The 124796-nt window shown below is 37.5% G+C and overlaps 1 long non-coding RNA gene across 1 annotated transcript; it reads left to right on the plus strand.

Moving 5' to 3' along the window:
* Positions 1–18374: 18374 nt before the first annotated feature.
* On the plus strand, positions 18375–117176 carry LOC123386652. The gene is made up of 3 exons (XR_006600886.1): positions 18375–21385; positions 21887–22039; positions 109696–117176. It is a non-coding gene; the product is annotated as an uncharacterized LOC123386652 (long non-coding RNA).
* The last annotated feature ends 7620 nt before the right edge of the window (positions 117177–124796 follow it).

A 124796-nucleotide genomic window follows, 5' to 3' on the forward strand; every position in this document is an offset into this window, starting at 1 on the left:
GTTGCTTCCACAGTTTACCTCATTTAAATAATGCTGCTGTGAGACTCTGATTTCACTTCTTTTGAGTGTGTACCCAAAAGTAGAACTGGTGGATCATATGGTGGTTCTATTTTATAGTGGTGGTTCTATTTTTAATTTTTGAGGAACCACCATACTGTATTCCACAGTGGCTGCACAATTTTACATTCCTACCTATGATACACAAGGCTTCCAGTTTCTCTACATCCTCATCAACACGTATTATTTTCTGTTGTTGTTGTTGTTGTTGTTGTTGTTGTTTTGATAGCCATCCTGATGAGTGGGAGGGGGTATCTCGTAGTTTTGATTTGCATTTCCCTAATGATTAGTGATATTGAGCATTTTTTTTATGTGTTCATGGGCTGTTTGTACGTCTTCTTTGGAGATGTCTGTCCAAATATAAAGGCATTCATTTTTGTCAATATATTCAGTGCTGTGTCCTTAATGACTGAAACTGGGCTGCCATGTCCTAGGCACTTGAGGACTGTATGCTGACCAATGAAGCAGCGGAGTGATATTGGTCTGCCAAGCCACAAGTAAAGCATAGAGTAAGAACTTTAGGGTACTTGATGACATAGTTCCAAAATTGATTATTATAGTCAGGGTAAATGAAATATCATATTTTATCCATATGCAGGTATGAGCAAACCACTGTTAGACATAATGGCAATGTCAAGTTACATCATAGATTTTAAACTTGAGCTGAAATTTGTCATCCTGGGGTTTTGTTTGCTCTGCACAATATTGAAAGTCTTTTTTTCCTTGAGAATTTAAAATTTTTATTTATTTTTACTTAGGGGCTGACTTAAAAAATCAGAATATTTTTACATTGAAAGATTACATCAATATTTCACTTTTAAAATTTCTAGTTATTTAAGTTACATGCTTTATTTCTGCTTTTTTAGTGATTGCTATTTAATTTGTATCATATCAGCATACCAGCAATAATAATTGTAATAATGAAAGTAAATGCTTTGTGGGGTTAACAAAGGACACAGAACCTAATTCTGGACAATAAATCTATGTAAGTTAAGAAGGAGGGGATCAGAGTTAAGTTTCTAAATTCCTGTGTTATTTGGAGGAGGTGAAAGTATTGACCGTAGACTTGATTAGTTATTATGCATACAAACTATTACTTAAAAGTTAACCATTAAAGAGTAGATATGGAGTCTGTAATCTTCAATCAGTAGAAGGAAACAATCAAATAAGAAAGCAAACTGCAATTCCATTCCTATACATATACCCAAAATAATTGAAAGCAGGGACTCCAACAGTTATTTGTACACCTGTGTTCATTGCAGCATTATTCAGAATAGCCAGATGGTGGCAACGACCCAAATGTCCATAAACCAATGAATGGATTAATAAAATATAGTATATACGTCCATTGGAATATTATGAAACCACACAAAAGAATGTAGTTCTGATCATGCTACAACGTAGATGAACCTGGAGACTTTATGCTAAGTGAAATGAGCCAGACACAAAAGGATAAAGATTGTATGATTCCACTTATGTAACATATCAAAAATAGGCAAATTCATAAACACAAAAAAATAGATTAAGGTCATCAGGGGCTATAAAGGAATAAAGGAATTATTGCTTAACAGTTAACAGAGTCTCTGTTTCAAGTGATGAAGAAGTTTTGGAAATAGATAGTGGTGATGGTTGCACAACATTGGGAATGTAATTAATGCCACTGAATTGTACACGTTAAAATGATTTAAGAGGCAAATTTATGATATATATTTTTTTGCCCTAAATTTTTAAAAAATTGAACCAAACCAATAATTTTCCTGAAGAAAGAATAAACACACAAAAATACAACAAAGGAAAAAGCACAAGAAGGATGATAGAAACTAGTCCAGGTAACAATATCTATAAGGCAGCTGGACTCATCAGCTAAAAGACAGAGACTGATAGACTGTTATAAACATGGATTTTGCATGTTTATAAGAGACACATCTAAAACATAAGGACTAAGAAAGGTTGAACATGAAAAAATAAAAATAATTTTTGAAAAGTATACCAGGAAAATACTAGCCAAAAGATGTTGGAGTTTCTATAATAATAATAATGAAAATAGAATACAAGACAAAAAAGTATTGTCAAAGATAAGGAGACTCACAACGTAATGATAAAAAGCTCGTTTCAACAGGAAATTCTAATTCTAACCTTACAGAACTCAATAAAAGATATAAAATACAGTATAAAAATGATAAAGTCTCAAAATTTAGAGAACAAAACTGATGTAATAATACAAAAAGTGGACAAATACAATATGTGAATTGTAGACCAAAAGTTTTCATGAATATATGGAAAACCTGAATCATATACTGAGCAGCTTGATTAATGGATACATATAGAACCATTGGTATATAGAACCAATGATTAAAGAATGTACATTCTTCTTGAGAACATAAGGAACAGATGAACCAACCTAATCATGTGGTAGGGCCATAAAGCCAGCCTCCAGCCTCAACAATTTTCTTTCTTTCTTTCTTTTTTTAATGTTTATTTTATTTTTGAGACAGAGTGAGACAGAGCATGAACGGGGGAGGGGCAGAGAGAGAGGGAGACACAGACTCTGAAGCAGGCTCCAGGCTCTGAGCTGTCAGCACAGAGCCCGACGTGGGGCTCGAACTCACGGACCATGAGATCATGACCTGAGCCGAAGTCGGACGCTCAACCGACTGAGCCACCTAGGCGCCCCAACAATTTTCAAAGGGTATGTATCATACAGCTCATATTTTCTGTCAACAATGCAATCTAGTGTAAAATCAATAACAAAAGTGTAAAAAAAAGCAAACATAATACATTTGAGCATTTGCAAATATGTATTTCTAAGTAACTACGTCAAAAAGAAATAACGATGATTAAAATATACTTAGAACTCAATGGTAAAGAAAATACTAAAGATAAAACTTCAGAGATGGGCAAAAGATATTTAAAAATAAATTTATAGTAATAAATTCTTTAAAAGAGAAAGAATGTAGGTTGAAAATCAAGAAGCAAAGTATGCAGTTAGGGAAAAAATGGAATAAAACCAAAGAAACCAAAGAAAATAAAATATAAAAATATAATAAAAGCAGAGATTAGTGAAAAAGAAAATAGAAGCATTAAGATAAACAAAGCCTCAGGTTTCATGCCTAAGTATATATCCCTACAGAAATTCTTACATAGTTTCTCTAGGTGAAATAGACCTAAATGACAGAAATGCATTGCTAAGATAGAAACAAAAATGGACATATAGTGAAAGTCACAAATACTAAAAAAAATTAACCTAAAATCTGAGTAGCCTTATATCTTTTAAATAATTTGAATTTATAATTAAAAGCCTTCCCATAAAGAAAACTCTAGTCTTGGATGGACTTACTAGTGAGTTCTACCAAAAATTTAAGGAAGAATGATAACAGTCCTGCATAAAAGCTTCTGGAAAACAGAAGAGGAAGGAACCCTTCCCAAGTCGTTTTATGAGGCTAGAATTCTCCTGAAAACAAAGATATTAAAAGATAATGAAATTAAAGACCCAAATCCTTCAGAAACACAGAAAAATTCTTTTTTTAAATACTTATTTATTTTTTTACAATTTTTATTTGAGAGAGACAGATAAACAGCAAACAGGGGGCGGGGGACAGAGAGGGAGACAGAATCCTACGCAGGCTCCACACTACCAGCACAGAGCCCGATATGGGGCTCGAACTCAGAAGTCAAGAATCAGACGCTTAACCAACTGAGCCACCTAGGCACCCCAAAACACAGAACAATGCTTAAAATATTAGCAAACTGGGGTGCCTGGGTGACTCAAACAGTTAAGTATCCAAGTTCAGCTCAGGTCATGATCTCATAGTCTGTGGGTTCGAGCCCTGCATCAGGCTCTGTGCTGACAGCTGGAGTCTGCTTTGGATTCTGTGTCTCCCTCTCTCTTTCTGCCCCTCCCCTGCTGGTGCTCTCTCTTTCTCAAAAATAAATAAAAACATTAAAAAAATATTAGTGAATCAAATCCAGCAATATATAAATATGATAACACCTCATGACCAAAGGAGATTTATCCCAGACGTGCAAGATTGGTTTGACCTTAGCCTTCAACAATCAATTAAGGTAATCCGCCTCATTAAAAGAATAGTAAAGGGGTAAAAATCAGATTAGCCATAGGTACAGTAAAAGTACTTAGAAAATTCAACACACGATAACGATTAATAAAAATCCTGGGGAAACTAAAAATAAAAGAACGCTTCACCCTGATAAAGAGAGTCTGAAGAACCTGCAACTAACATCATGTTTAAAGACTGGATGCTTTCCCTTTGGAGTTATCAAGGGTATATGATTTTACCACCTTTATTAACCATTTTCCTGGAGGTCCTAGCTGTTGTAACAGGCAAGAAAAACAAACAACAGGTATAAATTGGAGAGAAAGAAGCAGAACTTTCTATTTGCAGAATATGGGATAGTAGATGTAGAAAATCCTAATGAATCTGCAAAAAAGCTACTAGAATAAGTAAATTTAGCCAGATGGCATGATACAAGTTCAATATACAAAACTCTGTTGAATTTTTTATACGAGCAATGAACAATTGGAAAATTAAAAGAAATAAATATTATGTACATAGCACAAAAATAAAGTACCTAAAATAAATTTAACAAAATATATTTAATATTTGCACCTAGAATATTACTGAACATTGCTAAGGAAACTTAAAGAAGAGCTAAACAAATGGATGTGTATCAGGTTCATGGCTTGGAGAAATCAGTGGTGTTAAAATTTCAAAATTCCCCAAATTGTTCTATTGATTCAGCATAATCCTAATCAAATTTCCTGTAGCCTTTCTGTTGTAGATATTGGCAAATTTATTATCAAATTTCTAAGGAAGTGCAGAAAATCTAGCATATTGAATGCAATCTTGAAAGATAAGAATCAAGTTAAAAATTTAACACTATCTAATTTCAGGATGCCATAAAGTTACAGAACTTAAGATAGTGAATATTAGCATAAGAATAGATGCATAGGTCCGTGGAACAGAATAGAGAATCTAGAAATATGTACACAAATTGATTATAATCATAATTATATACAGAGCTAAATTATACACATAAATTGAATATGAATTGGTTTTTGATTAAGATTTTGAGGTAATTGAATGGGTAAGTGGTAATATTTTCAATAAGTGGTGTTGAAATAACTGGAAATCCACAGAAATAAAATGAATCACATCATGTACTTCACATTATATACAAAGATTACCTTGAAAAGGATCACAGTCCTAAATGTAAGAGTCAAAACTATAAAACTTCCAGAAGAAAGTATAGGAGAAAATCTACATGACCTTGGAGTGGCAACCATTTCTTTGATAGTACAAACCATACAGTTTTTTTTTTAAAGGACAAATTGTACTTCATCAGAATTAAAACCTTTTATTTTTTTTAAAGAAACCATTAGAGAAATGAAAGTCAAACCACAGACTAGGAGAGGTTATTTTCAATATTTATGAAGAAATTACTTATATACGGAATATATAAAGAACTCCTACAAGTCAAAAGTAGGAAGACAAAGAATCCAATAATAAAATGAGCAAATGATCTGAACAGATAATTGGCAAACAGAGATATACAAATGGCCAAGAAAACACATAAAGAGATGCTCAGCATTATCAGTCATCAGTAAAATGAAAACTAAAACTATAGTGATATACAATTACTCACCCTCTAGAATGCCTAAGAAGGGAAGAAAGAAAGAAAGAAAGAAAGAAAGAAAGAAAGAAAGAAAGAAAGAAAGAAAGAAAGAAAGAAAGAAAGAAAGAAAGAAAGAGAAAGAAAGAAAAAAGAAAGAGAAAGAAAGAAAGAGAAAGAATGAATATCAAGTTTTGGCAAAGATGTGGAGCATCCGTAACTCATACATTGCTGGAAGGAGTGTAAAATATTACACACACCTGGAAAACAGTTCTGCAGTTTAAGCATACCATTGTCATATTATCTAATAATTCCACGCTTAGATATTTACCTAAGATAAAGAGAAATACATGTCCACACAAAGCCTTGCTCATGAAAGTCATAGCAAATTTATCCATAATAGCTCTAAACTGGAAACAACTCAAAGGTCCATCAGCAAGTGAGTAAATAAACTGTGGCATAGCCATATAGTGGAATATTGCTCAGTAAGAAAGAGAAAAGAACACATGGCGTGGAAGAATCTCAGAAACATACGAAGCAAAGAAAACAAAGAAGAACACGTACTGTGTGATTCTATTTACTTAACATTCTAGAAAATACAAAACTACCCCCCTGGGAGAGAGAGAAGATAAGTGGTTTCCAAGGTCCAGGACTGAGGTGAGATTGACTAAAAAGAGCCACTGAACATTTTTTGGTGAGGAAATTTTCTTTTAAGTTTTTATTTATTTATTTTGAGAGACAGAAGAGAGAGAGTGTGTGGGGGAGGGGCAGCACGGAGCCCAAAGTGGGGCTCGAGCCCATTAACCATGAGATCATGACCTGATCTGAAATCAAGAGCCAGGTGCTTAACCGACTGGGCCACCCAGGCACCCCAGGAAATGTTCTATATCTGGAGAGTGATGATGGTTACAAACTGTGGTAGTTACAAATTGTCAAAACTCTTTTAAATGGTATACTTAAAATAAGTATAATTTGTCATATATAAATTATACTTTAATAAGGGTCATTAAAAAGATGGATGTCAAAATCAATGTCAGCTCTCAGCTTAGTCTAACACTGCTGTTCTGCACAACCAGTAGGGTGTCTTCCTGGAAATATGGCTACTAATTTGGGTGCTACAGTAAGGCAGTCTTTGGAATTACCAGTAGAGCTACTCCCATTCAGAAATTTCACTGATTGTTCTTTTTATTAACATCTGTTTTGGTTTCAGTGACTAATATCTCCCGATTTATCCGAAGATACTAACTGGAATTTTATAATGGTTGTCTCCAATCTCTAATTTATCTCTATTTCGTCTGTAGACATAAGGACAGATAAGAGGAGGAAATTTCTAACAGGTCAGTTATTTTGTTATTCCCTTTCTCCATTCTCCTGCAATTTAAGACCTTGCATTGAAATTAATGAGGAAGGATCCCCTAATAAGTAATATACTGACCTAGAATATAGTAATTGTTTCTAGGGTCAAATTATAAACCAGATTTCAAGTTCTAGAAAGAGTAGAGAAGATTAGAAAGCCAAAAAAGCAATTGATTTGTCACTCCATTATTAATTATGTTTTAGAATTAATCATGATTTTTTTACATTTTTATTTGAGCTGTTCCTGGTTCTCATTTTTCTATTATTCTCCACCATTGCTCTTATAATTCATTTATAATTAATTACATTCATAATTCATTTCTTTCTAAAAAGGTCTTGTGAAAATTAATTCTGAGAATATTTTCTTCCAAAGCAAACTTAAGAGTTTGCTTACATTTTCTTAAACAGGTAACATTTTTGGTTTTCATATTTAATTTCAGTTCTGCCAAGAATTACCAAGTGTCTGCTATTTGCTGTGCACTGATCCTGGAACTGGTAGAGTAAATGTGGTAACTGGACCTGTCCTCAGAGTCAGAGAGACATATAAAGAAGTAATTTGATAAAATGCAGTCCCCCATCATAGAAGGACTTTTAAAAGGCTGTCAAAATCAGTCAAAAGAACAATTGATGCTGCCTTTTGAGAGAGAATTAGAGACAGCAAGTGGCTATCAAAGGCTGAATTATCTAGAGGTGAAAGAGAAAGGAAGGGCAGTTTACATAGAGGGGAGTGGAGTAAGCAAAAAATACGGGTATTTTTTTTCTCTCATTGTCTGGGAAAGTTAAATCAAGGAACAAGTCATTGCAACAAACTTTCCATGACATTTTCAAGTTGCATTCTAGATTTTCACAAATATTCACAGAGCCAACACCTCCTAACTGGGCTGCACTAAAAAAGAACATTGCATAAAGAAGACAAGTATATTGAATAGCTAGTGGAGTGGACTTCCAGAGCCCAGGAGATAAGCCCATGTGAGGTTTCACTCATGTAGACGCCAGCAGTCATGTACACCTTAATGGTAAAAATGTAGAACCTTGGATTTAGAACATCTATTAATTCAAAGCATGGTTGAAAATCCTAATTAAGGGGAGTATTTTATAATTTGGGGGAGAAAGTGCATACAAGGTGAATGTTAATAGGCACAATATAGTTAACAACATTGGCACTGGGTTAACTTTTTTGCTTCAATACCCACACCTCTGTGCTCTTCCTTCTGAAAGAAGAAAACAGTTCATATGTCCTCTGTGAAGGATGGTTTAGGCAGGATGCTGCCCATTATTTCACTCACATTAGTATGAGGGCAGCCCAAGGCCAGGCAAGCAGTTCCAGACCAGACTACATACATACCTAATGGGATAGGCCACACCCAGAAGCAGTAGCTAAAGACATTATAATGTTTTTCAGTGTTGGTTTGAATTTGGTCAGGGCTCAACTGTACTTTTCCTCTGCTTCATGTGATTGTATCTAGGGTCACTTTCCATATCATTCAGTGTTTAGCTTGGACTTCCTTACACTACAGTGGCTGGACAATAGTTTGGTTCCTCTTTCATCCAACCTTGGTGTTATCCCTTCACCCATTCCCTAAACCCTAGGGAAATATATTTCACAGACATGCTCATGAAGTTCTCTCTTGCTCCTCTGCTTTCCATCTGCCCATTAAAATCCCTCTCATCTCACCATGCCCATCTCCACCACCACTTTCTTCTTCTTTTTTTAAAAAGTTTATTTATTTTTAGAGAGAGAGAGAGCAAGTGGAGGAAGGACAGAGAGAGGATCACAACCAGGCTCTGTGCTGACAGCACAGAGCCCAATGCAGGGCTTGATCTCATGAACCATGAGATCATGACCTGAGCCAATATGAAGAGTTGGGTGCTTACCCAACTGAGCCACCCATGTGCTCCTCCACTACCACTTTCTTGATGAAAAGAAAGATGATGAAAAGAAAAACTTTTCTTTTCCACCTGCTTTATCCATACCCTCTGATGGCAGCACAGTAGCTTCTCTCAGATCTTAAAGAATGTCATTCTGTCTTGTGTTTTGTTCAGCTGTTTTGTTCTCAGAAGAGCTTGGCCCTATCTATGAATTCTTATTCCATGGACCTATTTTGTGTTTTCTCTTCAGAAATATATCCTATTTAGTTGTCTCAACTTTCATATGAGACTGTCAACTCTCTCCATTTTGACTGACCAATGAAACATATGAAATTGAGCATTGTAAAATAATTTGTGCTCCAAGTTCTTGTCAGAGGTTATAACCTAGAAATTTCTGCTGCGCAGTACCTATCAAAAGCTCAATTGTGAAAAGTAATATATATGGAGAATTGCCTGAAGGATATGCAGTCCATCCATTCTCTAGACACTCAATTTTATTCCTGGATTAAGCCAAACCAGGAGAGAGCTGCAGCCTGAAATACTTTGGTTTTTGTCCCCCAGAGAATTGCTTTTACAGAGTTGCCCTTGGCATTATGCCATTGGCTTTCATTTTGATGGACATTATAGGAAAAGCCTGTTCAACTTTTTGCCAATAAATTAGAAAATCTACATTTTCTAGGGGCGCCTGGGTGGCGCAGTCGGTTAAGCGTCTGACTTCAGCCAGGTCACGATCTCGCGGTCCGTGAGTTCGAGCCCCGCGTCAGGCTCTGGGCTGATGGCTCAGAGCCTGGAGCCTGTTTCCGATACTGTGTCTCCCTCTCTCTCTGCCCCTCCCCCGTTCATGCTCTGTCTCTCTCTGTCCCAAAAATAAATAAACGTTGAAAAAAAGAAAAAAGAAAAAAGAAAATCTACATTTTCTAAACAATATATAAATTATGAAAGCTGACTCAAGTGCAGTTAGGAAAACCTAGGTAGACCAGTCATGGTGGAGGGAATTGAAAAAGGTTGCCAAAGATTTTATTCCCCTCCAGAGTTAAGCCCATATTTTTGGGAGCAGATATCCATGGTGTCTAACATTTATGTCTCTGTCCTCCCTTTTACCACTCCTTCTTTTGGGAATGGATCCTCCTCCACCTCAATTATGTGAGACTATGATAGCGGGAAGTCACAGTATACCAATTGCTGGACACAGAAATTAATCTATCTTGTTGAATCATATTTGCAAATATCTTTGTATTTACTGGTTCAAAGTAGGGTATGTGGTTCGAACAGAGTTCATTGAAGTTCTTTCCTGTAATTTTGTATTTGTGTCTGTGGAAAAGTTCTCTTCTTCTGGGTTGCTGATGGGGATTGTGCGAACCTATAACTGAGAATGGTCACAGCTATCTCTTCCCACGCAAATTAAGCCCATCTGCAATGAAAGATGAGAGAGAGGAAGAGGAGGAAAATGGGATGTGGGCAGGGACACAGTGATGAAGGACAGACAGACATATGGTCAGAAACTCCCTGACTGAGAGATGGAGACTGAGTGAGGCAGACACACACACATACAGCACTCAGACACAGATATGGAAATCAAGGAAAAGAAAAAGAGAAGAGAAAGATCCCAACATCGCTTGAGTCCCTGGTGCTACTGCTGTCTTTCCTACATGTAAAGCAATAAGTTTCTTTCCTCCTTCCTCTCTTTTTCTTTCTTTCTTTCTTTCTTTCTTTCTTTCTTTCTTTCTTTCTTTCTTTCTTTCTTTCTCTCTCTCTCTCTCTCTCTCTCTCTCTTTCTTTCTTTCTTTCTTTCTTTCTTTCCTGCTTTCTTTCTTTCTTTTTACTAAAGCTAGTTTAATTTAGGTATCTTTTACCTGTAAGTGAAATACTTCTGATCAAAATGCTTTTATAGGTTAACTTAAAAGAGTAATTAAGGGACAGGTAATTCCTTTGTTCCTTTCACTATTCCAAATTATAGGGGAAAAAACTCATAAAATTTGCCTACCCATGTTTTAAGGCTAGCATAACTGTAATATAAAAACTGAAAGATCATAGCATAAAAAGAAAACAGTGAATGTACATGAATACATCCTAAATGTAACCCAGAAGATATCTGTCTTGTCCCCACAGGATGACTCCATTTGGTTCTGCCATTGAGTACAGAACTCACTTCCTTCCCTGGTTTACTCAGAAAACCCAATCACATTATATCTGTCAGGATACACAAGTTTTTCTGTGGTAACAAATAATGCCAAATTCGTACTGGTTTAAAACAATGAAAGCTTATTTCTTGCTTACTCTTCCGAGGGTCAGCTGGGAACTTCCTTACATAGGGATGGATACAGGCTTTCAGAGAGTCAGACATTTGGAAAATTATTTAGTGACTGCTAGCAGAGGAAGGAAACATAGGAAATCATATTCTGGCTCTAGAGAAGTCCTTTCTGGTTGCCAATTATTTGGTTTACTCTCCTTTCTACATTTAAAACACAAATTTTTCCTATCCAAGGAAGACTACTCAAAATTTCAATAGTCTAACAAAACCAGTGTTAATGACTAGGATCTCTGGGTAATGTGTGAGTCTCTTCACCAAGAAGGAGGTAATGCCTAATAGTCTCTGTCAAGCCTGGATATAACTTCTGGAGGCTTCTGAACTAAAATGTTACCTGCTTCTCAGACATTTAATATATATAAGAATTGGGTAACAGGAAAAGTGCCCCTTTTCTGGATGTGGGGATTTTTCCTTGAGCTAGCCCTGAGTTGGCTCCCTTGACCATTCATTATTCCTTCATTGTTCCTAGCTTCTATCTCTAAGAGATTCTTCCTTTTCTCTTATTCCCTTTGGTTATAGCTGAAGTGGGCATCAAGAACTATGTCCTTGATTGGAGCAAGAAGGTTTATGGACCCACTTTTCATTCCAGAGAAGATTGGGACCTGTGGTTGTCTTAAGTCTAGAAGAGTAACCACATGTTACTATGGTTATAACAGTATAACCACATGTTAACAGTATAACCATAATTCTTTTCTGGACATAATTCTCATATTTGCTATATGTCTTTGTTTTACTTACCTTGTGTCAAATGATTTCTCACTGCATAAAATGGATTTTCATCTTTTCATGCTCTAACAATGTTTTCTTCACCACCTATCTTCCATTCCTTAATCCAGTGCCAAATATTTTAGTGTTGTTTGTTTGTTTTATACAGTCACACTCCATTCCATACTATCAATTTCAATATTGGTTTGGGTAGACTGGGTTATTTTGCAGTAACAATCTAAAAATTGTAGTTGTCTAAGACAACAGAGATTTATTTCCCATTCAAACCATGTCCCATACGTTGGCTGTGCGCTCTGCTGTATATAGTCCTCATTCAAGGTCATTTGTGTCAGATATTCCATTATCTGGAACATGACCAATAGCCATGGCAGGGAAAAGCTTCTGTCTAGAAATGACTCATGTTACTTCCACTCACATTTATTGGTCAATGCAAGCCACAAGTAATTTTAAGAGGTTGAGGAAATTAAATCCTATCACATGTCTAGAAGGACAGAGAGATAGAATATCTGTGGAGACATCTAATAAATAAAACACATATATACATACATACATATGTACATATACATTAATGATCTTTATGGACTTTACTGAAAATTTGTGGAGACCAAATCAGGAATTATCACATAGTATATAGAATCTTGCAGAAAAATCTCCACCTGAAATTACTCTTCTTCCCAGTTCCTTTTCTATGGTGTCATTAATGTTTTATTTTTCTCTCTTTCTTCCATCATGCAGTATTCAGCCTCTCAGGCTCCACTCTGTCCCTCTCAGTTTTTCTGTTTGGGACTTAAAATTCCATACTCTTTCATTACAGAGAGCAAATTCTATTATGCTTGTTATTTGCACATTCCCTCAAGGTCTGTATACCACCCCAAGAGACTTATGAAGCATTTCTTCTGAACAAATATAGTGCTTTCCCTAGGAATTCTGGTGAATGCATTTTCTCTATGTTATTACATTAATAATATATTAGCAAGTCAAATCTAGCATTACCAAGTAGATTTTGTTCCAGAAATAAAAGATGAGTTCACATTACTATACCTCTTATTTCAATATCTTATGTTAATTAAAAGAGAAGATCTATATGATCATCTGGACTTGCTGTGTCCTCCATGGTAGGCATTAACCACATATAACTATTCTAATTGGAATTTGAATAACTAAATTATGTTATTTTAAATATTTGGTTCCTCATTCCCACTAGCCACATTTTAAGTATTCGGTAGCCACATATGGCTAGTGGCTATGGAATGAGCCCAGAAAGGAACATCTCCATCATTGTGGAAAGTTCTGTTGAACAGTGCTAATCTAAATAAATGCTGGAGTTATTGGATAAAAGTAATAGTCATTTCTAATTTTAAATTTTCCATAATTAGAGTTACAAGGAAACTTCGTTAAATTGAGAAATGGTATACATAAGAAGCCGATGGTAAATACCATACTAAATAGTGAAACACAAGTAGTATTTTCATTATTTTCAGGAAAAAGAGTGTTCATCACTATCACAATTGTATCTGTTAGGATTAGATTTGGTTATATTTCTCTTGTTCAGGAAAAGTGGAGAAAGGCAGTTAAGAGTGGTAAAGTGGATCTACTCCATGGCCTCCTCAGGTACCCAGATTCATTCTATTACCCCTTGGGTGTGGTCTTCATTCTCATATTTTAAGTGACAGCTCATATCTGTATATCAATCATATCTTTACAGATATCAATCATATCTGTATTTAAGGCAGAGGATGGAGTAAATGACAATGAGTAAAGACTAAAGGAGACCAATGTGGTATTTGCTGATTTTAAAGAATGCTCATAGATGTTACCATGTGATAATGCTGCTGATTTGACTAATAATTGGTTACATGGCCACACATTGATGCAAAGAATGCTGGAAACTGTAGCCTTCATTCTGAGTAGTCATGTATTCATGTAAAAATTAGGGTTTCCTATGGATGAAGAAGAGACTGGGGTACTGGGGCACAACTAATACTTTCTGCCTTACCACTTTGTTTAATATTGTTCTGAAGGTTTTAATCAAAGCAATGAAACAGGAAAACAAAAGAAGTATAGATATGGGAAAGAAATGGACATAATTACTTTTCTCTTCATAAGATAATTAAATGCCTCAAATCCAACTGAATTAACTGGAAATCTACTAAAAAAGAATAAGAGAATTCAGTAAGATGTGAGAAATATGCAAGAATCAAGAACTTTCCATTTGATGTTTTAACTTGTAAGAGACAGGAAACATAATGAAAACATGTGGAAAAATATAATGCCAATGGATAAATTTAGCAAGAAATATATGAAACTTATATGAAGAAAACCATAACATTTTATTGCAGGGCATAAAAAGAAGATCTGGGTAAATGAAGGGTCTTCACATGTTCTTGGATAGAATGATTCATTGTTCTAAAGATACCAGTTCTCCTTCAAATTTGTAAATTTCATACAGTTTCATTCAAAATATATTTTTTTAACTTCTCATGCTAATGATGAAATTTATGTTAGCGAAAGATTGACTAAGAACACCAAGAAAACAGATAAAGAACAATGAGGGTCATATTCCCTAGTAGATGTCAAGATGTACTGTAAAGCTACTATAATTAAAAGTGTCATACCAACGGACTGATTAATAATGGGTCAGAACAGGGTTCAGGACAAGGTATATGCTGCATAAGAGACCACCACAGTATGTGACATTGCGCAAATTCTTAAACCTTCTGTTTTTCAAATTTCATACCTTATCAAATGGGAATAAACTAGTCCATACTGCATAGAGTTGCTGTAAGGTAATATGTGTAAAGTATTTATAATACCTGACCTGTCGTAAGCACTATGAAAGTGTAAACTGTTATTAATGCCAGCACCAATTGCTATTAAAACCTGCTATTAAAATCAATGGGGAAAGAATGTATTATTTAATATATAGTGTTAGAGTAATTGGCTTATATTTGGAAAGAAAGAAGAAACAAAAGAAAAGGAAGGCAGGAAGGAAGGAAGGAAGGAAGGAGGCAAGGAAGGAAATTAGAACTCTAATTCACATTATAAAGTAAATGGTATGGATTAAATATTTAATTACAAAAATTCCTATAAAGTGTTAGAAAAATGAGGAAGAATTGTAAAGGTATTCCTAGAGTTTGGATTCTTATTTTTAGCATTCTTATTTTTAGCATGATAGCTATGCAATAAGACATAAAAGAAAAAAAACATGGTCAGATTTTACTGCCAATCTAAAAGGAAGTTGAGATAAGGTGATGGGTGGGGTGATGGTAGTATGAGACAGTGGTTGGTCAGGTGAGAGATGGTGGATTTGAAAAAGCTTATTTAAATACAATAAAGACTTCTATGTCCAATTTCTTTTGTAAACTGTGCTACCTATATGGTTCAGGTTTCTGTTTTAAAGTGCTGTACTTTGGTAGCAGAAAATATCAGTGAACGTAAGAGCTTTCACTTTTTAACTTTCAGGAATATTTACTTGAAGCCAGCTTATTTTAAAGGATTGCTTCTACTTGGAACTGGATATTCAATAGATCCTTATAGTTTTAAAAATTAGATGACAATTATGGGTAAAACATAACTATTGTAAATCAAATGTGTAAGATAGTAATATTAGAGCAGTTGGGCTGGTCCAGATTCTAAATTGGAAGTGGGTTGTTTTGGCGAAAGGAAAACAGCAATATATATTTTTAAATTTTTATCACTGTTTTTATAGTGCACGTTTAATATGATGGAAATAACCATTGCAACAGTCCTTTTTTTAGCCTTATCGATAATTACATACTTAGAAAATTACATAAATATAAAAAATTAAAGCAAAAAGGGCAGAGCTTGATATTGTGTCAAATATACATTATTCATTATGAGGAAGAGAGCTATAAAAATGTATAATTCCAGAGGGTATAGTTTTTATGCAAGAATTGATGCAGCAGATTGAAAATTTAGTTGGCAAATAGTACTGACTTTTTAATTTAGAAACATTAAGATTTAGTGTGTCAATCTGGCTGCTACCCGGACTGTGCTGTATTCAAAGCTCTAAGTTAAAACTCTGTAAGATTTAAGTGTGATAGCATGCAATACAAAATGATCTTAACAGAAAAATCTGATTACTTGGAACTCCCCCCCCCCGACCCCATGCCCAAGCGTTTGAATCCCATGTGAAATCCATTAATGGGCTTTTATATTTCACTTAAATTTTTTCACTGAGAATTATTAGAAATCAAAGTGACTGTAGCTACTAATAGATGTTTTCTTTAGCTGTACACATGAAAGAAACTATTTGTTTCAAAAAATAAAAGTTATAAGCAAGAAAGTCAAGTATATTTAATATCCTTTGATTTATGAAAGGATGCAAACAAATACAGGATTTCTTCCCCCAGGACAACAGGAGAGCTCTTCCAACAATTCATTTTCCATGAGTTCTAAAGGGAAGGGGTTGGGCGACTGAGTCTCTAATTGGAACTGTTAATTTATTAATGCCCTAAAAGCATTATTTTTCCTACCCACCTTCCTCCTCCCCCCCACCCCCGGCCCAGCCCCTGACAAATTAGACACTCACTGGCAATGTAGTCCTCTTATTTACCCTTCTCTCTCCTTTTTCCTCTTCCACATAAATAGAAGTTTCATAGAAAGGGTCACATCATGGTAAACACTGTGACAGCTGCTACCTACTGTTTTGTGTTGGGAGAAGTTTCCATTTTTTCAACATTTCAGATCTGCTTTCCAGACTCAAATCTTTGAATTGACATGTAGGTATTTATTTGGAGGCTGCTGTGTGTTGTGGGCATCTCCACTTTTTCAAAGAAATGGGGAATGGATGGATGTGATTTTTCTTTTAACCCCATCTTTAATCTTTCTCCAAACAATAAACAGAGTGGCAGTCAATCTCCTACCTTCTTGTCCTGACTGAAGTTCATCTTTCCCTCTCTGGATCTCTCCTTCAATGCCTCCCCTACAGAGTCTCTCAGGAGACTGTTTAAAACTGCCTCATATGGAACCACAAAAGGCCCCGAATAGCCAAAGTAATTTTGAAGAAGAAGACCAAAGCAGGAGGCATCACAATCCTAGACTTTAGCCTCTACTACAAAGCTGTCATCATCAACACAGCATGGTATTGGCACAAAAACAGACACATAAACCAATGGAATAGAATAGAAACACCAGAACTAGACCCACAAATGTATGGCCAACTCATCTTTGACAAAGCAAGAAAGAACATCCAATGAAAAAAAGACAGCCTCTTTAACAAATGGTGCTGGGAGAACTGGATAGCAACATGCAGAAGATTGAAACTAGACCACTTTCTCACACCATTCACAAAAATAAACTCAAAATGGATTAAGGACCTGAATGTGAGACAGGAAACCATCAAAACCCTAGAGGAGAAAGCAGGAAAAGACCTCTCTGACCTCAGCGGTAGCAATTTCTTACTTGACACATCCCCAAAGGCAAGGGAATTAAAAGCAAAAATGAACTACTGGGACCTTATGAAGATAAAAAGCTTCTACACACCAAAGGAAACAATCAACAAAACTAAAAGGCAACCAATGGAATGGGAAAAGATATTTGCAAATGACATATCGGACAAAGGGCTAGTATCCAAAATCTATAAAGAGCTCACCAAGCTCCACACCCGAAAAACAAATAATCCAGTGAAGAAATGGGCAGAAACCATGAATAGACACTTCTCTAAAGAAGACATCTGGATGGCCAACAGGCCCATGAAAAGATGCTCAACATCGCTCCTCATCAGGGAAATACAAATCAAAACCACACTCAGATATCACCTCACGCCAGTCAGAGGGCCAAAATGAACAAATCAGGAGACTATAGATGCTGGAGAGGATGTGGAGAAACGGGAACCCTCTTGTACTGTTGGTGGGAATGCAAATTGGTACAGCCGCTCTGGAAAACAGTGTGGAGGTTCCTCAAAAAATTAAAAATAGACCTACCCTATGATCCAGCAATAGCACTGCTAGGAATTTACCCAAGGGATACAGGAGTACTGATGCATAGGGGCACTTGTACCCCAATGTTTATAGCAGCACTCTCAACAATAGCCAAATTATGGAAAGAGCCTAAATGTCCATCAACTGATGAATGGATAAAGAAATTGTGGTTTATATACACAATGGAGTACTACGTGGCAATGAGAAAGAACGAAATATGGCCCTTTGTAGCAACATGGATGGAACTGGAGAGTGTTATGCTAAGTGAAATAAGCCATACAGAGAAAGACAGATACCATATGTTTTCACTCTTATGTGGATCCTGAGAAACTTAACAGAAACCCATGGGGGAGGGGAAGGAAAAAAAAAAGAGGTTAGAGTGGGAGAGAGCCAAAGCATAAGAGACTCTTAAAAACTGAGAAGAAACTGAGGGTTGATGGGGGGTGGGAGGGAGGGGAGGGTGGGTGATGGGTATTGAGGAGGGCACCTTTTGGGATGAGCACTGGGTGTTGTATGGAAACCAATTTGACAATAAACTTCATATATTGAAAAAAAATAAAAATAAAAAAATAAAACTGCCTCGTATTGTCCAGACTCCATGGGATCCAGGGCAGCACTAGACTATTCCCAGTATCGCCTTTAGCCCTGGCAAATCATCTCTCTTTTAGCTTCAAGCAAAACCCCCTTCCGTTTTGGACACTGCGTTCTGTCCATACTACCATCTAACCTTATTCTGGCTGTCATCCAAACTCCAAATGTGTTGAGGGTTTGGCATCTGGATCACAGTCTTCCAAGTCATGCCATGATCCTGGGTGACTATAGTATCTACATAGATGAAAAATTCAACATTTTAGTCTTAAATCTTCTTGAACTTCCCTTAAATCTTCTTCAGCTACCTGAATGGCTGCCTGCTGGGCTCTGAAATCTTTAACATTGTCTTTACCCCTAACCTTCAGTCACCCAAACCTGACACACTGCTTCATATTTCTCTTCCCTGTACTTTCCTATTCTCTTAATTCAGTTCTTCCCTGCAGTCTAAACATGACAAAATCCTTTCTATATAAAAAACAGCTTCATCCCTGATCACAAGTCAACCTCTAGCTGTCTTTTAATGTCTCTTATTCCCTTCTGAGTCGAATGCCTCATAAGAATTATCTTAAAGATTTTTTTTTTGTTGTTGTTAATTTGAGTATGGTTCACAGGCATGTTACATCAGTTTCAGGTGTACGACATAGTGATTTAACATCTCTACAGGTTGCTGTGTTCACCACAAGTGTAGCTACCATCTGTTAGTATACAATGTCATTACAATTTCATCAACTATATTCCCTGTAGCCGTGCCTTTTATTTCTGTGACTTGTTCATTCTATAACTGGAGGATTATCCTTATTTTCTGCTTTGACTCATTCTTTGGGAGTCAGGCAACTGATTCCACCAAGTCAATGAAATTGCCATTTCTGGCCATCATCTAATTATCCAATCCAATGGACTGCTTTCAGACTTCATTATAGTTAATCTCTCTGCAGCATTTGACTCTCTGTGGTCAGTTTTTCTTCCTTGGATTTTCTGGCACAGTTCTCTCAGGGTCATTTCATGATTTCTTTCCAGTCTCCTTTGCCAATTCCTCCTATTTCCACCCTAAAATGTGAATGATTCATTTTCCTCTTCTTTTTGTGTGCTCTTTGCATGTCTCATTCTCTTCTCTGACTCCCATCTATAGGCTGAGGATTCATGAATTCTAAAGGGAAGTGAATGAATAAATAATTACTTTCTAAACAATACATATTGTCTCAGGAATGATTTAAAACTGCTAATAAGGATACAGGAAAATCCAACTGAGAAGCAAAAAATAAGTAGGAGACAAAAGGAACAAATTGAAATAAGGGAGAAAACAAAATGTCACCCAGGAGGAATGAGGCTAAATATGCTATAAGTCCCAAATTTAGTCTTAAGCTTTTCAGAAACCAGTGAGAAGAGGGTGAAATCTCATTATGGTTATGCAATCCAAAATGCCTGTAAGATAGCAGTTGTTTAGAAATCCAACCATTGGTGCCACTGGGTGGAAAGCTCTCAGGGGTGGATGAGGAGGCCTCCAAAGGACATGAATCAAATCTTCAATGTCATTATTCCAAAAGATAAACTCATAAGTTCCCGGGGGCTGTTTTATAAACACGTTCCATTTAGACAGTGGCATCAGGGTAAGATTCAATTTAGTTAAAGCAGTTCTGTGACAGACCAGTATAATATGGTTTATGTTCCTAAGGAAATGTTTTAGAGAATCTTGAAGATGATTTTGTCTTGCAAGCAATTGTCTCATAAAACAGCTTTTGACACCTATTGAGGATGAGATTCTACTCTGTGACAAGTATTTAATCTAGCAAACTTGTATTTCTAGTTCTAATCTAAACACTTGGTAGTTATCTGCACCTTGATATCCCACAGGTATCTTGGTTTCCAAAACTGCACCCATTATTCCCTCCAAACTGATTTTTCCTATGCTCTGACTGGGAATAACATTATGCACCCAGTCTCATCAAGAAATCTTGAAGGCATCCTAGACTTTTGTTTCTTTCCCCCCTTGTTCCTCACACTCACAAAATAACCACATCCTTCTGATAGACTCTCCTTATATCTTGTGTCTCTATCCTGCCTCCTAGCTTCACTGCCACTGTTTGGGTTCCTTCGGGACCTTATTACTTGTCTGAACTACTACACTATTGTATTATTGTCGTCCTTGGTCATAGTCTGGCCCTCTGTCCCCTGATCCAGTTTCCATCTGATTCACCTTTGTGCTTCTGGCATTACCACAGCGATTAGCACACGGCAGGCAAGTAAGGTATTTTTGTTGGATGAATTCATATATGGATGAATGAATGTACACACACGTGGGTCTTATGAGAGTCATTATTATAATGCTCCTTTCTGGGGCACCTGGATGGCTCAGTTGGTTAAGCGTCAGACTCTTGATTTCAGCTTGGGTCATGATCTCACAGTTGTGGGATCAAGCCTCATGTCGGGCTCTGTGCTAGGCATGGAGCCTGCTTGGGATTTTCTCTCTTTCCCTCTCTCTCTCTGTCCCTCCTCCTCTCTCTCTCTCTCTCAAAAAAAAAAAATATGCTCCTTTCTAATAATAGGAGAATCATATCTACTCATTCATGCACCATCAGGATTAAGGCAAGTATTTGTGTACAGTGGTAAGAAATTAAATGTTGTTTCACAGATTCTGAGTTTTTTTTTTTCTTTAATCTTTCCTATGGGCAAACACTTGAGGAGGAGACCGAAGAACTCAATTCTCACGTTATTGTTAGAAGAAACTCCAAGAGAAGCCTAAAGAGGAGAGGAGGAGAAGGAGGTGGAGATGAGCAGCTGTGTATCCACCAACAGCCTGGAGGTGGGAGGTGAAGGATTGACTCAGAAAAGCAGTCAAGATTTAATTAAAGACCCAGGCGTGGAGACGCTCATGTGAGGGGAAGAAAGAAGACTCACCTGTAACTGCCTGGTATTTGTTGGGAGAGGATGAAGGGAAGAGATTTATATGAATGTTAAGAATATGTAGCAATGTGGGAGGGAGCCCATAGGGGAAATTGTAAGATAAGTACATGAAATATGATTGGTTGAGAGTATAAAGCAACATTGGGAGAGGCTCTTGATAGGAATAATTACATGAACGCAGCTGATAGCTACAGCCCTTTGTCTCCTAGAAGTAGGATGGCTATTGTGGCTAGGTAGAACAGTGTTATGAGTTAGCTAATCAAAGAGTGTTAAAAATCCATGCAAACTGCATCTTGGGCTCACCCCTACTCTATGAGGGTGAGAGACAGGAATGAGAAATAAGTATTGCTTTATGACGCTGGCCCCGGAACTCTCAGGATGTAGTATAAATCCTTCAGTAGCAGTCCTGCCGAAGGACTAAACCAGACAGGACGATAGGTTTCATACTGGGTACTAACTCTTGTTAAATACCCAGATTATGACATTCAGAACAGGGTCTGTCCTACAGGAACCGTGTACTAATCAACAGAGAAGATCTCCTGGAGGAAGACCATTTACTTAAGTCTCTTAAGTCATGGAGCCATCCACCCCTTTCTCCTTAAGGGAATATCTCTTACTTCCTTTTGGCCAAGGGAGAAGAGGAAAGAAAAAGAAAAAGAAGGTAAGGCTTATTAAATCTCTAATGACAGTAATAATTGTATTGAGAGCTAACATTATTAAACACTCACTATGTTTAGGGCACTGGTCTCAGAGCTCTAGTTGTATTGTTATTTTTTATTTATTTGATTATTGCAACAACTTTGGAATAGGTATAATTTTGTTAGCAGGGCACGCCTTCTTATAGTGGAAGATCATAGCTATGGGAAGAAGGGTTTCCAGCTGATTACACTGCTTCTGTGGCCTGTCAGGTGCTCTAGGGAAGACTTTGTTGCCTAAAGCCTCTGTGTGCACAACCTGTAATTTGCAGATATAATAGCTATCATAAAGAGTTATATTGATGATTAGAGATAATATTATATAAAGGGTCTAACATGGTCGTTAGCATGGAGGAAGTAGACAGTAAAAGGGAATTAATGTCAGGTCCTCTTTGATTAAACTCTTTTTGTTCTTCTATTTTACAGTTAAAGTTAGGATAAAATTAGTTACCGCTATTTTCTCTTCCAAGCCCTGCTTTTTTTTTTTTTTTATTTCTTAAATTCTCAAAGGGAGTCCTAAAGCAGGAGATCAACAGACCAGTTCATAATGAGAATGAAGAGATGTTCTTGATTCTGCTAATGAATTTTAGCCAGTTCCGTTCAATAGTAGACAAACTTAGTTAACAAAGAGTTAAATGTTATAACCAGGTATTCCCAGTTTTTCCCAAGTTTCATGACTGAATATCTAGGAGAGGCCAAATCAGAAAGAAAAGTTCCAGGAATGCAGGACTGAGCCAGGCCAGATTATTTTAATTTATTATTTGGCCCTCCAAGAGGCAGGGCAAAGCACCAGGAACAGTGAGATCAAGCTACAGGCAGTTCTGATCATTTCTTTCCTCTAACTAGGCTCAGTCAATCTTAGTAAAATGAAGTGGCGTAGATTGGCTTTTGATAACTTCAGATGGCAAGCAATATTTGAGTGTTTTCAGTAAAACAAAAGATAGAAGTGATAAATAGTGGGAATAGTGACATACTGTGAGAATGGTTCATGAGAAAAATTAATAATGCTACCAATTTCTATCATTACATCCTGGGGAAGCTACAGAATTATTCAGGGGCTTGGTCTTAATTATCTTCTAATGAAGATTTGATTTCATTTGCTCTTGTAATCTCTCATTCTTATGTCTCTTTCCATATACTTCCCTTGCTTTTAATTTCCTAGAGTTAAAATGTTCCATGCTTAAGATTCTCAGTAGAGCAGCTGAGCTCCATAGAGGAAATACTATGTCAATCTCACAAATAATATAATGAGTTGTGCAAGGGCCTTGCTTTACTACTGCTGGTCATATTTTTATGTGATGCATGTACTCAGTAGGAGGAATGAGGAAGGACTCAGGGAGAAGCAATGTGATAGCCACTCCTATAAATCTTCTCAACTACTGCTCTCCCGGTTTGCTTTAGCTTTGTTAAAAAATATCTTAGGCTTTTCCGCATTTTTAATAATAAAATTTCCCTTGTATCAAAGGACTATATTCAGATTGTGTAGAGAGTCAAATAGTTCTGTAAGGTCATTATGAAAAGCACCAACAACTTTAATGGATTACTACTTCCTAATTTTTCACTTTTAGACATTATCTACCTCTTTCCCATGAAAGGTGAAGATTTAGCTCTCTTTCCCTCCCCTCCTTGCCCATCCCAATCACCCACACATTTCCCATCCGTCCATTCTCCCATCCCCTCCGTAGAGTTTTATTCTCTTGAAAAATTTCATTGGGTCTATAGTCTGCACGTAAATAATTAAAACTATTCAAATGATGCCTATACTTGAGTAATGTAATATACTATAACTGTTTTTCCTGCACAATATTTGATTTTTCCAAATTATCTTCTTTGTTGATGATTATTCTTTTAATGTGTTTATCACAAATTGAAACCCAAATTCTCACCCAATTGTGTAAACCTCTTATTAACACATCACATATTCTACCAGCTTCATCTTTTGGAAATAACTTTCCCAGGAACTTCTAATTGATTTAAATTTAGGTAGTGGCTTTCAAGACCTGCTGCCAAGCTGTCCTAGGATCTTATCTTGGGATTTCCTTTTCATCTCTCTCTTGTGTGGCAGCCTCTGTTTTCTTCAGTTCTCAGTGTTTTTCTTCCTCTGTTCCCCCATTTTATTGGATAACATCCTTCCGTAGCTTCCTGAGAAAGAAAGGATGGGCAGCAAAGTTTTCGAGACTTGTATATTCAAAAATGTATTTATTCCACCTTCAGGCTTAATTATAGTGTGGATGGATAGTTTGTTGGATACAAAATTCTAGGAAGCAAATCATTTTCCTGTGCAATTTTAAAAGCATTGCTCTGTTGTTTCATAGCTTCTTCTGTTAATTAGAAGCCGAAATTCTGTCATTATTTTTGATGGTCTGTAAAACCTGTTGTGTCTGGAAGACTTTTTATATTTGCTCTTCTTCCTAATGGCCTGAAATTTTATGTGTCTATTTTGATGCATTATGTTGGGCATTCAGTCCAGAAACTCAAGTCCTTTAGTTTGTTAACATTTTTTGAAATTGATTTTTATTTGCTCTCTCTGCATTTTCTTCTGGAACACACCTATTATAATGAAGTTAGATCTCCTGAATTAATCCCCTGATTTTCCTATTATTTCTCAACTATAGACCACTTCTGTTTTCCTTCTACTTTCTGGACGATTTCCTTAATATTTATTTCAGGATTTCTGTTGTGTGTTTAATTTCTACAATCATATTTTTAATTGTTAAACATCAACTTTATGCTGATATAACTTATATACAAAAAAAACCCCACACCATTTAAGTGTATAGTCAGTTTTGGCAATGTATATTTAATCAATATATGAACCATTTCAATTATACCAAAACTTTTTTTTGTGCACTTTGGTAGGATTTCATTATGTATCTTTTCATTCTTTTAACCTATTTTTACATTTAAAGTGGCTTCTTGTACATGGAATATCGCTGCATCTTTTTTCCCCAATACAGATTAATAATCTTTGCCTTTTAATTGGAGTGTTTAGACCATTTTCATTTAGTGTACTTATCTATCTGGTTAGGTTTAATTGATATTATACTGTTGGCTTTCTATTTGTCTCATTTAATCATTGGTTATTTTTCATATTTTTCTGCCTTCTTTTGGATTAATTGAATGTTTTTCAGTATTTCATTTTATTTCCACTATTGGCTTAATCATTATAATTCTATGATCATCTTAAAATTTTTTTTTCAAGAACTCTTTTTTATTTCCAAATATCCTTTTTAAGATTCCAACCTATTGTTCCATGGATGTATTTTTTTCTCCTTATCTCTGTGAATATATTAACACACTTGAGGTTTTCTTCTCCCTGCATAGTTGCTCCAATTTGCTTTCCTCCAACAGTTTGTTTTGTTTCTTTCACATCAGAGGATTTCCTCTAATGTTTTACAATATACTCTAGGGGATCCCATTTTGGATAATGACCCACCAACCAAATTGGATCCTTGCTTTTTGGGAATTTTTAAGATGAGACACAGCAAGAGTAGTAGCAGTGGTAGAGGAGAACAAAATGGAACAGGTGCTGAGACAAAGGGAAGCTGAGTCATAAGAATGAGTAACAGCTGATGACTGCATTTCAAGGGATGCTTGGTGTCTGAGTGGGGATGAATGACTTAACCAGGTTCATGAGGGCAAATAGCTACTGAAATAGTTTTCTGGGTTCTCCAGTTTCTTGTGCACCAACTGAACTCCCACTACCATGTGGTGGGATACCAGGATACCACTGGTATCTTGTAGCCCAAAGGACCTTAGTATATACACATAATAGAAGGTGTAATTAGCAGAAACAATTAATGTAAAGTGTAAAATCTGCAGGTTATACATGTTAGGCTAAAAGCTTTACAAATCCCCAATCTATAGGCCAGTAAGGCATATAATGAGTAGGAATGTATGCTCTGTAGTCAGAGCACCTGAATTTGAATCCTGGCTGTGCAACCTTGGGCCTATCACTGAACTCCTCACCCTTAATTCCTCATAGGTGGGGATAATAATCAGAGGTAGTTTCAGAATTTCTATTTAGAAGTGGATTTGCTGGCAATCTGATTGGAAAAAGAACTTGCACTGAGTTTGTGTAGCACATTCCAAAAAAGTCAGCTTTTCAAATCAAACAATAGAGAGTGGCTGAGAGAGAGAGAGAGTTAAAGATACTCGTTGGCACCATCATTCCTAATAACACTGGTTGGTTTGTTATGAGAACTAAATAAAATTATTTATTTTAGGGATTTAACATAAGGCCTAGTAATACGTATTCTATGCCTTATCAATGATGGAATTAAATTATTATAATATTTTTATTATCAGGTATTTGAATGAAGGACATATGACAGAGAGGAACAAGGGTCTCTTGAAGTGACAGGCAGGTCATGGTGTCTCTACAATAGGCTTAATAAACCTCCACTCTAAACCTGGAATTAAATGAGCACTGTATCCAATTCTATCTCTTTCGCACTCTAGAGAACTCCTCTCCTGTGGTTACTGCCTGTGGTTGAAGCTGTCTGCTTACTCTGTCTTTGCTTTATCACTGTGTCATGCCCTCTAACAACTGCATTCCCAGGGAACTCTATGTTGTATGCAGTGACTTGCCCCCACTCCCCCAAAGATGCTGCTTCTGATTTTTAAATTTGTGTCTTGTCAGCCAAGTTCAGTTTCAACTCCCAGTGGCCAGGCATCCTTTTTTTCTCCCCCTAGACTGTTCCCTGAATCAAGTCTTTATTTACTTTGCAAATCCCATCACGCCTAGACAATGGGCTGAGACGACATATGTGGAAACACAACCCTACATAAGATATACCAGTAAACATTTTGTGATTTTCACAGACGGTTGGGGCTGAGGGTACAGTGAAGTCATACTGTTAATCAAATCTTACAAAATGTACTTCTCTCTTATTCATGCTTATTCAAAGGCTTCCCACAATGAATTCTTATGTAAGTTGATACGTAGTTTTAAAAAGCCATTGTTGCTGAGGCTTAAAGAAGTAAATGCTCTTTGAGTAGACTCGAGCCATCTTCTTGCCTGCCCCAGCTGCTGAAGGTAGCTCCTCATTCCCACGCTCCACACTTCTAAGGACTTGAATTTGCTTTGAGTAACTCTCCTTCCTCACCACCTTTACCTTCACTTCCACTTATTTGCTTTTCACCTTTTTTTTTTTTTTTTCTAGATGTGATGTTCTTGCTCTGGTTGGCTTTTCTGAATAGGTTTTAGCCTAGTTTGACCCTTTATCTCGATGAAACCTTTAAATGACACTCTTGTATAAAGGTGTCCACAGGTCTGACTTGTGGCCCTTAGAAAGGACCCTGCTCTTGGAGCCTTTGGTGATCCATCCATTCTTCCCTGGTTCTGGATTAGAAGTGGATAAATTGGACATTCTCCAAGTATTAAAGACTTTGGATATAATGGAGATCACCACTTCTCAACCTTTACTTTCATCAACACTTATGAAGGATAATTTCACATCAATAACACATTCGCGTAAGTGGAGCTGGATAATGTGAAATTCCTACTATACTAGTAATATCATTATTCTTTTTTCTATCTCTCAGAAATGCAGCTGGAAGTGTTAGAGTGACATTATTAATGGGATACTTTTAAATCCACTCTAATTTATGGAAAATGTATAAACTACATTAGTTTATGATGCATAACAAATTACTTAAGTTACACTTCATTATTGATTGAGACACATTAGTGAATTTTAAATCTTTTTTTTTTTTTAAGTTCTTAACAGTGGAATTCTTCTTAGTAGGGACCTGTTTCTGAAAAGTCCAACATGTAAAACAAATTGAAAGGGAATCTCACTGATGGATTAGAATTCAATCCCTTCTGTGTTCTTTGAAGACCATGCAGCCCCTCCATAAAGTCCTTGGGGCTTTGCAGAGCACAATGTGAAAACCCAATGCCTTTAATTATATCTTAAGCTACAAGCAGTGATTCCATGAAGTTGCACCACAGTGAGAGTTCATCCAGGATAAGGCATCTAGGAAAGTATTTTTATGAGGAAGCTATTGAACTGTGACAACATTGTACTATTTGGATATTGGAACCAGACTCTTACTGCATTGTTTTATTCCTTCATTACCATGTCCCTCCAGGTCCCTTCTCCTTGTGATTCATGGCTATCACCCAGAAGCCAAGGACACCTGGCCTGCCGTCCTCTCCCAAACCCTCATTGCCATTTCATCCCTATCCATGCTGACCTTATCCCATCTGGCTCTTGTCTTACTGATTGTCCATCTGTCCAATGTGGCCTCTGGAACGCCTCCTCTCTTGTCAACACATTCCATTATATGCTCCATACCACGTTTTTCTCTTTCCCATGGACTCCTTTGTCTTGGTTAATGACTCCATGGTCCTCCTCTTGCTTTCTGAGTCATCATCTCTGATGACTCACATACCCTCCACTTCATATTTAGTCACCAATTCCTATTCATTCTAGGTTTAAAAATGTCTCTCAGGTGTGAGGGAAATCTGGCTGCAATGTCTGTCATTCCATTGATCACCAGGGTTGAGTTGGTCAATCTAGCTTGCTAGGTGGGTGTCTCTTTACTCCCTCACTACTCTGTGAGTGTTCTTCCCGAAACTGCACACTTGGTCAAAGAAGATGACCTTCCCTGAAAGAGCAGGACTTTCTGAAAGAGTAGAGGGTATAGTTCTGCTAGAACCTCCAAACAAGCTCTCCAAGTCCATTTGTAGGGGAACATATGGTAGTGAAGCTTCTAAGACTCCAGACGTATACAGATGAGGTGCTGCATGTGGCAGTCTGCCTTTATTAAAAAAAAAAAGTCTCTCAAATCTGACACCATCATAATCTCTAGGCTCTTAAAATAACTTTTGCACAGAGCTTTGAATATAGTCTATACTCAAAAAAGTTTGCTGAGTGCAGTATTCGTTTTAATATTTTCCAAATGTGCGTGCCCTCTTTCCTGCCTTCTCCCCTGCTTATTTATTTTCTCTCTGACTTCAGTCTCATATTTGGGTGAAGATATTTAAGATTTTCTTCTATTCAATATTTATGATTGACATTCTTTTGAAAAACTAATAGTTGTAACCTTAAGGTAGGATTTTAATAGGGAATATAGCAAACTTTAGCAATTTTATTCAATTTTACTATATAGAGCAGCAGTTTCCAACCTTGATGTTGTTTTGATCAGGCATTTCAGAAGGACCTGGAGTCTCTCTCTATCTTTTTAAGTTTATTTATTTTGAGAGAGAAAGAAGACACGAGCAGGGGAGAGGCAGAGAGTGAATCCCAAGCAGGCTCTGCACTGACAGCATGGAGCTGATACAGGGCTCGAACCCACGAACCATGAGATCATGACATGAGCCGAAACCAAGAGTCAGATGCTTAACCAGCTGAGCCACCCTGGCACCCAGGAAGAACCTGCAATCTAATGGGGGAAATGTGAATAAGAGAGACCAGCAGTGTGATAGAGACTCTGAAAGGAATATGTGCCAGGTAATGTGGTGCAGTGATCAATTCTACCTGAGGTTAGGGAGGTGGAGAGGTCTTAGAGGGCTTCAAAGAGGGAGTAGCTCCCACTTTTGGAATTTAAATGGTTTGTAGTTGCTCAGATAAGGAAGATAGGATGAGAGAGTTTAAGGTAGGTTAGGCTAAAGAAGGTGAGAAATGTTCATTGTATTTTACAGAAAGATAGGATTTTAATAGCTATGAATGGAAAGTGTGTATAGCAGGTGGAAAGAACAGTAATAATTAAGGTGTGTGGTTTAGGGCATGTTTGAGACTTATCAATAACTCTTTGACCTCATGACAAGATGTATTGAGAGAAAAGAGTGGATAGGCAGGTGGGTTTCCATTATGGAAGGCCATGAGAACCATAGTAAGTAGTTCCACTTTAGGAAATGTTGAGCTCAAGAATATTCTTTAGCATGGAAAGAGAGCACCAAAGCTAAACTGTAAGCTAAGAATTCTGGTGACATGTATGAGGATTGGACTGTAGTGGGGGAGAGATTGGTGGGCTGCATTGACCAGACTTGTGACTGACAAGTCTCGTATGGTTATTGAAAATGTTGGTGGGCAGTCCTCAGATTCCATAACCTTATCTTCCAGTTTAGAATGAAAGTATGATGTCAAAAGAGGAAAACTAGGCAGAGAAATGTTGTGCAGGGCCTTCAACAGTTTGATTTTTTGAGGAGACGGCTGTTGCTAATGAACTTTGCTTGTAGTGAGCTGTAATGTAGTGAGGAGGTAGAACAGTAGGAGAGGAAGAAATTAGTGTGGGGAATATTGTTACCTGTTGCAGCAACTATCTGATCACCTAAAAGATTTACACATTTCTTCCCCTCACCAGCTCCCCTTCTGGCAACCATTCTCGGTAACAAAAGGGGAGGTATTATGGAAGACAATTTAAGAAAAATATTAGGTAGGCATTTGTTCACACCAGCAGGACTTGACATTTTACAGGTTCTAACTCATTGAATCCTCATAACAATGCTATATAGTAGATTTTTTAAATCCTATTTTACAGTTGAGGTAACCAAGTCTCTGAAAGGACAAGTGACCCATGTGAGGTCACGTAATGAGTAGGTGGCAGAACCAAGGTCTGAACCCAGAAACATCTAGGTTCAAAGCCCCTTATTTTTTTTTTTAATTTTTTTTTCAACGTTTTTATTTATTTTTGGGACAGAGAGAGACAGAGCATGAACGGGGGAGGGGCAGAGAGAGAGGGAGACACAGAATCGGAAGCAGGCTCCAGGCTCCGAGCCATCAGCCCAGAGCCTGACGCGGGGCTCGAACTCACGGACCGCGAGATCGTGACCTGGCTGAAGTTGGACGCTTAACCGACTGCGCCACCCAGGCGCCCCCAAAGCCCCTTCTTTTTCCAACAAATGCTGTTTTGTATTTTTGTATTATCTTAGGAAATGTTTTTCTTCTCTTATGAAGTATTATTGTTAATATATGTCTCCCAAGTTGACATCAAATATTCCAAATCTGGGAAGTAAGTTAAGGAGGAAATTAAAGAAAACTACATCAACAGACACATTCTTTTCCACTTTCATTCATACAGTTTAATTTTTACACACTGAAAAGACTATTATCATGAAATTATCCAGCCATGAATGTCACATTATTTTTCCTTTTCTTTTCTGATTGCCAAGAGGATCTCACCTAAAATTAGAAAATATTTTGGTACATCGCCTCTCACAGGGATGTAAAAATTAAATTAATAAATTTATGCACTGCTATGAATTCTTTATGACTGAGTTGTCAATTGCTTCCTTCAGGCAATGAGCCAATGTTTATTAAGTAGCTACAATGGGCATAGTGTTTTGGGAGGCTTTGCAGAAAGTGTCAAAGGAAATAACTGTAGATGTGATTTCCATCACAAGAGGGTTATGATCTAATGAAGAAAATGAACAAAATATATAATAATAGAGGAGAACAAAAGTATATATATATATATATGTATATATATATATACACACACACACGTATATATATATACACACACACATACACACACTCTCTAGTGATAGTTATATATTTATGTATATCTATATAGATATATCTTTAAAACTACAGATATTTACACACATATATATGGATATGACTATCGCTAGAGATCACATATGCATCACTGGAAAACAATTATTATAACAATGATAGATACATGTCTAGAGACTGTAAAAATAGCCGGAATTAAGTGGAAGTGTTCTCAATAGACAATATGGTAAAGTAGTCAATTCTGAGAACAGTTTTAAAGAAATGTTATAAAATTGTAAATCAAAGAAGTCTGTTGAATTCAAATGCTCATTAGACATTTTTATGACTTCTTACAAGCATTATGACTTTTTATTTTTCCAAGTTGTATAGTCCGTGATTAATAGGTGATTATAAAATTGAAAAATTTCAATTCAAACCAATTTTAGCACACAATCTTTGACATCTTTTGAAAGCATATAAAATTCATTCTTTTTCAAAGTTGTCCAAATTTAAACAAAAAGATAACTAGAAGGCTACTAAGTACAAATGAAACAGTACACAGAATTATCAGAAAAATATTTATGATATTATAAAAGTTGCTCATATTAACTCCTCATTAGAACTTTCATTATTTTGAACTTAACAGTAAAAAAGGCATCATATTGATGTTACACATTAGTGAAAAATACATTGAAATGAAACTATTCTCTGGGTACTTTTCAATTTGAAAATAACTGAACAATTACGAATTAAGAATTAATAGTTACATTGAAATAACTGAATCAGTAGTAGAGATGGTATCTGGTTCACATTAGTCATAGAATGTAGCAGCTTTGGAATTAGGGTTTTGAATTCTGAATGTCTTTAGTTTTTACACTTATACTTCACAATAAAACAATACTTTATACACAATTAAGGAAAGTATGATACAGTGGCTCAAGTGCTAGGTGAAAGCTGAAGGAATTATGGTTCTATTTATGGCTTAGGAGTTTATTAACTCCTACCCTGAACAAATATTGTGTGAGCCTTGATTTCTTCATTTGTACTTTCATTCATTCAAAAATCTTTATGAAGACCTACTACAGTGTGATAGGCATGGTTATAAAGTGATCAAATCAGAAACAGTCTTTGCCTTATTAGAATTTATATAATAGGAGACAAACCAGTAAACAAATAAAAATATGATTTCATATTGTGAAAGGTATTTAAAGGAAAATAATGGGATGCTGTGATGGAGAACCAAGGGGATGATGGTGAAACATTTTTAAGTTTGCTGGTTACAAAAGACTCTGAGAAAGTGACATTTGAGCAGAGAGTTGGAGGCTGAATAGAGATGGCCAGTTTTGAGAAAAGAAAGGGGAAAGTCCGTGTCAGGACAAGCAAACAACACCTGTAAGACCCTAGTGAGAAAGAATGTGGCATGTTTGAGGAAGCTAGAGGAAGCTGATGTGGTTGTAGCGTAAGAAACAAGAGGAGAGTGGTCATAGGTCGGGCTGAGTTTGAGAAGCTTAGATTAGTGTAGAGACTCTTAAACCACAGTGATGTTCAGGGGATTGGATTTTATTGTAAGTGACATGGGAAGCCATTGAGGAGTTTTAGATGAGTGACATGAGCTTTCAGGTCTCTGTGTGGTGAAAGGATTTAAGACAATAGGAGGGAAGAAGACCAATAAGAGACTTGATACATTGTCCACCTGACAATGATGGTGGTGGACTTTCCTTTGGGGCTGGTGATGCAAATGGACAGAAGGGGAAAGAACCAGCATGTATTATGGATGCAGAATGGACAAAAGTCATTAATAAATTGACTGTGGGGATGAAGAGAAAAAAAAGGTGTCCAGAATGACTCCCGGGTTTCTGGTTTGAGTAACTGGTAGACTGAGGGGCCATTATTGAGATGGGGAAGGCCGGGAATAATGATAACACTTACACCTCTGTACTCCTTTGAGGCTGCCTCTGGAAAGGTCTATATATTTCCTGGGGTTGGTTAATATATAAACAAGAGCTATTTATTAAAATTATATTCTAGTTCAACATAATATATTTCAAGGGCAACCTTTAAAAAATTCAGATAATGGATTTTTTTCACTAGGAAGTAATATCTTGGAAAAATATAAATATTAAGCAAGACATGCTACTGCATTGTGAGGGAACCAGCAAATTTAAGGGAAAAAAAAACCTTAAATGATATGTAGCAAACACTGAAAGAATAAGATACATAAATTGTAATTTTAGACCTAGGAAATCAGATCCAGATTTGATATGTAAACAGATTGGCCTATAAATCTCCCTGAGGGACCATCTTCTTTCCTTGAAGAAAACCGTTATTGTTTTCCTGTTTTCAGCAGTTCAGTGGTTGGGGTGGACAAAGAGGATTTAGTGGTTGAGTCAGATTTGGTGTTTTTATAGAATGAGTGTAGGGAAGGAAGTAGGAAGCTCTTTGTAGATGTGGGTAGGAGAATGATCAGGTTTTTCTTGTGGCTGAGGACAAAAGAAAAGTAAAATACAATTTAGGGATTGTTGCAACAAAAAGTTAGTTACCCCTTTCTTGTGATAAAAAATATAGGGGTACCTGGGTGGCTCAGTCGATTATACGTCTGACTCTGGGTTTCGGCTCAGGTCATGATTTCATTCATGGTTTGTGGGATCCAGCCCCACATCCAGCTCTGCGTTGACAGGGTGGGGGCCTTCTTGGGATTCTCTCTCCCACTCTCTCTATCCCTTTCCTGTTTGTCCTCTCTCTCTCTCTCTCTCTCTCTCTCTCTCTCTCTCTCTCTCTCTCTCAAAATAAATATTTTTTTAAAAACTATACACAAAATGTACCATGTAAGGGGCGCCTGGATGGCTTGGTCGGTTAAGCGTCCGACTTCGGCTCAGGTCATGATCTCACGGTCCGTGAGTTCGAGCCCCACGCTGGTCTCTGGGCTGACAGCTCAGAGCCTGGAGCCTGTTTCCGATTCTGTGTCTCCCTCTCTCTCTGCCCCTCCCTGTTCATGCTCTGTCTCTCTCTGTCTCAGAAATAAATAAATGTTAAAAAAAAATTAAAAAAAAAAGTACCATGTAAGCTTCTAAATTCATCCTAGATAGCTGTTGTTTTGTACTGTTTAGGACATTTCTGTATGACAGAGGCTGATCTGATATAGTGCTAGGAAAAGTACTGGGGCTGGGGGCAAGTTCCAGACCTGCTATCTACTGAATGTGTCTTCATTTGTGGTAGGTACTGTAGTTCCTATTTTACAAGAGTATCCTTGAAGGTCAATTAATATTTTCTTTTCTGAAATGCCTGCTCTTGTGCCTAGAGCTCAGCAGACTGTCAATAAATATTTACTGAGTCAGAATCATGTAATTGCTCCTTTAAAAATAACAGATGTTGTAAACTTCTGGTAATGAAATCACTACTTTTAGATTTATACTTTTCATTTTTAAATTTATACTTTCTACAATATCTTATGAAAGTTCTTAAGTGAATCTTGTTTTGTAAACCTTTAATTCTGAAATAATTGTAGATTCACATGTAATTATAAGAAGATATAGAGATCCTGTATGCCTTTGACCCTGTTGTTCCTAATGGTAACATCTTACGTAACTAATGTAGTATCACACCTGGGAGATTGCTGTCGATAAAAATCCACCAATCTTTTCCATATTTTGCCACCAGCTTTACATGCAATCCTGTGTGTGTGTGTGTGTGTGTGTGTGTGTGTGTGTGTGTGTCTGTTTCGTTCTATGCAATTTTATTGTATGTGTAGATTCATGGGAAACCAGCACAGCCAAGACACATACCAGTCTCATCTCAGAGATTCCTTGTGCCACCCTTTTGTAGCTACATCCACTTCAACTCCTTCCTTCAACCTCTGGTAACTACTAATCTATTCTCCATCTCTACAATTTTCTCATTTCAAGAAATTTATATAAATGGAATCATGTCCTATTTAATCATTTCAGATGGTCTGTTTTTCACTCAGCACAGTTCTCTTGAGAGGCATCCAAGTTGTTGTGTGTATCAGTAGTTCCTTACTTTTTATTGTGCGTAGTGTTTAATGATTTAGAGGTACCATAGTTTGTTTACATTTTTACTCATTGAAAGAGAATTTGGTAGCTTCCAGTTTTTCGCTATCAGAAATAAAGCCTCTATGAATATTTGTGTACATATTTGTGTGTGTGTGTGTGTGTTTGAGAATCTAAATTTTCATTTACACCTTTTTTTGTTTTGATGATTCATTATGTTAATCCATTAACTCAGTATTTTTAGCTAATGGATAAAGAAAATCTACAAATCAGCAGTGAAAAGAGATTCTGGCCCTTTTGGAGGTAATCCTATTGGTCAAAACAGGAATAATTCTGACATTTATGTCAATGAACTATAACTAAGTGATATAGCCTGACACCTAGGAGCTCACATGTTGGCTACATGTGTATCTAATGTATTAGCATCATATAACTATGCCAGCTGCTGGTGAAAATTCACGGCTGTATTAACATAGTAAAGATGTCTATATGGCAGTAAAACACATTTGCTTGTAAAACGTCTCCCAAGAAAAACACTCTTCTAATTGTAACGTACTAGAATTTAATGCCTTATTACATATAAATACAAATATTTAGACAATGTCCTCTAATTCATCTCCTTTTGTGCAGAATGCATGGAAGTGTTGAAATAAGTAAAATCCTTGACACATGCCCAGACCACATCAATTCTTACTCATCGAGTGTCACTAAATGAGAAGCCCTTTGCCTGGGTGATGACTGGCAAAGTGACAATAGCTAAACAATTGTTAAATAATATTAACAAATCCATATATAGTGCATGCTGTATACCAATTACTGTTCTTTGCCAGTGCTTCTTATTAATGTGAACTAATCTCCACTAAAATTCTATGGGGTATGAACTATCAATATTCTCCTTGCACAGCTAGGAACACTGAGGCACAGACAGTGGTTAAGTACCTTTTCCAAAGTCCTACAGCCAGTAATTGGCAAAATGGAGAACTCAGACAGTCTTGTTCCAAAGCCCATCCCTTAACTCTGTGCTCTTTGCAAGATTATAATCAGTTAATACAAATAAGCCACCACACCCAGATAAGATGTTTTAATTAAAATTGGGGTTCTGGGTTTTTCACTTGTCAAAATGAAATGAGAACTCACACCTTTCCTTCAACTAAACTAAATTCTTAAAGAAATGCGGTATAGCAGGCATTTCCAGCTAAAGCCTAGGTGCTAGTTACCTTTTAGAATTAAACACATCAGGGTCACCTGGGTGGTTCACTCGGTTAAATGTCTGACTCTTGATTTCGGCTCAGGTCCTGATCTCACGGTTTGTGAGACTGAACCCTGCATCAGGCTCAGGGCTGACAGTGCGTAGCCTGCTTGGGATTCTCTTTATCCCTCTTTCTCTGCCTCTCCCTCTCCCTCTCTCTCTCTCTCAAAATACATAAATAAATGTTAAAAATATATTAAAAAAAGAACTAAACATATCAGGGAAGGTTTACTCAACGTCTGTTTGAAAGAAGTTCTAAAAAAACCTCTTTGAGAATGAGCTTATTCTACGAGGAGAGAGAATTAACAAGCAAGCTTGGTAATAAGAAATGAGAACCAATTTTGAGTACAACATGCTTTTTGCTATTGAAATCTGCTTTCCAGTGTGATGCTTATCAATTCATCTCTAGGAAACTGAGGGCTGAATATAAAAATGGAAAAATCCACTTTCACAAAAAACTTAGTAGTTTATATACCCAGAGAGTAATCAGCATTGCACTGTGTCCATTAAAAATGGAGCATGGTACAAAGGAGCATGGCACAAAAAATGGAATTATGAATAAGGTGGGTGCAAGGAATATGAAACTTTGATACATTTAGGGCACTGACATATTAGGAGCACTTGAAATGTCAGCCAAACACTGTCCTTAGCACCATGGGAATACTCAAAACCTTTCATGGCAGTGCCTGGCAAAATCCAAGTCTGAGTCTCTGGCTTTGATGTCTGGGGTCAATGGATTCAACAGTAGCATGAAGCTGTGCTTTTTGTCATTAGACAGTGCCCCTGGCACAAAAATCAGCACCATGGACAGCAGGTGATGGCTGTGTGCTAGGGCACCACCATCAAAGGGTGCTGATGTGTGGGGAAATCTGGTGGGCACCAAGTGGAAGTAGAAAAAAAAAGTTTATGAGCATAAACAAGGTTTGACTGAAACCTTAAATAGGCATTCTCAGAAAAATTGGATCAGGAAGGGGAGGTTTTAGAGAATAGAAGTTCTGTAAAAAAGGTAGAGCTACAGCTAAAGAAATGTTATTAATCACTATTAATGTTATATCATCATTATTATTATTTATGTGACTGGCACATTGATATTAACAAAGGAAATTCCAGGTTACAAATCTAATTGATTTCTCTAAGAATAGTTTAAGAAGCTCTTGTGTATTTTTTTCTTGTGTATTTTTTTTTCAACGTTTATTTATTTTTGGGACAGAGAGAGACAGAGCATGAACGGGGGAGGGGCAGAGAGAGAAGGAGACACAGAATCGGAAACAGGCTCCAGGCTCTGAGCCATCAGCCCAGAGCCCGACGCGGGGCTCGAACTCACGGACTGTGAGATCGTGACCTGGCTGAAGTCGGACGCTTAACCGACTGCGCCACCCAGGCGCCCCTTTCTTGTGTATTTTTAATATACTCTTGACTAAAGATAGGTGTCTTTTAAATTTCAATCTCAATGATATAATGACCAATAATGTATTCAGATTCAAGGACAGTAGTCTACTCTCCCTTTATTTTGCCTCAAGTATGAGAGAGCTGCAAGGTACATACAGTCAGCATTTTCTTGTGATTTAGGGAATTCTTTATAAGTTGGTTAAATAACAGGATGAATTCTTGTTGTCTATCACTGCATAAAAAAATAATTAAACCTTAGTAGTATAAAGAAGCAATCATTTTATTAAGCTAAGTTTCCCATGGGTAAAGAATTCAGACAGGGCATAGCCAGATGGCTTATGTATCACTATTCCACCAGAGAAACAGAACCTGGAGGATACATGTATATTAAGAAAGTTATTGCAAAGAATTGACTTATGTGATTGTGGGGGCTAGTTACGTTAGTCTGAAATCTGCACGGTGGGCTGTCAGGAAGGGAAAGCCCCAGGAAGGGGCTGCCAGTGCAGTCCACAGGTGGAATTTCTTCTTCCTTAGAGAATCCAGTTCTGTTCTTACAGACTTTCAGGTGCTTGGATCAGGCTAACCCAGATTACCCAGCATAATGTCTTTTATCTAAAGCCAACTGACTTAGATGTTAATCATGATGACAAAATTACCTTCATAGCAACACCTAATTTGTGTTTGATTGAATAACTGGATACCGTAGTCTAGCAAGTCTGACATATAAAACTGACCATCACAGTTTGTCTCTGCTCCATAGTATCAGGGAATTCAGCTGGGAAAACCCCCATGCCTGGGGTGATCCAAACTGCTGGGGAAGTGTGAGGAGACTTCTTCACTTGTGGGTCTGGTACCGGACTTAAAGACTGGGCTCAGCTGACCCTGTCATCTGGAACTCCTACTCATGGCCTCTCCATCTGGCTCTGGCTTCTCACAACATGGTAGCTTGGAAGGAGCAAGCTGAAAGGAAGTGCCCTGAAGGAAAAATGCCAAGAGAACAGGCAGAAGCTGCATGGCCTTTACTGCCTAGCCCCAGCAATCATGAAGCCTCACTTCTACACATTTTATTGATTACAAACATGTCACATAGTCTGGCCCAAGAGGAGGGAACTAGACTGTGCCTCTGATGGAAGAGTGGCAAGATCACATTGCATGAGAGCACATAGCATGGAGGATACTGTTATACCCATCTTTGGGAAATATAGTCTGCCATGTAGGGTGTGAAAACCTACAATGTCTCTCCCAATTGGAATAAAAGAAATGTTTAGAAGTTCACTAACTATTCACTAGCTCACCTCAGATACTCAAAATGGCAGAATTTAATGACATTAAAATTGATCTCTAAATATATTGCTCTTTTTCACATTCAAAAACCTATCAAGTTGGGGCTTATTATTAAAAATATGATAATTTGGGGCTGCTCTGGGACTAACCCACTTTTTTAAAATATAATTTATTGTCAAGTTAACTAGCATGCAGTATATACAGTGTGCTCTTGGCTTCGGGAGTAAGATCCCCATGATTCATCATTTACATACAACATCCAGTGCTCATCCCAAGTGCCTTCCTCAATGCTCATCACCTATTTTCCCCTCTCCTCCCGCCCATCAACTCTCAGTTTGTTCTCTGTATTTAAGAGTCTCTTATGGGTTTGCCTCCCTCTCTGTTTGAAACTATTTTTCCCCTTCTTCTCCCCCATGGTCTTCTGTTACATTTCTCAAATTCCACATATGAGTAAAAACATATGATATCTGTCTTTCTCTGCCTGACTTACTTCACTTAGCATAATACCCTCCAGTTCCATCCACGTTGTTGCAAATGGCAAGATTTCATTCTTTCTCTTTGCCAAGTAGTATTCTATTGTGTATATAAACCATATTTTCTTTATCCATTCATCAGTTCATGGACATTTGGGCTCTTTTCATATTTTGGCTATTGTTGATAGTGCTGATATAAACATTGGGGGTACATGTGCTCCTATGAATCAGCACTCCTGTGTCCTTTGGATAAATTCCTAGTAATGCTGTTGTTGGGTCATAGGATAATTCTGTTTTTAATTTTTTGAGGAAGCGTCACACTGTTTTCCAGAGCGGCTGCACCAGTTTGCATTCCCACCAACAGTGCAAGAGGGGTCCCGTTTCTCCACATCCTTGCCAACATCTGTTGTTTCCTGAGTTGTTAATTTTAGCCACTCTGACAGGTGTGAGGTCGTATCTCAGTGTGGTTTTGATTTGTATTTCCCTGATGATGAGCAATGTTGAGCCATCTGGATGTCTTCTTTGGAAAAGTGTGGGACTAACCCACTTAATTTCAGTAACATTTTGGGAGTGAAGCAGATATTAGAAACTGTATTATTGATCTATTGCTGTGTAACAAATTACCACAAACTTAGTGGCTTAAAACAACACACATTTACTGTCTCACAGTTTCTGTGACTCAGGAGTCTAGGCACGGCGTAGCTGGCTCTTTTGTTTCAGGCTCCCTCAAAGCTGAAATCAAGATTGTTGGCCAGGAGTGGGGTCTCATCTGAAGCTGGACTGAAGAAGGATCCTCTTCCAAGTTCACATGATTGTTGGTTGCCAGGATTGAGTATCTCTTGGACTAAGAGTTTCAATTTCTAGTTGACTATTTGCTGGAAGCCACCCTAGGTCCTTGCTATGTGGACCTCTCTATAAGGAAGCTTGCTTGATCAAATTTAATAAAGGAGAGTCAATGGAGAGAGACTGGCTAGCAAGATGGAAGTTACAATCTTAGCTAATGAAATCATAGACATTACAGAGCATCCCCATTGTTAAATACTGCTGGTTACAAGCAAGTCAACATTTCCACTCACACTGAAGAGAGGGAATTACACCAAGGTATGACCAGGAGACAGGGCTAATCTGGGGACATCTTAGTATCTGTCCATCACAGAAACATTAGATGCAATTGCCAGAGCTCGGGATAAGGCCTCTCTTCCTGATCATAGTCTCTGTGACAGGAAGCATTTGATATAAAGGTGGGAGTAGGAGTCTAATCCAAGATGACAAGCAATTCTCAACTGATGGGTGAAATGCTATAGTGGAAAATGCACAACTCATTTGGAATTCTAGGTATCCAGGAAGCAGTTGATTTCAGGGAAATGTTTCAGTAAAATCTGATGGGAGGTAAGATGTAGATGCTGGTTCTGGGAGTTCCTAGAGGGACACTGACAAGAGTAAGCCAGAGTAACCACATTTTTATAGGAACTGTGGATCTGAATTTACTGAAGTAGAAACTCATATGTAGGGGAACAAAGCAAAGGCCCATTTACCAGAATTATAGAGTAAGGGACTTTAAAAATATTTAAGTTCTCACCTAGAATTAAAATTCTGTGAGGTCAGGGAGAATGTATCTATGGACTTATCAATGAATATGCCAGATTTTGATTGTAGGAGGTGAGAGGGTGGGGAGCTTCCCTCTTTCTGGGAAGTAAAGTACCTATGGGCTCTCTGTTTATTGCCCCTGGCTGAGGCCACCCTGCCTTGGCTGTCCAAGGAACCCATGTAGTACCTGGGTGTGAGGAAGCATGGTAGTCAAAAAATGGGAGCAACTGACGCTACACTGTGTAACCCCAGATGGAGGTAACAGGTAGCCAGAAAGTGGATGTTTAATTCTGCATTTTCTTAACTCATATCTCTCTGCTATGCCTGCTGGACCACAAGCTGAAAGTGGCTCATTTTGCTCACCATTTTTACCATTTAAATGCACTGATCTAACATTGATAATTAATCTTGCTCCTATTTTTAAAAATAAAGATCTTTCAATACACACTTTCTCAACCTCCAAAACTAGAAAAAACAAAACAAAACAAAACCTTGGAAGCTATTTAAATATTTTCTGGCACTTGGAAAAGCATAGAACTGTCGATGCAGTCCCCCTCTGTATCAGAACATGAAGGTGAAAAACCTGGGATGTTTTCTAAGGACTCATACACAGTGAAGCATTTTGTAAAGGGACAGATGACCTATCACAAAGGCTAGGAAGAGCCTTCCAGAAACCTCAATCCAAACCATTCACCAGATGCTAAAACAAATGAAATTTAATAGCATCTCCCAGGTGATGTCAGCTGGAAAAAAATTGATAACCATTTTCAATTTTGGCTTTCTTTGAAAAGTAAAGCATATTTTGTGGAAAGAGAAGCTTTCTTATTGTGTCTAAATAAAATTTCTACATAAATTCTTTGTGGTAGTAAATAATATGTATATCTCAGACACTTAACCTGTGGTTGGTAGTTCTCCAGTAATTTAACGGTAATAGCTTTGAAGGCGTGCATATTGAGACACACTGTTTCTCTAAAACATAGCTTTATATTTCTATTAGTCCTTCTTCAACTGTACATAATACTATTTTGTATTTAGATACAGATGTACTGTTTTCCTGTTTTGAAAGTTGTTTTATTTTATTGAGGTATAACATATATACCAAACTTTTCATGAATTATAGATGTACAGCTGGACAAATGGTCATACAGTGAATACCTCCAGGTAAGCACTGTTCAGATCAAGTATTAGAAGATTACCAGGATCCAATCCTTTCTGTACAAAGAAAACCACTATTTGGACTTTTGACATCATGCATTTGTTTTATCTATTTGTATTTCATATAAATGAAGTCTTATAGTATATACTCTTGTATCTGGCTTTTTCATACAAAGTTTGCTTAGAAAATGCATTTATGTTGCTGGGTATAGCTGTAGTTCATTAATTTTCAGTGCTGTGTAGCATTCCATTGTACAAGGATAATTTAATTATTTATTCTAATATTTGATGGAAATATCAGTTGTTTCTAGTTTGGAGCTATCATGAATAATGTGGTTATGTACACTCTTCGACTTGGCTTTTGCTACACATTTCTGTGGGGCAGGTACCTAAGAATGGAATGCTTGGTTTTAGGGTGTGAATAGTTCCGTTTTAGCAGATACTCCCCAAATGGTTTTCTAAAGTGGCTGTGCTAACTTACATTCCTGCCAGGAAATGCTTTGAGAGGAAAATTGGGCTTGCTTTTCCACATTTTCCTTCTTTCTTGGATATTTGTCCCTTAAACCCTCACTGCTTTGGAATCTCTCATATGCCTTAAATCAAATCTTTAAAAATATTTTGTCTACCTTTCTTAGTTCTCCTCTGCCCCAGCACGAAGTTGCTCTGCAGAAGTCTAACCCACTGTTATTCAGAACAGAAGTCCAGTCTGGATGTCCTTTGAGCCTTAGAAACAGTAAAAGCTAACTTTCATTTTATTATCCTTAAAAAATAAATTAATGAGTAAGAATTAGACAGGCAAGTGAGTATAAATGGAAAAACAAGAGGGAATAGCATTGTAAATACCAGGGCACAATGTATGCAGGGAATCATAAGTAGGTTAGCATTGTTGGATCATAAATTATGAGATGGTGGTAGAAAAATTATAGAAGCCATGTTATAAAAGACCTTAATGCCATTCTAAAGAGCTTGGATTTTTATTTGAAAGCTGAGGGAGATCATTGGTCACTTAATGTAGGAAATAATAGGATCAGATTTTAATTTTCTAAAATTTATGTTGAAAGCAGTATGGAATGTATCTGAGGGGCCAAGGCTGGGCTCTAGAAAATTAGTATCATGAAAAGGTACAAAAGAAAAGATAGGGCCTAAATTAGAGAAAAGGGAACAGACTCAAAATATGTTTGGATGGTTAAGTCCATAAGGAAATTGAAGAAGAAAAAGTGAAAAATGACTGCCTAGTTTCTTGCTTGGGTGAGCAGGAGGACAAGGGTGTCAATGGCTCACACACAGATGACAGCAGGAGGCGGTCTCTTGGATTGGGAAAAGTGGGGAGGCAAAGATGAATTCAATCTGGACAATGTCAATTTTAAGGTGCCTTTGGGAAATACAAGTCCATGTGTGAGTATGGAACCTGAAGACATTGGGAGGGGCTGGAGATGAATGAGATTTGGGAGTTATCAGTCTGCAATAGGTAGTTGTAAAAACCTTGAGATAGTTAGATAACTCAGATGAGACAACTCATGTAGAGAGAGAAGGAAAATGGACCAAAGACAAAGCACCACCATAAGAATGACAAGCAGAGGTGGGGCGCCTGGGTGGCGCAGTCGGTTAAGCGTCCGTCTTCAGCCAGGTCACGATCTCGCGGTCCGTGAGTTCGAGCCCCGCGTCGGGCTCTGGGCTGATGGCTCAGAGCCTGGAGCCTGTTTCCGATTCTGTGTCTCCCTCTCTCTCTGCCCCTCCCCCGTTCATGCTCTGTCTCTCTCTGTCCCAAAAATAAATAAACGTTGAAAAAAAAAATTAAAGAATGACAAGCAGAGGAAGATGGAATAATAAAGCAGATTAAGAAAGCATTACCAGAGAAGCAGAAAGAGAACAAGGACAAAGAAATGTAATCAAACCAGTGAGACACCTATTTTAAAGAGGGAGACATCAGCAGTGTTAAAGTTGGAGAGAGGATTTCTGAAATAACAAATGTGTTTATTATATTTTGACATTAGAATCTCATGGCTTTAGTTGAGTTGAAGGGAAAGAAACCAGATCACAGTGATCTGAGAAATGATAAAACTTACTCTTGAGATGTTCAGAAGAGAAAGGAATGAGAGTCAATTGTCGTACTGAAAGAGACTGAAGGGTCAAAGGACATTTTTAAAATTATGAGGAATGTGTGCACAAGGGCTGGAGAGGTAGGACTGTAATGTGGAAGGAAGAACTGGGCTGATCTCGAGAGAGGGAAGTAGAGGGTTAACAGATTGAGAAAATTTGAAGCTATAGTTAGAGACTTTAGAAATGTTGCAATTCTGAGTAATTGCAGGATTCTTTGCTTTCTGTGTAATGCTTTTCTGAAATATTTGAATTTTTATGATAGCAGGAATTATTGTTTTAATCAGAAAAAGCAATAAAGATTAAAATAAAGATGCAATGGGGTGCCTGCATGGCTCAGTTGGTTGAACGTCCGACTTCGGCTCAGGTCGCGATCTCGCAGTTCATGGGTTCGACCCTTGCATTGGGCTCTGTGCTGACAGCTCAGAGCCTGGAGCCTGCTTCGGATTCTGTGTCTCCCTCTCTCTCTGCCCCTCCCCTGCTCATGCTCTGTCTCTCTCTCTCTCTCTGTCGAAAATAAATAAACATTAAAAAATTAAAAAAAAAATAAAGATGTAATGAAGCATTGGATTTCTGCAAAGATTTAAGAAAATCAGAGTGAGAAAAGTCCTCAAAATATGAAATTAGGTTATTGAATATTATTCTCCCTGTACCTTTGTTATTTAAAACACTTTTTGAAAACTGAGAATTTGTACTATTTGTGGGGGCATCAGTTGGATTTTTTTCTCAATCAATAAAGGAGCATTCCTCTGAAGGGAAAATAGTTTCCTAAATATATACATCATATAATTCATTAGAAAACATTATCCTAGGAAGACTGCATGGAGGCACTTAATCATCTATTATTTTCTTTCTCTGAATAGTACTTCTGATATTATTTGTCACATAATTTGCTTGATTGAGTACTATGTTTCACAATTCCAAAAATAACCTATTGATTCCAGCAAAAATTTGACAAGGGAAAGGATTTGGCAGACAGAAATGTTATACTTCAAGAATTGGTGCCTTGTACCACTCAATCATTTCTCCCTCTTTGCTAGATTGTCCCTTTTGGTCTAACTCAGAAGCTAGCAAATGAAGAAAAAAACAACGACTATCTATTATAACTGAGTGATGGGAAAAGTAAGATGCTTAAGTAGAAGTCACAGAATATTATAAGTTCATATAAAATTCTAAGGACTCCTCTTTCCTTTTTCCTGCACTGGATGGCAGTGGGGCAGAATATCTATTGTATTGCTGAACATCATATTAAGAAAGCTGTATTAGGTCAGTAGTGACTGGGTCCAATGCAGTCTGATCCAGTCTGCTCTTCTGGGATGGACCACATGATTCTTCCATGTTTCCTGTATCCACGATGACAAACTGGCTTCATTTTGACTGCAACTCTGAGCAGATGCTCCCGGCTGCTTGGGGCACTGTAATGAATGGGCTGGAGGCAGAGCGTGTTGTGAATGCAGAGATGTTCATCATGGTAGGTGGAGTAATGGTGACCTGGAAACTACAAAAGTAAAAGCGATAGAGCCTCTGCCTTTGAGGATGACACACAGTGGAGATCCCACTCATGGGTGTGGCGCAAGCACATCATGAGCGCTGCCTGGGAGGGTTGGGGGTCAAGGGTTCATGTAGGGAAGGTATAAGAGGAGTTTAGTGGGTGAGAGAACATGTGGTAGCAAATTCCCTGAATCTGGGTTCAAGCCTTGGTGTGGTGTGACCTTGGGTAATTCATTTATTCTTTCGTCAGCAGTAAAGAGTGAGAGTAATAACAATTTTCCTGTTTTTTATAACAAGTGGTTAAAAGGATTATTCTATACATATGCAATAGATGAGATATGACTGTAACCTCTCAAGCACCATTACAATTTTTAAAAATTGATGAGTAATGACATAGTTATGACATGTTCACAAATAGCATTTATTGCATTTTTGCATTAAATCATAGTGGTATGATTTAAAGTGCTGAGAGAACAGACAAGAGAGAGATCATTTCCTGGTGGAGACACTGAGGAAGGCTTCATGAGGAAAGCAGTATTTCAGCGGAGCCTCAAAGGTTAAATAGGAATTTGGTAGTTGGAGACAAAAAGAGTCTTCCAGGGGGAGAAAACTGGGTGAGCCAAGGCCTAAAATGAAGACAGCAAAAGATATGAAAATAATAAATAAATCCTCAAGTTTTCATGGTACGTTATGATTTACGATGTTTTTTCACTGATTGGGAGTAACCATGCAATTTGGCTGTAGCATGGGGCGTGCAGGGGCTGGAGAGAGAGAAGGTTGGGGATCCAGGTTGAGATAATATTTTGGAGGAATTTGAGTTCTTTCCTAAGGAATATGCATAGAAATGAACAATCCACATATATAGAAAATGTCGTGAGCAGGGATTCTAATTCTCTGTTGTCACAGTGGAACATACAGAGTGTTTTTTGGTACATTAATAGATTGTGTTTTATAGATTTTATTCATTTCTCTTTCTTGATACTTTTCTTACAACTCTACATTTTGCATGGCTATAATGTTGCCTTTGGTACTAACCCTTCTCTGACCCTTAATACCTTAACCTGGGCAATGTTATACTCCTTGCCTGGGCACGTGGCTTTCAGTCTCTTCAATCCAGTCCATGCAGCGAAGGGCCTCCAAATCCATCTTACTGCTCTTATGGTACCACTCCCCTATTCAGAATCCCACGGTGGTCCTCCATTGCTTTCTGTGGATGGCTTCGCCTGGCATTCAACTTACCTGGCTGCAAATCACCTTTCTAGTTCTATCTCCCATTATACTCTGACGTGTGCCCTATATTTCAGCCATTTTCTCTCTTCTCTCTCTTTCTTCTCTAAACACAGTTTGAGCATTCATGCCACTTTGACCTCCCCCTGTACTCCCTCCCCATGCATTCAGGTTGTACTTGTCATTCAACAGTGAACTCAAATGCCAGTTCCTATACAAAGTTTTCCTGGCCCTTGCATCTGGAAGTGATCATTCATGCTTTTAACTCCTAATAGGTAACACTTTTATATAGCTTACTATGTGCTAGGCACTCTCTTCAACCTTTTACATAAATTAACTCATTTCATCCTTGTAACACCACCTGTAAGGCAGGTATAATTATTGTTCCTATTTTACAGGTGAGAAAAATGGAGGCATATCCTTATCTTGCCCAACATTACATAGCAAATAACTGACATAGTTGCAATTTGAGTGGAGGAATTCTGGCATCAGTATTTGTGTTAATGGTTATGTTATATGGCCTCTTGCACCATCTTATGATAGTTGGTATCTGCCCATGGTGCTTGGTATATTTAATTTGATTGCTTTTATTTGGTTTGCTCATCCATGTTGCCTGACCCTGGGCCTTTAACCCTCGTGAACCTACCTATTGTAATTGGAAATGCATGCATGAAGAGAGAATTATCGGTATCCTGTTTCTGACAATGACCAAAGCCAAAGTCCTTTTCATTTTTTTTCATTAAAAAATGTTTTTTAATGTTTGTTTATATTTGAGAGAGAGACAGAGAGAGAAGATAGGGGAGGGAGTGGGGGATACACAGAATCCAAAGCAGGCTCCAGGCTCCAGGCTCCGAGCTGTTAGCACAGAGCCTGCCTGACTGCTGGCTTCCACACACCACCTGGTGTTCATTACAACGAGTATACTCTTTAATCTCCATCATCTATTTTGCCCAACTCCCCGCTCCGCTCCCCTCTGGTAACCATCAGTTTGTTCTCTATGGCTAAGAGTCTGTTTCTTGGTTTACCTCTCTTTTTTTCTTCCTTTGCTCATTTGTTTTGTTTCTTAAGTTCCACCTATGAATGAAATCATATGGTATTTGTCTTTCTCAGAGTTATTTCACTTAGTACAATATTCTCTAGCTTTATCCATGTCATTGCAAATGGCAAGATTTCATTCTGTTTTATGGCTGAGATACACACACACCCCATTTTTATCCATTCATCAGTTGATGGACACTTGGGCTATTTGCATAATTTGGTAGATAATGCTGCTATAAACATCAGGGTGCATGTATCCCTTTGAATTAGTATTTTTGTATTCTTTGGGTAAATACCTAGTAGTGCAATTGCTGGATCATAGAATAGTTCTATTTTTAACTTTTTCAGGAACCTCCATACTGTTTTCCACAGTGGCTGCACCAGTTTGCATTCCCACCAACAGTGCAAGAGGGTTCCCTGTTCTCTACATCCTTGCCAACACCTGTTGTTTCTTTTGTTGTTTACTTTGACCATTCTGACAGGTGTGAGGTGATAGCCCCTTGTAGTTTTGATTTGCCTTTCCCTGATGATCAGTGATGTTGAGCATCTTTTTATGTCTGTTGGCCACCTGTATGTCTTCTCTGGGAAAATGTCTATTCATGTCTTCTGCCCATTTTTTTTATCCAATTAGGACTATTCACCTTTGGGGTCTTATAAATTCTTTATATATTTTGGATGCTAGCCCTTTTCAGATGTGTCATTGTAAATATCTTCTCCCAATATTTATGTTGCCTTTTAGTTTTGTTGATCGTTTCTTTTGCTGTGCAGAAGCTTTTTATTTTGATAAAGTTCCAATACTTTATTTTTGCTTTTGTTTCCCTTGCCTTGGGAGACATATCCAGAAAGAAGTTGCTATGGCTGATGTCAAAGAGATTACTGCCTGTGTTCTCTTCTAGGGTTTTTATGGTTTCCTGTATCACATTTAGGTCTTTAATCCCTTTTGAATTTATTTTTGAGTTTGGGGTAAGAAAATGGCCCAGTTTCATTCTTTTGCATGTAGTGGTCCAGTTTTCCCAACACTATTTGTGGAAGAGGCTGTCTTTTTCCCTTTGGATATTCATTCCTGCTTTGTCAAAGATCAATTTTCCATACAACTGTGGGTTCATTTCTGGATTTCTAGTCTGTACTATGATATATGTGTCCATTTTTGTGCCAGTACCATACTGGTAATATAAGTTGAAGTCTGGAATTGTGGTAAAAAAATAATATAAGTTGAATTAATATTAGTTGAAGTCTGGGATTGTGGTAAAAAAATAACAAAATTTACTATCTGAACCATTTTTAAGTGTATGGTCAATAATGTTAAGTATATTCACATTACTGTTTAACAGATCTCTAGGACTGTTTGTTCTACAAAACAGAAACTCCTGTAATTACTGAACAGCAACTCCCCATTTCCCGTCCTCCTAGCCCCTGATAACCATATTTTACTTTCTGATTCTGTGAATTTGACGACCTTAGATCCCTCATATGAGTGGGGTCATACAGTATTTGTCTTTTTAAGAAGAATGTAGATTTTGAGCTGTGTCTTTAAAGATGAGTGTGACTGCGCAGGCAGTCATAAGGTACATAAGGTACCTGGATTAGTAAAGTATGAAAAGGGTATATTTCCTTAACAGGTACTGGGATAGAAGCTGAGGCACCATGTTTTTTATTTCTTTACCTTGGGGCAGTTCCTCTTAGGTTATGGATATTTTGGCTTCTGTTCACTTTATATATTTATATCTGACTTTACCTGTGGTTTTTCAACTCAAGGAGGATCTTTGGGCATCGGTTATATGGACTCATCAATGTAAATTGCAGTCCAGAAGATAAGAAATCACCTAGGTCCAAAAACATGGATGCTTGGGTTCATTGTTTTTACTTTAACTGTGATGGAATGGAGTATTTGGATTTGGCTTTGAAACAAAGGTTTTTGGTTTGTCTGCTTTTTTAAAGAACCAATCCATGAAGATAGGAAATCTACATACAGGTTTATATAATAATGGACACAGGCACATGTATAACAAATTTCAACATGTGTTTTACTGTTGTGGCGCTCTTTTTTTTTTTTTTAATTTTTTTTTCAACGTTTATTTATTTTTGGGACAGAGAGAGACAGAGCATGAACGGGGGAGGGGCAGAGAGAGAGGGAGACACAGAATCGGTAACAGGCTCCAGGCTCTGAGCCATCAGCCCAGAGCCCGACGCGGGGCTCGAACTCACGGACCGTGAGATCGTGACCTGGCTGAAGTCGGACGCTTAACCGACTGCGCCACCCAGGCGCCCCCGTGGCGCTCTTTTAATCAACAATTCCATGTCATTAGGAACTGGTAAAAAAAAGTTTTTACCTACAGTTTGCAAGAGACAAGGCTCTGAAATAGTTCTGAGCCTTTTAGGTGCAGTGTCTTCTTGAGTTTTGTGCTTAATCTTACTGGACAGGTCACATGACTCTCCACATTTGGACAGGAACAGACCTCACAGAAAGGACCACCACAAGTCCATGTGGTACCTTAGTGTGAATTAGGAAAAGGGACCTTTTCTTTGAGACATATAACTTCTATCTAATGGAATACTGTCTTGGAGATATCTGCTGCCATCTGTTAGAACATTGTAATAATTTGGTCAACCATATGAACGATGACCTGTAGGGTTATGCAGTATACAGCCTGCACATCTCTATGTAAAAGTTTTTCCTGATAGTCAACAGGAAATGGAGCAGTGCACATGGGCCACTTTCTGTAAAGTTGTAGGTGTTAACAGGTGTGGATTTTGCTGTAGATGTGTCAGAGGGCAAAAACAAGATGAAAACCCAAAACTTTGGTCTTAACATTATGAGATAGGCAGAAAATGAAAGTTAAGTATGATAACAATAATACTTAAGCAGGAGAAGCGGGAGGTTGGGGCTGCTAAAAGTCAGGACCTAGGTGGATAAGTGGGAAGCATGTATGAGGATTTTAGATAGGGAACACAGGTGTTTGAAATGGCTTTTTATAGAATTATACTGCCAATTTGCACAAGGATGTGTAGTTAACTTAAAGAAACAAGAATGGGGCATATACCTATTATGTTCTGAGTAGTATTGATAATAGCTGAAATTTATGCAGTGCTTCAGAATTTCTAAGAACATTTTAAATACATGGTATCTTATTTTGATATTTTTAGGTACACTTTAAGGCAAGAGCACTACTATTTATCACAATTTTATAAATAAGGATTAATGTTTACATGGCTTGTTCAAGTTCCTATCTATGATAAAGCTATACATTTAAATCAAATACTTCTGAGTCTATGATATTTTTTAGTATACTGATAAATTCCATGAAAGTATACTGGTTAAAGTGTCCCCTAGACTTCTACTGCAAGTTACCAAATTTACTTCCTTTTATTTCTGGGTACAAAATACAGACTCCATTCCTAGCCACATTACTAAATGAGAGAAGATGATGTTGGCCCCTTCCTGGTCTGGCCCATAATGCAAAGCTCATCTCCCCCTCTCATACTGTTCTTGGTGTCAACACCCATGGCAGCCTTAGAAACCACATGTGAGTATGGGAGGGTCTCCATCAACTTGAGTGTTTGAATAACTACATAGAAAGAAGTGCTTCTTGTTCTAAGAGATCATTTCTATTGAGTTTATTGAGCAAGAAATAAACTTCTATTAAGTTAGGCCTCTGAGCCTAACTTAATTCATTCATCCACACCTGAGTTTTATCTATTTCTTACGGCAGCTAATGTTCCCTTGGTGATCTACTCTCTTTATATTATTTACATGTAGCCTCTACTGTGTAGGCATTTCTCTCTTGGGTGCTTATCTGTTACTGAAGTTATTTAGGGTTGGTGCCCACCTTTTTCTTTAAGGCTGCTTTTATACCATTACTTCTGTTTCCTCTTCAATCCCTCTGGTCTTTGAAGCACGTGGAATTAGACTATACACTTTGCCCTTCTCCTCTTTTTTACAGTAATCTACTTTCCTCTCCCTCATTCTCCCCATGCATTATGGATTTTAGCCATTAGTTTACTAAATTGCTCACCATCGCTATTTCTGTTTATTCTTTGACCACCTCTTCTTCTCTCTCCAATTCACCTCCTCTAGTGTAAACAAGTAGAGAATTACTCTATTCCAGTAATTCTTGGGCACCATTAGGAAGCCCAGTCCATTGACTTTACTGTTATCTCACTGGCCAACATTTGTCTTTAACGTTTCTCAGTCTATTGTTAAATAATTTCCATGTATGCATATTCAACTTCTTTGCCCCACCCCCTAATGTGTTTGCTTGGGAAAATGTCAACCTTCAGTATATTCAACTTCGTTCCTATTCCATCACTGCATCAATACAGCTGAATGTAGCTGGGGAAAAAAACGCAACAGTGCTTACTAGGCTAACTTTAAAATTACGATCACAAACCTCAACTGGACTTGTTGTCTGGCCCACCTCTACTTTCCACATACACTTTTTCCAATGAATCCATCCAGGTCCGTGGTTTTAAATATATCATATGCAATTTACTCCCAAATGTGTATACCCAGCCTCAACTCTTTCTCCATGAATTGCTCCTGGATATCCTACTCTCTCTGTACTACCTACAAGGCATTTCAAACAGCTCAGCAGCCATGGAGACTGGATACAGTGTTCACTGTAGTCCTTGTTCCAGTCTCTAAGCCATTCCTGCAATATTGGTGAAGGAATAAATAACAACAATAGCAGCAGCAACAAATATTCATTCAGTGATTACTTTGTGCTGGGTACTTCACACATAAAAATTATTTAATCCTCACAGAAAATCTATTAGGTAACACCATTATTATCATCTCTCTGCTTTACAGATGAGGAAACTGAGTTTCAGAGCGCAAATGGCAGAGTTGGTACTGAAATCAACTAGGTAGAGGTGAGCAGACTTTTGCTGTAAAGGACCATATAGTAAATATTTTCAGTTTGTTGTCTCTGTTACAATATACCACCTCTGCTCTTGTAGTGTGAAAGAGGTCATAAACAATAAAATACATGAACAGACATAACTGTGTTCCAATAAAACTTTATTTATAAAAATAGGTGGTGGGTCGCATTTGACTTAACAGGTGGTAGACTGCCAACCCCTGCTTTAAACAATTATTGCTGTATTGCCTGGGTTAAATGAATGACTGAACAAACAATGAATGAATGACACCCTCTTTGGCACCAGCCCTCCCCTTCTTTGGTCCCTCCACTTCTCTCATGAGTATTCATAAGACTGCTAGAGAATCACGTCCCTGCAAAGGGGAAAGACACACAATCACCCTTCAGGGCTGAGTGAGGAGCACAAAGGGAAAAAAATCTTACACGTATCGTGTTTTGCTCCTAAGGTGGGTTTTGTGAGCAATGTTCTGGCTCCCTGAGACTCTATTTGGATGTCTAAGAGATCTAAGCCATAGCTTGTTGTTTAGGGAATACTTTCCCTCTAAGATGGAGTCCTAACATTTCTTACCAGGACCTTTATGATCTGTTCTGTTTTTAGCTGTCCAGGGTCATTATTTTCTACTCTTATCCCCTCTGGTGACACAGGAGACCTTGCAGGATTTGAAACCTGCAGATTCCCTCTCACTTTTAGATCTGTGTATATCCTGTCCTTTCTGCCTGGAAAACTCCTAACTGCCTCACTTCAATTGCCAGGCTCACCAAGTATTTATTCTTTAGAACTCTGGAGGATGCTATTTTTCTCCGGGAAGTTGTTCTAAACACTCCAAGACAAGTGGTTGCCCTTGATCTGTGTCTAATAATCTCATGCTTGTTTCGGTAGTAGTTTTTAATCACTGTACCTAGAAATTGCTCTTTTGCTAGCCTGTCTCCCTAATACTGCCAGTGTTTTGAGAGTGGACACTATCTCTTACTCATTATTTTAAGTCCAGCACATAATACAGTGCCTGGCACAGAGTCATTCAGTAAATATTTGTTGAATGAATGAGTGATGCACATCAGATTTTTCATAGGAGTGGCTAAGAGAAGCTTTATTTGTATTGTGTCCCATAAACCTTGTTCCTACTCTCTTGATATCTCAGATGGGTAGAGGGGTACTTTCTGGGCCTTAGCTCAGCAGAGTGGGTAAATGACTGTGTCTACCTCTAGCTAGAAAGCCATATTATAGAATTTATCTCTCAAAAACGTTAAACACTCAGAAAAGCAGGGCTTCTTAGAAAATAAGGTTGGGGGCTGGCTATACTCCTAGAGGTATATAAAATCGGTGGCTATGCATGCAGTAGAAAAAGCTTGACCTTAGTGCCAGGCTAATTTAGGTTCACATATCATTTTTTTCCACTTTTAAACTTCTTTGAAGTTCCGTTTCCTGATCTACAAAATAGGGATAAAAATATATGTCCTTCAAGCTTTCAGCAATATGGGAAAGAGATTAAAGGGAATATGCCCAGTACAGTGTCATCTGGTAGGTTCTAATCACACGTGGTAGTTGCAGCCATTAAGTGCTATCACAAGCCTTTGATAACCGTGTGAGGGAACCGCAGTGTCCAGGACTGCTTACAAAACCAAGAAGGCTGTCTTGAGTTTAATGACAACATCCACTTGCATCGTAATAGCAACTTCAGATGGGGATTGTCTGCACTGTTGGATTTTCCATCCCTAGTGGGATGGAGGTAAATATAGAGGCTGTAAATTTCCTATAAATACACTTTCATGTGTAGGTCTTGGCCACTTGAAAACAAAGCATGTCAACCTGCACATGTACGTGCACACATGTGAACACACACACACACACACACACACACACACACACCCTAGAGAATTTCTCTTTTCGTTCTTAATTAATTTGCCACTGATTAGGGGCACATGAGACATGAGAAGCTGATTACGAAGAGAATATTGTTCTTCAACAAAACAGCACCAGGGTAAGAGTCAGTCTCTGGTCAGTCGCTACTTCCAGCTTCTACTTCACATTGAAACTTAGCCAGAAGGTAATTGGTCAACAGAAGAGCTAACCACTGGAGAGGAGAGTGGTTGAGTAAGGGTATTCCTTTCTGCTGTGGTTAGCTGTGAAGTTGGGGAGGAAAGCCTTACAGGTATTTTCCACAGCTGCCCATTTTCCTAATGTCTTGGGTGTTGCAAACTGATTCTCCTCCGCCAGCACATTTGGTTTACAAGATGATCCTCACATAAAACACAGCAGTTACATTCATGAGAACATATGCAAAATTATACCACTGACCCAGTAGTCAAATAAAATGTCTCATAAATTATTGAGCTTGTCCTTTGCTTTTCTTAAAAGACTGTCTTAATTTTTCCAAATAAACGCTCTTGCAACAAATAGGAGCTTGATGTGTCCAAAAGAGGGTACATGCAACAGAACTGTGGCCTCCCAGTGAGATCAAAGGATTCCTTCTGCTTACGGGACACAGGTTTGTTTCTACTAACACAGGCGTGGCATCTATGGCAGCACCTTGGAACATTACTTGGTAAATCAGAACCCTGGATAAATTGGACACAATGACTTGGACCTCACCCAGGTAGGCCTCAGGTAGAACCTGCTCCATATGGTGACTTATGTTAAACAGATAAAATGCCTTATTGGCATCAACAGGAGCCTCCGTATTTCTTCATGGGCAGCACAAATAAAGAAGACACATGATAGCATACCCTCTGTTATTTTTTTTTTAATTTTTTTTTCAACGTTTATTTATTTTTTTTGGGACAGAGAGACAGAGCATGAACGGGGGAGGGGCAGAGAGAGAGGGAGACACAGAATCAGAAACAGGCTCCAGGCTCCGAGCCATCAGCCCAGAGCCTGACGCGGGGCTCGAACTCACAGACCGCAAGATCGCGACCTGGCCGAAGTTGGACACTTAACCGACTGCACCACCCAGGCGCCCCTACGTACCCTCTGTTATTAATGATACTGTGGGGAAGAGGGAATGGGAATATAAAGCACATAGAATATATTTAATTTTTTTAATGTCTATTTTTAAAAGAGAGAGAGAGAGACAGAGCGTCAGCAGGGGAGGGGCCAGAGAGAAAGGGGGACACAGAATTTGAAACAGGCTCCAGGCTCCAAGCTCTCAGCACAGGGCCCGACTGGGGGCTCAGACCCGTGAACCATGAGATCAGGACCTGAGCTGAAGTTGAATCCTCAACTGACTGAGCCACCCAGGCACCCCAAACGCATAGAATATATTTAATAGGTTGTTCTGTCGATCGACCATACATAACTTCTAACACATGGCATAATCTTGGGATTTTACCATTCTGATCATCTTTGGAGAGCTTCTGTGTTTGTTGTTTATCGTCATCATTATTATCGATCATCTAATGATCTGTGAGGCACTGTGTCGGGAACTGTGCGGGATACCAAGGAGGAACTAGGAGACATAGTCCCTGTGCAGATGACATGCCCACTGAGTAATGGTCATAGCTGACTGGGGATGGCCTTCAGGGAGGCACTGCTGAGAAAGGGGGCTTATTGGCTCCTTGAACTCAGATAATTTAGGAATTATAAACAAATCTCCAAGAATCCTCTTTATACAGGGCATAGAAATCTCTTTGGAGAATTGTCTGGGGAAAACGGAGGGCTTTGGCCCTGGTGAGTCAGGTTCCCAAGCCCTTGTTTATTCCTAAGGCTGGTGAATGAAAGCCAAGGTGAAAAAGTTATCTACAATGTAAGGCGGTATATCAGTGTGTATAGGTGTGTCTGTGTGTGGCAGTCAGCAGGAAGGTACATTCTAGCGTTTGCTTTCAGGCATCTGAAGGTTCATACCTGTTGGTTAAGGATTGACCTATTGCGAACAATGCTTTGATTATGAGTCTTTCTCGCCTTGTCCCTGGGCCTTCTTTTCCTGCATTCAGTTTTCCTTGACATTTCCTACAGCTGTCACAGGAAGACATAGTCATTCAAATGCCTTTTGCAGCAGGGAACTGATGTGTTCAGGTCAAATGGGAGAAGGATTTCCAGCTTTTCTCCCCTAGACATGACTGTAAACTGACAACTTCTTCATTTGTGTTCTCATTCTTCTATCTCAACACTTATAATACTTTTGCCCTTACAAGTCTGAACTTACAGGTACTAGTTTATAAGTTTCTTGAGGACAGGAAACACATCTCTTTTCACTTCTGCATATCAGGTGCCTAGTACAGCACCTGGTGCAGGGCAAATCTCCATTCAATATCTGCGAATTGAGGGAATTGAGGAAGCCTTTCCAGATTATGGAAAAGGATACACCTGAACTGCACCCACCCTGACTTTTCTTGATCAGTGATTATTTCTACATGATCACATGCAATTACATATCAGCATAAACTGAAGGAACAAGGAATGCAGTGCCTCTAAAATCATTATTATATGGACTCAGAGTACATTGCCTATAGCCCTGTCTTACTTTCATTGTAGGCTTGATTAATATTAATTAATGTCTCTCTCCTGAATGCATTTCAATTAACGGAAGGGAAAGCAACTCTCAGGTGTGTTGGATGAGGGACTGACGGACTGTTAACATTTCAGTTGGAGAGTTTACACAAGGTTAAAAATCTATACTACTATGTATGTCTTGATGGAATAAATGTTTACCATTTTCAATATTTATTGACTGCCTACTGTGTGCCAAATACTCTCTTGGCAGGATGTTTCCTGAATGAGCTCATAATTTACTTCAGAGATTTGGCCATGGATGTAATTTAACATGACTGAAGGAAAAAAAAAAACACATGACCCCAGTAATCAAACTGACGGATTTGTACATTAAAATATATGAATCAGGATTTATGCTCCTATGATTCATTTATTATAATAAATACTAAAGTCCAGTGCTTGCTTTGGCAGTACATATACTAAAATTGGAACGATATCTTAAAGACAGGGGCGCCTGGGTGGCTCACTTGGTTGAGCGTCTGACTTTGGCTCAGGGCATGATCTCGCGGTTCGTGAGATCCGCATTGGGCTGTCAGCGCAGAGCCTGCTTTGGATCCTCTGCTCCCTTATCTCTTTGCTCCTCCACTGCTCATGCTCTCTCTCTCTCTCTCTCTCTCTCTCTCTCTCTCTCTCTCTTAAAAATAAATAAAATTTTTTAAAACAGATGAGCATGGCCCTCTTGCAAGAAAGACATGCAAAATTGTGAAACAGTCTACATCTAGACTACATTAAATTAATAATAAAGCAAAGGTCATTTAAAACTTCACTGGCAAATTATTTAGCTAATAGGATTTGTCCTCAGTCTACCCATAATTTGAGAACACATCTAATGTGTAGGCTTTGTTTTCTTTAGAATTTGACTACCGTGTAAAAAGATTATTTATTAGTTGAAACGTGTGGAACTTCCTTTACTCTGAAGTTCATATATGTTTGGGCACATTTCTCCTGAGTTAGTTGAGGGTGATTATCTTCTTTGTTCTTTTTGTATTAATACTGCAGAATATTTTTCAATAAGAGAAACTGGTTGCAATGTCAGCTGTACAATAGGCAAAGAAGGACTTTCAGTAAAAACCAAAATTCTCTTCTATGTAATTGACCAGAAGGAGGCTCCCTTCCACCTCACTGAGTGAAGTTAGACTAAAAGCTTCCAAACTTAATTCTTCCCAGGTGGTTCTGATAGTCCCCAGGCTGTCTCTATCACTGATGGCGGTAGGAGTAGCACTCCGAAATTTTCCTTTTGGGAGCAGAATTTAAACTTGCATCATGAATAAGAAGGTTTCAGTGAGTATAAAGTGCCCTTTCCTTAGACCAGCTCATTCATGTTAGCAATATTTTTCTCCTACTGGAATGACAATAAACAAAGATGTTGGGATAAAATTTTCCTCACTTGGGACATGTCAAGCTTCCTTAGCTTAATTCTTAAGCTTTGTTTTCTTTATGGCTTTGTTTTGTCAAGGTTGTCCAATACAATATTTTTAAATAGTGTTTTATTTTGTTCTGTTTAGTTTATTTTTTAATGTTTATTTATTTTTGAGAGAGAGAGAGAGAGAGAGAAACAGCAAGCGAGCACGAGTTGGGGCGGGGCAGAGAGAGAGAGGGAGACACAGAGTCTGAAGCAGGTTCCAGGATCTGAGCTGTCAGCCTGAACTCACAAGCCCTGAGGTCATCATCTAAACTGAAGTTGGACGCTTCACTGACTGAGCCACCCAGGTACTCCCCTATATATTTTTTTTAATAGGTTCCATGCTTAATGTGGGACTTGAAATTAGAACCTCAAGATCAAGAGTTGCATGCTCTATGGACTGAGCCAGTCAGGTACCCCAAGTCCAATATAATATTTTAAAAATTAATATTTTAACATAAACAGTAAGGCACTTGGATTTTTTAAAAAAGTATAGTTGTCTCTATCTACCTATTTATCTTAGTCTCTATCGCTAAGTAAGAGACACATGTTTAATACATAGGATAATCACAATTTGCCACAAAAGCCCTAATTACATTGCTTTTGGCAGTGAAAAAGCCACTAGTAGATTCAGAACAGACACAAAAAGTGCAAAATCTCTGGGGAGTAAAGAGGGATGTGAAGACGGGTCTAACACTGTGGGTATACAGTCCATTATATGATGTCATGAAATCATTTTGAATCAGTTGGTTTTCAGTTTGTTCTTCATTGTCTAGGAAGGCAGTTTATGTGGTTATTATAAAAACAGCATTGTTGCTCTTTATAGAAGCCTTTCCCTTTAATGATAGAGCAGAGCTGGTTATGAAATACCCAACTGTGACTAATTTTGGAGGAGTAACATCTCAAATAAATTGTCTCCTGGAAATGCTGTTGGAGCCAGTGAACAGCAGAATGATGATGAATTTATCTGTGCTAATTGCTCCTTTGAGGGTTTTTTCGTAGACAGGGCACAGACTAGACTGAGGCTGTACTTCTAACTCTCCTTGTCACAAAGATTTTGGTTTTAGAGAACTATGGTAGGCAGAATAATGCCCCCTCCGCCCCTTGTTGTCTGTGCCCTAATCCCTGGAACCTGTGAATATGTTATGTTGTATGGCAAAAGATTTGCAGAGATAATTAAGGTTATAGATATTAAAATAGAGAGATTGTCATGAGTGGGCCCAATCTAATCACATAATCCTTTAAAAGCAGAAAACTTTCTATATCTGGAGGAAGATGTAGCAGAAGGAAAAGTCAAAGAATTCCAAGTGTGCTGTTGATGGTTCTGAGATCTAAGGGGTCACAAGCAAGGACTGGACAGAAGCCTTCAGAGTGAAGGACAGCCTTTGATTGCCAACCTGCAGGGAAATGGAGACCTCAGTCTTACAACCCCAAGGAACTTAATTCAGCCAGCAACATGAATGATCTTGGAAATAGAGTCTTCTGCAGAGCCGCTGGTGAGGAGTGTAGCCCTGCCAACATTTTGGTTTTAGCTTGCCTACCCATGTCAGGCGATGCCCTGCAAAAAACAGTGAGATAAATTTGCGTTCTTTTAAGTCACTGAGTTTGTGTTAATTTGTTACAGCAGCAACAGAAAACTAAATCACAGGAAATATTTTGAAGGAAATAGTACTCATGTTGAATTGTCACTGTGGTGGTATACTGTTACAATGAATCACGTCTCTGTGAATTTAGTCCAATGATTCTGGGCTTTACCCATTGGGTATTAACAAGTGGATTAAAAGCAGAAGCTTTACAAATGTGTTCATTTCCTATTGCTGTTTTATTTATTTTTTATTTATTTTTTTTAACATCTTTTAATGTTTATTTATTTTTGAGAGAGACAGAGCGTGAGTGGGGGAGGGGGAGAGAGAGAGGGAGGCACAGAATCCCAAGCAGGCTCCAGGCTCCAGGCTCCAAGCTGTCAGCACAGAGCCCAGTGCAGGGCTTGAACTCACAAACTGCAAGATCATAACATGAGCTTAAGTCGGACACTCAACCGACTGAGCCACCCTCTTATTGCTGTTTTAAATCACCCCAACTTCCTGGCTTAAAATAAAACAAACTTATTGCTTCATAGTTCGGTAGGTCAGAAGTTGCACTGGGCTAAAATCAAGGTGTCGGCAGGACCACATTCCTTCTGGAGGCCCTAGAGGAGAATTTATTTTTTTTTGTTGTCCAGCTTCTAGAAGTTTCCTGCATTCCTTGGCTCATGGCCCCTTCCTTCATTTTCAAAGCCATCAGCATAACATTTTTAAGTCTGTCTTACTTCTGCCTCCATCTTAAAAGGACTCTTAGGATTATATTGGTCCCTCCTGGGTAATCCAGACTAATTTTTCCATCTCACCTTAACTTAATCACATTTGTATAGTCTCTTTTGCCATAAAAATAACCTATTCACAGGTTTCAGGGATTACAGCATGGATATCTTTGTGGGGGGCATTATTTTACCTACCACAATAAGTGTTTGCATGCTGGGTTTTTACTCTTAGAGTGCTCACTTTTAGAATATTCCTTCTTGGAACCCAACTCCTATGCTGTGAGGGAGTCCAAGCAACCATGGAGAGAGGGCTTCATAGGGAGGAACCAAGGCCTCTGGCCAACACTCCCAGTGGAGCTCCAAGCTAGCAGCCAACACCAACTCCTTGCCATGGGAGGAAGGCCACTGTAAACCTCCCAGCTAACCCAGTGGCCAAGCCATCGCCACAGAGCAGAACTTCTTGGTCACCCACAGAATCATGAAGGATTATAAATGGTGGTTGTTATTTTAAACTCCTAAAGTTTTGGGCTGGTGTGTTATGCAGCAATGGGTAATTGAAATGGTACTAGTCTCTTTAGAACTACCTGACTACTTGAAATTGAAGGATTCTGACGAGAGGGAAATGGATGGTTCTATCAAATATTCGGCATGAAACACATGATATAGGTCAAAATACGTAAAGTTCTTAGCTCAGCACCTGGCACATAGTGGGTACTGTGAAAGTACCTTTCCTTTTCCCAGTGGTCTTTTTGTCGCAGACATTTCCACCTTCCTCCCTATTAAAAGAGAGGATTTCTCTCTGTTCAACAAATGTATTTAATATGGCATGTGACAAAATATGATGTATTATCTGATAACTTTGCTTGGTGGTACATAATTTAAAGTTATGAATCCCTAACCTGAACAATGTCTATATTCCAATGAGATCTTTTCTCGGAAAATACATCATAACTAAATTTTAGAATATGAAGTGGAGTCTTACAGTTCATATTATTTAATTGCGCTGTCACACAAGAATCTTAGAATTTTTCTTAGTTTGTTCAATTGCTGTAAATGACTTCTGAAAGTAATATAATTACAACTTGTTATGGTTTATGCATTCATAGAATTCATGGAGCAAGCTGAATATGTAGCTGTTCATTTGGAGCCGAGTTGATTACCGCTTGAAGACAGTTAATGGAGTAGCTGATTAGAATACATTGCAAAGAGTCATGATTTAATTTCACATCACCTAGAAAATTTTGATGTCATGCGTGTCAATGGCAGTTTTGAGGGGGCATAAGGATTGACATGTTTTCCTGAGCTAAGCTATATGGCCATGCTGACTCAGTGAAAAAACTCGCATTTCCGAATACATGAAGTAAGTAATACAATGCACCCTTGTGATTAAATTCACCACCTGAGTATTAAAAATGTGAGTGAAGTTTGTAAGTAAGGTCTAAGCTCATTTAAAGCAGTGCAACTGTGAGATTTGGATGGGAAATCCGTCTCATTGGGGGTTTTCCAGTTTTCACAGCAAGCTTCTTGGATGGATTATGTTCTCTTTGTGTTCAATCTGCTTTTTTCCCTCCCCACCTTGGAATCTCCACTAGAGATTTAAACTAGAGAGATTTAAAAAAAAAAGAAAACTCACAAATCTGTCATGTCATTCCCCTGCTTAAAGCTCTTTAGTGCTTCCCTGTTGCCGCCACATAAAGTCTAAATTTCTTAGCTCAGCAGACAGGGTTCTGTGAGATGTGCCTCTGCTGATTCTGCAGTGGTTATCTCTTGACAGTTTCCTCACCTTCAATGGCTCCAGGCGTGGAGAAGAACTTGTTCTTTTTCTTCTCTAGGCTACTTTCAGCCCTGTTGCCTGGCTATTTCCTATACATCTGTAAAATCTCATTTAAATGTCACTTCATCTTGGGAAGATTTTCTCCACGCCTTTCTCAAGTAGCCTAAAATCAACTTCATTTGCACCTGTAGTGCCTCAGTTTTATTCTTTTGATGGCACTGATTAAGCCAAATGACCATTGCTTGTCTAATTGTCAACTTCCCTCAACTGAGCGTAAGCACCCTGCAAGGAGTACTGTGTCCAGGTTCCTATTTGAATCTAATGCTAAGTACAGTGCCTGGCACATAGAGGAACTTGATACAAATTCACTAAATGAACAACAGATGTATTTGTTCGAAGTGAGCAGAATATAAAAGAACTGTTGTCAATGCCTGGCGTTTAGTAGGCACTGGGTATACATTCATTCCTCCCTTGTCATGGATCGGCACCACAGGATTCATCATTAGTTGTATGGCATTTCCCACTGGCTTACCATGTGTTATTCATAAAGAGGTAAGCTGTTGAACTATATGTAATGACATCGTAAAATTTTCTTGGAACGAAATAGGCTAGATTCTATAAAAGCAGAAACTGTAGCCTCTCATTTTTAGGACTTTGCATCTTATTACCTTTAACATGTTCCCTTTTAGGTCTGTGTGGCTCCTTCTAACTTAGGTCTCAGACCAAATGGTTTGCCCTCAGAGAACATGTCTTCACTACTTAGTCCACTGTCCTCCCCATCTCCTGTCTCTGGTTGGGGCTCTCCAGTAACTATCACATCAAGTAGTAGCATTAGTGTCTTCCATTATACCTATCACTCCATAAAACCATCTTGCTTGATGATTATAACAACCTTCCAGAATGGAAGTCTATGAGAGCAGAGCCTTGCCTGTTGCTCCAGTGCTTTGAACACTGCCTGTCATGTGGTGGGTGAATGCATGCCCGAAATAACTTTGTAAGAGAGCTTCCTCCAACATGATGACAGGGGCTAATATCCCTCAGGATTATCTCTGCTGCCATTAACAAAGGTTGTCATTAGACAAATACTCAAAAGCACATGAGGTGATATAACTGCTAAAATTTGCACATCCTATTCCTACTTTCTATCAAGTCAATAGAACAGATGGCTGGTTTTATCAGTGTAACTGTTAGTGACTTTCACTGGGGCAGAGAGAAACTGGCCAAATGATCTTGTGTGATCTATTAATTTTGGAACGTCTTATTGCAAAACAATAGACTTTCTTTCTTTCTTTCTTTCTTTCTTTCTTTCTTTCTTTCTTTCTTTCTTTCTTCTTTCTTTCTTTCTTTTTAAAGAACATGAGTAATATGAAAGCATTATAATACATTTCCACAAAATTAGTTTCTGGGGGAATACTTAGTCATCTCTTCTTTGAATTTCTTGAGAGGGATTGCGCCCTAAACCCTGAAAGAAAGACAGTGTTGAAAGGAAAATGTGCTGATTTTCTCTGTACCCCTCACGGGCTTCTTTCCGTGTGAAGGAGAATGACATGTTGATGAGGGCAGGAAGTCATTCATTGGCTCATGGTATTTAGTGGGTGAAGTAACCGTGCACATCTCTTCTCTGGCATTCTGCAAGGGGTGTTATAACCCATGATGGTCCATGCAAGTATTTGTGTAAGAGGGTTTTGTCGATTTAGTCTTCCCCCAGATAGGCCCCAAGGTCTAAATTTTGGGAAAGGGTGGAACACCATTAGGGATCTTTACTACTGCCCTAATGCAGCCAATACCAGAGAGTTCCAAATATATTCCATAGTTCATTTTGATCCCCATTTAGTCTGCTCTACCTATTTCTCAAACTCATTGAAACCTACAGGAAAAAGGGTAAGAGAGTAGGCTTTCTAAAAATGCTAACACTGGTAATTCTATTTCTTTCATGAAGGAGAATGTTTCTTTGGGTTTTTTTTTTGTTGTTGTTGTTTTTAATTTTTTTTAACATTTATTTATTTTTGAGAGAGAGAGAGAGAGACAGAGTGTGAACTGAGAAGGGGCAGAGAGAGAGGGAGACACAGAATCTGAAGCAGGCTCCAGGCTCTCAGCACAGAGCCTGATGTGGAGCTTGAACCCACGAACTCTGAGATCATGACCTGAGCCAAAGTCTGGCACTTAACAGACTGAGCCACCCAGGCACCCCTGTTTCTTTGGTTTTTTTAAACAAAGAAAAATGTGGAGAATATGAGAATTGCATGTTACTACCATCAACGAACAACAGCATAATAATAATTTTTCTAAGTAAATGAAATGTGTGGAATTTAGAAATGCCTCTAATTCAGAACCTGAAGTTGTGATATATAAATAATATCTGTAGTTTGATGGTATTCCTGCCACATGAAATCTAGAGCCAGGCTCAGGAAAAGACTGTCTTTGTCTAGAGTCAGCAAAAGGTTAACAAGGAAACATTCCTGGCCGTCAACTATTAAGCAATATACAGTTTCTTTTTATTTTTACTAATTCTATACACTTCTGCAATGTAATGTTGGAAAGTGCTTGTGTACCTTGGTAGGTTTCTATATTTGTTTTAGAAATTGACACTTCAGAAACATCAAAGTGCTGTTGCACAGGTGCTATGTTTCCATATGTCTAGAAACTTAATCATCACTATCATCACTTGATGTTCTTTATAGGGAGATGAGAAATAAAACAGGATTAGCTCTTTATTTTCACTTTAATTTGATCCTACTCTAAACTCCTAAGACTCTTATAATCTCATGTGACTATAACCCAAATTTACTCAATGAACCAATACACTTTGAGACCTAAGAATATAACATAAGATCCTATTTTAAGTTGGCATTAAACTCTTCTTGTGTATGAAGATGTTCAAGAAAAAGTACCACTTAACCAATGAAGGGACACTCCCAGCAAGAGATGACAAAAGAACCCAAAGTGGCAAATGCTACCTTGTTTTAGCAGAAAGCTACTGATCTTTTACGTCTCAAGAATGGCATATGCAGAAAGTTGTCTCAGATTTTGAAAAGTGAGAGATTTTAACACAAATTGTAGTCTTGATTATTTTAGTTCAGCCTGTGACATTTCTTCTATAACCTTTAATTCTTATCATCTTCTAAGTGTGATATGCAAGAGGACTGATAAATAAGGGTGCAGATCTTTGTTTTTCATTTTCCTAGTAGGATCATAAGTTAAACCTGCCCATTTTGTGATCTAATCAATTTTCTTTGGTTTAACACCAAGACTAATGCATCCCTTTCTTAGGCTCTTCCAGCTTATCTGAACTTAGAGTTTTAGTCACTCATGTAAAGCCTTTCATGTCAGTTTTATATTTGAAAATGGGTCCCAGCTGCTCTGGCTTTCTTAATCCCTCCCAGAAAGGCATATGTGACAGCGTCTCCCCCAGGGAGATTGCAGCCCCAAAGCTTTTTCTCCTAGGTAGAAGTACTGGGCCGGACATTATTCATGCTTACTTCCCCAGCTGACTAATTAGATCAATATATGTTTTATGTTTTTAATGAGTAGACATAGGAATATAAGGAGTATCAGAATAGTGTTTTATAGATATATAGTTTAAATATAATTATATATACATAATAATTATGGAAAATGTCATTCACTTAGTACTTTTGAAACCTCTGTAAGGTGCTAGTATGTAGTAAGGGGTTCAATAAATATTAAATGAATGAATGAATGTGTGAAGAAATAAAAGTATTAAGTATCCAACACAAGGAATTCTCTAAGTTTCGATGTTTTACCCCATTTTATCTTTTAAATAAGTTTGAAAACTGTTAAGTATTTGACTTATATCATATTATCTAAAGAATTAAACACTTACAGGCTTGTTCGCCGTCTTATAATTATATAACCTTACTTTTGAATCTACTCCCTAAGTTTTAAATGATCTCTTATCTACATTTGATATTATTAAATCACGCAATTTCACATTTAGAAATTTCTTACCCAAAGAATTCACAGGACAAGTTTTTAATTTCAACACATGTATCTATACATGCCATATGGTAATTTGTTCCAGAATAAAGTTATAATAATAGACTCCATTCCTAGATTCTAGATTACATCATTGATTTATAATAATATATGCTTTATTTATACTCAGGGTAGATACTTATATTCTTCTAGTAAGTGGAAAAGATTAAAATAATCAATTTGGGATAATGGAATTCAAATTCTGTTTTTGAAGCTTAAAGACAACACTGGAACTTTGGCCAAAAGTAGTAAAAAATATGACCGTGAATAGAATTTATCAAAATGTAGATAAAGTAAGCATCCTGAAGCTATCTACTTCTGAAACAATGGCAGGCAGACTTTAGGCCAGTGCTAATTTGTCTTATTATATTGATTCAAGCTTTATGAGAATTCTGTTGTCTCTTCAAGAGAGAGAATAAGTGGTATATAGATAGTGAAGCCTTATTCAGGATGCTGTTATACTCATGAATCACATCACATACTAGCTGTGTGGCATAGAAAATGCAGAACCTAAAGCATCTTTTCCAAATATCTTAGCAAAAGGTATATCTCCCTATATATGGAAGTTGAGCCTTGCTTTGTATAATTGGTCCTTTGTGTAATCACATTTGAGAACTTTTAAATGTACTCTACTATTTTAACTATGTTCCTTTATAGCTGAAAAAGACTTCCCAAGTCAACATAATCTTAAAACTTAAGTCATCTTTTCTTTGACACTTTGAATGAATAAAAGGTCATTACTACATATGGCTGCCTGTCTGTCTCTAATTGCACACTCTCTTTAAACACATTGTTGAGTGATGATAAGAAGGAGTGCATTATATTTGTGCAGCAAAGGCATCAGAATATTATATGTTCAAGAGAGAAAAGGAAACTTTTGAAGACAAATGGGATGGTGATCTCGTTTTTCATCCTTATTATAGGCTAACCATAACAGTCATGGTGTTTCCATGACTGTCTGATTTACATTTCTTCTTGACTACATTTCTTGCCTTGGTTGAATGACATAAAGGGTATTTGCCAAATTCACTGCTCTCAAGAGAGTCAGCTTCCTATTTTCTCTGCAGTTGGAGACGCAAAATCTGGCTATTTTACATTAGGTATCAATACAAAGCCTTTAAATATAGTGCTTTGCAGAAGCCTACTTCAGATACATGGTTTCTAGAGTTTAGAAAAGTGTAGTTCTATGTAACCCTGTATAAAATTTACATTTGTTGCTTAATAAGCTATTGACCATGGGTCCGTGGTCCATTTATTTTAGGAAACCTTAAATGAGAAGGGAAAATAAGCTGAAATTCTGATGCCTAACCTCTTTGTTTGGCTTTCAAATTGATTAAATGAGGGAGGTCTGTTGGTTAGTGCAACAGAGTCAATAGAACAACAGGATGCCACAAGAGGTGAGAAATGCATTCTTGATGGGGTCAAAAACAGGTAATATTCGTTCACTGAGAAAGAAAATAAGAAATCGTCAATGAAGTTCATGATATCCAGTTAGAAGTTATTATTACCTACTTTCTTAAAATGTAAATAATTGTTTTGAATGGATCAGAGTCAGGTGAAATTTTTTTTAAAGCTGTAGCTCTTCTGTATTAAGATGAATGGTGAGTCAGTGTTCTTGCTGGTTGAGTCATTTTACCAGAGAACAGCATCATTTGACTACCCAGTTTGTTAGATTTTTACCTTACTAATGGAAACTGCTCTCTTTTGATAAACAGGGAAAACTGTAGGTTTATCTTTAACCAAAACCACACGGAGGCTGAACAGAACAACTTTGACTATTCTATTTTCACCAGAGAGTACATGTAGACTAAAATTAGGATCGGCCAGTATGATGGATAAATACTAAGGCGGGGCTAACAGGAAAGAAAGAACAATCTGAAATTTTACTAATTAGCTATATCATTGTAAATGTCAGACTTCAGGATCACATAATGTTGGAACCAGGCCAGTTGGTTCAACTGACTGATTATACTGAGGTAAACCCTAATCCCAGAGGGATTAAAGGGCACTCACTCAAAATGCAAGTGGTGCTGGCTACTGGAGCCTGAAGGATGGAGGGCAGTGCCTTCTTCTCAGCTCCAGCTTGCTGTTTATAGGTAGGAAAAGGGGACCAGTGCTATAATACCTTCAAGTGAACCCAGAAATCCAGGTCTTAATGTAAAATTTCCCAATTTTAAAATGTTGGCAACTATGTAATTCAAAAATTTTGAAACATTATGCCAATACATATCTGTGGGATTTCCAATTTGTAAACTTTGGATTAAGACATGTAGTCCACGAAATTATTCTTTAACCAACAATTGTAAAAATGAAATGTGTTTTCAATAATTATAATTCAGTGAACACTTGTTAGTACCTGCTTGAATGCTTTGCATTTTATTTGATGCTATGGTAGATATGGAATAAATAATCCTAGGGGATTACAATTTACTTATGGAGAAGTGACTAAATATCCATGAAGCAACCAGAAAACATAAAATAGTATATACTACATGACTTTGAGATAAGGAGTCATATTGCCTGCACTTTAGGAAAAGGCCAGAATAATTCATCAAAGTGCTCAGTGATTTTGGGTATGCAATCTTTCATGGTGCAAATTGTGAAGGTCTTGTTCATTGCACTTTCCACAAAATATATACTCTTTACTTCCAATCCACCAGTATAGATACCCAGAGTAGGTCCAGTATTGTTTATATACTCCAAATGCACACATTGAGAGGTCTAGACTAAAATACACAAAATGGGACTTGTATTTTTTTGGTCTCCTAAACCTGTTTCCTCCTTGTGTTATTTTGGGTGCATTCTTACCCAAGTAATAAAAAAAATCTGTCAAAAGCAGACCTAAACTATGAGGATATATTATCTAATATCCAGTTTGGGGATGAGGAGGCACCAGAGTTGTTTGATTCAGCAGCTCAGTAATGTGGGAAGGTTCCATTTTACTTTTTTCACTCTTTTGTTCTTTCATCCTCCATGGCTTTATCCTCAGATTGGCTTCTATCTTGTTCACAAGATGTCTGCTGCAGACATTCCAGGCATCACATCCAAACAGTGTTCAGGGGGAAAAAGGGACTATTTCTTTTCATTTCTGTGTCTTATGACTAGGGAAATCTTTCATAGAAGCTCTCTAGGATATTTATCCTTATGTCTTACCTATCAGGACAGAGTCACATGTCTATTCTTGACCCAATCATTGGTGATTATCATAATAGGCCTAGGCCAGGATTTCTCAATAGGGGTATATTGGTGCTTCAGGTAGGACATTTCAAACCTTTGTTTTGTGAGACCGTTCCATGCATTTCAAGATGTTCACCATTTTGAGATCCTGAATGAAAAATACCTCTCTGTCACTGGGAAAAAATAAAACGTCCCTATCCGACATTTCCCAAGAGGCCACAGTGGGGAGAGCATGCCCTGTTTAGAACAACTGGCTTAGATTAATCATTTTGAAAGAATGAATTGGGGGGATTAATCACAAAGGCTGTGTGACACTCTTCCCTTCATGTTTCCTCATTTCAGCATCATTTCCCTTATTATTCAAGCCACAAACTAAAGTGACATTTGTCAAACATGTCTCTTTCCTATCTACAATGTCTAATAATGACGAAGTCTGCTAAAATATACCTTAATTCTATCCACTGCCCTTTGGTCATCTCTGTCATCATCATAGGCCAGGCCACCATATCTCTTAGTCAGACAATTGTTACAAATTTCTAAATGGTCTGAAGCCATTTTTTCCCCTTCTTCCTCCAATAGCAACAAATATGACCTTAAAATATATTCAGTATATGTAACTCCATTTAGTTAATTCCCACTAAGTTATTGGTTTACTTTTTTTTCCTCCAAGTTGAACTCATGAGCATGAGTCTTTATGGTAGATTGGAGTATTTTTCCTAATTCTCTCTTCCTCCTTGCATAGGAATTATCTATCTGTGTCTTTTGCTGTGTGAGCTTTCAGCCCCTCCACTAGAGTAGGCAGATTTTATTTCTTATTGCACTGACATTGTACTCAGCTTTTTCCCTTTCTTTGGCCAACAGAAAGTGGCCTTGAAAGACATGATGTTTCTGCTTGCCCCTTTTGCAGTGGTCTATGTGAAGACTGTACTATGAGTAGCATCTGGTCTCAGAAGGAAAACTCTTGGTGCAAACCACAACTCGACACAACCTAGATTCAAGCCCAGCTGAACCCTTAGTAATATCCAGAACTGTAAGCATGCAAAATACATATTTTTTTGTAACTAACTGAGATTTTGAGTTTATTTTTCTAATGTGGAATTATTATACTAATAGTTTACTAATTATAATTAGCAATAATTAGTCAATAGTTGAATAATCTTATTCAGGGTTTCAGGCTAGTATTTTGGCACACAGCAGGTATTAAACATCTATTGAATAAATAAAGATACTAATGGTTAAATTTGTTTTATGGTAGGTAACTACATTTGAACTTGTACTGTTTCCTTCTATTTGCTCTTGTATTAGGACATGTCAGATTTCCTTAAAAATGTTGCCACATTGATCAGATTTATCTTTTTGGAAAACAGGGATTGAAGATACTCTTCAATTAAATTTTATTCACATTTTCAGATCTATAATCCCAGTGTCAATCAAATAAGGGGTGTAGTTTCATTAGGGCTGTGTGACAGTTGAATTGGGTTGTTATGCAGAAAAATGAATTTATTCTGGGGCGCCTGGGTGGCTCAGTCAGTTGAGTGTCCGACTCCAGCTCAGGTCATGATCTCACGGTTGGTGACTTCGAGCCCCGCGTCGGGCTCTGGGCTGACAGCTCAGAGCCTGGAGCCTGCTTCCGATTCTGTGTCTCCCTCTCTCGCTGTCCATCTCCCCCTCACACTCTGTCTCTCAAAGATAAATAAACGACAAAAAAATGAATTTTTTTTAACATTTATTTATTTTTGAGACAGAGAGAGACAGAGCATGAATGGGGGAGGGGCAGAGAGAGAATGGGAGACACAGAATCGGAAGCAGGCTCCAGGTTCCGAGCCATCAGCCCAGAGCCCGACGCGGGGCTCGAACTCACAGACCGCGAGATCGTGACCTGAGCTGAAGTCGGATGCTTAACCGACTGAGCCACCCAGGCGCCTCCCCCCCCCCAAAATGAATTTATTCTATGTTGGAATTCCAGTATTCAGCTTGTCCATTTCTTAGCACAAACTGTATACCCCAGCACAGGCTTTGGTAGACACTTCTGTCCTTTGGCTATTAAAGACGATGGAATAAAGATAAATTATGTATTCAATCCATAAGCATCTTGTTAGGGATGTACTAAGTGCAAACTGTGTGTCCATGTCTGAGAAAGATAGGAAAGTGGTAGGAAATTGGGAAATCTGAAGGAAACAAAGTGATAGGAAAGTGATTGGGAAGTAATAAGAAATCCTGGCTCTGGCCTCTAAGAGCTTACGATTTCATGGATAGTGAGACCAGTGCCTAGCAAACCATTGTGAGCAAGTCCAGACAGTTTACTTATAAAACAAAAAAATCCCCCCTTTTTTTTTTCACTTGGGTGCAGCTTTTTAATTTGTGTAATCCTCATCACTCCTACATTGATGACTTTGGTTAAGAGGGCCCATTGTGTTCATGGCTGTCTTATAGACAGTATCAAAGGGATCTCCTTATTTAATGTTTATGCTGATGGTTACAGATGGGGTCCCCTGCTTCAATGAGGCTGCTGGGAATTTTGTTCAAATGGCTCCATTCAGGCATACTTATTATCTAATTGAAGGATCAAGGGAAACTTAGCCTAGAGGAAAGAAGACAGAGGGAGCATGATAGCTGCCATCAAGTATTTTAAAGCCTGTCATCTGCAAAAAGGATTGAATATGAGGTAGGGAGACCAGGTTGAGTGTAGCTTGTATTCATCATAGTATTCAAGGTTGTCCTGAATGGCTTAGAGGACTTTACTGGGTATAGGGAAGGGAGAGATTACTTTCCAGTGTCCATTTGTAAGAGTATAGTCATGGGTTTCACCCCTTTGTCCCTTTGATTTGGAGTACACCAGTGTCCTGAGTCTGGTCCTAAGGTCCTGGACTTTCTCATTAACCGACAAGTGAAGCAGCAACTCTGATACGTGCCTTCCATTAAGTGTCCAGCATGGCCTCCGGGGCTAAAAGATGATAATGGGACATGCTCGAGGCAGTGACCAGAGAATCTGTGTAAGAGGCAGACACCTGACTGAGTTTGTTGCTTTTTCTAAACTAGTGCACGGGATGGTTTCTTGAGGTTGGCCTCAGCTGGGGTCACTGCAGCAGCATCTTGTTCATGGCAGTCCTTCCCATTGTTCATGGCCTGGACATCTCCCATACCTTGAGGGATCCCACAACTGGGCTTAGGTTGTGTACTGCCTCTCAGACCCAGGGCACCATCCTCTTTGCTTTTTCCTGTCTTCCCCCTTGACTACCAGCATGCCAACTCCTGACAAGCCTTACTCATTAACAATGCTCATCCTTTTTCTTTTCTCTAATAATTAATCTATTTATCAGAAAAAGTAAATACATTAGAAACCACACAAAGACATTTACTCTCTCCTTGTTGGGAGGTTATCTTATATGTTTCTCTATAGTGACAAGGAATTTCTGACACTTCATTACCAAGCAGGGAGAAAAAGTACAAGTTAAGGCTTTATATAGAACCCCTGCTTCTACTACATGAGTTTAGGTGCTTTTGGAGAAAGAACTCATTCCCAGAGAAGATATTTGAGTTATCAACAATATCTTAAGGGCAGAAGGCTATGACTAGGGGGAGTTATATGGAAGGCTTACCAAAAAGTCTTCTAAGGTCTGTAATTTAATGAATTACTCAGATTCTATCCCATGAATTGTTGTGTGTCTCAACTTCTACAGACTCATACTTAACCTCTTGGTGATGGAACTCACAATTAAAAAAAAAAAAAAAAAGCCTTAGCAAAAACTACTAGAATTCTCCTGTCATCAGCTCTGTAGATGCCATGTTGAGCTCAAGTGTCAGAGTCAAACTGGTGCTCTGCAGATCTGGGTTCAGCTACTCTCAGCTGGCCTGGCTCATGGGGTCTGTGACTGTCATGTTCCCCGTACCCCTGCCCCTCACTTGTTCAGGATGGCTCTGGTTCGGATGGCTCTGCCCTGGTCCACATGCTCTCGTGTGGTTTCCAAGAGAAGGATTACGTACCTGCAGGGTTTATCGAAGTGTAGGTCAGAATTGTTATGTTATTTCTGACACATTCTGTTGGTCAGAGCAAACCGCCAAGTCAGCCCAGATTCTAGAGATGGGGAAATGTACTTCTTGATGGTGGAGGCTACAAATTTATATAGTAAACAGTAATGGATACAGGGAAGGAAAAAATTGTGGACATTTTTGCAGTTTGCAACAGTGTGTTACTATCAAGTGCTCACATTCACATTATCCTTTGTGATCCCCCCAAATAACCCAGAGAAGTGAGAAGTACAAGTATTAAAATTCCCTTTTTACAAAGAAACAAATTAAGGACAGTGACATTGAGAGATTTTTCACTGGATCACAAATGCTAGAAGTGGCATGAGCTCAAATGTATTTTGAAAAGCATATAAGCAGGGGTGCCTGGGTGGCTCAGTTAGTTGAGCATCCCACTTCAGCTCAGGTCATGTTATCCTGGTTCATGAGTTTGAGCCCTGCGTCGGGCTCTGTGCTGACAGCTTGGATCCTGGAGCCTGCTTTGGATTCTGTGTCTCCCTTTCTCTCTGACCCTCCTCCATTCATGCTCTGTCTCTCTTAGTCTCAAAAATAAATCAACATTAAAAAAAAAAAGAAAAAGAAAAACATATAAGTGAAGAGATGTTACTATGATCAAAGGGAGGTTTTCAACACTTTGCCCAATGCAGCCTCTTTGGGCCTTACTTGAATAACTTTCAGGAACTGGGACAATGGAATATTGAAACTTTTTCTAAATGCTAATTTTAAATGTTAACATAGTGGTGTAAATTCAAGTAAAGGAGCTTCTTGAAGTCGAGTTAGTGTGGGAATATTGTGACTTTTTCCAAGATCCTTTGACCAATCCACTTTATTTCTAATTGCAATATTTTTCTTTACAATCTCCTTTATTGAGATGTGTAAACAAAACACTTGATTGTTCTTAAACTGTATCATTATGCTAAAGATTGGTAGGAAAGTAATAGTGGAGACAAAAGTGAAGAAAATCTACACATTTTTTATTTCTCTTAGGAGCAGCTGAATGCTGTCCACACTAACTTGGTTCTTTCTAGTTTTCTTTCATATTTAGTTGTACTTTTTGGACAACTCTCCAGGCCCAAATTCCATGCCATGTGATTTTACAAAAATCAAGAGAACATGGAATATCATAGAGAGACTCAAGTTTTAGGACTCACTCATAAACTGAAGTTCTGCCTTTAGAAATTTATTCCTTTTTGAGTAACTATATTAAATAATGTAATATATATGAAATGCCTTAACACACTTTCTGATACACACCAAAACTCTTCAGTTGAAAAGCAAATGTCCCACAGAAAATTAACTTTTAAAACATTTTCTTTATTTTTAAGTTTATTTATTTTTGAGAGAAAGAGGGTGAGAGAGACAGAGAGAGAATGAGCTGAGAAGGGGCAGAGAGAGAGATAGAGACAGAATCTGAAGCAGGCTCTAGGCTCTGAGTTGTCAGCACAGAGCCTGATGCAGGACTTGAACCCACAAACCGTGAGATTATGACCTGAGCTTAAGTCAGACATTCAGCTGACTAAGCCACCTAGGTGCCACCAAAACATTTTCAGTTAATACATTTATTTTATTTTATTTTATTTTATTTTATTTTATTTTATTTTATTTTATTTTATTTTATTATTTTATTATTGTTTTTCTTTTCATCATGATAAATGCACTCTTTAATCCCCATCTATTTCACCCATCCCCCAACAATCTCCCCTCTGGTAGCCATAAGTTTGTTCTCTATAGTTAATAGTCTGTTTCTTGGTTTGCCTCTCTCACTTTTTTTTCCCCTTTGCTCATTTGTTTCTTAAATTCCACATGTAAGTGAAATCATATGGTATTTGTATTTTTCTGACTGACTTATTTCACTTAATCTTATACTCTCTATCTCTAACCATATTGCCACAAATAGCAAGATTTCTTTCTTTTTTATGGTATATATGTAGTATATATATATAGTCATGAACTCAGTTAGTGATCATGGTTCAGTTAGTGAGATCGAGCCCCCCATCCTGGGCTCTGCACTGACAGCACAGAGCCTGCTTGGGATTCTCTCTTTCCTTCTCTCTCTGCCCCTCCCCACTATCAAAAATTTTTTAAAAAATGAAAAAAAAATATTTGGTAAAATTAACCTGTGAAGCCATCTGGTCCTGGATTCTGTTTTGGGGGGAATTTTTTTTTTTTTGATTACTGATTCAATTTCTTTGCAGGTAATTGGTCTGTTTACATTTTCTGTTTCTTCCTGCTTTAGTTTTGGTATGTTATATGTTTCTAGGAATTTATCCATTTCTTCTAAGTTGTCCAATTTGTTGCAGTATAGGTTTTGAACTATTCTGTTACAATTGTTTTTTATTCTGTGGTGTTGGTATTTCTCCTCTTTTATTAATGAATTTGTTTATTTGGGTCCTCTCTCTCCCTCTCCCTCTTTATGTGTCTGACTAGAGGTTTATCAATTTTGTTTATCCTTTGAAATAACCAGCTTCTGGTTTCATTGATCTGTTCTATTGTATTTTTATTTTCTATATCATTTATTTATGCTCTAATTTTTATTATTTCCTTCTCTTTTCTGGGCTTGGGTTTTGTTTGTTCTTTTTCTAGCTCCTTTAGGTGTAAGGTTAGGTTGTTTATTTGAGATTTTTCTTGCTTCTTGATGTAAGCCTGTATTGCTATAAACTTCCTCTGAGAACCACTTTTGCTGCATTCCAAGGATTTTGGACTTTTGTGTTTCACTTCCATTTTTTTCCATGTAATTTTTAATTTCTTCTTTGATTTATTGGTTTTCCCATTCATTGTTTAGTAGCATATTATTTAATTTCTAGATATTTTTCTTATGGTTGATTTCTAGTTTCATAGTGTTGTCAGAAAAGATACATGGTATGACTTTGATCTTCTTGAATTTGTTGAAGCTTTTTTTTGTGGCCTCATATGTAATCTATTTGGGAGAATGTTTCATGTCCACTTGAAAATAATGTGTATTCTGCTGATTTAGAATGGAATGTTCTAAATATGTCTGTTAGATCCAGTGTGCCATTCAAAGATTCAAAGCTATTATTTACTTGTTGATTTTCTATTTGGATAATCTATCCATGGATGTAAGTAGGATGTTAAAGTACCCTACTATTATTGTATTACTATCAATTATTTCCTTCATGTTTGTTATTAAGTGCTCTGTGTATTTGGGTGCTACTATGTTGGGTGCATAAATATTTATAATTTTTATATAATCTTGTTAGATTGTCCCCTTTATTATTATATAGTGTCCTTTTTCTCTTGTTACAGTCTGTTTAAAGTCTATTTTGTCCAATATAAGTATTGGCTTTCTTTTGACATCCATTTGCATCATAAATGTTTCTCTATCCCTTCACTTTCAGCCTGTAGGTTTCTTTTGGTCTAAAATGAGTCACTTATAGGAAGCATATAGATGGGTCTTGTTTGTTATCCACTCTGTCACCCTATGTATTTTGATTTGGAGTATTTAGTCCATTTATATTCAAAGTAATCATTGATAGAGGCTCCTGGGTGTCTCAGTTGGTTAAGTGTCTGACTCTTGATTTCAGCTCAGGTCGTGAGATTGAGCCCCATCTTGGGCCCTATGCTTAAGATTCTCTCCCTCTCTCTCTGCCTCCCCCCACTTACACACATGCTCTCACTCAAAAAAAAATTTTTTTTTAAAAACCAAAGTAATTATTGACGGATATTTATTAATTGCCATTTGTTTCTTGTTCTGTGGTTGTTTCTATTGTTTTTCTGTGATTCTTTCTTTCCTTGCTCTTTTTCATGGTTTAGTGGCTTTCTTTAGTGATATACTTGGATTCCTTTTTCTTTATTCATTGCATATTTATTACTGGTTTTTGACTTGTGGTTATCATTGGGTTTGTATATAACATCTACATGTAGCAGTCTATATTAAGTTGGTGGTTGGTTAAGTTTGAGCCCATTATTTACTCCTCTTCCCATGTTTTAGATAAATGATGTCGTAGTTTATATCCTTTTATTTTATAAATCCTTTGACTGATTTTTATAGAAATACTTATTTTTACTCTCACTCTAGTCCCCTTTACTATTTAATATTTCCAGTCCCTTGTAATATTTCTTGTAGGTCTTATTTAGTGGTCTTGAACTCTTTTAGTTTTTGTTTGTGTGAGAAACTCTTTATCTTCCTTTCTATTCTGAATGATAGCTTTGCTGAATAGAGTATTCTTGGTTGCAGGTATTTCCTTTCAGCACTTTGAATATATCATCCACTCCCTTCTGGCCTTCAGAGTTTCTGTTCAAAAGTCTACTGATGGCTTCATGGAGTTTCCCTAACATGCAACGGTCTTCTTTTCTCTTGCTGTTTTCAAAAAATTTTTTTATCACTGGTTTTTGCCATTGTAATTGCTATATGTATTGATGTGGATCTCCTTGCATTGAATTTTGTGGGGGATCTCTGTGGCTCCTGGATCTGGATATCTGTTTCCTTCCCCATATTAGGGAAGTTTTCAGTTATTATATATTTCACATAAATTTTCTGTCCCCTTTTCTCTCTCGTCTTCTGAGATCCCTGTACTGTAAATGTTATTACATTTAATGGGGTCAATTGGTTCCCTAAGCCAATTCTCAATTTGCATAATTTTCTTTCCTCTCCTTTTGTCAGCTTGTTTAATTTCCATTACTCTGTCTTCCAGGTTGTTAATTCGTTCCTCTGCTTCATCTAGGCTGCTATCAAGAGTGTTTTTAACTTCATTTATTGTGTTCTTGATCTCTGAATGTTTGTTGTTTGCTTGTTTGTTTGTTTTTTTGCCTCTGTGTTAAGGGTCTGACTGATGTCCTCTACTGTTTTCTCAAGTCTAGTGAGTATCTTTATGATCATTACTTTCAATTTTCTGTTAGGTCTATAACTTATATCCATTTCACTTAGGTCTCTTGCTGTGGTTTGGTCCTGTTTTTTCATTTGACATATTTCTCTATCTTCTCACTTTGTCTAACCATCTGTGTTTCTCTGTGTTAGGAAAATCAGTTACTTTTCTTAATCTCAACAGTAATAGCTTTATGAAGAAGAGGTCCTGTAGTTCCTTGCAGAGCAGTGGTCCCTATTCCCCAGAGCCTAGCACTTCAAGGAGTATCTCCTATGTGTGTTGCATGTACTCCGCTCTTGAGTCCTAGCCTCTTTTTCCTTCAGTCCAGTTATCTGCAGAGACTCTTTTTGCCTACTGAGGGTAGTGTTTGGTCCCCAACAGGGGTGAGGTGTGTTTTAACAAAGTGTTTAGTGGTCTGTTTGTGAATGAGGTCTGCCCCTGCTGCCACTGGAACTGATATCCCACAAAATGTGTAGGTCAGGAGATGTGGTGTTGGCAGGGTTTGTGCCAGTCTTCTGGGGGAGGAGGCCACAGTGGGGGGACTAAGGCAAGTATGACTGGGAAGGGCAGATCTGCTGAATATGTAGGGCAGAGCAGGGGGTAGGTATAAGCAAGTTAAGTAGCAAGTGTTGGCACCACATTGGTTCCTGCAGGTGGCCATTGTTTATGCTGTGGGGCTGGTGCGAAGGAAATGGTGCCTGCCAGCTCCTCTGTTCCTGGAGGGATCTCCCAGTGGTCCCTTTCTCTTCTAATCATGCTCTGAGATGAGCAAATCACTCTCCTTCCCTCCTGCTCCTGGTGTTTTTCAAACTGTTGGTTCTACACTATACCTTCGAGGGCTGTTTGTCATGGTATCTCTTTAAGGACAGGGATTCAACTTCCTAATACCCTCAAGACTCTAACAGAGCTGAGCCCACCGATGTTTAAAATTCTAGGCTTTAAGTCTTGCTGGTTGTAAGAACTCACAAAATTTGGATCCTCCCACTTTCAAAGACAAATATTATAGGGATTTATCCTTTCCATACACAGGCTCCTCAGTGTGAAAGTTTGTTTTTTGCCCTTCTCTGCACCCCTGGTTCCCTCCCCACCAGGGACAGCCACAGTCCATTTCTCTCCCAAACTGCATCTTTACCTTCCTACCTTTTTCTATGTGGCCTCTTCTCTACTTTTAGTTGTAGAGTTTGTTTTGTCAGTTTTCGGATTGTTTTCTGTGTTATTTACACTGATGTGAGTGTTATCTAGTTGTATCAGTGGGATAAGACAGGCTCGGGGTTCTCCTACTCTGCCTTCTTCACAACAGACCAATGTCTAGTTAATACATTTTCTCATTAACCACAATATGTGAGAAATGATACTTGTATATCACTCATTCAGTCTTCATAACACCTTTCTGAGGGGTATATTACCTTAATTTTATAAAGGAAGAAATCAGACTTAGATAGAATTGCATACATGTTAGTATAAGCTAGAAAATGATGGAGAGTGGACTGACATTCAGATTTCCTTGAATCCCAGAACCCATTCTCTTTCCTCTATATCACAATCTACAACCAAGAGAAGGTAAGGTTCTCTGGAAATGAGATATAAGTTGAGTGTTTGGGGGAAGTAAAGGCAGAAAAAAGATATTGAAACTGAGATTGAAGGGTCAAATTCACAACATTCAAGGGTCAGCCTTATGAAGGACAGGAACAGCAACAGTCTACAGTGGAAGAATCTTGTTTACATTACGTGGAAATGGGAAATAAGAAATTAGTATGCATTTCTGTTTTTCCTATGCAATAAGAGCTACCTTTCACATTTCCCGTATGTGCCAGCTGCTCAGTCCTTCATAGAATCTCTTTTAGTAAGGGATTGTGAGTTGTTTACCTTTTTTGTCATATCTCCTTTACATGTGTATGTGTTTCTTGACTTTTTTAGAAAAAAAAAATTTTTGTTGTTTGTACAAGTTGTTTTAGGTTATTTTCTACAATGATTTGGAATCCAGTCTGTGATTTGGAAGACCTGTAGACTTTTTAGTTCAACTGCTGGTTATCTTAAAATTGTAACTAATTTACCTGGAAAAATGGAGGTTGGTGCTTTTATTTCTTTCTTCCCAATCATTTGTTAACTCAGATTGGTATTATAAACCTAGATTCTTGCTTTCTTTCTTTCCTGTTCAATTATTTCAATGTAAATTATCCATATTACTTTAAAACATTGTGTTTGGTGATCAGTTTTGTGTGTATATCTAAAATAACTACTGGTGTTTGGATGTATCACTCTATTTCCAACTAATTTCAGCTAATTGGTTCTTATAACAATTTTCTCATAATTAATCCTTAACCACTCATTCCCATCCTGTTGTTTTGCACTGGCTTAAAGTAAATCTTTTGCTGGAAGAATATTTGGGTGCCTGGTATATTTTCTGAATCCTTCCATATCTGAGATTGTCTTTTTTGTTGTCTTTATACATTAATTATAACTTTGCCAGATATTAAATTCTGGTACCATTACCTTTTAATTTATAATGGCAAAGATGCTGTTACATAGTGTTCTATGATTGTTATTGAAATAAAACTGTATGCAACTTGATTTTATTCCATTTTGGGCTAGCTGACTTATCCATTTTTGTGATTGGAAAATTATACTAAGTATTATTTTATTAATTGAGTTTCCTTAGAACATGAAGTACATCATGAATTTTCAGACTCAGGACTTTCTTCCTTTTATGACTTTTAATTTTATTTATGTATAATTTATATACAGTGAAATGCAAAAGTCTGCTAATGAACATTTGGGTTGTTTCCAGTTTGGGGCAGTTATAAACCAAACTTCTATGAACATTCTTATACAAGTCTTTTTATGGACACACATTTTTATTTCTTTTGGAAAAATACTTGGAGAATGGGCAGGTATATATTTAACAGTGTGACAAACTGCCAAACTATTTTCTAAAGCAGTTATACCATTTTGTACCCCCGTCACAAATATATGAGAATTCTAGTTGCTCTGTATCCTCAATGACATTTGGTGTCAGTATTTTTTATTTTAGCTATTCCAATAGGTAGTATATACCTACTGTTTGGTTTTATTTTGCATCTCCCTCATGTCTAATGGTATAGAACAAAATTCTTCTTACCGCCATTTGTGTATCTTATTTGTGAGGTATCTAAATCTTTTGCCCATTTTTATCATACTGTTTGTGTTTCTATTATGAATTATAGGATTTTTTAATGTATTCTGGTTATACATACCTTGTTATAAATTATTGTGAATATTTTCTCCCAGCCTGTGCTTTGCCTATTCATTTACTTAATAGGGTGTTTTGAGCAGTGGTTTTACATTTTGATAAAGACTAATTTTTCAGTCTTTTTAACGGTTTATATTTGTAAAGAATATTGGCTAATCTCAAATATACTTTTGAAAAGATTTTTCTATGTTTTCTTGTAGAAGTTTTATAATATTAGCTTATAAACTTGGGCATGTAATCTCTTCTGAATTAACTTTGGGGATGGTATGGCACATAAGAATCAACATTGATTTTCTCCATATGAATATCTCATTATTTCTGCTCCAGTTTTTTAAACTTCTGCTCTATTTTTTTTTTAATTTCCTTTCCTCCACTGAATTGACTTTTTTTTTCCCCCTCTGTCAGAATCTTTTGAACATATAAGGGTGAGTCCATCCTGGACTCTCCATTCTGTCACAGTGCATTCTATGTCCATCTTTACACCGATGCTACACTGTTTTGAATAGTAAAGCTTTAAAGGAAGTCTTGTGACCAGATAGTGTTAATCCTCCAACTTTGTTCTTTTTCAACATTTTTTGGGTGTTTTAGGTCCTTAGAATTTTCACATAAATATTATAAATAGCTTGTCAATTTTACAAAGAAGTAAGGTCTTTCTTCAGCATTTCCCCTCTATTATTTGCTTTAATTCTTCCTTCCCTCCTTCCTTCCTTCCTTCCTTCCCTCCTTCCTTCCTTCCTTCCTTCCTTCAACCTATGCTTCAACCTGTGATTAATAGGAAAGGAAGGTTGAAGAAATAGGTTGAACCACTTCTTTCTTTCTCTCTTTCTCTTATTTTCTCTTACAGAAATTTTTTAGGGCTTTCATGTGAGTTCTGGGTAAATTTCTCAAAGTTATCTTAGAGTTTACTGATCTGATTTTCTATTTTTAACTGCCTCCGTGGTGGATTTAATTTAGTGGTTATGTTTTCATTTCCAACTAATTCTTAATCTTTGATTTGTCCTTCTTAACTGTCAACTCAGTTGTCTCCTAAATCTTGCTGATACATGGATTAGTGATGTTCTAAAGGTTTATTTAATTCTGGCAGTAAGTCAGTAGTAGAGCAACCAGTTTCTTTCACAAAAGAAGGAGGTGTCAGGGTTGTTTTGTTTTCTCTTTTTAACCTATTATAATGCCTAGCATGTGATAAGTGTCCCAAAAAAGTACCTGTTGAGTCAATGGATAAGTGTAACTTTTCTAATTGTTTCCCTTAAATTATACTTCAAATTTTTTTAGGCTTCATGATTTTTCAGCTTTCTTTTACTTCCAGAAGGTTGCCTATGCTTGCCAGCCCTTGTAGGAGTTGAGTGGGTTTTGTTAGAAATTGGTATGCTTCTTGTTCTTACCAAATGTTACACAGAGGTCCTTTGAGTCTAGATAGAAGAAAGTAGGGAAGAAGCAAACAACCAACTTAACAAAAATGTCGCAGTAATTTACCAGTATTAGAGGATTAGGGAGGGAGATGATGCTGCGAGGTATCATGGCATGGAGCTATGTTTCTGTGCCATATTATAGATTGTCTCCCATATTCCATGTGCTTAATTCCATGCCTGCTTTGGTTCTACCTTTGCTAGAAGCAAACCATGGAGCCTTCCAGTGTTGGTTGTGTGGTCCTTAGACTGCAAGGGCAGGAAAGAAGAAATTTACCATGGTCATATTTTCTATCCTTGTCTATGGATGTGTCTTCTAGTTATTAAGGATTGGTTGAAGTATCTTATTATTTAGTATCTAATATTTTGATTCCCATGGGAGACTTCCACCCTTTTTTATTTCTGGCATGGAGCAATGGAGATCTCTTCCAGTGTCTAGTGCTAAGGCAACATTTTCTTTTTTTTTTTTTTAATTTTTTTTTTAAACGTTTATTTATTTTTGGGACAGAGAGAGAGACAGAGCATGAGCGGGGAAGGGGCAGAGAGAGAGGAAGACACAGAATTGGAAACAGGCTCCAGGCTCCCAGCCATCAGCCCAGAGCCTGACGCGGGGCTCGAACTCACGGACCGCGAGATCGTGACCTGGCTGAAGTCGGACTCTTAACCGACTGCGCCACCCAGGCGCCCCAAGGCAACATTTTCAATTTGCATATTCTATTGGTCACTTTAGTGAGATTTTGGAAGGAACGCTAGACTTGTGTGCTCATGTAGCCATCTTCCTCAGAAGTCACATAGATTTTAAATGCCCTAGTTTAGTACAGTATCTTATTTCATAGCTTGAAATAAGGGTGCAATTCTCCATTCTCAATTCAGTTGGGTCCCCAGTCATGCCAGAATGACTGAGAGCAGGCTTTTCTTTTGCCTTAAACCTAGAAGTATCATCTAAGTATGTGGCTCATGTTTTTAACCAAGAATTGTCCTGGATTCATAGCTTGAAATGTGCCCTATTCATTTTTTTTTTCTTTCACAAACTGTTATTTTGCTTCTGAAAATACAGGGATAGATGAATCACTGACCTCTGTCACAGAAATGTACACTTAGTGACATTTATATGACGTACTGAGAAAGGAAATGACATACTTTGCTAGATTTCTCTAGTCAAGGAAGATTGAATATTAGAACATTGGGGTTCTAGCTGTTTTTCTGACTTTTTAGTTCTTTTAGTTTATCTGTGCCTAGGCAATAGGGGCAGCAACAAAATAAAATAACTGTGCTTTGCAAAGGAGGATAATGTCCTGTATAGATTCATCATAGAGAACAATAGATTGATCACCTTGTAAATTTTTCTTACTAGGAAAGAGCGTGATTTTATGTTGCTATTCAGCTTCTGTGCCCATCAGAAGTGTTCCTGAGAGCAGATTAACTTTATTATTTGTTTCTAACACCAACAAATTTAAACAATTAGAACTTAAGCTGGTAATTTAATCACCTGACAACTAAAGAAGATTACATATTGTAGGGAGACCAATATATCTATTTTATGTGGCAAATGGATGGTCTTGTTCACCATGTTTCATTTACCTGCTGTTTTGTGTACACATTCTTTTGTCAAATTGATGGGTGACACAAGCTGTTCCACTAACACCGAAGAGAAATTACTGTTTTCCACAATATTCACTGGCAATATTTTTGCTTTGTATATACAAAATTTCATGTAGGTAAATGAAATATCAATCAATAATTATTTATTGAACCCCCTAGCTTATGTTCAGTGCACCTTGCTGGATTCAGTGGAGGATACAAAAATGCATAAAGTGTGGTACTTATAGGAAAGTTAGAGGAGAAATTTAGTCTATGTAGCTTTATCTGTTCTAACACATTTTAATAAATTAAGTTCAAATATAGGTTAGAAATATTTTTTATCTAGACCTTTTAAAAAGCCCAGATATTATTTCCCTCTAGCCAGACTTTTTTTTTTTTTTTTAAACAGGGGAGAATTTGAAATTTGTATTTAACAAATAAATGAAACTGATTTTATTCATGGGCTGGACCTTCTTGTTGGACTAGTGAATTGAATATGTCAGGCATGGTAGTAGATAAGTAATCCCTGCACTTAAGTACATTATATTTTAGTGAGTAAAACAAAAAATAAACCAATAATTATAGCACAATAAGTGTTTCAGTAGAGGTTTGCAGACTGTTGTCTATGCTCACATCACCTAACTTAGAGTATTGGGAAAAGTTCCTGGCAAGTAGGGATAGTTGATCTATGCCTCAAAAGTTGAGAATGCTGTGCTCAAAATTCCAGCATTTTCCAAACATAGGCATTTGAACATACTGTAGTCCCCTTTGTCTTAAAAGGGAAGCCACCCAAGTCTTCCTGGGCTCCTCTAAGACCTTTCAGCTATTGCCTCATCAGGTTCCTCTACTTCACAGCCAGATTTCCTCATCAACCATGGAATCTTCATTTCAGCACTATTTACCTCCACTCATACCATTTCATTGGTTGGCTCTTGTCAAGACCACCAAGGACCTAAAGACTTCAAAGAAAAATATTCAGTTCCCACCTTACCTGAACTCTTCTAGTTTTTGGTGTATTTTATCAACCCGTTGTTGACAAACATAGTTTTTTCTTTGGCTTCTAGGAAACTCAAATTCCCTGATTTGCTTATCACTTTCAGCTGCTTCTCATTTTTCTTTGGCGATTTCTCCTTATCTTCCTAATCTTTAAATGCTAAAGCTCTTTATGGCTGTATCCTAGAATGCTCGTGTCTTGTCTCCCTGGGCAATTTCATTTCACTCTGAGGACATCCTATATCATGTGTATGTTTAAGACTCTATTCCAGTCTTCTCTCCTGAAAACCTCATATAACTGTCCAAATGCTCACTTAACGTCTCCATTTTGATGTCCTATAAGCATCTCAAATTATACTCTTTAAACTGAATGCATGATCTTTCCCTTGAAATCTATTCTTCCTCCAAAAAGATGGGAATAGGACATACCCTCAGGTTCTCAAAGATAAACCCTGGGATTCATTTTCAATACTTCTTTCTCCCTTACTCCACACAGCTAATCAAACATTGAGTCTTCACAATAGTCTGCTGAGTGGTACCTCTACTTCTACTCGTACTCCGCTCTGATCCATTGTCCTCACAGAGGAAGTGTGATTGTATTGTAATGTATTTATTTATTTATTTATTTATTTATTTATTTATTTATTTATTTATTTTAAGTTTGTTTTCATTTATTTTGAGAGAGAGATAAAGAGCAAGCAGGGGAGGGAAAGAGAAAGAGGGAGACAGGATCCCAAGCAGGCCCCCTGCTGTCAGTGCAGAGCCCAGACGCAGGGGTTAAACTCATGAACCAAACTATGAGATCATGATCTGAGACGAAGTCAAGAGTTGGACGCCTAACCCACTGAGCCACCCAGATGTCCTGTAAGTGTGATCTTTTAAAAAGACAAATCAGATCATACAACTTACTTCATAAAATGCTTCACTGGATTCCCATTGCTTATGGGTCTGCATGGTCTGGATTTGCCCCTCCTCCTCTCTCTCTTGGTGCCAGAATACCCAGGTAAATGCTAAATCTTTCATCCAGTGTTCATACATAGAACAGCAAGTGGCCAGATGGAGCTTTTGAGGACCTTCCTCTGAATTTACATTTTGGAAATACCAAGAGGCACTAGTCCTGTGGTTTCACATTCCATGTCATTTGTCATTATTATTTCCTCTACCAGAAACCTCCCTCTTCTTTGCTTGGCATCCTCTTCCCCATAAGTGTTCCTGTATGTTCACGTGTAGTCAAGTTTTTCACTTTTGAGTTCCCAAAGAACTCTGCAATTTTAAAAAATCACCATAGCTCACAGTTATTGAGTATTTACTCTAACCAAGTTCCTTTTAAGTGATTTAACTATGTTTTCTCATTTATTCCTCAAAACAGCCCTTTAAGGTGGGTACAATTATAATTCCCATTTTACAGATATGGAAAGTGAGGCACTGGGAATTTAATTAAATGACGTGTAAATACACAGAGGAGTTAGAATTTGTACTCAGGCACTTTTACTACTTGTCTGTGTGCTACTGCTGTGCTATTTACACATTAAAATGATTTGTTTCAAGGTCCATAATCACAGGACTGTAAGTATATAGACTTTAGGAACTGTAACTTAGTCACTGTTGTATTCTTATTCCCTACCCTACTGGCTGGCATATGGACTACTCTTAAATACTTATTGAAACAAACTGCATCAATTGGCTGTCTTGACATTGTATAGACAGGATTTCATTTCTCCTCTTGGCTTAGAGCTCAGTGGGTATTTAGTGGTAATGGAATTTATAGCCATTATGGAATGTATGTGGTAGAAGAAGCCCCAGCATCCAAAGATTACACGTTCTTTGTGAAACATTATCCATTTGGCTGTGGTTTGCTTACCCGTGTTCAAAGGTCTGTGATTAATCCCTTTGCTCATCTCTTAGGCTGCCTTAGGCTGACATTACAAGAACTTTAAAGCAATCATCTTTGGCAGCTGAGCTCTTAGCAGGCCATCTTCATGCTATTAAGAGATACGTACTTGTCCAGATAAGTATCAGAACAGAGGGAAGAAGTTATCAAATCTCTTGGATTTCTAATACGTATGGAAGGAAATTGATATGGTTCAAGAAGATGGCTCTATGATACATCATATGTATCATGTGATTTTTTTCTGACAATTTCAACTGCACTTAAATTTTTTCTAGTATTTTGGGTGGATAAAGAAAATTAACAGTAATAGTTATTTTAGTGCTTGTAATTACTAATGACTTTACTTCTTGGTAGCAGTAAACTTATATTCTTGCAGCAATGCAAAAATAGAAATAGGAAATAGTTTTCTTTCTTTCTTTCTTTCTTTCTTTCTTTCTTTCTTTCTTTCTTTCTTTTTCACTCTATCTCCTTCTTTCCTTCCTTTTTTCCTTCCTTCCTTCCTTCCTTCCTTCCTTCCTTCCTTCCTTCCTTCCTTCCTTCCTTTTTTCTCCCTGTAGCTATGGAACATGAACCATAGTTAGAAAAGATTCCAGGTTTTTCTTTTTGCCCCCCCTCCCACCCCACCTCCCAAAGTAGAGATATATGCATAGTAAAACACCCATTATGGAGCACTTTGGGTCAAATCAAGGTTCCAACATGCACAGCATTTTATTATAGTCAGCAGGGTTCATGGGCATGTGACTGTGATTGCAGTCCCATAGCATCAGTGCTGTAATGGTTTCTTCACATACCAAAACGTTTAGCAAAGCCACTTGTTTCTCTACCCTTTCATCTTATGCACATGGGAATGGTCAACTGTGAGCTGAGAAAAAAAAGGAAGATCTTCATAACTGCATTGCATTTGACTTGCTTAATTTTAATTTATGGAATAGGGATTATGTTTAATTGGAAAAAGAGAGACTTACTTTTGGAACATTTGTTCAGTGTGATTAATAAAAAAAATAACCTCAACTGCAATTTTGTCAATAACAAATGTGAGTATCAGAAACCACAGCCCAGCTGTTTTATTTTATTTGTGCTTCTACTTAGGTAGTGTGGTATGAGCCTCAGAATGAAAACCAGCATGACAGTATTATTTAAGTACTACTAAAAGGCTTCATACTACTTTGCAAGCAGCATGTAAAACTACGACCTGACCTTTCCCTGCTCATTAGAATTTGCTGTTTCTTCATGCAACCCTGGGGCTCCCATTTCTGCCATTGTGGCAAAAGTGGCCAAGCAATCCCTCTGCCATTTCTTCTCACTTTATTACTGCTGAGTAGCTATTATATTTGTCTGACAAAGGGATTGAATGTCAAAAATCTCGACTGGGGTTGGGGGCGCCTGGGTGGCTCAGTCGTTTAAGCGTCCCACTTCGGCTCAGGTCATGATCTCACGGTTCTTGAGTTTGAGTCCCATGGCGGGCTCTGCGCTGACAGCTCAGAGCTCAGAGCCTGGAGCCTGCTTCCAATTCTGTCTCCCTCTCTCTCTGCCCCTCCCCCGCGCGTGTGCGCTTACGCACGCGCTCTCTCTCTCCTTCAAAAATAAACAAACATTAAAAAAGAATTTTTAAAAAATCTCGGTTGGGAGGGAGGAGCGTGAAGCAGTGTTTCTTTTTGCATGAGAAATCTTCAACATAACCCAAGGTTGAGGATGACTAGCAAGAAGTTGTGTTAATGCAGTTGAAAGTGCTGATGGCCACGTTAGTTAGAATGTAGGTTTGGTTCTGCAACAAAGTCCAGATAATGGTCCAAGGGTAAGCAGACCAGGGCTAAAGCCTGTCATCATCCAGGACCCATGCTCCTATACTGTCTCTCTGCTATTCTCAGCTTGCGGTTTCCATCTTACGATCTAAAGTATCTGCTTCAACTCTCACCATCATGTCTCCTTTGGGAAATGTAGTCTTTGATTGGGTGACCATCTGCCTAGTTAAATACCAGAGATATTACAATCAAAGGAAAAAGGGAAGAATGGATTTATAACTGATAATGCTATACTCACTGCTGGTGAAAACTGAGAGGCAAAGTAACATGGTACAGGGATAAGTAGGTGAACATGCTTTAGCTCTGACAACCTATGAGTATCTAAGACACAGAGACCAATTGTGGTTAACTGAAATTAACTGAAAAGTTTGGAGAACCAGGCACAGAAGGAAGCTGAAGACAATGAAGCTACAAACATATGCACGTCATATCATGGAATGATCTGCTTATTATAGTGCCACTCGTGACATCACACCTGGACTCTTAGATTCTCAATTCCGTTGCCAATCTCATTACTGGAAATCAGGTACTAGATGCTGCCAAAGTTAGAAATGTTTTTTTTTTTTTTAATTGAGGTAAAATTGGTATATAGCATATTAGTTTCTGGTGTATAATATAATAATTTGATATTTGTATGAGCTACAAAGCAATCATCAGAGTAAGTCTGGTTACCATCCATTACTGTACCATTGACCCCCTTCTTTCATCAAACCCCCATCCCCTTTTTCTTCTAATCACCACCAATCTATTCTCTGTGAGTTTTGTATTGTCTTGTTTGCTCATTTGTTTTGTATTTTAGATTCTATATATAAGTGAAATCATAAGAAATTTGCCATTCTCTGTCTGCCATTTCATTTAGCCTAATACCCTCAAGGTGCATCCATGTTGTCACAAGATTTCATTCCTTTTTACTTCTGAGTAGTATTCCACTCTGTGTGTGTGTGTGTGTGTGTGTGTGTGTGTGTGTGTGTGTACCACAACATCTTTATCTATCTATTCATTGATCAATAGGGCACTTAGCTTATTTCCATATTTTGGCTATTGTAAACAATGCTGCATAAACACAGGGGTGCATGTGTCATTTTAAATTAGTGTTTTTATTTTCTTTGGATAAATACCAAGAAATGGAATAGATGGGACATATCCCTAGGTATTTTTTTAATGCAATTGTGAATGGGGTTGTTTTCTCAATTTCTCTTTCAGAGTGTTCATTATTAGTGTACAGAAATATAACCAATTTCTACATATTGATTTTGTGTTCTGTAACTTTATTGACTTTGTTTACTAGTTTCAGCAGCTTTTTGTGGAGTCTTTAGTGTTTTCTATATATAATATGTCACTTGCAAATAGTGACAGTTTTACGTCTTCCTTTCCAATTTGGATGTCTTTTGTTTCTTTTTCTTGCCTAATTTCTGTAGTTAGGATTTTTAATACTATGTTGAATAAAAGTGGTGATAATGAGCATCATTGTCTTGTTCCTGATCTTGGTTGAGTGTGATGTTAGCAGTGGAGTTTGTTATATATGGCTTTTATTATCTTGTGATACATTTCTTCTGTATCCACTTTGTTGAGAGTTTTTATCATAAATAGATGTTGAAATTCGTGAAATACTTTTTCTGTATCTACTGAGATGATCGCATGATTTTTATCCTTCATTTTGTTAATGTGGTATATCACACTGATTGACTTGTGAATGTTGACCTATCCTTGTAGCCCTAATATAAATCCCACTTGACCATGGTGTATTTTCCTTTTAGTGGATTGGTTTGCTAATGTTTTGTTGAGGGTTTTTGTATCTTTATTCATTATGGATGTTGACTGTAATATCTTTTCTAGTAGTGTTCTTGTCTGTTTCTGATGTCAAGGTAGAGAGGAGAGTAATAATGCTACTTTGAATTTTTGGTAGAATTCACCAATGAGAGTCTCTTTTCCTGGACTCATTTGGAGGAGATTTTTGATTATTGATTTAATCTCTTTACTAGTAATTAGACTGTTTAGATTTCTGATTTCTTCCTGATTTAGTCTCAGAAGATTGTATATTTCTAGGAGTTTATCCATTTCTTCTATGTTGTCCAATTTGTTGGTATATGATTGTTCATAATAGTTCCCTGCAGTCCTTTGTATTTCTGGGGTATCAGTTGTAACTTCTCTCTTTTTTTCTGATTTCATTAATTTGCGCCTTCTTTCTTCTTTTGTTTGTGATTAAAGCTAAAGGCTTTTCAATTTTGTTTATTAAGAACCAACTCTTAGTTTTATTGAAATTTTTTGTTCTTTTTTTGTTTTTTGGTCTCTATTTCATTTCTTTCTAATCTGATCTTTATTATTTCCTTCCTTCTAGTAAATTTGGGCTTTATTCTTTTTTAAGTTCCTTTAGGTGAAACTTAGATTGTTTATTTGAGACTTTTGTTTTTTGTTTGTTTCTTGAGATAGGCCTGCTGTGAAGTTCCTTCTTAGAACTGCTTTTGCTGCATCCCATAGATTTTACATTATTTATATTCTCATTTGTCTCAAGGTATTTTTTGATTTCCCTTTTGGTTTCTTCATTGACCCATTGGTTGTTTAGTAGCATATTGATTAATCTCTACATATTTGTGATTTTTCCAGTTTTCTTCCTGTATCTGATTTCTAGTTTCATATGATTGTGGTTGGAGAATATTCTTGATATTCATTCTTAAGTTATTGAGATTTGTTTTGTGGTCTAACAAGTGACCTATCCTGGAGAACATTCTATGTACACTTGAGAAGAATGTTTATTGTGCTGCCTTTGGATGGAATATTCTATATATATCCGTTAAGTTCATCTGGTCTAATGTGTCATTTAAGGCCAGTGTTTCCCTATTGATTTTCTGTCTGGATGATCTATCCTTGATGTAAATGGGGTGGTAAAGTCTTCTACCATAATTGCTGTACATTTCTCCCTTTAGGTCTGTTAATATTTGCTTTACATATTTAGGTGCTTTATGTTTGGTACATAAATATTTATAAATGTTATATCTTCTTGTTGAATTGATGTCTTTATTGTTGTGCAATACCCTTATTTGTCTTTTATTACAGTCTTTGTTTAAAGTCTGTTTCAACTGATGTAAGTGTAACTACCCCAGTTTTCTTTTTAATTTCCATTTGCATGAATATCATTTTCCATCCTTTCCCTTTCAGTCTGTGTCCTGAGATCTGAAGTGAGTCTTATAGGCAGCATCTAGGTAGGTCTTTTTATTTATTTTTTAATCCTTTTAGCTATCCCTGTCTTTTGACTGGAGCATTTAGTCCATTTATATTTAAAATAATTATTGAAAGGTATGTACTTATTACCATTGTGTTAATTGTTTTCGGGCTGATTTTATAGCTCCTTTCTGTTCCTTTCTTCTTCTCTTGCTCCATTCCCTTGTGGTTTGATGCTGTTCTTTAGTGTTATGTTTAGATTCCTTTCTCATTATCTTTTGTGTATCTGCTGTAAGTTTTTGCTTTGTGGATACCATATAGTTCACATATAACAGCCTATATATATAAGAATCTACTTTAAGTTGATAACAACTCAAATTTGAACACATGCTAAACACTACACATTTGCTCCTCTTCCCACCACATTTTGTATTTTTGATGTCATGTTTTACATTTACAAATTTTGTGTATCCTTTACTTAGTTAATGTGGTTATAGTTAACTACTTTTAATCTTCATACTAGCTTTATAAGTGGTTAATCCACTACCTTTACTATATATTTATCTTCTCCAGTGATATTTTTACTTCCATATTATGTTTTCTTGTGTAATGAGTACCTTTTCTTTTCAGCTTAAAGAAGTCCCTTTAACATTTCTTTTAAGGCCAGTTTAATGGTGATGCACTCCTTTAGCTTCTGCTTATCTGGAAGACTCTTTATTTATCCTTTAATTCTGAATGGTAATTTTACTGGGTAGAGTATTCTTGGTTGAGAATTTTTTCTTTCAGCACTTTGAATATATTGTGTCACTCCTTTCTGCCTACAAAGTTTCTGCTGGAAAAATCAGCTGATAGTCTCATGGGAGTTCCCCTGTACGTAAAAAAGTTGTTTTCCTCATTTCTTTTGATATTCTGTCTTTAACTTTTGACACTTTAGTTATATGTTTCTTGGTATGGATCTCTTTGGTTCATTTTGTTTGGAACTTTCTGTGCTTTCTAGCCTGGGTATCTGTTTCCTTCCCTAGGTTAGGGGTGCTTTCAGCTATTATTTCTTCAGATAAGCTTTCTGCTCCTTTCTCACTCTCTTATCTCTCTAGGACCCTTATATGAGAATTCTACTCCACTTGATGTTGTCTCATAAGCCCCTTAAACTATCTTCACTTAATTTTTTTCTTTTTGCTGCTCTGACTGGGGGAGTTCCATTGCCATATCTTCCAGGTTGCTGATTGTTCTTCTGTTTGATCTAATCCTCTGTTGAACCCTCTAGTGTATTTTTCAGTGCAGTTATTGTATTCTTCAGATTTGTGATGTGTGTTTGATACTTTTATATATTTTCTGTTTTTGTTGAGTTTTCACTGTGCCCATCCACTCTTCTCCTGAGTTTGGTAAGGGTATTTATGATCATTATTTTGAACTCCTTATCAGATAGATTACTTATCCCTGCTTCACTAAGGTCTTTTTCTGAGGTTTTGTCTTATTTGTTTGTTTGTTTGTAACCTATTCCTCTGTTTTCTTGGTTTGCAGGACTCTTTGTGTTTGTTTCCATGTATTGGGTAAAATAGTTACCTCTCAGTCATAAAGGAATGGTGTCATGTAGGAGATGAACCTTATTGTTCAAACTTACCCTAGTTTTGGGTTATTTTTTTAAATGTCTGTGATTGTCTAAATAGCTTGATTTATTTTTCATAGGTCTCCATTGATGAAGATGTGCTAAGACCAGTCAATGTTCCCACGGCAGTGATTCCAATCAGCACCCAGTTTCGGGATGATTGGAAGCCAGATCCTCAGACAGCAGCTTTTTTTATTAAAAAATTTTTTTAAACATTTATTTATTTTTGAGACAGAGAGAGACAGAGCATGAATGGGGGAGGGGCAGAGAGAGAGAGGGAAACACAGAATCGGAAGCAGGCTCCAGGCTCTGAGCCATCAGCCCAGAGCCTGACGCGGGGCTCGAACTCACGGACTGTGAGATCGTGACCTGAGCTAAAGTCGGACACTTAACCGACTGAGCCACCCAGGCACCCCAAGCAGCTTTTTAAAGTATGTAAATATATATAGTCCTGTGGGACCACAGTTGTAAACTCTGCTGGCCTCAAAATTGAGAGACCTGGAGGTGTCCTCTGGGCAACAGTTACTAAATTTAGGGATTTAGGTAAATGTAGAAGTTCCTTTCTGGGAGGTATCATTGGGTTGTGTGGAGCCCAAAGGAGGACTTAAAGGTGGTGTGTCTCTGCCTGTGTTCCCTGAGAGCTCTGTGTAGCCCTAGAAGTGTGGCATACCTGAATCCTATCTCTAGGGTTGAAGCTACGAAACAAGTAGATGGGCCTCTTTTACAGGTGGGCTGGGGGAGGTTTCTATCTGCTGTCTCTGCAGTGTCCTGGGTGTGGTAGCCTGCCAAGACCTATCTTTCTGATTGTTGTAGTCCCATGGGGACAAGAAATGCAAACCCCTCTGGCCACCAGAGTCAGGCAATCAAGGGGTGGCCCCTAGGCAGGGCATGCCTGTAGCTTTAGCAAGGCTGTGTCTGTGTGTTCTCACCTGCACTAGCAAAGTATAGGAAAAGTGCAAAAATTGCCCCCAACAGTGCCTGTGTCCCCAAAGAGCATCCCAACTAGTCTCTGCCCCTCTGAAAGATGCTTTAAGATTAGCAAATAAATTTTCTTCACAAATAATCCACTCAATTCTCAAACTGCTGCCTTTGTGCTGGGTCCCAAGAACATGAGTTCATGTGTAATCCCCTTAAAAGGAGTATCTCAGACCCCCCCAGCCTCCTGGGTCCCCTGGCTGAAAGCCCCATTGGGTTCCAGAGCCAGATGTCTTGGGGCCCTCATCTCTCTGGTGCAGGTCCAAAGGGTTGAGGTGCCCAATGTGGGGCACAAATCCCTCACTTCTCAGGGAGACGCTACTGACCAGTGATATTCTCCCACCATCGTGGGTCACTTCACTGGGGATGGGGTTTGTCAGACCGCATCTTTGCCTCTCCCATCTCTCTCACTGTAGCCCTTTTATTCCTTGTTGTGAAATAGCTGTCCAGCTAGTTTTCAGTTCTTTTTCAGTAGGAAATATTCCATATGTAGCTGTAGATCTGATATGTCTGTGGGAGGAGCTGAGTTCAGGATCTTCCTGCACTCCATTTTAGACTAGTGGCCACATGGAAATGAATTTTAAACTGTCTTTCCTTCTTTGAATTTTTGTGCCAGACTCAAAATCCCAGGTTGGAGCAGGCACCAATTTGTTGAGCTTACCACACAAGGCTGCATCCTAGCTGCCAGGAGTTTGGGAGCACAAGTATTTGGCCTTGTCGACATCAGCAATGGGAGATGAAATTCTGTCTCCCACAAGTTTGACTTACACAATTGTAGACCCAAAGCATGAAAAGGGGTCGTTGTTTGTTTGTTTGTTTGTTTGTTTAATGCCCAAATTGTGCACCATAATTACTAACATAGTTTTCAAATTGGCAAGCATAGCGTAAGTGCTTAAGTGTGTGGTTTTAGAGTTAGAGAAAATTGGGTACTAGTCATTATTCTGTAAAATCAAGGTATTCATAATGCCTACCTCCTAGGGTTTTGTGGAAGATATATGTAAAGTAGATGCTTAATAAGTTGAGGAAGAACAGGAAAGATAGGCACACTAACTTTTAAATATAATTTGAAGATTTTTAAAAATATCTTTTTCTTGTCTAGTCAGTCTTAATATTATCCACCCATCCATATCTGTAACTAATTAGCCATTATTCAATTCAGCTGACGTTCTAAAACCAATTTGAAATCCCTTAATAAGCCTGGTTGACAATTGGGTTGATTTGGTGCTCACCCTAAACTTACACAGATTTATAAACTAGGTAAGGAAAATACTGTGCACTACTTTTTGTAGTGGATTAAAGACAGCAAGCTATTCCCTACAATCTAGAAGTACAAATAATAACAACTTAAGTACATATAGCAATTATAGTTCTCTGTAGATATTAAGTAAACAGCTTTTGTTTTCCTCTCTCAAAAGTGAATTCTCCTTGACAGTACTTTTGCACTGATAATATAAGCATTTAAAACTTGATTGTTTCCACCAACCACTTCAAACTTTCTCCTCTGAAAAACGTCTTAAGCAGCATTAGGAAGAATGACAAAGGCAGGCTTAAGTACCTCTGCAAGCTGCCAAAAATATAGGTTGGATGGTGTTCAGCACCTGGAAAATTCGTTAAGACCATATGGACTGTCAAAAGTTCAATGTACTAGAGAAGAAAACTCCCTGCAGTGCCAGCATTTGAATAAAAAAATCATTGTAAACAATGGCTCTAGGGGATTACTGTGATCATTCAAAAAGTTGCAGGTTCTGCTGTTAATAGAAAAATTATAAACTAAATTATAAACTCAGTTGTGGAACAGGGAACCAGACAAAGACAGAACTGGAAAGAATTCTTTGGGTAAATATGATCAATATCTCTTTACTTGACCTTAGTTCTTAGGAGTCTTAGACTTACATATTATATCCATGCATATAAAGGGGTGAAGTCAATGTAGTCAAATGAAGTTAAGCTTTTCTGTTTGTTCGATTTTTGTTTTTGTTTAAAGGACAGATCAGTATTTGTCAAAACTTCTATTTGAGTAAAATTAACACAAAACACAGATGACCTGAATTATGAAAATATATTGGAGTGCCCAGCTGGCTCAGTCCAAAGAGCATGCAACTCGTGATCTCAGGGTTGTAAGTTCGAGCCCCATGTTGAGTATAGAGGTTACATAAGAATGAAATCTTTTTAAAAAATAAATACAAGACTATCTTAAGGTGCTACAGATAGTGTTTTATAAATTAGAACTGTCCACTACTATTTAAATTATCACTTCTGAGCATTATGGAACAAAAGAGTAAGTGGTATGAATATTTCTTTTACATATTTTCAAGTTAAAATTAATTTTATTATTTTTCTTTAGATTCATTAGGTGAAACTTGCCAACTGACCTAAGTAAACCTAGCATATATTTCCCTGTCATCAAAGAGCAAGCAGAAGAAAAGTGATGTGACATTTATAAAATGAAAGAAAAGAGAAAAAGATTATAAAATAGAAAGAGGCAACATACATAATTTGTCAAAGGAGGGTTTGCCAAAAAATACTTGATTTGTAATTGTTCCATATAGAAACCCCAATTTTAGAATTAAAGTAGAAGTGTGTGTGTGTGTGTGTGTGTGTGTGCATGTGTGTGCGTGTGTGTGTGTGTGTGTGTGTGTGTGTGTCTGTGTGTGGTTAAAGTGCAAGGTAGATACTCTTTCTTTTAGTGAAGTGACCAGCATCGCATCTTGCTCTTTATTCTCACCATGAGAAGTAATAGAAGGTTTGCAGAATCCTTATAAGGATTCATTGTAGGACACTGTTAACTATAAGGAGCTGAGCCCTCAGATAGTGAGGAATTGACAATATTTTTCAAATTAACTTTCCTTTATCAAATATAAAAATTGTTCATTCTCTCTGTTAAAAACTTGTAAAATGCAAAAAAATAAAGATGCAAATAAATATCATCATTAACATTTTGGTTCACTTCATTCCAATCCTTTTTTTAATTTTCTGACATACATATATAATGATACAGAATATCCATTAAAATGATGTTTATGAAGAAATTTGGAAGACATGAGAAATCGCTTGGAAAAGAAAAAATACATGATTTAGAACTCTATGAGCAAGTTGTTGCAGAGTATTTCTAATGTTTAGTGAACACTAAACAGCAGTAGTTCTTTATTTACACACACTCAGCAGGGTCCTTTTTATTAGGCATTCCCATTTTAACAAAACAAACCCCCTATGGTAGCTGTTGAGCTCTTCTTTTGCTCTTAGCTCTGTGTGGGAAGACAATACAATAATCATAAGATGGGACACTCGTTAATTTGGGGCGTCCAAGTCATAGCTTATGCACCCAAGGAGGACAGGCTAAGTATTAAAATGTAGTATTGATTATGTGTGGAATAAAAGCTCACAGAAGTGAGTATTCATTACGGACCCAAATGTTTGAAGGAAGGCTCTACGGTTGAAGTAGAGACAGAGCTGGGCATGGAAGAAAGGGCAGATTTGGAGGAGGCAGAGAAAGGACCAAAGATAACTTTACTGGACAGGTAGGCAGGTCAGGATATGTTAATTTCTGGAGGCTTAATTCCCAAAGGAATTTGGACTTGGTGTTGTTTCAACTTGTATGTCTCTTCTCTGACTGGTTGTGGCTGTCAGGTGGTGGCTAGTCAAAGGCTGAAGGACCAAGATGCTGCCTTTAGTGATTTATATTTTTTTTGGTCTGAATGTTGGGCATTTAAGGTAGTACAGTAGAGACTGAAATTATTATTATTTGTGCTTAGAAATGTTCACTCTTTTTCTTGCTTGGTTTTAGGGAGGGGGGTTATTGAGTCAGTCTAATTGGGAGTTGCCCTGGGTGTGGTTTTATTGCTGCTGTGACCCTCAGCACACTACAGGTTTTAAATTCCTTGTTGGCAGGGTCACAGCTGGTTTGTTGGGGGAACTTTTCTCAATATATACTCCACCTTCAGCTTTAGGTCTTTCTTTTGTGCCTGTTCACTTTTCAATCTCTGTCACCCTTTCAGCAATAGACTGCTGTTACTTGTTATTCAGCGCTTGCTAGCTTAGCTGTTGTGGGTGAATGTACGGGGTGTTCTCTGTTGACCTAGTTCAGCCACAATCATAGGCAAGTACTCTGTCCCTGAGCTTGGCTGGGACATTTTCAATGATTCTTTCCCTCCTCCACTCCGGTGGGGTCACTAAACATATGAGCCCAGGGTGACTTCCTGCCCTTCCTGAAGGGACAGCATTAATTCTTTTCTATTTCCTTTCTACAGCTGCAATAAGTCTTGACATTTTGTCCCTGTGACAGAGTTTGTTGTATCCTCCCTTAGTGATTTAAGGAAGGGAAGATGAGGAGAATCCATTGTTCCAGTAGATATTTCCCTCCCTCAGGACTTCTCTACAAGAAAGGCTTTATCTTAATTCTTTCTTGTCCCAAATCTTTCTTGTGAGTACCTGATGATGTACCTGGAGAAGAAAATTCCCTTTGTGTTTGTGGCTTCTAAGGTTTCTATACTCTCATTCTAAATAGATTACAGGTGGCTTTTAGCAATTTGCTAAAAATTTTGGTTGCTTTCTTCTTGTCATCTTATATGTTGCCCAGTATCTTCTCCAGGAAAACTAGGGCTTGCACTTCTTATCTCCTGTGTTTCTGTATATTTTGAGTTCATTTGTTGCCTGAGACCTCAAATCTCTGATGAAAGTTATAAATTTGCAGATTACTTGACATTTTTTGTTGTTGAACGGATGGGAGCACTACTCTTTCCAGATTTCTAAATTATAAATAGAAGCCTAAATTCAATTTATTTTGAGTTATTATTATGCAAGAAGAGTTTCTTGTTATATTAATATGACTTCGCAAAGTTTAATTTTATTAAGTCATGTTAGCACTGATTTCAGCATTGTTTATTTCATATACAATATGATACATAATCATATATAATAAATTACATAATACTATATATAACAAATTTACAATAAGTATAATTAGGGATGCTTGGAACATGTATTATTATCAAGATTATTGCTTTGGAATCAGATAAACATGAGTTTCAATCTTAGGCTTGCCATATTCTTGCTACATGATTTTGGAAATATTTTTTCTCTTTGAATCTCAAGTTTTCTCATCTTTATGGAAATGGAAAGAGAAGTACCTATACAATGGAGTGCTTTTTAGGATACTACAGACCCACCTTGCTATGTAACAGCTGATATTTTCTTGGTCAGAGATTATTTGGTTACAATAATAGAAGCCTCTTGTGACCAATGAATAAAGAGTTTATTGTGAGAACTAAATAATCAGACCTCCCTTGGAAGGGTGGGGAGCAGAGTCACTCTAGCTGGAATACAGTCTTTATTCTTGTGTTCTACGATTAATGTGACTCAACTACCAATTGATTCTGTCGCCGTATTTCTTCATATTTTAAGAGTAGATATCTGATTGATTCGTTTTTAAAATGAAATTCATAACTTTCATCAGAGATTTGAGGTCTCAGGGCAACAAATGAACTTACAATATACAGAAATACAGGAGATAAGAAGTGCAAGCCCTAGTTTTCCTGGAGAAAATACTGGGCAACATATAAGATGATAAGAAGAATGCAACCAAAAGACCTGTTCCTTTTTGGATCAGTTGTTCATTTCTGGGTGAGCAGTTGTGACCAGGGGTAGGAGGCAGGTCACGTGGTTCAGAGTCCTGGAGGCTTTGGTCAAGTGGATAATTACTACCGTCTCTAGTTCTGGCTAATTATTTTCACATAATTTTTACGGAGGAGAAAAGAGTATGTTATTTAACATCTATGGAAATTATGGGATTAATTTTATAATTCAACCTGAATTTCCCAAATGAACATGGATCCTTTTCTATATACATAATGCCTATTATATTCAGCCTTAATACGGCCATCTTCTCCTAAACGATCTTTCTTCCGCTCTCAAAATCTATTTTAATTGTAAAGGAAACCATTTTTCATTAATTTAAATAGGCTAGCCCCACTCCTTTACTCTGTGGATGTCTCAGATTGGATGAGTAGACAGATTATGGCATTTGAATATCATCTCTGCTGCTGACTAGCTATATGATTTTAAGTTATTTTCTTAGTTTCTTTTTCTTAAATAGGATAATAATGACGCTTACCTCAGAGAGTTGTGGTGGGATTAAGTGAGACGACACCCATGAACTACTTAACATGTTGCTAATAAATGATAAGTACTTAATTAATAAATGTTTTTCTTTCAGTAGTGATATGCCTCACCAGAGACTAAACTTGAGTTTTGTTTTGTTTTTGTTTTGTTTTGTTTTGTTTTCATGAGAGGTAGCACAATGGTACAATCACCAAAGACAGTTCACCTGTTTGCTCCTCACTCCATAAATGAAAGTATGAGGTGCTTGAAGAAGCATCTTTAGGGGAAACTTCTTTAGGGAGTAGTAATCTTTGTATCACAGAAGACAGCCCCATTCTGAAGTCTCCATAGCCTGAATGACATAGTGATTTTCTGTAAGGATTTGTGAGTAACCCCGTCTTCCAAGGAAAGAGGGCTATCATCACACCCTTCATGTGTCATGAATTTGTGATTTAAGAGAAAAAAAAAGCTGTCTTCATTCTCTGCATGGGTCAGTTGTAGGAAGGGAGAGGGGTAGTAGTTAAGGTCTTTGAAGGGTAACTATCTGATCCATTTCTAATCAAACATTGTGAATGCTGGCTGTTTTTCTGTGAGGTGACTGGGAGTGATCTTTGAAGAGCTGTTAAGTCAAAGCTGCAGCGCTGGTGCCCCAAGTTTCAACAATAACACTATGTGGCAGCTAGAAGCAACCTATCGATAGTTGACATCGATCGCACACTTATTATGATTCACTGTTCTAAGCTCTTACATGAGTTAACTTATTTAATTCTCACTACATACTTGATAGGCAAGGCACTGAAGCCAAGCAAGGTAGAATATTACTCAATCTATAAAGTGAAAGAACTAGAATTCAAACCCAGGTAGTCTTTCTCTGGAGTACACATCATTAGCCACGATACATGTTGCAGATATAAATGATCTCTTCAGCAGGGAGGAGAAGGCAGACAGATCCCTTTTGGCACTATGTGAACCTCACGAATTTTGGATAATTCAGACTGGGAGCTCAATGAGGGAGATTTCTTGCTTTTGTATCACATGGAATGTGAACACATTGATAATAATATTATTATAGTTTCTTTTTTTTAATTGTATTTTTGATTTTTTAAAATTTACATCCAAATTAGTTAGCATATAGTGAACAATGATTTCAGGAGTAGATTCCTTAGTGCCCCTTACCCATTTAGCCCAACCCCACTCCCACAACCCCTCCAGCAACCCTCAGTTTGTTCTCCATGAGTCTCTTCTGTTTTGTCCCCCTTCCTGTTTTATATTATTTTTGTTTCCTTTCCCTTATGTTCATCTGTTTTGTCTCTTAAAGTCCTCATATCAGTGAAATCATATGATTTTTGTCTTTCTCCATGTAGTTGCAAATGGCAAGATTTCATTCATTTTGATTGCCGAGTAATACTCCATTGTGTATATATATATATATACCACATCTACTTTATCCATCCATCCATTGATGGCTATTTGTGCTCTTTCCATACTTTGGCTATTGTTGATAGTGCTGCTATAAACATGGGGTGTATGTATCCCTTCAAAACAGCACACCTGTATCCCATGGATAAATGCTAGTAGTGCAGTTGCTGCATCATAGGGTAGTTCTATTTTTAGTTTTTTGAGGAACCTCCATACTGTTTTCCAGAGTGGCTGCACCAGCTTGCATTCCCACTAACAATGCAAAAGAGATCCTCTTTCTCCACATCCTCGCCAACATCTGTTGTTGCCTGAGTTGTTAATGTTAGCCATTCTGACAGGTGTAAGGTGGTATCTCATTGTGGTTTTGATTTGTATTTCCCTGATGATGAGTGATGTGGAGCATTTTTTCATGTGTCAGTTGGCCATCTGGATGTCTTCCTTGGAGAAGTGTCTATTCATGTCTTTTGCCCATTTCTTCACTGGATTATTTGTTTTTTGGGTGTTGAGTTTGATAAGTTCTTTGTAGATTTTGGATACTAACCCTTTATCTGATACGTCGTTTGCAAATATCTTCTCCCATTCTGTCGGTTGCCTTTTAGTTTTGCCGATTGTTTCCTTCGCTGTGCAGAAAGAAGCTTTTTATTTTGATGAGGTCCCAGTAGTTCATTTTTGCTTTTGTTCCCTTTGCCTCCAGAGACGTGTTGAGTAAGAAGTTGCTGTGGCCAAGATCAAAGAGGTTTTTGCCTGGTTTCTCCTTGAGGATTTTGATGGCTTCCTGTCTTACATTGAAGTCTTTCCTCCATTTTGAGTTTATTTTTGTGTATGGTGTAAGAAAGTGATCCAGGTTCATTCCTCTGCATGTCACTGTCCAGTTTTCCCAGCACCACTTGCTGAAGAGACTGTCTTTATTCCATGGGATATTCTTTCCTGCTTTGTCAAAGATTAGGCGGCCATATGTTTGTGGGTCCATTTCTGGGTTCTCTATTCTGTTCCATTGATCTGACTGTCTGTTCTTGTGCCAGTACCATACTGTCTTGATGATTACAGCTTTGTAGTATAGCTTGAAGTCTGGGATTGTGATGCCTCCTGCTTTGGTTTTCTTTTTCAAGTTCGCTTTGGCTATTGGGCGCCTTTTCTGGTTCCATATAAACTTTAGGTGATTTGTTCTAGCTCTGTGAAGAATGCTGGTGTTACTTTGATAGGGATTGCATTGAATATGTAGATTGCTTTGGGTAGTATTGACATTTTAACAATATTTTTTCTTTCTATCCAGGAGCATGGGATCTTTTTCCTTTTTTTTTTTTTTTTTTGTCTTCTTCCATTTCTTTCATAAGCTTTCTATAGTTTTCAGTGTATAGATTTTTCACCTCTTTGGTTAGATTCATTCCTCGGTATTTTATGGTTTTTTGTCCAACTGTAAATGGGATCTATTCCTTGATTTCTCTTTCTGTCGCTTCATTGTTGGTGTATAGGAATGATTCCTGTTTGTTGATTTTATATGCTGCAACTTTGCTGAATTCATGGATCAGTTCTAGCAGTTTTTTGGTGGAATCTTTAGGGTTTTCCATATAGAGTAGTATGTAATCTGGGAAGAGTGGAAATTTGACCTCCTCCTGGCCGATTTAGATGCCTTTTATTTCTTTGTATTATTATAGTTTCTAAGTAATTTTCTACAAATGCTTTATTTTCCCAATTAGATGTTAACCTCCTACTGCTAATGGACTGCTGCTAATTTGTTTTAAACCCCCACCTGTCCCAACCCTCACACTTTATAATACTATGTAAATAATTATTCTTATAGGAGATCATTGGCAAGTGTTCTGGGACAGAAAAATAAGACTGGGCCTAAAAAATTAGATTTGGGCAAGTAAAATATAGAATAAAACAAAAAAACATCTTAATTATTTATTTGAGGCTTTTTATGATTGAAACCTTCAGTTTCACTACTGCAGAGAAATCATTTATAAAAAAAATACGTGAAGTATAGTTTACAAATTACCGTCATGAGAAACAACTTAAGCGAATAGTTGGGTGGAACACATGCAGTCTTTTCTGTGAGTAGGGATGACTAAATGTAAGTTGACAGTGACTGTTTGTCGATGTGAATCTACTCAGAGTAGAGACCTACCAGTGAAAGATTAGAATATTAATTTCCACGTGCCTTGAACTCTTCTGTCTCTTGGGAGCATATTTGCTGACATAGGACTTGACACCAAGGCCACCTGAATTAGTTCCTTCTAAAATGACAGGGAAAAAACCCTAGTATCCCTGCTCTTTTTGTGTACCAAAAGGTAATGCCCTCAACTATCAATATATCCAGAGTAATGTAGGGTTCTGTGAGAATTTTGCAAAAATCGAACCATGATCAACTTTCCCAAAGAGATGACAGAAATTAAAAATGGGTACTTTTTTTTTCAGAAGGAAATTTTTTAAAGGAAAAAGGGAAAAAATAATGGCAATGTTGTTCTATAGATCTTCAGAGAAAGCAGCAAATATCACCATATTCTAAAAAAGAAATTTGTTTGATCTTTTTATAGAACTTTATTATATTCTCATCATAAAAATTACACTTAATTTCAAAAAGAATAAACCTTTCATATCTGTATAATATGAAAAAATAAAACTACCTGCAACCTTACTATGAACTGATAACCACTGTTTTCGAATTGCAGATTTTTTCTCAATTTATTTAGATCTAGAACTGCATCTACATCTGTCTCCTTCCACCAATGAGTTCTCTGTATAAATCATGGAAGTGACCTCAGACCTTATATAGTTTATTATATGTTTTCTTCTACATAAGGCTGTGTAATGAAACATTTCTTCATTGTGGCAGAAAAGGTTCACTAAGTTCCAAAGATTTGAGCTCCTTTTCCCAGAGTAGAGTTGTTGGGACACAGCTTCCTAGCCAGAGATTACTCAACTCTTTTTCAGCTATGTGGACCCACATCACTGGTTTTGGTGAAGCAGAACAGGAGCTGAAGCAATTTGCCAAATCTGGGATAAAGAGGTTAAGTATCTGCGTGCCTTTTCCGCCCTTTCATTCCCTTCTAAGTTGCACTTGGAGGCCATGCTTGCATTGCCTTCCATTGTCATGAGTGAAATATGACCTCTTAGTAGCCTGCTGGTTCCAGGAGGGGAATAAAAGATACATGGAGCAAAGCCACCCCAGCTTCCCCATAATGGGATTCTGCACAATGAAGCAGAGCTGCCTCACCGACCTGAGATCTTATGATTGAGAAATAAATGATTATTATTATATTGCATTAAGTATGTTTCACAGAAGCCAATGTGCCTAAAGTATATATAATTGAGTCTAAGAAGAAAGATGCATCTCAGAAAGAACTGTGGATGTGGTTTTGACAAATGGCCTTGGTTGGAGTCAAATACACCGATCTTTGAGAAAACTGTATTGGTAAAACAACCCCAGCCTGGACTAAAAGAGACTGAGACTATATGAGATACAAAGTGACCTCTCAACTTTCTTTAGGCAGGAAGCAGGCTGAGAATGAGAGTCAGGATTCAAGAATGGTATCTTCTCCAATGTCCTTTTGAGAAATGGCCAAGGAAGAGAATGTAAAAGAAAGGATCTCAGTCTCACCCACAGAGGGCTTTGTCAGCAGTTCTTGAGAATAGTGGACTAGGTAGAAACTTCTAAGAATCAGGATTTAGGCCGAATCAAGCAACATCTTCCCTCAGAGGGACATGGCAATACATGTACATGGGCTTTCAAGACTGCTAATGGACTGCTGATTGCTTTATGCGTCTCATCCTCCCCTTTTTCAAATGGGACTGTTTATTGTAGTTATCCAATCCTTGGTCCATTATTGTATTTTGCATGAGGTAAAGGAGGTAATTTGTCTATTTAGATTGTGGGTCTTTGAATCAAGAGAAGGCATGTGTAGACCTGATGTAGGTCATAAGATCCTTGACTTTGAGTCTAATGTTATCAATGGATGAGATTGGTGGGGGGGGGGGGGACTTGACATGACATATGAGTACTACTTGCATATGAGAGTAATATGAATAATTGTAAACAAAATAGAGAGTATTGTCATAGATTATATTATTGTTTAAAATGATTCACTTTCCTACCCCTCCCCCATGGGTTTCTGTTAAGTTTCTCAGGATCCACATAAGAGTGAAAACATATGGTATCTGCCTTTCTCTGTATGGCTTATTTCACTTAGCATCACACTCTCCAGTTCCATCCACGTTGCTACAAAGGGCCATATTTCATTCTTTCTCATCGCCACGTAGTACTCCATTGTGTATATAAACCACAATTTCTTTATCCATTCATCAGTTGATGGACATTTAGGGAAGGAAAAAAAAAAGAAGAAAAAAGAAAAGGAGGTTAGAGTGGGAGAGAGCAAAAGCATAAGAGACTCTTAAAAACTGATAACAAACTGAGGGTTGATGGGGGGGTGGGAGGGAGGGGAGGTGGGTGATGGGTATTGAGGAGGGCACCTTTTGGGATGAGCACTGGGTGTTGTATGGAAACCAATTTGACAATAAACTTCATATATTGAAAAAAAAAAGATTCACTTTCTTCCCTTATCTTTACCTTTCCATGTGAGTACATCTCTGCACTTTAACCATGGGCTTGGCCATATGACTTGTTTTGACTGGTGATCTGTTAGCAGGCACGATGCAAGCCAGTGCTTAAAATATGCTTGAGTTGTGGCTCTTGCTCTTTAGGCTTCTGCCATTGTCATGAAAAAGGCGGGCCCTCAATAATCCCACCGGTCTCAGGAGAAGAATAGGAGATATATGGTGGATAACTACTCCAGTGACAGCTATCTGAAACAAAGCTACTACAGGTCACCACCAAAACTAAGCAAGAAAAAAAGGCTTATTGTTGTATTCCATGTTACTTTGAGGTTGTTCTGTGAAATATCTGTATGGCTTTGTCTCTTATCCTTTGTTAAAATGTCATCTTCGTAGTGACTTACTCACCCTAATTAAAATGACAACTCTCATTCCAGCCCACTACACTTTCTCCCTCTTCCCTGGTATTTTTCTCCAGAGTATTTGCCATCTTCTAATATTCCATATAATTTACTCATTTGTGGGGTTATCATCTGTCTTCCCCAACTACAATATAAGCTCCATTAAGTAGGAATTTTTTGCTATTTTCTTTACTGCTGTATCTTCAACACCCAGAACGTTGCCTGGCACAGTAGGTACTCAATATTTTTTGTTAAATGAATGCATGAACTAATATGTACATAAAAATATCAAAAATAAGTACAGAAAAATTTAATAGTTATCTCTAGTTTCTGCGACTATGGATGTTTTTTCTTTACATTTTCTGTATTTTCCAAATTATTCAAAATAAGTATATGTGATTTATTTCATAAAAATAAAACTTTATTTAACAAAAAATTGTTTTCACTAGACATAGATATTTCAGGGTTTTTTCCTGCTCATTTTAGTATTATTGAGATCATCCATTTATCAGTAATCATGATTTTTGTCCTAGCATAGGATCTATAGGGAAAAGATGGTTCAAAAAAGAAGGCAAGTGGGTCAAGAGGAGAATGTTGATAAGCTGAGAGTTGAGAATTGAGTCTGGGTATAACAGCCAGAATCTAGGGACACACTGGACACAAAAACTGAGACTCACAACCCAGAAATCCATTTCATAAGTCTCTGTACGAATCTGAGCAAACTTCATTTTTTCAAATCATCCTTTATTTCACTTTTAAGACATTTTAATGAATTATTTTATTGTACCTATACATTGAAAAAATATTCATTAATTTTGAGAGAGAGAGAGAGTGCACAAGCACTGGGAGGGGCAGTGAGAGAGAAGAGAGAGAACTCCAAGCAGGCTCCATGCTATCAGCAGGGAGCCGACTCAAGGCTTGACCGCACAAACCATGAGATCATGACCTGAGCTGAAATCAAGAGTCGGATGCTTAATCAACTGAACCAACCCAGGTGCCCCTTATTGTACCTATACATTTATGATAAAAGTACGTTAAAGAATCGGATAAATAAACCTTGGTTAAGAAGTGTCATTGTTCTCTACGGTACCAGTCAGTATGCTGATACAATCATAGCATTCATGATACTAGTAGTATGGTTGGGTGTTTGACAGATTATTAAACACCTTTCTGAGGAGCTGGAGTAATTGCATGAAGTTTCTCTCCCTAGAGTGAACGATAGCTTCAAGACTAAAATGACCACGAAAAAAGAAGATGCTGGCTATGCAGCATGGAAGAAAGCCATTGGATGATGTGTTTCCTCCATTCACCTATCCCACTTTCTCTTTCCATTTTCACCTCAATTGGAAGATTGGAGAGGCTGAGCAGTAAATTCTGAGTCCCAGCACCAGGTAAGTTTTTCTAAGAGGAAAGTAGTTTATCTTGCTCCATATGAGTTTCTTGTGACTCACAGGCTGTACCAGGACTATGGATGAAGGTAATATAACTTAGAAGTTAAGAACATGGTGACTTGGAGTAAGATGAATTTGATTTGAATTGCAGCTCTTCCACTTACTAACAATATTGCCTTGTTAAGTAACTAACTTTTCCGAACCTTACTTTTATCATTTTTAAATGGAAAAAAAAAACCAAGAATTAAATGAGATGTCTTTTAAAGAGTGTTCAGTATTGGTTCACTATTGAGCACTTAACAAATTGAGCTGGTGCTCTTCGTACTACTAATACTATCATTAAAATTTTCATAATACTTGTTTAGTTAACTAGTAGGCAGGCTGGCATGCTGGACTTCTGGAAGATGAAGAGAGGGAGAACTTGCAAAAAATAATTAAAAACTATTATGCCTAAGATTCTCAGCTTTCTACTAAATGATGGCTGTTGATTACATTGTCATTTTAAAATATAACATCAGAGCATTACTGTATAGATACTACAACATCATAAAATTTGGTACATCTTGACCTTAAATAGTGCTACACTGGCTCAAGGTATTCTTTGACACTTACAGCATGCAATACCATTCCTGAATCCCAACCAGGGTGATCAAATCTACATATTTTATTTTTTCAAGAATAAAAATACCACCAAAAAACCTTAGAGCACCACTGGGTTGGAGGATCTAGAAATTTCCCCTGATAAGCATGTAAAACATAAAATTCAGTGGATGGGCAGCAGAGAGTTATGAAACACCACCATAGACTGTGAAAAAATAATATCAGGGGAAGGCTAGCTGATTCATATGACACATTTGCTTTTTATCAAGATTTCCTCCGATTAAGTATATGGTGATGATTATTGTAAACATCCATTTGATATTGAAACAGCTGTTGGCATCCTGAAGGAACCAGCCATCGCTCCCTCCACACTGTGCCTTTCCTGCCCTACTGCTCTGTTTTGTTTTTGAATCTAGACTCATTACATTAATAGCTCAAAACCTTCTCAGGCGTGTTAAAAATAGATTGTAAGAGAATTGAAAGCAGTGTTTTCCTCCTCCCTCCCACTCCTTTTCTCAACTGTAATATAATGGCACTCCTCAGAAACAGTCCACGGAAATCAGGATTTTCTCAGCGGCTTGTGTGGGAAATGGAGACTATTGTGAGCAAGCGTTGCAGCCCACTGCTTGTCAGGAAGTGGTTTTTAGAACCATTAAACGAACACCTTCCATTGTCTACAGAGGTTGAAAGTCCAATGAAATCTCCTTATTTCTATTTCTAAACCAACTAGGTGACGGTTAATACATTTAACCCTTTCTATTCTAGAGTCTCAGGTTTATTGAAGGCTTTTTCTCTCAGTGATTTTTAACCTTTTTGGATTCCTGGACTCCTCTGAGAATCCAGTGGGATAGTTCACTCCTGTGTTCATTTTGCAGGGGATCTTTGTTCTTCCCCTGTTCCCACCCCTCATGTGGAGTTGTTCTGTAGCCCATCTGAGAAATTAATGATCAAGGGAAAAGCTCGAAAGAAGAGAAAGCAAGACTCTCCCTTCTCCCACGGCAGTCCATTGCATGTTTCTCATTTTTCTCTGCAAATTTACTTTAAAAAAAAGGGAGGGGGCTGAGTTCTACTGACAATAATTTTAAAAGCTGTTAATCATTTTTATAGTCTCATTTATTAAAGTGATAGTTTATAGGCTTAATTTTTCCCTACCATAATAAAACTACAAAATGAACATAAAGGTGTATACAAAAGAGTTAGGCCAAGAGGGTAGAGAAGGAATAGGCTATGTTTAACCTGGGCATTACTGTTGTTGCACTCTCTAAACATTTGAAGGGCATTTGTGGAGATGTAGCAGCCACTTAATTATCATTTTATCTTGCTTCGGAAGGAATTTGCAGAAGAAGGTTGTTTTCTTTTTGAAACCTGTTTTGATTATATTTAAGATCCTAAGATTTTGGTGTTTAACAATGGAATTGGCTGACTTAGAAGATGAGGAGTTGGCTGTCATGGGCATATTCAAGACAAGGATGTTGCAGTATCTGACGGGAGTATTATAAAAAGCATTTCTGTTTTCTGTGGCTAGATAACCTCTACGGCACATTTACATCAGAAATTCTGCCAAGAATTCTACCAAGAATTTAAGTGGTCCATAGAAAGAAAATTTTTGAGATGTCTTTTCTTTCATTTTCTTTTTCCCTGTGGAAGTACACCCAAGAGAATGGTTTTAATTAGTGCTGAGATGGAGTTTCGGCTTTCCAGTATCACTTATTTTCTGTGTGGCCTTGGATATCTATATCTATGATGCTCTTCCATGAGAACTATGTCCTCTTTTACAATATCTTGAACATAAAAAAAAATGTTGTATTATCCACTGGGAATTGATTGCTGTCGTTTAGGGAGAATGAAACCATAGTCTGACATTCAAGGAAAGAGTACGTTTGAATTAACTGTCTTATCAAGAACTTTCTGTCATTTTTTTTCCTCAAGCATGTTCATTAACTACTATTTGAGAGTTTATACTTAAAATTTTGCTTTTCTCATCTAAAACCGTATTATCTGCTGTTATTTGTGTTGAATGTATAAGCTGTGAATTGCCAGATTGAGAAAATGTGATAACATTTAACATCCAGTATTACTTTTCAAACAAACTCCTTGTGACAAAGGCTCTGCACAGTCTGGGATTCCTTATACTGAAATTTTCTGACAGCCCTAACTTTGGCATATGTATTAGTCAGCTCAGGCTGGCATTACAAAATACTATAGAGTGGGTGGTTTAAACAATATCAATTTATTTTCTCACAGTTCTGGAGGCTAGAAGTCTGAGATCAGGGCGTTAGCATGGTCAGGTTATGGTGAGAGCTCTCTTCCTGGATTCCAGATGTCCCCCTTCTCACTGTGCCTTCCCGTGGCCTTTCCATAATGCATGTGTATGGAGAAAGAGAAAGCGAGAATTTTCCTCTTATATCTTCAGTCCTACCAGATGAGGGTTTCACCTTTATGACCTCATTTAGCCTTAATCATCTCCTAAAAGCCCCATCTCCAAGTACGGTCACATTGGTGTTAGGGCTTCAACACAGAAATTTGGGGAAGACACAATTCACTCCGTAGTAGTATAGCATATGTTTGTTCTGGACCCTGTGCAGACTTTCAGATACATATAAATGAAAGAATGGGAAAGAATTTCATTATAACATGATCTTACCTGTGATCTACTCTTGTGACATGGACTACATAAAATATCCAATATAATTAGGATAGTTAAAAGTGTGTGTGTGTGTGTGTGTGTGTGTGTGTGTGTGTGTGTAAGAGAGACAGAGTCAATAAGCATTTTGAAACTATTTGCTAAGTACAGTGTATAGTCAGGGATGATAATAGCTTTCCTCCCCTATAATAACAAACAAACAAATACCAGACAGATATTTACTTTGCCCTCAGGGGGTTGGAATTTAATTGAGGAGCTAAGAACTAAAAACCATCCAAAGGAAAAGTACATTAAAAAGAAAAGCTCATATATGTTAAGTACTGAGTAACTGGATCAGAAAAGAAGTACAGTTAATGTTCAGAGATTCATTGTGGTGCGAGAAGATGAGGGAAGATTCTGATATCAGAGGATGTATGACATCAGATGACATAAGTGGAGAAGGAAGTTTAGGATATGGGGGTGGGGGGATCAGAGAAGTTTCCTTAGAAGAGATGATGGCTCTCATCTAGGGAAAAAATTGGGGTAAGGGGAAGAGCATTTCAAGCAGAGGGCACAGCACTAAAAAAGAGCACACTCAGTGTGTGTGGCAAACCACAAGCAGTTACCATAACTGGATGTGGAGGGTGAGGCACAGGGCGGAGAGAGAAGAGGTAGACTAGGTGCTCGGAGGTCATATCACTAAAGACTCTATGGCCATAATTGACTCTACAGATCAACACTGCCCCTTTCCTTTCTGTTATCCCTGGTAGTTCATACTGGCCTTCTCTGTCACAGGGATTATGGTAACAACTTCCTCTTCTAACCTCTCTCTCATCTCCCCTCCACCCTGCTTAGAGAGCTTTCTAAAAGGCAGATCTGATTTTGTCCTTTCACTGCTTAAGTCCCTGGAACAAACCTACATTCCCTAGGCCCTGCCTACTGCTTCGCTTTCAATTCTTGCCAGATTCTTCCTGTAACAGTCAGCTTTCTGTCCTAGCCATACCAAAAGGCCTGCGATTTTGTCTTGTCCAACCCTTGGTTATGTTGCCACCACTGCCTGGAATGACCTCCATACCTACCTCCTTTTAACCCCCAGCTCAGAGATCACCCTCTCCATGATGGCATTCCCAACCCCCTTTGCCCCCAGGTGGATCTGGCCATACTCTTTTTTATGCCTAACTTTATCCATAGGTGCAAATACTATTATTGTAGCTTAGTATGGAGATGGATACAAGAGATGTTGAGAAAGTCAAATCAACAAGATTCAGTCAGAGACAGGATGTGGAGGGAGGAAGGATTTGGAGTCTGGAATCACTTCTGGGTTTCTTTCAGAATTAGAATATTGTATGTCATAGAGAATATAGAGCGAAGGATTTGGAGAAGGAAAGACAATGATTTCCATTTTGGTGAGGTTACATTCATGTTGCCTGTGGAGATCCAAGGTGAGATGAGCTACAGATCATCAGATATATGTGCCTGGAATGCAGGAAAAAGATCTGGAGGTACACATTTGGGAATCAATACACAGGCAGCAGGTAAATCTTTAGGCATGAGTGAGATTATTCAAGGTGAGACTATAGCGTGAAAGGGGAAGAGGGAAGTGGATGTGTGGTGACTGAGAAAGAAAGTAGGGTGGAAAATTGCACCATATCATTCTTCTTCCATTTTCCCCATCATTTTGGCCCCTGGGACCACAAAGATAACAGTGCAACTTAATAAAAGCTCTATAAACAGAAAAGATATGTTTGCTATTCAGGCCCTTAGGCCACTCCAAGGTAAGTGAAATGGTGAATCTTAGAAACCTCCCTGTGATCTATCCTGACAATGACAATGGGGAAATCTCTCTAACCTCATCATATGTGATTGTGTGTAATACCAGTGTATGTATAATTGTGTGTAATACCAGTACAGTTATAATTCAATATTTAAAAAATTAGTTATATTAAATTAGGACTTTGAGTTTTGGAGCACTTCTGGTTATTAGAACTTAATGCCTTATTTAGAAACTACTGAACAGGAATACCTCTGAATGTGATTCTTAGATATAGCAATTTCTTTTTCCAAGTTAAAATGTGAACAAACACATAGTACATCTTACAGCAAGAGAAAAGTTAAGAGTGGACATATTATTCAAAAGATTATCTGTTTTCGTTACCAAGAAGAAAGAAATATCTTTTTAGTCACAGGAAGAGAGAGTATAGGGAATGCATGATCATAATGTATAGATGAATTATGACAAATGAAGGTGATAGGAGAATTCCCTTGAGTCAGGTGTGTGGTGAGTTAAATCATGCAAGCTATCTGTGATGGTTGACACATGATGATTTGGTGCAGGCATTTCTTAGTACTAATATTTTTCATGCTCCCTCACACTTACTCAAACACTGCAGAACTTCCTTACCAGCAATAAGAGGAGTTTTTAGCTTGCTAGAGTACTATATTTCACTCAGTACTGATCAATAGAAACAGTACCATTTTCCGCATCTGAGATGTGAAAGCTGATCTCCCTTGTCTAAGGCCCCGGGCAGGGGCCTACTTTTCTACAATGGGTCAATGAACAGGCGGGAGAGAGGGAGGAGGCCGCAGCTTCTCAGCTAGAACAGTTAAATCAATCTTGGCAAATCAAGTAACATGCCTCAACCAGGCTACTCTTATCTCCATGTGGTCAATTAGAGAAAAATCTCATGAGGAAAGAGAAGAAAAAAAAAGAATGATGTAATTTCTTTTCTAGCCTCCTTGGCATGATTCATATGAATATTCATTATTACACATGGGAGGTATATATATTATCAGATCTGGGCTTAAATATAGAGGCACCTTTGTAAGGAAAGAATAATTCAACATAAACTTTGTATTTGTCTTAAGGAGGCATGAAATATTCAGAGCTCATATAAATTTGGGACATAGGCATATGCCACACTGTTTTCAAATGTTTATTTTCTGCTCTATTCCCATAATTGTCTAATTTTGGCAGTAACTATTTTTGTCTTAAAGTGAAAACATGCTTTTGATACAAGTAAGAAAATTATGTGCGGTAACTTCAAGTTAATTTTATAGTAAGAAATATGTATTAGCATTAGGTAATATAATTAATTTTTATGATTTTATTTTTTAACTAGAAGTCTTTAAGAAGGCTATGCTTTTGTCTTCATTGCACTACTTAGTTATTTTTATAAAAACAAAGATTTTCCACGTCACCTTTTCAAATGTCTTAGGAAAAGAAATTTTCAAAAGGATTTTAAAGCATTGACAAATATGTGGCAAATTTTATTTTAAGCATATTTTCAAAATATCTATTTTACTGATGAATAAATAGGAGATATTTAAATGACATTTCAAAGTTAAACTAGAACTAGAAAGAAAACTGGGACATACTTTTAAGTTCTCTTTAACCCTGACCTATCCTACTACAGACCTATATGTGAGCTCTGCTTGGATGTCTAGTGTCTCTATTTAATATGTTACAAGTGGAACCTATCATTATTTTCTCCCAAACCTACTCCTTCACTACTCTTCTTCATCTTGGACTGTGGTATTACCATTCATCCAATAACTTAGGCCAAAATCTTGGATTCATCTTTTATTTTCCTTCCTTCATTTATCCATCTTTCAGCAAATCCTGTTAGTTCTACTTCTAAATATGTAAATAGAATTTTTTGATATTCCATTGCATTCAACCTAGTGTAGGGCACCAACACCTCTCATTGAGATCATTGCAGTAACCTCCAAAAGTCAAGTGTGTGCTAAGTTCAATAATTCAAGCTATCTCATTGTTATTTTTGCCCTTCTACAATCTATTTTCCACTCAGTGGCCAAGTAGTATTTCCTGAAACAAACAAACTCAGAACCAGTCACTGATCCATGTAAAAGTCTCTGCCTTTAGAAGAAGTCTTCTTAACCTGGCCTATACACCCTGCATGATCTGTCCTCTACTTTTCCCCTCTAGCTCTGTCTCTTCTATTCTCCCAGGAGTACAAGTACTTTCTTTTTTTAAAAATTTTTTAAGTTTATTTATTATTTTGAGACAAAGATAGAGTGTAAGTGGGGGAGAGGCAGAGACAGCAGGAGAGAGAGAGAATTCCAAGCAGGCTCTGCATTGACAGGGGCCCAAACTCATCAATCACGAGATCATGACCTGAGCCAAGTTGGACACTTAACCAACTGAGCCACCCAGGCACCCCAGACAAGTACTTTCTGATTTGCTCACCACTTTATCCATGGCAGAGTTCTGAGCATGAGAGTAGACACTCAATACACTTGTCAAATACATGAACAAATATTTTATATATTTTTCTGAGCCTAAATGAAGTTCTCCTAAGGCTTTGGTGCTAAGCAGAGCTCAGATTAAATCCTTACATGGGTGTTCATTTGAGATTTTGGTATCAATAATCACTGAATGAAAGCTTAGGGCAGTCAGGGTTTGCTTTGCAACTTGTGCTATGCCCCTTCCTTGACATTTCCTGTAGACTTAGCTACACCTGGGCTCTGAGATCAATCCTGAGTTAAGATAGGAGTGATTCAAGGGCCTGGCAGGTGACTCAACTTGACGGTTCCTTCCTATCAGTCCCACTATGACTTTGTGAATTTCTGCCTTATTTCTAAGCCCAGGTTCATATCTTGATCCTTGTTTTGTTACTGGATTTTAGCCTACTTTCTTCTGCTTCAACAACTGCTCAGTAATCCCCTTTTTCCAATTCCAGGATCAAACTATACTAATGTCCACTTGAGGTGACCTGTATTCAACTTTGTACCATATTGGAATCATCATAGATCTCTTCTAAAACTGATTTAGAATCCTAGCTGAGATCCCATAGTACCAAAGCCATCCGGAAGAGAATGAGTGAACAGTCATAATGTTGAAACTAAGCCTTTAGAAAACACCCAAAGCTATGTATGCATAAATCATGTGAAATCTCTTACATGCAATTAAAAAACAATTACAACAAAATCCCATGGTGTTCAGTATTTGCATAGTTCCAAAAGAGTCCTATTTCCTTTAAAGAGAAAAACCTGAGTGGGGAAAGCTACATGGTAATATATTTATTCCATATGTAATCATTAACAATATTTCACTATGGCCCATTTTTGGGTAAGTTGTCAATACCTCAGGATCTCCAAATTAAGGGGGTTAAAAAGAAACTGATTCTAGTGAAGGTGTATGGCCTACAAAAAGCTGATGTAGGAAACAAATTAACTTATTTTCAGAGCTAATCCTTTTAAGCTTGAAGGAAAACCTACCTCACCTTTCTTAATCAGTATCTTCTGTAAAGCTTCTTCCCTGACAGAGATAGGAATTTGGGAAGGGATAAAGTGAGCTGTCCTTTCCAACACTACAGCTAAGATTTTCATCTTGCTAGGGTCTGCAAAGCACTCTCAAACTCAGCAGGAAAATATTGAAGTTAAGTTTTGCTATCCCTTCTGATTTTATCAGATTTTCATGCCACAGAGAACAGTGAACAAGCTAGAGAGGCAGAGATAAATGAAAATTCCCTTTGGTGAAGGGAAAAAGCAATCACTACTAGTGTTGTAGTTTTTTTTATTTTTCTGCTGATGACAAAAGGAAATGGTTTAGTACTTTGTGGGTAACTATTGTGTCATAAGGGAAACATGCTATTTAATTTACTTGTAGATAAAGTGTAAATTAATAAATTATAAATGAATCTCTTTTTATCAACCGTTGAATATTATATAACCCTATCATTTTAAGTTTTTATCCCTCTTTTTCTTGAGGAAAAGAATAAGAACCCCAAGAAATAACCCTTTGGTGCTTGTATTACCTGCTTGGGCTGTCGTAACAAAATGCTATAGACTAGGCAGCTTAAACAACAGGAACTTATTTGTCAAAGTTCTGGAGACTGGAGGTCCAAGATCAAGGTGCCAGCTGGGTCAATGTTTGGTTAGTGAGAACCATCCCTTTGGGTTGCAGACAGATACCTTCGTGATGTGTCTTCATATGGTCTTTCTTTAGTATATGCAGGTGGAGAGAAAGACATAAAACAAGCTCTCTGGTATTTCTTCTTATAAGGGCACCAATCCCATCATGAGGGCCCCACTCTCATGACCTCATCTAAATCTAGTTACCTACAAAAGGCATATCCCAAATATTATCACATTGGGGGTTGGGGCCTCAATATATGAGTTTAAAGAGGGACACAATTCAGTCCAGAGTATTCAAACCCTAGACCCCCAAAATGCATGTCCTTCTCACATGCAAAATATATTCATTCCATATTCACAGCCCTTAAAGTCCTAATTTATTTCAGCATTAGTTTTAAAGTCCAGAGTCTCATCTAAATATCATCTGAATCAGTTATGGATGAAACCTGAGGTATGATTCATCCTAAGGCAAAATTCCTCACCAGTTGTGAATCTGTGAAACTAGACAAGTTATGTGCTTCCAAAATACACTGGTGAGACAGGCATAGGATAGACATTCCTGTTTTGAAAGAAAGAAACAGGAAAGAAGGAAGGGACTGGGTTCCAAGCAAATCCAACACCTAGCAAGACAAATTTCATTGGATCTTAAGGCTTGAGAGTAATCCTCTTTGGCTTCATGTCCCACCTTCCAGGCCCACTGGGTTGGCAGGGTCACCCCCATGTCTCTGCAGGATGACCCTGCTCCTTTCACATTCTTATTTTCAGTAATGTGTTCCTCATTTTCATTTGTGTCTTGACAAGAATCACCCTTAAAATCCATGATTCTAGCATGTGCCTCAAAACTCCTCCAATCACTATCATCCAGTCCCAAAGCTGCCTCCACATGGTTAGGTATTGTTACAGCAGTACTTTTTTACATCAAATCATTTTATGAGACCTTTTGATAATGACACCTGGGAAGTTACAGTCATCAAGATGATTTTAGAAAATCTCCTATTAATTTGTACATACCCAGAGCCAAATGAACATTGCAAGAATAAAATTAATCCAAACCTGAAAAAATATTATGGATTTCAAATAAAGTATTTTTATCCAAATAATAGGATCTGTGCCTACAGAATGATGTAAAATTGGGACCACTACTATTTTATTTCCTCATTGATTAGCATTTAAAAATCAAATTTATATGTGCACATAGTTAAATGAGTCAATTAATCCTATAAGATTTATTAAGGTAAGCAAAGACTTCATTTCCCCCCTTATATTTGGGGGAAGCTGGTTATGTTAATAGATGATAACAGTTGATAAAAGAAGGCGGAGCTAATTAACTCCTGTTTTGCTTCTATTTTCTCTAACATAAACAATGGTTTTAAAATGGGAACGTACTTATTAAATAACATGAAAAATATAATCTATTGTAGGTTAAGATGCAAAGAGAAAATAACAGCCTACTTTAGATGAATTCAAGTGTTAAAGCCTTAACAATTATATCTAAGGATGCTGAAGAAACTTTTTTTTTTTTCAACTTTTTTTTATTTATTTTTGGGACAGAGAGAGAGAGAGAGAGAGAGAGAGCATGAACGGGGGAGGGGCAGGGAGAGAGGGAGACACAGAATCGGAAGCAGGCTCCAGGCTCCGAGCCATCAGCCCAGAGCCTGACGCGGGGCTCGAACTCACAGACCGCGAGATCGTGACCTGGCTGAAGTCGGACGCTTAACCGACTGCGCCACCCAGGCGCCCCATGAAGAAACTTTTTATGTTCATTTCAGAATTCTTTGAAATTCCATGTAACCACCGAAAAGGGGAGAGTGAGAGAATGGGAGATATGGAGAAAGAGTAGGTCTATGATAGGTAAATGTCCTAATTTTTTTTAAAGAGGGAAATGCCTGGTTAAATTCTTAAGAGGATTTTTCAAATTCATGAGCATTTAGAAGCAAATGAGTGGTCACTAAAAGCCAGTCTGATTTTTCTCTCCGTGGATTCCCAGAATATACAGTGTATAGGGGAATATAGTTAGTAGCACTGCTTTATTTTCTCTGCTCTGCTCAAAACTCTAGCTGCCAACATCCCTTCAGCTTCATCCAAGGACTTCTCAAGAAATCTCTTTTCAATAAGTTTGGAAACACATGGTATAGTGATGATACAGGTAGGCTTCAGTAAACCATTTGAAAACATCAGAATGTCTTTGTGACTAATAGGGAGAAATATAGGCTGAATGATAGCACAGTGCAGTGATCCTGTGGTTATGTGAGCTGTCATACTTTCTTCCTCCCTTCCTCACCTATAAAAAGGTATCAACCACCAAGAGAACTGAGTGAATCACAACTGTTGAGATTTCAGGCATCAAGGAGGAAATGGGGAGACTTTTTTTGCAAGGGTATTGTTGGCATCCCCTCAAATAATATCAAGTTGGCAACTTCTTGGTTATAGTTTCTGAGGACAGTATCCCTTGAGTAAATATCTTGAAAGCCACAAAATGAGCTTTGCAAAGAATGAGAAAAGCAAAACAAAGGAGTGTTTCATATTTAAGATTTAAATCTCTGTTCTTGGACCTGTGCCTAGTTCTAGCAAAACAGCAATATCTATCCAACAAATCTCATACAGACTATCTACAGAAATGTTGATTTTCCAATTGAATTATAAATACATAATTGAAAAACTACTTTATTCTTCTTATATTTCTTTTTAAAAAGCTCTTTAAAAAGTTAAATGTGCTTTATAAGTGTCATCTCAGAAAACTTATTTTAACCATGGAAGATAGTTTTCTTTTATTATAATATTTTTACAAATGGAAAATAGAACATTGCAAAATACGTGAGTTGACCAAGATGACTAAATGAAAAAAACTGGCATAGGATCAACATTTCTCCTCTTCTTTTCTTGTGTAAATCTCACTAACCTTTTTTTCATAAGGAAAGTTTTCCTTAACAAGTATTTATCCAGGGGACACTGGCATACAAAATGCTTTTTCATTGTGATATATTGCTTTATTTATGGAAGTCTTGCGTCTATGCTCTGACAATTTTCAAAGATGAGAAAAAGCAGTTTGGTTCACTATTTAGGGTGTTACTGCTTGGTTGTGCAGTTTTAATAAATCCTACCGTGTTGTGGTTCAGCTTTATTTAGTTTTGTGCTCACCCAAACTCTTGAGAATAAACCAAATGGCTCTCTCTCTCTAGTGCTGTTTTAGCTCTGTGCCTTGAATGGAAATTAAATGCAAATGCTTTCATTGCACTATCCCCTTGTTAATTTATCACATGTTTAAACACAGCAACATATTGGAAAACCTTGTTATTTCGTAATCTTCAGATTCTTTGCACAATGATATTAAGAACAGAATAATGAGTAAAGATAAGCCGATGGGAAGCACATGTCTACAGGGCAACTGGCAGCAGTCCCACAGCCATTAGTCTGTGGTATCTGGTGAAACTGCTAGAGTCAGCTTGCACTCCAACTGCATGACAGAGCAAAAAAGAAGGAAGAAAAATATCCCTGAAATTAAAGGAGGTGAGCCTTGAAAGCACCACTTTCAAGCCTTAATTATGCTCTCAAATAGTTTATTCTCTCTTTTAAAATGTATGGTCTGATAAAACTCATGCTCTGCAGCAGATTTTTAGTTAAAAGTTAATAAGGGATGATGATGATGGTGATGATGATGATGATGATGATGATGATGATTTTAGTAATGCAGTAACAATACAGAAGGCCAACTTCTAGGTAAAGATGAAATTAGAGAAGTGTTTTTCAGGATGAAGAACAAGATCTTGTACTAGAGAACACCCAAAAAATGTTTGTAGACTTGATTGATGGTGAATGAGAGAAGTTAAGGGAATTAAAGTGTTCCTTTGTTGTCTTGATATATTGAAGGTAGAAATGCTAATCATAACCAAATGTTGGTGATCATGTGGGGTTAAATTCATGAGCAAGGATATGCGCTCAGTGATGATTATACACCCATGGAGAAGGAGATAAAGAAAAAGTGTAGATTTTTCCTTGTCTTTCTTCTTTCTTAGTACATGTTTTTATTCAAATTTGGAGCTCTGATTCATTAGATTTGGTTTTAAAATGTGTTTTCAAATAAGCAAACATCACCCAGTATGCATTTAGATAATATTTCACAAATGGCTGTATCCTAAAGTTACTTTACTTAATATAAACCATTTTCTTGGACTTTACTCAGTCTCTGTATCTCAACAATCGTGTTTCAAGAGCAGCTAGTATTGTTTTCAGCAGATTTTTTTTAATTGGCAGAATATCGATGAGCTTGATTGCATGTTAGGTCATTTTAAAATGGCATTGCTGACCCTATCATCTATTTTTTAAAATATTGACCTCTGTGATGCTTGTCTCTCATTCTTAAAATTTGAGTTTAAAATCTGGGTCAATACATAAAACAAACGATTCCTAAAGGCAGTTTTTAAAAGTGCTTTGTGCACCTAAATTCTATTTAAAATTTTGTCTCTGCTTACATACTTCTCAATACCACATTATATTCCTATTAACTGGTTGTTTCCCCAACCCCTTTCCATTACTACCTACCTACCTATCTTCCTCTCTTCCTTCCTTCTTCCTTTTCTTTCTTCCTTTCTTCCCTCCTGTCTGCCTTTTCCCCTTTCTTCCAACATGATGGATGGTGGTATCATCCACTGAGATGGGCAAGACTGAAAGAAAGAGTAGTCCTTGAAGGGGAAATCAAAAAGTTTAGTGTAGATGTATCATGTTTGAAATGTTTACAAATGTCCATGTGAAGATGTTAACATGCAAGATACATAACATAGGAGTCCAGAGGAAGGGGTTGGCATGTAGATATAAATTTGAAAGTCAACAGTGAACTAATATGTGTAAAGCCACAGGATTCAATAAAATCATTTAAAGCGTGAGTGCAGATGATGATATGATACCCTACATGGAAAACGTGAAAGACTCCACCAAAAAACTACTAGAACTGATACATGAATTCAGGGAAGTTGCAAGATATAAAATCAATGTATAGAAATTGGTTGCATTTATATACACCAACAATGAAGCAACAGAAGGAGAAATCAAGGAATCGATCCCATTTACAATTGCACCAAACCCATAAGATACCCAGGAATAAACCTAACTAAAAGGTAAAAGATTTATATGCTGAAAACTGTAGAAAGCATATGAAAGAAATTGAAGAAGTCACAAAGAAATGGAAAAATATTCCATGCTGATGGATTGGAAGAAAAAATATTGTTAAAATATGGATACTACCCAAAGCAATCAACACATTCAGCGCAATCCCTATCAAAATAATACTGGCATCCTTCACAGAGTTAAAACAATCTTAAAATTTATATGGAACCACAAAAGACCCTGCATAGCCAAAGTAATGTTGAAAAAGAAAACCAAAGCTGGAGGCATCACAATTCTGGACTTCAAGCTGTGTTATAAAGCTGTAATCACCCAAAGAGTATGGTACTGACACAAAAAAAACCCACATTAATCAATGTGACAGAATAAAGAACCCAGAAATGGACCCACAACTATGTGGCCAACTCGTCTTCGACAAAGCAGGAAAGAATATCCAATGGAAAACAGACAGTCTCTTCAGAAAATGGTGTTGGGAAAACTGGACAATGACATGCAGAAAAAAAATGAACCTGGACTATTTTCTTACACCATACACAAAAATAAACTTAAAATGGATGACAGACCTGAATGTGAGACAGGAAACCATCAAAACCCTAGAAGAGAAAACAGGCAGCAACCTCTTGACCTTGGCTGCAGCAACTTCTTACGAGACATGTCTTTGGAGGGAAGAGAATTAAAAGCAAAAATGAACTATTGGGACCT

This window comes from Felis catus, chromosome B4 (assembly GCF_018350175.1).
Source record: "Felis catus isolate Fca126 chromosome B4, F.catus_Fca126_mat1.0, whole genome shotgun sequence".
NCBI classification, from domain to species: Eukaryota; Metazoa; Chordata; class Mammalia; order Carnivora; family Felidae; genus Felis; species Felis catus.